At 47.5% G+C, this 134529-nt stretch overlaps 4 protein-coding genes and 2 pseudogenes across 6 annotated transcripts; 3 read left to right on the forward strand and 3 right to left on the reverse strand.

Moving 5' to 3' along the window:
• The first annotated feature begins 2238 nt into the window (after nt 1-2238).
• On the forward strand, nt 2239-3156 carry LOC311514624 (olfactory receptor 52R1-like; annotated as a pseudogene). Its single transcript has one exon. The product of its transcript is annotated as an olfactory receptor 52R1-like (transcript).
• Nucleotides 3157-12566: 9410 nt separating this feature from the next.
• Nucleotides 12567-82068, forward strand: LOC311514553 (olfactory receptor 52R1-like; the record flags this gene model as incomplete). The annotated part of the gene is made up of 2 exons (XM_084617124.1): nt 12567-13475; nt 82030-82068. 2 exons carry the CDS (start codon nt 12567-12569, stop codon nt 82066-82068), a joined length of 948 nt encoding a protein of 315 aa, XP_084473250.1.
• LOC311514598 (olfactory receptor 52R1-like) lies at nt 24235-25182 on the reverse strand (the record flags this gene model as incomplete). Its single annotated transcript, XM_084617164.1, has 1 exon — nt 24235-25182. One exon carries the CDS (start codon nt 25180-25182, stop codon nt 24235-24237), a length of 948 nt encoding a protein of 315 aa, XP_084473290.1.
• Nucleotides 33638-37175, reverse strand: LOC311514627 (olfactory receptor 52L1-like; annotated as a pseudogene). The gene is made up of 2 exons: nt 36841-37175; nt 33638-34226 (listed from the first exon to the last, which is right to left on the reverse strand). The product of its transcript is annotated as an olfactory receptor 52L1-like (transcript).
• Nucleotides 64774-65778, forward strand: LOC311512972 (olfactory receptor 52K1-like; the record flags this gene model as incomplete). Its single annotated transcript, XM_084614477.1, has 1 exon — nt 64774-65778. The coding sequence occupies one exon, from the start codon at nt 64774-64776 to the stop codon at nt 65776-65778; it is 1005 nt and encodes a 334-aa protein (XP_084470603.1).
• Nucleotides 82069-93961: 11893 nt separating the features above from the next.
• Nucleotides 93962-94909, reverse strand: LOC311514603 (olfactory receptor 52M1-like; the record flags this gene model as incomplete). The annotated part of the gene is made up of 1 exon (XM_084617169.1): nt 93962-94909. The coding sequence occupies one exon, from the start codon at nt 94907-94909 to the stop codon at nt 93962-93964; it is 948 nt and encodes a 315-aa protein (XP_084473295.1).
• Between the last annotated feature and the right edge of the window lie 39620 nt (nt 94910-134529).

Below are 134529 nucleotides of genomic sequence, written 5' to 3' on the forward strand. Positions count from 1 at the left end.
TTTACAGGAGATTTGGGTCAGGGATTGTAGGAGTGAGGTAAATTAGAACCCTGCCTCTCATCGAGTTTAAACCCCTCTGTCTGTGGTTTCTTCACCACAGCTGCTTGTGTCTGCTCAAAATCATCAGCTAGAAAAGAGATCTCATCCACGGTTTTTGTCATTTTGTCCCTCAGACACTGTTTTACACCATCTTTGCACATGTTTAACAAATGCTCCTGAGCAACAAAGTCAAACATTCCTTCAAAGCGTGTAATACCTTTGCCCCTTTCCCACTTCCCCATCAAATCGTTCATTTTGTTTACATGTCCCAGCCTGCTCGTACCAGCCCCCTCCTGGTGGAGTGGGAGGGATCTGGTGCAGCTTTTCCAGCAAGTCCAATGTGTGTCTCTGCTGTCCCTCTTTCTCCTCAATAATTTGTTCTTTTGGTTCCACAGATCACAGCCTCCTCTCTGGCATCCTCTGCCTGCTTCAGCGCCACAATTCACCTATGTCTGCGAGCTCAGCACCTCCACGTTTTCCACTGTTTCACTGTTTTCACTCATCTTGTTGCTTTTCTGTCCCTACTTCCCTTTCCTGAAATAAACAAGTGGAAAGGAGCAACCTGGTAACCTCTTTGACTCTGCTTCAGACACCACCCGTAACGTCTCACTAAAACTCTCCACACTAGTGGGTGAAGTGCAAATCTCACCCAGCAGAGCAAGCTGCTCATTTTACCCTGCTAACAGCACCACTGCGATGTACTTCCCCAGGTGCAACCTGGAAGTGGGCTACTCCTGAGCCTTTTCGCATACCAGTCTGGGCCCCCTCTCACACTGTGAGAAGCTGAAAACCCCTCCAGGTCCTGCATTCCCACAAACATTCCCAGGCAGGGACAGACCTAGGTGTGTTACATGAATGCTGTTGCCAACCACCCATGAACCAACAGTAGAAAGGTTCCAGCCAATTCTCCCCAGAGCTGTGTCATCTTGCCCTGATGAGAAGTCAGACCAGGGTAAGTTTATTACCCAGTCTGCCCCTCCCTCAAAGTGTCAAAGTGGAACGAATAATGCACCAGCCCCTGTTCCTGAGAAGATTTCCCTTTATACTTCAAACAACGCTCTGGTTTAGTAAAAAAAAACAACAAAAAAACAGATTAATTAAGTACAAAAAGATAGATGTTAAGTGATTGAAAATAATAACTTTGAAATAATAAGATCAAAGTAGATTATCTAAGAAATAAAGCAAAATCACAATCTGAGGTCTGTACACTAGACAGTCTATATACACTCAGTGGCAGTCTTTTTGTGCTGCCGAAGCTTTGGGCGCCCACGTGATCACTGGCCGGGCAGTGGCATTCCTCGCTGTGCCCACTTCAGAATTTGCTGCTCTTTGTGTCTAGTAATGTATCCCCAGCAAGAAAGCTTCCAAAAGTAAAACACCACTGATGAGGGCAGCTGTGGGTTCAATATAACCTCGCTCCTGATCTTGTGCTGCCCCGTGATATGGAGCAGCTGCTGGAGACCAGGAGCATTGAAAATGTCAGCCCAGAGTTCCTCAGCCCCTGCATTTTGCTTCCATCCCCTGGAGCTGGGGTCCCCATTGTTCTATAGATCTGCATCTTTGTAATAAGCCTGCTGCTGCAACATCCCCACAAAGCCTGAGGAAGGGAAGAAGGCAGCCGCTGCTACTCTGTGAACACCCACATCTTTCGAGGAGCCTCCAGCCCTGTCTATGAAGCTGTCACCTGCCCAGCAATCCCTCCTGACAGGTTCATACTGAGCTGGTTGCAGTTTGCAGCTGCAGATTGCTAGAGAGTAATGGCCAGGGTCTTCCTTTTACCTGTATTAATAACCAGACTAATGAGCACTGCTTCTTGCTGCACTGTTTAAGAAAGAAGAAAGGAAACAAACAAAGAGTCTACAACACCCCATCACGCTTCAGTCTTCTCATACTCATGCCACACGGAAAGCCAGAACAGGAAAGGGAATTGAATCTCAAAGGAGAAAAAGCAAACCAAAAAACTTCAAGCTGTCTCTGGAGAGACAGACCGTGCTGCCACAACCCCTGACTCCAGTGATTCCGTGTACGTTGCTGTCCTGGGGCAGAAGCTGGTATTTGGAACAGAGGAACTGGATCCAATATTCAGTAACTCACTTGCACCCCTCTTTCCCAGGAATTGAATCAGCCCTCCTGGGATCTTTGCTGCTTGTTTGGAGGGTCAAAGTTCTCCCACCTCAGGCAGGAGAAGAACAGCAGCTCATGTCATGTCCCACCCGCTCCCTCCCTGCTGCCTTCCTCCTGGTCAGCATCCTTGGGCTGCAGGAGGCCCAGTTCTGGATCACCTTCCCTTTCTGCATCATGTATGTCATTGCTGTGCTGGGAAATGTCATTGTTTTCTGCATTATAAAGACTGAGTCGAGCCTGCAAGAGCTGATGCACCTCTTCCTGGCCATGCTGGCCATCACCGACCTGGTTCTATCCACGTCCACCCTGCCCAAAAAGCTGAGCATCTTCTGGCTGGGCTCCAGGGAGATTGCGTTCTACGCCTGCCTCACCCAGATGTTCTTTGTCCACTCCATCTCGTCGGTGGACTCGGGCATGCTCTTGGCCCTGGCCTTGGATCACTACATGTCCATCTGCTGCCCCCTATGGCACTCCAGCATCCTGTCCGTCCCAGCCATAGTGACAAGGGGAAGCCTGGTGCTGGCACGTGGGGTCCTTCTGGTGAGCCCCTTCTCCCTCCTTGTCCGCAGGCTGCCCTTCTTCCAGCGCTGCCTCATCTCCCACTCATACTGCGAGCACATGGCCGTGGTGAAGCTGATGTGGGGATGCTACAGTCAGTGCCATTTATGGCCTGTTTGTGGCTTTTATGCTGGTGAGATTTGATGTGCTTATCTTCTCTGTGTCCTGTGCTATGATCCTCCAGGCTGTGTGAGGCTGCTGCCGTCTCAAGGCCTTCAGCACCTGCACATCTCTCTTGTGTGTCGTCCTGGCGTACTACAGCCCTGGCCTCTTCATCTTCCTCACCCAACCCTTTGGCCTCAATGTTCCCCACCATGTCCACATCCTGGTGGCCAATCTCTGTTGGCCCCCATGCTAAACTCTGTTGTGTATGGGGTGAAAAACAAACAGATCCGGGAGAGGGTGCTCCGTATCTTCCAGCAGAAAGGAATCTGAGCAGTGTGTGCCGATTCAAGCTGGAGGAGAAGCCAGGAGTTCCAGGAGGTGGCCCCTGGACACGCCAAAGGGCTCTGAACAAACCCCAAAGATTCCTCCAGGGTGCTGTGGACAAAGTCATGCACGTTGGAAAACATCATTCCAAATAAGCCAAATATGCGTATAAAATGATGGGGTCTAAATGAGTTTTTATCACTCAGGAAAGCGATCTTCGAGTAATTGTCGATAGTTCTCTGAAAACATCCATTCAATTGGCAGGAACAGTCAAAAAAGGGAACAGAATGTTGGTAATGATTAAGAAAGGGATAGATAATAAGATGGAGAATATCATAAAATCATGACTCGTGTGCAGAAAGTATATACAGAAGTGTTATTTAAGCCTTCTCATAACACAAGAACAAGGGGACACCAAATGAAATGAATAGGGAGCAGGTTTAAAACAAAAAAAAAAGGGAGCTTTCCTACACACAATGCACAGTCAACCTGTGGAACACCTTGCCAGAGGATGTTGGGAAGGTCACAATTATAACAGGATTAAAAAAAAAAAGGACTAGATAAAATCATAGAGGATAGGCCCATCAATGGCTATTAACCAGGATAGGCAGGGATGGTGTCCCTTCCCTCTGTTTGCCAGAAGCTAGGAATGGTCGACAGGGTTTGGATTCCCTCTGGAATACTTGGCATTGGTCACTGTCGGAAGACAGGATACGGGGCTACATGGAGCTATGGTCTGGCCCAGTATGGCCGTTCTTATGATGTAAGCAGTGTCAGGATGAGCTCCACCCTGACATCTGGTGGTGAGGTGTGGCAAGTTGTGGAAAAGAACTTCAGGGGCCGATCTCATTTGCATAGGCACACCCACCACACCTAGAATGAGACCATAGCTGCCCAAATGGTCACTTTGGCTGCTGTGGGATCCCCAGTGTCTCTGTTATTGGGGCAGGAAGAATAAATTGTTATTACCCTGATTATGGGAACTGTGCTTGGAACTGTACGTGGCCTTTTGTTATGATGGAGGGATTCACCATCAACTAAGTAGAACTCGCTAGGCAAGGGCCATGGGTTCCAAAACTGTGTGAATAGAAAGAGTCTGGGGACAAGTATTAATACTTGGTGGCATGGGCCCCTTGGTGAGGGCCTTACATGCTAATTGCACTTTCTCCTCTCTCCACTGTGGAATATCAGATCTAATTTTGATTTCATTAGAAGTCTAGTTATAGGCTGCTGAGCTCACTTTGGGCTGACAGTGCACCAGCACTGGGGCTCCCCTACTATAAGCTGAATTCACCTAAGAGCTGAAATAACTGAGTGTTGTGTTAAGTAGTGGGGGAGCCTGAAAATATATTGTGGAATAGTTTGACACGGAGCAGTGTGTGGATGGCAGGAGCTGCTTGTGGGCTGTGGAGCGGAGCGAAGGAGTTCGTGGGGCGGCTGGCGGAGCAGAGTGCAGCTGAGCGAAGGAGTTTGTGGGGCGGCTGGCGGAGCGGAGCGCCGCTATGGAGCTATGGGGCGGTCAGCTTCAGATCACGTAAGGTGCCTCTTACCCCCGTCCCATTTCCACCCAGGTTGGGAGGTAAAGCTCCGCAGATAAACTTTCGAACTCTGGGGCTGCCCTGACCAGGGACAGAGACTTTTGGGGCATTGGACTTTTGGGACTTTGGGTGATTTGGGGTTGCTGGACTCAAGAACCAAAGGGAAAAGGGCATGCCCCAATTTGCCTGGGGTGGGGTTTTTTTTTCTCCTGGGTTGTGTTATGAATCCTGTTGGTGGTGTTTCCCCAACATAATGCCACATTGTTTCTCTCTGTTATTAAAAGGCTTTAGCTACACTCAGACTATGTGCTTGCGAGAGGGGAAGTATTGCCTCTTGGAGGCGCCCAGCGGGGGTGATATATATATTTGTCCCAGGTCACTGGGTGGGGGCTCGAGCCGGTTTGCATTGTGTTATTGGAATGGAACCCCTAGATATTGAACCCGGCCCTTGTTGCTGCCAACTCTGACGGGCAGAAGGGTTACATGATCTTGTGTTCACTGAGGCAGGGAATGGTGGGCAGGTATTGTATCGTGTGTATTCGGGATCTCTTGTGCTGTCTAAAGTAAAGGAAATGTTTTAGAAACCCCATTTGCAAGGCCTGGGTCTGTTGCTTTAACAATCCTGTGCCCGGAAAGAGAGAATCTAGAAACAGAGTGCGCCCAATGGGGAGCTATGGCAAGGGCGTGCTGAAGCAATGGGAGAGTCTGGGAGAGCTGAACCACGTTAGGGTGAAGAGAACCGCTTGTGGACCTCTTCACACAGGTTTGGGATCACCCACCCCACTCTCCTTCCACTCACAGTCCCCTAGCATCAAGGAAGCAGCTCCAGGTTTGCTGTCACAGACCTGCGCAAGCTCCCGTGGCTGGATGCCCACCAGATGGGGGCCTCTCGCTCTGAGTTTCTAGGCCCAGTCTCAGGGTGCAGCTTCCATTCTAGCGCCTCCTTCTGGGAGCGGGGAGCTGCACACCAAGCGCCAAGGCCCTGAGGCTAGTTTCCTTTGCTCTGTACCTCGGAATGCTTTTCTCCTACGGTACAGAGGAGAATGCAGTCTTTTTCAGGACATGGATGTCTGTCTTATATAAAAATACAAATTAGGATTCAGAGAGCTCCAGTTCTATAGGTACATTGCTGTGACACTCTCTACCCCCAAAGCAAAACCCTGGCACCCCACTTTCACCACTGTTATATAGTTCCAACAAATCTTGTACAAAATATGTCATGTGAGGTATCTATGGAAACACCGTGGTTTGCTGCATGTGATTATCCTATCTGTGTGTCTGTATCATTTTTGCCTCTGAAGTAACAAATGTTGATGAGCTACCTGTATTTCAAATGTGTTTGCTCCTGTGGTAACTCCCACAAAGTAGTTTAAATCCAGTCTAGCCAGCACATTGTGAATGGATATTTGACTGGGTGGCTCATCGATGAACACAATGGGCCATGGTAGAAGCTTTTCCCTACCTGTAGCCGAAATATGGGTAAAGGCCCCTGCTGTGACTCATCAAAGCATGGAAGGGCATGTGGCCAGCTCATGTGACACGGGACTCCACCTTGTGCCTGTACTTTTCCACTAACTGTGCTGGTATCTCTGTTTGGGACAATGAAGTTCCCTCCACATGGCAGAAACTAGAAAAGGGGGAAGTGTTATCACCACTTGGTCTCATTCCCCCCACAACTCAACACTTTAGAACACAGCTAGAAGAAAAAAACTTTGACTGGAGAGGTGGTCAGAGGTTGGAAAGGAGAAAGGCAGGGACCTCTTGAAAAGTCCACCAATCAGAACAGATGTGTCCTGAATACAACGAGGCAGGTGATATCGCTGAATACTTCACTAGCTTTGAGACGCTATTTGTGATTCATATGATTCCTGATAACCAGAAGATGCCCACTTTAGTTGCAAAGTTAATTGGTGAAGATCTGGATATAGTCAATAAAATGCTAATTGAGAATCATTTAGATTATTCTAATTTCAAAGAAATGGATTTGAAACAATTTCAGATTACTCCTGAAACATATAGAGTGAAACTGACAAATCCTCAGAGGGGTGCTGGTATGAGTAATGCGGAATATGTGAATAAAATGAAGGATTTGATGGGGAAGTGGGCAAGGAGCAAAGGAGTTACAAGCTTTGAAGGAGTGTTTGATGTTGTTGCTGAGGAACATTTCTTAAATATATGTTAAGATGATGTAACACAGTATCTGTGGGAGAAAAGCATGAAAACTGTGGATGAGATGGCTTCTCTAGGTGATAATTTTGAGCAGACACAAGAATCTATTCTGAATAAAGCACAGACAGAGTGTTTTACACTTGGTGGGAAGCATGTTCCTTTTTACCCCATTCCTCTTTGCTCCACAGAGGGCAAGCAAAAATGCAAAGTCCCCTTACATCCTTACCTCACCCCGGGCATACCAAGACACCAAAGATAAACTTAGACTGAGATCCCTTCTGAACGGGACACTGAGGGAAAAGAAAAAACAGTAAATTAATACATACTGAGGTTCATAGAGCAATTGAACAACCCAATGGATGTTGAACAAACCAAATTGTCCAAGCAAAAGGCATGGTAGAATAAAAATATATGGAAACATCTACCTGGGATAAAAGATTTGGTGATGATGTTAAATCTGATGATGCAAAGTTTGATACTAAGAGTAAACCTAACAACAAAGAATTTGGCAGTGATGGTAAATCTGATGAAAAGTTGTAAAATGCATGATTTTGGGAAAAGCTATTTGCCGTGCTATGAGTAGTAAACAAGAAGACCTATAGTGCTTCTCAGGGGATAGTGTTTCTCAGCCAACATCTGTAAAGAGGTTCAAAGCTTCTCTCAGCAGGGAAAGCATAATAAACCTGGTCTGCTGTGTAAAAGGGGAAACTGAGTCACACCACTTCATGGCCTTGTAGAATATCGTTGTTGAGATATCACCAGTTGGAAAAGCACAATGGTAAACAATGCTGCACAGACATTAATAGAGTTTCTCTAGTGACCCTAAGAAGGCACACTTGCTGACTTTTGAGTTCACTAGCCTGATCTACAAAGTGTTGGAGGGACACAGAACTTTGCAAGAACACCTGTGGGTAACACCACAATGCTTGCAACATTTGGGAGTTGTATGGTCAAAACCCAATTAAGGCATTTGGCACACTGACACTGCATTAGTCATTGAGAAACACTCCTGCAGTAAACTAAGGGGCGAGTTCTGATATTATGTGCTCCAAAGCAACACCCTCGCGTCACCATATTTACCATGGTCATATGATTACAATGTGTTTTATATAAAGTTTGTCCTGTAATGTATCAATGGAAAAGTTATCATTTACAGAACATGATTACCCTATTTGTATGCATGTATTCTTTTTTACCTAAAGTTATGAATATTGACTATGTACCTGTATTTCAAATGTGTTTGCTCTTTGGTAACAGCCACAATGTAGTTCACATCCCATCTAGACAGCATATTATGAATGGACCATTCAAGGTAATGGTGCATTAAGAAACATGATAGGCCTTAGAAGAAGATTATCCCCACCTGATGGATGTTCCTGTGAATGTTGAGCCAGGATATGGATAATGGCCCCTGCTATGAATTATCGAAGCATGCAAGGGCACGTGACCAGCTCATGTGACACTGAACTCCGTCTTGTGCCTGAAGATTTTCACTAACTGCGCTGGGGGCTTTTGCTTGGAAAAATGAAGTTCCCTCCACATGGCAGAAGCTGTAATGGGGGAAAGTGACATTGTCACTTGGACTCACTCCCCCCACAACTCAACACCCGGAACCACCTCAGGGATAAGAACTGAACTGGGTATGTTGTCCCAAGCTGAAGGGGTTTCTAGCCTGTGTCTGAAAGATGGGTGGGCTGTTTTTCCCATCAGGGTGAGACACTCCTTGATTCAAATCCTGACTTGCAAATAGATCTTAGATTGCAATTTTGGTTATTTCTTAAGTAACCAACTTTGATTTGTTCTCTAAAACTTATAACGACTTAAAATCCATCTTTCTGTACTTAGTACATCTGCTTTCTATTTATTTACCTAAAACAGTGTGTTGTTTGAAGTACAAAGGGAAATCTGCTGAGGAACAGGGGCTGGTGTATTGTCCTCTCCACATTGAGGGAAAGGGGCAGGGCAGTAAACTTACACTGGTCAGTCTTCTGACAAGGGCAAGACAGTACAGCTCTGATGTAACTGTGTAAGTGCAAGACCCGGATGGGCTTGAAGCTTTTCAGAGCCTCACAGTATGAGAGGGGCCCAGGTTGGTATGTCAGAGTGCTCAGTGGTACCTCTGTTCCAGGTTGAACCCTACAGAAGTCTGTCAGGACACCCAATGAACACACCCTATGACAGTATGAGTCCATTTCCCGCTTATCATGCATTCAGTTACTGATGGAGAGACTGCTGTTATGGCAGGAAACTCAGGACTCTTGGGTTCTGTCTTTCATTCTCTGTTTGACTTTGACCAAGTCATGTCTCCCTGTCCTTCAGTTTACCTATGGATATAATAGGGATATGTTCATAGTGACTTTCCTTTGCTACGTATTTAGAAGATCCTTCAATGAAAGGTTCTATGTGGTATGGTAATAGTTAATGTGAGAATTACTGATCTTTGATCACTTAGTGAAAGTCCCATGTGCCTCCAGAAAGTGTTTGTGTCTCCCCTCAGTCATCTTTCTCCAGATCTGTCTGTCTACTATCTACCCATGCCTCCTGGGCACTTAGCATCAGACCCTAAGAGACCTAGGCACTCTCCCTAGCTTCCTTAGTAATCAACTATAATTTCTATATATACACACCTACACAGAGCAGCCAATTCCTCTCTGACTTAGCACAGAGATCAAGAGTTCTCATTTCCCTTTGGGAAGGTCCCTTAATTGCTGTTTACTGTTGAAGCTGGATAACAAGCACATAGCACGGCAATGGAAAGAGAGGGACTGGCTAGAGAGTGTCTGGTCTCCAGCCTGTTTGCATCCAGACACCGCTTCTCCCCTAGGAGCTGGGCGAACCCCACTGGGATTGCACAGAGCTATATTATAAACAGTGCACATCGCTGTGTCAGCTCTCGGCATGGGATACTACTGCAGATGCTGGGGTGACAGAGGGGTGGGACACGGCTGCCTGAGGGGGATTCCCAGCAAAGAGACTTCCGTCCCAGAAATCACAGGTACCCATCTCTTTCGGTTTGACAAACCAAGTGCAACATACATATGATGCGACAGAGAGTAGGTCTGAATTCATTTCTGCTCCACACAGCCACTAAACATCCGAGGGCCCTTGCCACAGGTGCTGAATTTGCTCTAGTATCATGGGCCAAAATGCCCCTCTTTACTGTGACCCTCGATGATGGGCTCCAGCCCTAAGGTGGCTTAATTTCAGTGGCACAGTGGATCCTTCAGGATGAAAGTTGTTAGTAGACGTCCAATACAAGGCTAGATTCAGAGGTCGCGAGCCGCAGTTTGCTCAGGCCTCTGTTGCAGCCCTGCTGTCATTTTTTAAATGTAGACAAGCCCTCAAGCAGATATTGCAGAAAAACATCCAGTCTGGAGTAAGAACTGAGTAAAACCTCAAGAGCCAGCTGTGTGTTAATGCACAGACACTGTAACCGCCACCTCTTGAAATTTAGGGCTTTGGCTGTTAATGGGGTAGGGGAGGGGGTGGGGCTCTTACAAGCACCACCAACTATGGCCAACTATGGCCAATCCATTTGTGAATCCCGTTCTGCTAAGCTCTTTGCTCCAATAATGTCTGTGGCAAGGAGTTCCACAGGCCAAATATGTTTTATGTAACAAGTTTTCTTTTATCAATTTTATATGTTCAGCTTTTCAGTGTAATTGAATATTCCCTTGTTTGTGTGTTATGAGACAGAATAAATATAAATGCCTGGACTACTTTCTATATTGATAGATTCCTCGGGTTTATAGTCAGAGGGGACCATTAGATCATCCAGTCTGACCTCCTGTGTAAGACAGGCCATTACATTTCTCCCAGTTACCCCAGTATTGAGCTCCATAACTTGTGTTTGAATAAGACCTGGTCGACACCAGGATTTGATATCATGGAATCAAAAGAGCAACAGAGTTAAAAGGTGCTACAAGGATCAGCTAGTCTAACCTCTGCCTAGATGCAGGATTTGTTGTGTCTAAACCACCCCAGACAGATGACTATCCAGCCTCCTGTTGAAAACCTCTAATGAAGGACTTTCCACAACCTGCCTGGGCGTCTGTTCCATTGTCCTCATGTTCTTACAGTTGGGAAGTTTATCTGAGATTAAATCTAAATCTGCTGTGCTGTAGTTTGAACCCATTGCCTCTTCCCTGCCTCATGTGGCAACAGAGAACAACTTTCCTCCATCTTTTTTATGGCAACCTTTCAAGTATCTCCAGACCGCTCTCAGGTCCCCCCAAAATCCTCCCTTTTCCAAACTGATCATACCCAGTTTCTTCAGCCTTTGCTCGTATGGCTTCCATTCCACCCTGTGGCTCATCTTTGTCACTTGCTCTGGATCCTTTCCAGTTTCTCTACATCCCTCCTATATATTGGAGAACCAAACTGGGCACAATACTCCAGCTGAGGCCTCACCATCACCAAGCGAATGGCTACTCTCCCCTCCCGTGACTGGCATGCTAGGCCTCTGCTAATGCAAATGAAAAGTGCATTTGCTCCTTTTTGCAATCGAAAAAAAAATCACACCCCTCAGAGATATAGCTAGAGCAACCTAACCCTGGTATATACAGCAAGAAGTCTACTGAAGAATTCTTCATCGAAAGAGCTACTACCTCTCAGAGAGGTGGATTAACTACACTGATAGGAGTACCCCCACCGAAGTACCCACAGGGTTCTTGGTGGTGGAAATGGGGTCACTTTTGAAGATAACATCCAACTTCTTATAAAAATGGCAGCTCTGTGGCACAGCAACACAGATACTGTTTGCCTCCCCTGCCTTCTGGTACGCGTGCCTCAGGTCCTTCCCCTTTGCTGTGCACTGCAGGGTGTCCTGATCACAGCTCTTTTCCCACAAGCTGCATGAAATCTGCCCTTAGGTATCGCAGTTCCTAGGGCTGGAGCGCAGATGGGACTGCACAGCCTCCTCTCCCCAAATACGGAGCAGATTCAGGAGCTCCACAGTGGCCCAAGCGTGGAGCTGCCATGGCCACCTGGGAAAGTGTGGTGTGAGCACTCCACACCCAGCAAACGGGAAGGTTAATTTTAAAATTCCTGAGCCTTTAAAGGGGGAAGGCTGGAAGCTGTTCACCTCGTTGGAGGGGAGAGGAGTTGAAACTGTTCACCACAGCAGTCAGGATGGGTAATGTTGGATGCCTTGTGGAGCCCATTTCAGCAATAAAATAAACAAAAATTTTCCGTAAAAAGCCTTAAACCTCCTCTCAAAGTGGTTATATTCTGTCACTGAAACTGAGCAGTTCCATTGTTGAAAGTGGCTTTGCAGTGTGTACACCGCCGCTGTTTCTTCATCAAAAACTGCTTTGAGCGAAAAAAAACTTGGTAGTATAGATAAGGTCTAAGGACCAATGATGAATAACCAGTATCCACACTTGTGTTTCCTACTGGTGCCCAGTAAGGTTTCCCACACCACGATGAGTGGGAATTATTGAGGCAGAGAGCACCATAAAATATGGAATTCAGATTAGTAAGGTCATTTGTTCATAGTTCATTTCTCTGAATTATTAAAATATCATTTTTCAGTGTGTGAAGGGCGACCAATCTGCTTCACTCATGAGAACAGCCCCCAGTAGTACATGCATTGACTCATTTAACACTGTCTCTCCATCCAGGTAATTTTACTGCGACCATCACTCTGGGCATCTACAGGAAGTCATGGAAACACGTGGTACAAGTAGGAGAGAACTTCTCTCCTACTCTATGTCAGATTCCAACACAACCGACTGCACCAACCCCTCCACCTTCATCCTGCTGGGCATTCCTGGCCTGGAGGCAGCCCATGTCTGGATCTCCATCCCCTTCTGCACCATGTTCGCCATCGCCGTCTTGGGGAACTTAACCATACTCTTCATCGTGAAGACGGAGCCGAGCCTCCATGAGCCCATGTACTATTTCCTCTGCATGCTGGCTGTTACCAACCTGATCCTGTGCACGTCCACCCTGCCCAAAATGCTGGCAATCTTCTGGTTCAATTCCAAGGAGATCAATTTCAGTGCCTGCCTCACCCAGATGTACTTCACTCACTGCTTCTCAGTGATGGAGTCTGGAATCTGTGTGGCCATGGCATTGGATCGCTATGTGGCCATCTGTGATCCCCTGAGACATTCCACCATCCTGACAAACCCTATGGTGGCCAAGATGGGCCTGGCCGTGGTTCTGCGCAGCAGCATAGTCGTACTGCCCTTTCCCTTCCTGGTAAGACAGTGGCCGTATTGCACAACCAACATCATCCCCCAGCCGTACTGTTTGCACATAGCCTTGGCGAAGCTGGCCTGTGCCGACACCCATGTCAGTACTTTCTACGGACTCTTTGTGACATTCTGTGTGATGGGTCTGGATGGGATTTTTATCGCTGTGTCCTATACCCAGATCCTCAGGGCCATATTCAGCCTCCCCACAAAGGACGCCCGGCTCAAGACATTTGAAACCTGCGTCTCCCACCTCTGTGTCATTTTAGCCTTTTACATCCCACGTTTTTTCATCTCCCTCATGTACAGATTTGCCCAGAATGTGCCCCTTCATTTCCACGTTCTCATTGCCAACGTGTACCTCCTGGTGCCCCCCATGCTAAACCCCATCATCTACGGGGTGAGGACCAAAAAGATCCGGGTAAGACTGCTCCGGCTCCTTACTCATAAAGGGGCCTAAAGTGTCCTTCATGTGCTCTGAATCTGAGAATGAGCTCCATGCAGAGTTGTCTGGTGACATGGTGCTGGGCCCCCTTCCCTGAATCACTTACTGGACAGTCAAATTGACATTAAATCCTTTCTTGGACTTACTGTGCTGTGTCAGTGTGACAAACTGAGGAATCGGTTTGTGTATAGCTCATAGGATTGCCACCATTCTAATTGTTTTTAACTTGACCTCTGAGGCCCCGCATCCTGCCCAGTCTATTCCCCAAAGCCCTGCCCCCTGCCCCACCTCTTTCCACAAGGCAGCTTTCCCTGTTCCATCTCCCGAAAGGCCCCGCTCGCTTCTCAGCCTCTTCCTCCCGTGCCCCGCCCAAGCTACGCCTTTCCCCCCAAAGCACCATGCTGTTGCTCGCTCCCCTCCTTTCCAACCCCATCCACTTGCTGGATCATCTCCACCATCCTCCCCTCCCCCACCGCAATCTGGGCTCCCCATGCTGCAGGGCTGGGATGGGATCTGGTGCAGCCTGGCAAGGAACCTGCATTGAGTACAGTGAGGACACAGTGCTGGGGCTGACAGGCCTGTCTGGAGCACAGAGGGAAGCCAGGAAACCCTATAAAATCAGCTGAGCTTTGGGAGCAGGACTGTGAGGCAGGCAGCCGAGATTGTGCACCATAAAGCTTGTGGGCCCCGAAAGCTCAGCTGTAAAGTTCTGAGGAAAGAGACTATTGTGTGGCTTATTTCCTTAGCTTTCAGCAATGGTCTTAAGTTGCAGTGGGGGAGCTCTAGGTTGGATATTAAGAAACACTATTTCAGTAGTGGAGGGGGGGGTGAAGCACTGGAATGGGTTACATAGGGAGGTGGTGGACTCTCCATCCTGAGAGGTTTTTAAGGCCCGGCTTGACAAAGCCCTGGCTGGGATGTTTTAGTTCATGTTGGTCCTGCTTTGAGCAGCGGGTTGGACTAGGTGACCTCCTGAGGTCCCTTCCAACCTTAATCTTCTATGATTCTATGATTCCATGATATTTGGCTTGTTGAACTCCTCTCCACAGTCATTACTGGAGCAAAGAGCTTAACTGAATGGGATTCACAAATGGATAGGTGGTGCTGGTGACACCACCGTTAATGAAGTTTATTTGACAACATCAGTTAGAAGACCTTATTTTCAGTTTCTTATAAGTTCAAAAAATCTTTAATCATTTGGACTGGAATTTCCCACACTGGGTGTCTGCTTCAGTCTGAATTGTTTTTTTTTTTTTAAACTTACAGGCAAAACAGTTTGTTAAACTTTTCAAATGACATTAGGACAGAAGATGTCTTGTTCATGTTGACATTTTTTATAGTTATTCCAGTTAAGAGCCCTAGCACCTCCAGTGCAGCAAGAAGCAGTGCTCATTAGTCTGGTTATTAATACAGGTAAAAGGAAGACCCTGGCCATTACTCTCTAGCAATCTGCAGCTGCAAACTGCTACCAGCTCAGTATGAACCTGTCTGGAGGGATTACTGGGCAGGTGGCAGCTTCATAGACAGGGCTGGAGGCTCCTCGAAAGATGTGGGTGTTCACAGAGTAGCAGCGGCTGCCTTCTTCCCTTCCTCAGGCTTTGTGGGGATGTTGCAGCAGCAGGCTTATTGCAAAGATGCAGATCTATAGAACAATGGGGACCCCAGCTCCAGGGGATGGAAGCAAAATGCAGGGGCTGAGGAACTCTGGGCTGACATTTTCAATGCTCCTGGTCTCCAGCAGCTGCTCCATATCACGGGGCAGCACAAGATCAGGAGCGAGGTTATACTGAACCCACAGCTGCCCTCATCAGTGGTGTTTTACTTTTGGAAGCTTTCTTGCTGGGGATACGTTACTAGACACAAAGAGCAGCAAATTCTGAAGTGGGCACAGCGAGGAATGCCACTGTCCGGCCAGTGATCACGTGGGCGCCCAAAGCTTCGGCAGCACAAAAAGACTGCCACTGAGTGTATATAGACTGTCTAGCGTACAGACCTCAGATTGTGATATAGCTTTATTTCTTAGATAATCTACTTTGATCTTATTATTTCAAAGTTATTATTTTCAATCACTTAACATCTATCTTTTTGTACTTAATTAATCTGTTTTTTTTTTTGGTTTTTTTTTTTTTTTTTACTAAACCAGAGCGTTGTTTGAAGTATAAAGGGAAATCTTCTCAGGAACAGGGGCTGGTGCATTATTCGTTCCACTTTGACACTTTGAGGGAGGGGCAGACTGGGTAATAAACTTACCCTGGTCTGACTTCTCATCAGGGCAAGATGACACAGCTCTGGGGAGAATTGGCTGGAACCTTTCTACTGTTGGTTCATGGGTGGTTGGCAACAGCATTCATGTAACACACCTAGGTCTGTCCCTGCCTGGGAATGTTTGTGGGAATGCAGGACCTGGAGGGGTTTTCAGCTTCTCACAGTGTGAGAGGGGGCCCAGACTGGTATGCGAAAAGGCTCAGGAGTAGCCCACTTCCAGGTTGCACCTGGGGAAGTACATCGCAGTGGTGCTGTTAGCAGGGTAAAATGAGCAGCTTGCTCTGCTGGGTGAGATTTGCACTTCACCCACTAGTGTGGAGAGTTTTAGTGAGACGTTACGGGTGGTGTCTGAAGCAGAGTCAAAGAGGTTACCAGGTTGCTCCTTTCCGCTTCTTTATTTCAGAAAAGGGAAGTAGGGACAGAAAAGCAACAAGATGAGTGAAAACAGTGAAACAGTGGAAAACGTGGAGGTGCTGAGCTCGCAGACATAGGTGAATTGTGGCGCTGAAGCAGGCAGAGGATGCCAGAGAGGAGGCTGTGATCTGTGGAACTAAAAGAACAAATTATTGAGGAGAAAGAGGGACAGCAGAGACACACATTGGACTTGCTGGAAAAGCTGCACCAGATCCCTCCCACTCCACCAGGAGGGGGCTGGTACGAGCAGGCTGGGACATGTAAACAAAATGAACGATTTGATGGGGAAGTGGGAAAGGGGCAAAGGTGTTACAAGCTTTGAAGGAATGTTTGACTTTGTTGCTCAGGAGCATTTGTTAAACATGTGCAAAGATGGTTTAAAACAGTGTCTGTGGGACAAAATGACAAAAACCGTGGATGAGATCTCTTTTCTAGCTGATGATTTTGAGCAGACACAAACAGCTGTTGTGAAGAAACCACAGACAGAGGGGTTTAAACTCGATGAGAGGCAGGGTTCTAATTTACCTCACTCCTACAATCCCTGACCCAAATCTCCTGTAAAGAGAGAAGAGTCCAGAAGGGTCTACCATTGTAATTCCTCTGATCACCTGAGGAATATATGCCCTGTGCTGGGAGAAAGGAGGGAGCAGCTGGTCCATGCAAATGCTGCAACCCTGAGCCCAGAACCCCCTCAGGCACCTCTCACTTCTCCCACTGTAAAGTTAGCCTCTGCACAACCAGGCATGAAGCATATCGAAGCTGTCAGCACTAGTGGAGGGAACACCTTGGGAGGCAAGATATAGGGGCAGAAATTTCTGTCGTTAGGCAGAGCATAGTGCAAGAAGGTGACATACTGACAGGATAGATAGCAGAGCTTTTATTAACAGGAGGTTACAAAATCCTTATTCCTTTGGCTAAAGTGCACACAGAAACTGGGGGTTTGGAAGCTGTGCTATCAGTGGGGTTAGCAGATGATAACCCTGTTGAAATGCTGATTGGGAATGATTTCTTCCGAGTAGCTCAGGCTGTTAAAGTGTCTGCCTGCAGGAAGAAGGAGCGTTCTGCTGGGACCCCAGAGGGAAAGGAGAAAGTCCCAGGCACTTCAGAGGCAATGGCAGAGAGTCTCTTTGAATCCTCTGCAGCAGGGGGAAGCTGCATGCTTCCAGGGGTGGGAGTTGTTCAGATCAGCTCCTGCCCTGCAGCTGAAGGTGACATAACTCCTCCGGGAGGGAGGGGAGGATACTTGCAGTCAGTGAGAATTCTCTTCCAGCTGTTAGCTGCAAGCCTATTACATCTGAATCAGGGAGAGATCCCACTCGAGGGAGCATAGCGAGATGTGCCTTGTGGTTGGGGATGAGGGGCCCAGAGGAGGAAACAATGGGAGTAGAACAGAGGTGGGCAAACTATGGTCCGCGGGCCACATCCGGCCCATGGGACCGTCCTGCCCAGCCCCTGAGCTCCCGGCCAGGGAAGCTAGCTTCTGCCTGCCCACCTCCCAGGCTTTCCAATAAGCCTGTCCTACCGCTCTGAATGGCCTGGTAAGGGGGAGGAGGGGAGTTGAATAAGGGGCAGGAGGTCCTGGGGGGCAGTCAGGGGACAGAGGACGGTTGGATGGCATGGAGGTTTGGGGGGGGGGGGCAGTCAGGAGATAGGGGTCCTGGAGAACCTGTCAGGGGGCAGGGGTGTGGATAGGCATCAGGCCAGTCATGGGACAGGGAGCAGGGGTGTTGGATAGGGAGTGGGGTCCTGGGAGGAGGTAGTTTGAGACAGGGGGTCTTGGGAGGGGGCAGTCAGGGGACAAGGAGTGGGGGGTTGGATGGGTCAGGAGTTCTGAGGGGGGCAGTCAGGGGGCGGGGGTATGGATAGTGGTCAGGGCAGTCAGGGGATAGGAAGCAGGAGAGTTGGATGGGGGTGAGGTCCTGGGGGGCAGTTTGGTGTGGGGGAGCTCCGGGAGGGGGTGGGCAGGAGACAAGGAGCAGGGGGGGTTGAATAGGTCAGAAGTTCTGAAAGGGACAGTCAGGGGGTGGGAAGTGGGAAGGGGAGTGGACAGGGGCCAGAGGCCAGGCTATTTGGGGAGGCACAGACTTCCCTACCCGACCCTCCATACCGTTTGACAACCCCGATGTGGCCCTCAGGCCAAAAGGTTTGCCCACCCCTTCAGTAGAAGAAGGTCTCCTCACTGGTCACTTGGGGAAGGGTGCCCAGGACAGAGCAGCTTATCGAACATCTGGGCACCCAGGCACTCAGGCTGTGAGAGGGATCTGTGTCGCTGACCTCGCAGAAGGGAGCAGTCACACGACTCACCGGTCATGGACAGACAGAGGGGTGACGCAGGGCACTCCATTTGAGGCCCTCATTTTTCAGCCCTTTGTTCCTGATGTTCTTGTGGAAACGAGCTCTGTCTTTTTCAAACAGGATGCAGATCCTACTAAAGAAGTGGTTGTCTGTGAAAATGCTAATGACCCATCAGACAGAGGGTAGGAGGAAATTCCCTGGGCTGGTAAGAAACAGAAAGAGCTATGAAAGTGCTGCTGAGAAAGGACACTCCTCTTCCCCCAGAGAGTAGAGATCACAACCTTTGAGGATAGGGAGATGGGAAAGGACCTAGTGCTTGAAGTTGAGATCACAGGAACAGTACACGTGAGGGGCGGATTTTTTCATGGGCATAACTCTGGGGTTGAGAAGAAGCTCCACAGAGGGCTAGCTAACACACAAAGTCCACTTATATCCTTACCTCACCAGACCCTGGCTTTTCAAGACCCCAAAGATAACCTTAGCCTGAGATCCTTACTGAAGGGGAAACTAAGGGTGGGGAGGGAACAGTAACTAAACACATGGTAAGGTTCAGGGAGGAGTTGAAAGACACAGTGAGTCTTGAAAAAAACAAACTGTCCAAACAAAAGATGTGGTACAATAACAATACATCGGAAACCAGTGATAACGTCTGAGGACACTCCTTCTCAGCTAACACCTGTAAACAGGCTCAATGCTTGTCAGAGTAGGGAAAACATAATTAAACCTGATCTCCTGCATGGAAGGAGAAGCTGAGGCACACGTCTTCGTGGCATTGATGAATATCTCTATTGAGTTGCCTGTTGGAAAAGTACAAAGGTTAACAATGCTGAAGAGATAAAAGGAGAGGTTTTCTAGTGACCTAGAGAAGGCTGAGTTTTGAGATCACTGGGCTGATCTACAAAGTGGTAAAACTACACAGAACTTTTCAACAGCACCTATGGGTAAAACTAGAATGATTGCAACACTTGGGAGTTGAATGGTCAAAATCTAAAGAGGGCCTTGGGCACACTGCTTCTGCCTCAGTCAGTGACTAACACTTTTGCAGTAAATTAAGGGGTGATATATAACATTCTGTACCAATATGTACCAGTATTTCAAACTTCTTTGCTCCTTGGTAACAGCCACAATGTAGTTTACATCCAGTCTACCCATTACATTGTGGATAAACCTGTAACCCAGAGTTCTTTCAACCCAAAGCTCTTGGTAACTTTTACTCTGTTCGAGGTGGTGTCAAGAAATAAATCAGGGGAGGCAAGGCCGTCCCACCGATAGATGGCTGGCACAAACAGGACAACACACGAGTGCTTTCACTTAAAGCTAAACTTTACTTAGTCTCAAGCACTTATACACACGTCCGCAACAGGTTAATAAAACACCCCCAATCCTTGATCATTACCAAAGCTGAGTGTGGCTTTCGAGTGGCACAGCGGCAGCCCGTCTGCCAGTTGGGAACACAAGATGAATCCAGAGGAAGAGACCAGTCCCGAAGAGTCCCACCACCTCAACCTCCCCCTCCCCTTATTTATACATTAGTAATAGAATGACATGTCCCTTAAAGAAAACTTGTTAAGCAAGCAATTCCAATGGGCAAGCAAGAGGGTTTCTTTTGATTATTGATTAACCAGGTGTGGGTTTTTCCTGAGTTTGCAGCCTTGAGACCCCAATAGACATTCCTGGAGCACATCCTGCTCTTCTAAAATGCATGTATCAGCAACGTCAACACAATTCTTATCAGAAAGGACGCGGGATCAAGCTGCCCTCTCTGTGGTTACCCCCCACCCGCCTTGGCTCAACCTTGACTGCTGAATGGCCAATTTACAGCCTGCTGACTTGGCTCCTTTTAGCAATAAGCCATGGTGGTTTCAGGCACTTTACTGGTTTTCCAAAGTCTCCCCGTACAAACCATTCAAATTATGGCCCATTAAGAAACACAATAGGCCTTGGAAGAAGCTTATCCCCACCTGATGGACTTTCCTGTGAATGTTCTCGCTAGTATATGGGTAATGGTCCTTGCTATGAATCACTGAAGCATGCAAGGACATGAGGCCAGCCACTGGGCTCCATCCTGTGCCTGTATTTTTCCACTAACTGTGCTGGGAACATTTGCTTTGGGAAAATGAAATTCACTCCATATGACAGAAACTGTAAAAGGTGGAAGCGACATCATCACTTGGCCTCACTCCCCCACAACCCAACACCTGCAAAAAAACTTAGCAACAAGGACTGAACTGGGGATGTGGTCCCAGGCTGAAGGGGATTCTTAGCCTGGGTATGCAAGATTGGTTGACTGTTTCTATCATCGGGATGAGACACTGCTTGATTGAAATCCTATCTAGTGTAGAGAACTTAGAAGGTGATTTGGTTTATTTCTTATGTAACCAACTTTGAGCCGTGCAATATTACTTATAATCACTTAAAATCTATCTTTCTGTAGCAAATAAATTTGTTTATCTTTTTCGACCTGAAACTGTGTGTTGTTTGAAGTGTATAGGGAAATCTGCTCAGGAACACAGGTGGGTTCATTGTCATCTACACACTGAGGGAGTGGCTGAGAGTGGCTAGTGAAAGTATTCATATAACTGCAGCTGGGTGTATCTCTGCATGTGTATGGCTTTATGTGTATGGGGATAAGTGCAAGATCTAGAGAAGATTCCATCTTATCATATCCTCAGTGTGTAAGAGGGGGCCCATATTGGTATGTCAGAGGGCTCAGTGGTACCCCAGTTCCAGGCTGCATCCAGGGGAACTCTGTCATAGCCACCCAATGAACAGACCCTGCTAGAATTGAGTCTGTTTCCTTCTTGCCATGTGTTCAGCTACTCACGGAGAGACCGTGATAACATCACGGAAGACAGGACCCATCAGTTCTGTCTGTCATTCTCTGTGAGTCCTTAGCCAAGGTCATCTCTCCCCATCCCTCAGTTTACCTATCAGTATCATGGGGATATATTCATAGAGACTTTCCTTTGCTAGGTGTTTTGAAGATCCTTCAATGCAAAGACGGTGGGCAATTTATGAGTTTACCCTGTATAAGCTTTATACAGAGTAAAATGGATTTATTTGGGGTTTGGATCTCATTGGAAATTGGGTGTCTGGGTGCTAGAGACAGGTATCCTGCTGAGCTGTTTTCAGCTAAAGCCTGCCGCTTTCGGGGGGTGGCCCAGATCCTAGCTCTCCGTTGCAGCAGGCCAGTGTGTCTGACTCAATAAGGCAGGGTTCTGGAAATCCCAAGCTGGAAGGGAAAACTGGCTCAGAGGTAATTTCAGCACATCAGGTGACAGTCCCAAGGGGATCTCTGTGACTGAACCCATCACACTGATCTCTCATCTCCTAGCAACAGCCCCATGCGTCTGCAGATACTGTTCTTTTCTCCCCTCAGGCATCTTTCTGCAGATCAGTCTGTGTGCTGGCTACCCAGATCTCCTAGACATTTACAGTCTATCAGACCCTAGGGAGGCTAAGACATTATCTCTATTTTTCTTAATAATCAACTCTAATATTAAATATACACAAAAACACAGAGCACAGAGCCTGAGTGTTTTCATCTTCTTTTAGGAAGTTCCCTTAATTACCGTTTACTCTTAAAGGTGGATACAGAACACAGAAGTGCAGACAGGTTTGTCTCCAGCCTATTCCCATTCAGATGATCGATTCACCACTAGAGGCTGAACAAACGCCACTGGGATTGCACAGAGCTATATTACAAATGGTGCACCCGCCGTGTTGGCTTTTGGCGTCGGATATTGCTGCAGAAGCTGATGTGAGAGAGGTGTCGGTCATGACAACCTCATGGTGATTCCCAGGGAAGATGCTTCCATCCCAGAATTCACAGGGACCCATCTCTCATTGAGAAACTCACCTGCTCGACAAACTCAGTGCAACCTGGGCGTGATGCAACAGAGAATAGGTCTCTGTGGTCCTTTCCACTCTGCGTGGCCATTAAACATTCAGGGCCCTTGCCACTGGTGACGTGTTTGCTTCAGTATCACTAGCCAAAATATCTCTCTTTTCTCTGAATCCCTGTTGACCCTGGCTTATGGCCTCTCACCCCAAGCTGGCTGCATTTCAGTGGCACAGTCAGAGAGCCCAAACAAAAGGTGGTGCCCCCATCTTGACATACAATGGCCAATCCATTTCTGAATCCCATTTGGCTAAGCACCTTCCTCCAAGTGATAAGGGGAGGTTTTGGAACAAATTGATAAACATAACAGTAGTAAATCACCAGCACCAGATGGTATTCACCCAAGAGATATGAAGGACTTCAGGAGTCAGTTCTCTGTTAATGCTCAGAGAACTGACATCCTCTTCTTCCTCACATCCTCTTCTTCCTCACATCCTCTTCTTGCATTTCAGGTCTATGGCTGTTAACAGGAGGGTTACTATCTGACTTTTATGTCCCGTAAGACATGGAGGTGCTAGGGCTCTGAACTGGAATAACTATAAAAAATGTCAACATGAACAAGACATCTTCTGTCCTAATGTCATTTGAAAAGTAGAACAAACTGTTTTGCCTGTAAGTTTCAAAAAATCCCAATTCAGACTGAAGCAGACACCCAGTGTGGGAAATTCCAGTCCAAATGATTAAAGATTTTTTGAACTTATAAGAAACTGAAAATAAGGTCTTCTAACTGATGTTGTCAGATAAACTTCATTAACGGTGGTGTCACCAGCACCACCTATCCATTTGTGAATCCCATTCACTTAAGCTCTTTGCTCAAATAATGACTGTGGAGAGCAGTTCAACAAGCCAAATATCGTGGAATCATAGAATCATAGAAGATTAAGGTTGGAAGGGACCTCAGGAGGTCACCTAGTCCAACCCCCTGCTCAAAGCAGGACCAACATGAACTAAAACATCCCCCAGGGCTTTGTCAAGCCAGGCCTTAAAAACCTCTCAGGATGGAGAGTCCACCACCTCCCTAGGTAACCCATTCCAGTGCTTCACCCCCCCCCCCGTCCACTACTGAAATAGTGTTTCTTAATATCCAACCTAGAGCTCCCCCACTGCAACTTAAGACCATTGCTGAAAGCTAAGGAAATAAGCCACACAATAGTCTCTTTCCTCAGAACTTTACAGCTGAGCTTTCGGGGCCCACAAGCTTTATGGTGCACAATCTCGGCTGCCTGCCTCAAAGTCCTGCTCCCAAAGCTCAGCTGATTTTATAGGGTTTCCTGGCTTCCCTCTGTGCTCCAGACAGGCCTGTCAGCCCCAGAACTGTGTCCTCACTGTACTCAATGCAGGTTCCTTGCCAGGCTGCACCAGATCCCATCCCAGCCCTGCAGCATGGGGAGCCCAGATTACGGTGGGGGAGGGGAGCATGATGGAGATGGTCCAGCAAGTGGATGGGGTTGGAAAGGAGGGGAGCGAGCAACAGCATGGTGCTTTGGGGGGAAAGGCGTAGCTTGGGCGGGGCATGGGAGGAAGAGGCTGAGAAGCGAGCGGGGCCTTTCGGGAGATGGAACAGGGGAAGCTGCCTTGTGGAAAGAGGTGGGGCAGGGGGCAGGGCTTTGGGGAATAGACTGGGCAGGATGCGGGGCCTCAGAGGTCAAGTTAAAAACAATTAGAATGGTGGCAATCCTATGAGCTATACACAAACCGATTCCTCAGTTTGTCACACTGACACAGCACAGTAAGTCCAAGAAAGGATTTAACGTCAATTTGACTGTCCAGTAAGTGATTCAGGGAAGGGGGCCCAGCACCATGTCACCAGACAACTCTGCATGGAGCTCATTCTCAGATTCAGAGCACATGAAGGAAACTTTAGGCCCCTTTATGAGTAAAGAGCCGGAGCAGTCTTACCCAGATCTTTTTGGTCCTCACCCCGTAGATGATGGGGTTTAGCATGGGGGGCACCAGGAGGTACACGTTGGCAATGAGAACGTGGAAATGAAGGGGTACATTCTGGGCAAATCTGTACATGAGGGAGATGAAAAGACGTGGGATGTAAAAGGCTAAAATGACACAGAGGTGGGAGACGCAGGTTTCAAATGTCTTGAGCCGGGAGTCCTTTGTGCGGAGGCTGAATATGGCCCTGAGGATCTGGGTATAGGACACAGCGATAAAAATCCCATCCAGACCCATCACACCGAATGTCACAAAGAGTCCGTAGAAAGTACTGACATGGGTGTCGGCACAGGCCAGCTTCGCCACGGCTATGTGCAAACAGTACGGCTGGGGGATGCTGTTGGTTGTGCAATATGGCCACTGTCTTACCAGGAAGGGAAAGGGCAGTATGACTATGCTGCTGCGCAGAACCACGGCCAGGCCCATCTTGGCCACCACAGGGTTTGTCAGGATGGTGGAATGTCTCAGGGGATCACAGATGGCCACGTAGCGATCCAAGGCCATGGCCACACAGATTCCAGACTCCATCACTGAGAAGCAGTGAGTGAAGTACATCTGGGTGAGGCAGGCATTGAAATTGATCTCCTTGGAATTGAACCAGAAGATTGCCAGCATTTTGGGCAGGGTGGACGTGCACAGGATCAGGTTGGTAACAGCCAGCATGCAGAGGAAATAGTACATGGGCTCATGGAGGCTCGGCTCCGTCTTCACGATGAAGAGGATGGTGAAGTTCCCCAAGACGGCGATGGCGAACATGGTGCAGAAGGGGATGGAGATCCAGACATGGGCTGCCTCCAGGCCAGGAATGCCCAGCAGGATGAAGGTGGAGGGGTTGGTGAAGTCGGTTGTGTTGGAATCTGACATAGAGTAGGAGAGAAGTTCTCTGCTGCTTGTACCACGTGTTTCCATGACTTCCTGTAGATGCCCAGAGTGATGGTCGCAGTAAAATTACCTGGATGGAGAGACAGTGTTAAATGAGTCAATGCATGTACTATTGGGGGCTGTTCTCATGGGTGAAGCAGATTGGTCGCCCTTCACACACTGAAAAATGATATTTTAATAATTCAGAGAAATGAACTATGAACAACTGACCTTACTAATCTGAATTCCATATTTTATGGTGCTCTCTGCCTCAATAATTCCCACTCATCGTGGTGTGGGAAACCTTACTGGGCACCAGTAGGAAACACAAGTGTGGATACTGGTTATTCATCATTGGTCCTTAGGCCTTATCTATACTACCAAGTTTTTTTTCGCTCAAAGCAGTTTTTGATGAAGAAACAGCGGCGGTGTACACACTGCAAAGCCACTTTCAACAACGGAACTGCTCAGTTTCAGTGACAGAATATAATCACTTTGACAGGAGGTTTAAGGCTTTTTACGGAAAATTTTTGTTTATTTTATTGCTGAAATTGGCTCCACAAGGCATCCAACATTGCCCATCCTGACTGCTGTGGTGAACAGTTTCAACTCCTCTCCCCTCCAACGAGGTGAACAGCTTCCAGCCTTCCCCCTTTAAAGGCTCAGGAATTTTAAAATTAATCTTCCCGTTTGCTGGGTGTGGAGTGCTCACACCACACTTTCCCAGGTGGCCATGGCAGCTCCACGCTTGGGCCACTGTGGAGCTCCTGAATCTGCTCCGTATCTGGGGAGAGGAGGCTGTGCAGTCCCATCTGCGCTCCAGCCCTAGGAACTGCGATACCTAAGGGCAGATTTCATGCAGCTTGTGGGAAAAGAGCTGTGATCAGGACACCCTGCAGTGCACAACAAATGGGAAGGACCTGAGGCACGCGTACCAGAAGGCAGGGGAGGCAAACAGTATCTGTGTTGCTGTGCCACAGAGCTGCCATTTTTATAAGAAGTTGGATGTTATCTTCAAAAGTGACCCCATTTCCACCACCAAGAACCCTGTGGGTACTTCGGTGGGGGTACTCCTATCAGTGTAGTTGTTCCACCTCTCTGAGAGGTAGTAGCTCTTTCGATGAAGAATTCTTCAGTAGACTTCTTGCTGTATATACCAGGGTTAGGTTGCTCTAGCTATATCTCTGAGGGGTGTGATTTTTTTTTCGATTGCAAAAAGGAGCAAATGCACTTTTCATTTGCATTAGCAGAGGCCTAGCATGCCAGTCACGGGAGGGGAGAGTAGCCCTTTTCTTGGTGATGGTGAGGCCTCAGCTGGAGTATTGTGCCCAGTTTGGGTCTCCAATATATAGGAGGGATGTAGAGAAACTGGAAAGGATCCAGAGGCAAGTGACAAAGATGAGCCACAGGGTGGAATGGAAGCCATACAAGCAAAGGCTAAAGAAACTGGGTATGATCAGTTTGGAAAAGGGAGGATTTTCGGGGGACCTGAGAGCGGTCTTGAGATACTTGAAAGGTTGCCATAAAAAAGATGGAGGAAAGTTGTTCTCTGTTGCCACATGGGGCAGGGAAGAGGCAATGGGTTCAAACTACAGCACAGCAGATTTAGATTTAATCTCAGATAAACTTCCCAACTGTAAGAACATGAGGACAATGGAACAGACGCCCAGGCAGGTTGTGGAAAGTCCTTCATTAGAGGTTTTCAACAGGAGGCTGGATAGTCATCTGTCTGGGGTGGTTTAGACACAACAAATCCTGCATCTAGGCAGAGGTTAGACTAGCTGATCCTTGTAGCACCTTTTAACTCTGTTGCTCTTTTGATTCCATGATATCAAATCCTGGTGTCGACCAGGTCTTATTCAAACACAAGTTATGGAGCTCAATACTGGGGTAACTGGGAGAAATGTAATGGCCTGTCTTACACAGGAGGTCAGACTGGATGATCTAATGGTCCCCTCTGACTATAAACCCTAGGAATCTATCAATATAGAAAGTAGTCCAGGCATTTATATTTATTCTGTCTCATAACACACAAACAAAGGAATATTCAATTACACTGAAAAGCTGAACATATAAAATTGATAAAAGAAAACTTGTTACATAAAACATATTTGGCCTGTGGAACTCCTTGCCACAGACATTAGTGGAGCAAAGAGCTTAGCTGAACGGGATTCACAAATGGATTGGCCATAGTTGGTGGTGCTGGTGGCATCACCCAGAGTTGAGTCTGTCTGACACCTTCAATGACAAGACTTCATTTTCAGTTGCATATAAGTTTGACAAACATTAATCTGAAATTTCCCATGTTGGGTGTCTACTTCCGGTTGAATTGCATTTTAAAAGTTTCATGGCATAACAGTTCAGCCAACTTTGGGAATGAAGCTAGGGGAGAAGATGTCTTGCCCACATGGAAAAATTGTTGTATTTATCCGAGCGAGGAGCCCTGGCACCTCCATGCTTTTCAGCAGATAAATTCTCGTAAGAGCCCCACCCCCTCCCCTACCCCATTAACAGGCAAAGCCCTAAATTTCAAGAGGAGGTGGTTACAGTGTCTGTGCATTAACACACAGCTGGCTCTTGAGGTTTTACTCAGTTCTTACTCCAGACTGGATGTTTTTCTGCAATATCTGCTTGAGGGCTTGTCTACATTTAAAACATGACAGCAGGGCTGCAACAGAGGACTGAGCAAACTGCGGCTCGCGACCTCTGAATCTAGCCTTGTATTGGACGTCTACTAACAACTTTCATCCTGAAGGATCCACTGTGCCACTGAAATTAAGCCATGTTAGGGCTGGAGCCCATCATCGAGGGTCACAGTAAAGAGGGGCATTTTGGCCCATGATGCTAGAGCAAATTCAGCACCTGTGGCAAGGGCCCTGGGATGTTTAGTGGCTGTGTGGAGCAGAAATGAATTCAGACCTACTCTCTGTCCCATCATACGTATGTTGCACTTGGTTTGTCAAACCGAAAGAGATGGGTACCTGTGATTTCTGGGACGGAAGTTTCTTTGCTGGGAATCCCCCTCAGGCAGCCGTGTCCCACTCCTCTGTCACCCCAGCATCTGCAGAAGTATCCCATGCCGAGAGCTGACACAGGGATGTGCACTGTTTATAATATAGCTCTGTGCAATCCCAGTGGGGTTCGCCCAGCTCCTAGGGGAGAAACGGTGCCTGGATGCAAACAGGCTGGAGACCAGACACTCTCTAGCCAGTCCCTCTCTTTCCATTGCCGTGCTGTGTGCTTGTTATCCAGCTTTAACAGTAAACAGCAATTAAGGGACTTTCCCAAAGGGAAATGAGAACTCTTGAGCTCTGTTCTAGGTCAGAGAGGAATTGGCTGCTCTTTGTATGTGTGTATATTTAGAAATTATAGTTGATTACTAAGGAAGCTAGGGAGCGTGCCTAGGTCTCTTAGGGTCTGATGCTAAGTGCCCAGGAGAGATGGGTAGATAGTAGACAGACAGATCTGGAGAAAGATGACTGAGGGGAGACACAAACACTTTCTGGAGGCACTTGGGACTTTCACTAAGTGATCAAAGATCAGTAATTCTCACATTAACTATTATCATACCACATAGAACCTTTCATTGAAGGATCTTCTAAATACGTAGCAAAGGAAAGTCACTATGAACATATCCCTATTATATCCATAGATAAACTGAAGGACAGGAAGACATGACTTGGTCAAAGTCAAACAGAGAATGACAGACAGAACCCAAGAGTCCTGAGTTTCCTGCCATAACAGCAGTCTCTCCATCAGTAACTGAATGCATGATAAGCGGGAAATGGACTCATACTGTCATAGGGTGTGTTCATTGGGTGTCCGTGACAGACTTCTGTAGGGTTCAACAGGGGTACCACTGAGCACTCTGACATACCAACCTGGGCCCCTCTCATACTGTGAGGCTCTGAAAAGCTTCAAGCCCATCCAGGTCTTGCACTTACACACTTACATCAGAGCTGTAATGTCTTTCCCTTGTCAGAAGACTGACCAGTGTAAGTTTACTGCCCTGCCCCCTTCCCTCAATGTGGAGAGGACAATACACCATCCCATGTTCCTCAGCAGATTTCCCTTTTTACTTCAAACAACACACTGTTTTAGGTAAATAAATAGAAAGCAGTTGTACTAAGTACAGAAAGATGGATTTTAAGTCGTTATAAGTTTTAGAGAACAGATCAAAGTTGGTTACTTAAGAAATAACCAAAATTGCAATCTAAGATCTGTATGCAAGACAGGATTTGAATCAAGGAGTGTCTCACCCTGATGGGAAAAACAGCCCACCCATCTTTCAGACACAGGATAGAAACCCCTTCAGCTTGGGACAACATACCCAGTTCAGTTCTTATCCCTGAGGTGGTTCCGGGTGTTGAGTTGTGGGGGGAGTGAGTCCAAGTGACAATGTCACTTTCCCCCATTACAGCTTCTGCCATGTGGAGGGAACTTCATTTTTCCAAGCAAAAGCCCCCAGCGCAGTTAGTGGGAATCTTCAGGCACAAGACGGAGTTCAGTGTCACATGAGCTGGTCACGTGCCCTTGCATGCTTCGATAATTCATAGCAGGGGCCATTATCCATATCCTGGCTCAACATTCACAGGAACATCCATCAGGTGGGGATAATCTTCTTCTAAGGCCTATCATGTTTCTTAATGCACCATTACCTTGAATGGTTCATTCATAATATGCTGTCTAGATGGGATGTGAACTACATTGTGGCTGTTACCAAAGAGCAAACACATTTGAAATACAGGTACATAGTCAATATTCATAACTTTAGGTAAAAAAGAATACATGCATACAAATAGGGTAATCATGTTCTGTAAATGATAACTTGTCCATTGATACATTACAGGACAAACTTTATATAAAACACATGGTAATCATATGACCATGGTAAATATGGTGACGCGAGGGTGTTGCTTTGGAGCACATAATATCAGAACTCGCCCCTTAGTTTACTGCAGGAGTGTTTCTCAATGACTAATGCAGTGTCAGTGTGCCAAATGCCTTAATTGGGTTTTGACCATACAACTCCCAAATGTTGCAAGCATTGTGGTGTTACCCACAGGTGTTCTTGCAAAGTTCTGTGTCCCTCCAACACTTTGTAGATCAGGCTAGTGAACTCAAAAGTCAGCAAGTGTGCCTTCTTAGGGTCACTAGAGAAACTCTATTAATGTCTGTGCAGCATTGTTTACCATTGTGCTTTTCCAACTGGTGATATCTCAACAACGATATTCTACAAGGCCATGAAGTGGTGTGACTCAGTTTCCCCTTTTACACAGCAGACCAGGTTTATTATGCGTTCCCTGCTGAGAGAAGCTTTGACCCTCTTTACAGATGTTGGCTGAGAAGCACTATCCCCTGAGAAGCACTATAGGTCTTCTTGTTTACTACTCATAGCACGGCAAATAGCTTTTCCCAAAAATCATGCATATTACAACTTTTCATCAGATTTACCATCACTGCCAAATTCTTTGTTGTTAGGTTTACTATTAGTATCAAACTTTGCATCATCAGATTTAACATCATCACCAAATCTTTTATCCCAGGTAGATGTTTCCATATATTTTTATTCTACCATGCCTTTTGCTTGGACAATTTGGTTTGTTCAACATCCATTGGGTTGTTCAATTGCTCTATGAACCTCAGTATGTATTAATTTACTGTTTTTTCTTTTCCCTCAGTGTCCCGTTCAGTAGGGATCTCAGTCTAAGTTTATCTTTGGTGTCTTGGTATGCCCGGGGTGAGGTAAGGATGTAAGGGGACTTTGCATTTTTGCTTGCCCTCTGTGGAGCAAAGAGGAATGGGGTAAAAAGGAACATGCTTCCCACCAAGTGTAAAACACTCTGTCTGTGCTTTATTCATAATCAATTCTTGTGTCTGCTCAAAATCATCACCTAGAGAAGCCATCTCATCCACAATTTTCACGCTTTTCTCCCACAGACACTGTGTTACATCATCTTAACATATATTTAAGAAATGTTCCTCAGCAACAACATCAAACACTCCTTCAAAGCTTGTAACACCTTTGCTCCTTGCCCACTTCCCCATCAAATCCTTCATTTTATTCACATATTCCGCATTACTCATACCAGCACCCCTCTGAGGATTTGTCAGTTTCACTCTATATGTTTCAGGAGTAATCTGAAATTGTTTCAAATCCATTTCTTTGAATTTAGAATAATCTAAATGATTCTCAATTAGCATTTTATTGACTAGATCCAGATCTTCACCAATTAACTTTGCAACTAAAGTGGGCATCTTCCGGTTATCAGGAATCATATGAATCACAAATAGCGTCTCAAAGCTAGTGAAGTATTCAGCGATATCACCTGCCTCGTTGTATTCAGGACACATCTGTTCTGATTGGTGGACTTTTCAAGAGGTCCCTGCCTTTCTTCTTTCCAACCTCTGACCACCTCTCCAGTCAAAGTTTTTTTCTTCTAGCTGTGTTCTAAAGTGTTGAGTTGTGGGGGGAATGAGACCAAGTGGTGATAACACTTCCCCCTTTTCTAGTTTCTGCCATGTGGAGGGAACTTCATTGTCCCAAACAGAGATACCAGCACAGTTCGTGGAAAAGTACAGGCACAAGATGGAGTCCCGTGTCACATGAACTGGTCACATGTCCTTGCATGCTTTGATGAGTCACAGCAGGGGCCTTTACCCATATTTCGGCTACAGGCGGGGACAAGCTTCTACCATGGCCCATTGTGTTCATCGATGAGCCACCCACTCAAATATCCATTCACAATGTGCTGACTAGACTGGATTTAAACTACTTTGTGGGCGTTACCACAGGAGCAAACACATTTGAAATACAGGTAGCTCATCAACATTTGTTACTTCATAGGCAAAAATGATACAGACACACAGATAGGATAATCACATGCAGCAAACCACGGCGTTTCCATAGATACCTCACATGACATATTTTGTACAAGATTTGTTGGAACTATATAACAGTGGTGAAAGTGGGGTGCCAGGGTTTTGCTTTGGGGGTAGAGAGTGTCACAGCAATGTACCTATAGAACTGGAGCTCTCTGAATCCTAATTTGTATTTTTATATAAGACAGACATCCATGTCCTGAAAAAGACTGCATTCTCCTCTGTACCGTAGGAGAAAAGCATGCCGAGGTACAGAGCAAAGGAAACAAGCCTCAGGGCCTTGGCCCTTGGTGTGCAGCTCCCCGCTCCCAGAAGGAGGCGCTAGAATGGAAGCTGCACCCTGAGACTGGGCCTAGAGACCCAGAGCTAGAAACTCAGAGCGAGAGGCCCCCATCTGGTGGGCATCCAGCCACGGGAGTTTGCGCAGGTCTGTGACAGCAAACCTGGAGCTGCTTCCTTGATGCTAGGGGACTGTGAGTGGAAGGAGAGTGGGGCTGGGTGATCCCAAACCTGTGTGAAGAGGTCCACAAGCTGTTCTCTTCACCCTAACGTGGTTCAGCTCTCCCAGACTCTCCCATTGCTTCAGCACACCCTTGCCATAGCTCCCCTTTGGGAGCACTCTGTTTCTAGTTTCTCTCTTTCCGGGCACAGGATTGTTAAAGCAACAGACCCAGGCCTTGCAAATGGGGTTTCTAAAACATTTCCTTTACTTTAGACAGCACAAGAGATCCCGAATACACACGATACAATACCTGCCCACCATTCTCTGCCTTAGTGAACATAAGATAATAAGAACGGCCATACTGGGCCAGACCATAGCTCCATGTAGCCCCGTATCCTGTCTTCCAACAGTGACCAATGCCAAGTATTCCAGAGGGAATCCATACCCTGTCGACCATTCCTAGCTTCTGGCAAACAGAGGGAAGGGACACCATCCCTGCCCATCCTGGTTAATAGCCATTGATGGGCCTATCCTCTATGATTTTATCTAGTCCTTTTTTGTTTATACAGTCTCTGGGTTTATAAAGGGCTGGACCAAACCCTCCTCTCTCTGTTCCCTCTTCTGGGGGGGTTTCATTCCTTCTACACCCTTCCCTCTGCTGAGATGCTGGAGAAAACTGGCTTTTATCTAGAATGCAGTTACTCCCTTCTTCTGTCCCAGCGAGATCTGCTTAGGTGCTGAGAGTCTTAAACGACCAACCTATTTACAGACAGATGCCTCCGCCCCAGCCTCCTGCCCCTGAGCATAAGGGTGTGAGTGAAGAGTACAGGAAAAGCCCAGAGACATAAGGATAACAAAAGTTCACAGCCTCAAATGAGACTTAATGCGGTTTCCACACATCCTGGTTTTACCTGGACAGTCTGGTTTTTGGTTGCTGTTTCTGGGTGCCTGCATCACCCAGACACGGGCACCCAGACACAGAAGGGCTAATGCAAATAAGGAGCCCACTCAGAGTCCATGGCGACAGTTCTACGATCACATACCACTGTGAGTGATGTCAGATCATGAAGGAGCCAGATGCCATGGTGATGAATGTTGTATATTCCTAGATTAAATTAGACAGGCACACACTGCTCAGATTCCTTTCTGCTGGAAGATACGGAGCACCCTCTCCCGGATCTGTTTGTTTTTCACCCCATACACAAGAGGGTTTAGCATGGGGGGGCACCCACAGAGATTGACCACCAGGATGTGGACATGGTGGGGAACATTGAGGTCAAAGGGGTGGGTGAGGAAGATGAAGAGGCCAGGGCTGTAGTACACCAGGACGACACACAAGAGAGATGTGCAGGTGCTGAAGGCCTTGAGACGGCAGCAGCCTCAGCACGGCCTTGAGGATCGTAGCACAGGACACAGAGATGATAAGCACATCAAATCTCACCAGCATAAAAGCCACAAACAGGCCATAAATGGCACTGACTGTAGCATTCCCACACCTCAGCTTCACCACGGCCCTGTGCTCGCAGTTTGAGTGGGAGATGAGGCAGCGCTGGCAGAAGGGCAGCGTGCGGACAAGGAGGGAGAAGGGGCTCACCAGAAGGACCCCACGTGCCAGCACCAGGCTCTCCCTTGTCACTATGGCTGGGACGGACAGGATGCTGGAGTGGCGGAGGGGGCAGCAGATGGACATGTAGCGATACAAGGCCAGGGCCAAGAGCATAGAATCATAGAATCATAGAATATCAGGGTTGGAAGGGACCCCAGAAGGTCATCTAGTCCAACCCCCTGCTCAAAGCAGGACCAAATTCCCAGTTAAATCATCCCAGACAGGGCTTTGTCAAGCCTGACCTTAAAAACCTCTAAGGAAGGAGATTCTACCACCTCCCTAGGTAACGCATTCCAGTGTTTCACCACCCTCTTAGTGAAAAAGTTTTTCCTAATATCCAATCTAAACCTCCCCCACTGCAACTTGAGACCATTACTCCTCGTTCTGTCATCTGCTACCATTGAGAACAGTCTAGAGCCATCCTCTTTGGAACCCCCTTTCAGGTAGTTGAAAGCAGCTATCAAATCCCCCCTCATTCTTCTCTTCTGCAGGCTAAACAATCCCAGCTCCCTCAGCCTCTCCTCATAACTCATGTGTTCCAGTCCCCTAATCATTTTTGCTGCCCTTCGCTGGACTCTCTCCAATTTATCCACATCCTTCTTGAAGTGTGGGGCCCAAAACTGGACACAGGACTCCAGATGAGGCCTCACCAATGTCGAATAGAGGGGGACGATCACGTCCCTCGATCTGCTCGCTATGCCCCTACTTATACATCCCAAAATGCCATTGGCCTTCTTGGCAACAAGGGCACACTGCTGACTCATATCCAGCTTCTCGTCCACTGTCAACCCTAGGTCCTTTTCCGCAGAACTGCTGCCTAGCCATTCGGTCCCTACTCTGTAGCTGTGCATTGGGTTCTTCCGTCCTAAGTGCAGGACCCTGCACTTATCCTTATTGAACCTCATCAGATTTCTTTTGGCCCAATCTTCCAATTGGTCTAGGTCTTTCTGTATCCTATCCCTCCCCTCCAGCGTATCTACCACTCCTCCCAGTTTCGTATCATCCGCAAATTTGCTGAGAGTGCAATCCACACCATCCTCCAGATCATTTATGAAGATATTGAACAACACCGGCCCCAGGACCGACCCCTGGGGTACGCCACTTGATACCGGCTGCCAACTAGATATGGAGCCATTGATCACTACCCGCTGAGCCCGACAATTTAGCCAGCTTTCTACCCACCTTGTAGTGCATTCATCCAGCCCATACTTCCTTAACTTGCTGACAAGAATACTGTGGGAGACCGTGTCAAAAGCTTTGCTAAAGTCAAGAAACAATACATCCACTGCTTTCCCTTCATCCACAGAACCAGTAATCTCATCATAAAAGGCGATTAGATTAGTCAGGTATGACCTTCCCTTGGTGAGTCCATGCTGACTGTTCCTGATCACTTTCCTCTCATGTAAGTGCTTCAGGATTGATTCTTTGAGGATCTGCTCCATGATTTTTCTGGGGACCGAAGTCAGGCTGACTGGCCTGTAGTTCCCAGGATCCTCCTTCTTCCCTTTTTTAAAGATTGGCACTACATTAGCCTTTTTCCAGTCATCCGGGACTTCCCCGGTTTGCCACGAGTTTTCAAAGATAATGGCCAATGGCTCTGCAATCACAGCCGCCAATTCCTTCAGCACTCTCGGATGCAACTCGTCCGGCCCCATGGACTTGTGCACATCCAGCCTTTCTAAATAGTCCCTAACCACCTCTATCTCCACAGAGGGCTGGCCATCTCTTCCCCATTTTGTGATGCCCAGCGCAGCAGTCTGGGAGCTGACCTTGTTAGTGAAAACAGAGGCAAAAAAAGCATTGGGCACATTAGCTTTTTCCACATCCTCTGTCACTAGGTTGCCTCCCTCATTCAGTAAGGGGCCCACACATTCCTTGGCTTTCTTCTTGTTGCCAACATACCTGAAGAAACCCTTCTTGTTACTCTTGACATCTCTGGCTAGCTGCAGCTCCAGGTGCGATTTGGCCCTCCTGATAACATTCCTACATGCCCGAGCAATATTTTTATACTCTTCCCTGGTCATATGTCCAACCTTCCACTTCTTGTAAGCTTCTTTTTTATGTTTAAGATCCGCTAAGATTTCACCGTTAAGCCAAGCTGGTCGCCTGCCATATTTACTATTCTTTCGACACATCGGGATGGTTTGTCCCTATAACCTCAACAGGGATTCCTTGAAATACAGCCAGCTCTCCTGGACTCCTTTCCCCTTCAAGTTAGTCCCCCAGGGGATCCTGGCCATCCGTTCCCTGAGGGAGTCGAAGTCTGCTTTCCTGAAGTCCAGGGTCCGTATCCTGCTGCTTACCTTTCTTCCCTGCCTCAGGATCCTGAACTCAACCAACTCATGGTCACTGCCCCCCAGATTCCCATCCACTTTTGCTTCCCCCACTAATTCTACCCGGTTTGTGAGCAGCAGGTCAAGAAAAGCGCCCCCCCCTAGTTGGCTCCTCTAGCACTTGCATCAGGAAATTGTCCCCTACGCTTTCCAAAAACTTCCTGGATTGTCTATGCGCCGCTGTATTGCTCTCCCAGAAGATATCAGGAAAATTAAAGTCACCCATAAGAATCAGGGCATGCGATCTAGTAGCTTCCGTGAGCTGCCGGAAGAAAGCATCATCTACCTCATCCCCCTGGTCCGGTGGTCTATAGCAGACTCCCACCACTACATCACTCTTGTTGCACCCACTTCTAAACTTAATCCAGAGACACTCAGGTTTTTCTGCAGTTTCGTACCGAGTCCACCGACGAGATGGAGTGGACAAAGAACATCTGGGTGAGGCAGGCGTAGAACGTAATCTCCCTGGAGCCCAGCCAGAAGATGCTCAGCTTTTTGGGCAGGGTGGACGTGGATAGAACCAGGTCGGTGATGGCCAGCATGGCCAGGAAGAGGTGCATCAGCTCTTGCAGGCTCGACTCAGTCTTTATAATGCAGAAATAATGACATTTCCCAGCACAGCAATGACATACATGATGCAGAAAGGGAAGGTGATCCAGAACTGGGCCTCCTGCAGCCCAAGGATGCTGACCAGGAGGAAGACGGCAGGGAGGGAGCGGGTGGGACATGACATGAGCTGCTGTTCTTCTCCTGCCTGAGATGGGAGAACTTTGACCCTCTAAACAAGCAGCAAAGATCCCAGGAGGGCTGATTCAATTCCTGGGAAAGAGGGGTGCAAGTGAGTTACTGAATATTGGATCCAGTTCCTCTGTTCCAAATACCAGCTTCTGCCCCAGGACAGCAACGTACACGGAATCACTGGAGTCAGGGGTTGTGGCAGCACGGTCTGTCTCTCCAGAGACAGCTTGAAGTTTTTTGGTTTGCTTTTTCTCCTTTGAGATTCAATTCCCTTTCCTGTTCTGGCTTTCCGTGTGGCATGAGTATGAGAAGACTGAAGTGTGATGGGGTGTTGTAGACTCTTTGTTTGTTTCCTTTCTTCTTTCTTAAACAGTGCAGCAAGAAGCAGTGCTCATTAGTCTGGTTATTAATACAGGTAAAAGGAAGACCCTGGCCATTACTCTCTAGCAATCTGCAGCTGCAAACTGCAACCAGCTCAGTATGAACCTGTCTGGAGGGATTGCTGGGCAGGTGGCAGCTTCATAGACAGGGCTGGAGGCTCCTCGAAAGATGTGGGTGTTCACAGAGTAGCAGCGGCTGCCTTCTTCCCTTCCACAGGCTTTGTGGGGATGTTGCAGCAGCAGGCTTATTACAAAGATGCAGATCTATAGAACAATGGGGACCCCAGCTCCAGGGGATGGAAGCAAAATGCAGGGGCTGAGGAACTCTGGGCTGACATTTTCAATGCTCCTGGTCTCCAGCAGCTGCTCCATATCACGGGGCAGCACAAGATCAGGAGCGAGGTTATACTGAACCCACAGCTGCCCTCATCAGTGGTGTTTTACTTTTGGAAGCTTTCTTGCTGGGGATACGTTACTAGACACAAAGAGCAGCAAATTCTGAAGTGGGCACAGCGAGGAATGCCACTGCCCGGCCAATGATCACGTGGGCGCCCAAAGCTTCGGCAGCACAAAAAGACTGCCACTGAGTGTATATAGACTGTCTAGCGTACAGACCTCAGGTTGTGATTTTGCTTTATTTCTTAGATAATCTACTTTGATCTTATTATTTCAAAGTTATTATTTTCAATCACTTAACATCTATCTTTTTGTACTTAATTAATCTGGTTTTTTTTGTTTGTTTTTTTGTTTTTTTTTTTACTAAACCAGAGCGTTGTTTGAAGTATAAAGGGAAATCTTCTCAGGAACAGGGGCTGGTGCATTGTTCGTTCCACTTTGACACTTTGAGGGAGGGGCAGACTGGGTAATAAACTTACCCTGGTCTGACTTCTCATCAGGGCAAGATGACACAGCTCTGGGGAGAATTGGCTGGAACCTTTCTACTGTTGGTTCATGGGTGGTTGGCAACAGCATTCATGTAACACACCTAGGTCTGTCCCTGCCTGGGAATGTTTGTGGGAATGCAGGACCTGGAGGGGTTTTCAGCTTCTCACAGTGTGAGAGGGGGCCCAGACTGGTATGCGAAAAGGCTCAGGAGTAGCCCACTTCCAGGTTGCACCTGGGGAAGTACATCGCAGTGGTGCTGTTAGCAGGGTAAAATGAGCAGCTTGCTCTGCTGGGTGAGATTTGCACTTCACCCACTAGTGTGGAGAGTTTTAGTGAGACGTTACGGGTGGTGTCTGAAGCAGAGTCAAAGAGGTTACCAGGTTGCTCCTTTCCGCTTGTTTATTTCAGGAAAGGGAAGTAGGGACAGAAAAGCAACAAGATGAGTGAAAACAGTGAAACAGTGGAAAACGTGGAGGTGCTGAGCTCGCAGACATAGGTGAATTGTGGCGCTGAAGCAGGCAGAGGATGCCAGAGAGGAGGCTGTGATCTGTGGAACCAAAGAACAAATTATTGAGGAGAAAGAGGGACAGCAGAGACACACATTGGACATGCTGGAAAAGCTGCACCAGATCCCTCCCACTCCACCAGGAGGGGGCTGGTACGAGCAGGCTGGGACATGTAAACAAAATGAACGATTTGATGGGGAAGTGGGAAAGGGGCAAAGGTGTTACAAGCTTTGAAGGAATGTTTGACTTTGTTGCTCAGGAGCATTTGTTAAACATGTGCAAAGATGGTGTAAAACAGTGTCTGAGGGACAAAATGACAAAAACCGTGGATGAGATCTCTTTTCTAGCTGATGATTTTGAGCAGACACAAGCAGCTGTGGTGAAGAAACCACAGACAGAGGGGTTTAAACTCGATGAGAGGCAGGGTTCTAATTTACCTCACTCCTACAATCCCTGACCCAAATCTCCTGTAAAGAGAGAAGAGTCCAGAAGGGTCTACCATTGTAATTCCTCTGATCACCTGAGGAATATATACCCTGTGCTGGGAGAAAGGAGGGAGCAGCTGGTCCATGCAAATGCTGCAACCCTGAGCCCAGAACCCCCTCAGGCACCTCTCACTTCTCCCACTGTAAAGTTAGCCTCTGCACAACCAGGCATGAAGCATATCGAAGCTGTCAGCACTAGTGGAGGGAACACCTTGGGAGGCAAGATATAGGGGCAGAAATTTCTGTCGTTAGGCAGAGCATAGTGCAAGAAGGTGACATACTGACAGGACAGATAGCAGAGCTTTTATTAACAGGAGGTTAAAAAATCCTTATTCCTTTGGCTAAAGTGCACACAGAAACTGGGGGTTTGGAAGCTGTGTTATCAATGGGGGTAGCAGATGATAACCCTGTTGAAATGCTGATTGGGAATGATTTCTTCCGAGTAGCTCAGGCTATTAAAGTGTCTGCCTGCAGGAAGAAGGAGCGTTCTGCTGGGACCCCAGAGGGAAAGGGGAAAGTCCCAGGCACTTCAGAGGCAATGGCAGAGAGTCTCTTTGAATCCTCTGCAGCAGGGGGAAGCTGCATGCTTCCAGGGGTGGGAGTTGTTCAGATCAGCTCCTGCCCTGCAGCTGAAGGTGACATAACTCCTCCGGGAGGGAGGGGAGGATACTTGCAGTCAGTGAGAATTCTCTTCCAGCTGTTAGCTGCAAGCCTATTACATCTGAATCAGGGAGAGATCCCACTCGAGGGAGCATAGCGAGATGTGCCTTGTGGTTGGGGATGAGGGGCCCAGAGGAGGAAACAATGGGAGTAGAACAGAGGTGGGCAAACTATGGTCCGCGGGCCACATCCGGCCCATGGGACCGTCCTGCCCAGCCCCTGAGCTCCCGGTCAGGGAAGCTAGCTTCTGCCTGCCCACCTCCCAGGCTTTCCAATAAGCCTGTCCTACCGCTCTGAATGGCCTGGTAAGGGGGAGGAGGGGAGTTGGATAAGGGGCAGGAGGTCCTGGGGGGCAGTCAGGGGACAGAGGACGGTTGGATGGCATGGAGGTTTGGGGGGGGGGCAGTCAGGAGATAGGGGTCCTGGAGAACCTGTCAGGGGGCAGGGGTGTGGATAGGCATCAGGCCAGTCATGGGACAGGGAGCAGGGGTGTTGGATAGGGAGTGGGGTCCTGGGAGGGGGCAGTCAGGGGACAAGGAGTGGGGGGTTGGATGGGTCTGGAGTTCTGAGGGGGGCAGTCAGGGGGCGGGGGTATGGATAGTGGTCAGGGCAGTCAGGGGATAGGAAGCAGGAGAGTTGGATGGGGGTGAGGTCCTGGGGGGCAGTTTGGTGTGGGGGGGCTCCGGGAGGGGGTGGGCAGGAGACAAGGAGCAGGGGGGGTTGAATAGGTCAGAAGTTCTGAAGGGGACAGTCAGGGGGTGGGAAGTGGGAAGGGGAGTGGACAGGGGCCAGGGGCCAGGCTATTTGGGGAGGCACAGACTTCCCTACCCTACCCTCCATACCGTTTGACAACCCCGATGTGGCCCTCAGACCAAAATGTTTGCCCACCCCTTCAGTAGAAGAAGGTCTCCTCACTGGTCACTTGGGGAAGGGTGCCCAGGACAGAGCAGCTTATCGAACATCTGGGCACCCAGGCACTCAGGCTGTGAGAGGGATCTGTGTCGCTGACCTCGCAGAAGGGAGCAGTCACACGACTCACCGGTCATGGACAGACAGAGGGGTGACGCAGGGCACTCCATTTGAGGCCCTCATTTTTCAGCCCTTTGTTCCTGATGTTCTTGTGGAAACGAGCTCTGTCTTTTTCAAACAGGATGCAGATCCTACTAAAGAAGTGGTTGTCTGTGAAAATGCTAATGACCCATCAGACAAAGGGTAGGAGGAAATTCCCTGGGCTGGTAAGAAACAGAAAGAGCTATGAAAGTGCTGCTGAGAAAGGACACTCCTCTTCCCCCAGAGAGTAGAGATCACAACCTTTGAGGATAGGGAGATGGGAAAGGACCTAGTGCTTGAAGTTGAGATCACAGGAACAGTACACGTGAGGGGCGGATTTTTTCATGGGCATAACTCTGGGGTTGAGAAGAAGCTCCACAGAGGGCTAGCTAACACACAAAGTCCACTTATATCCTTACCTCACCAGACCCTGGCTTTTCAAGACCCCAAAGATAACCTTAGCCTGAGATCCTTACTGAAGGGGAAACTAAGGGTGGGGAGGGAACAGAAACTAAACACATGGTAAGGTTCAGGGAGGAGTTGAAAGACACAGTGAGTCTTGAAAAAAACAAACTGTCCAAACAAAAGAAGTGGTACAATAACAATACATCGGAAACCAGTGATAACGTCTGAGGACACTCCTTCTCAGCTAACACCTGTAAACAGGCTCAAGGCTTGTCAGAGTAGGGAAAACATAATTAAACCTGATCTCCTGCGTGGAAGGAGAAACTGAGGCACACGTCCTCGTGGCATTGATGAATATCTCTATTGAGTTGCCTGTTGGAAAAGTACAAAGGTTAACAATGCTGAAGAGATAAAAGGAGAGGTTTTCTAGTGACCCAGAGAAGGCTGAGTTTTGAGATCACTGGGCTGATCTACAAAGTGGTAAAAGTATACAACTTTTCAAGAGCACCTGTGGGTAAAACTACAATGTTTGCAACACTTGGGAGTTGAATGGTCAAAATCTGAAGAGGGCCTTGGGCACACTGCTTCTGCCTCAGTCAGTGACTAACACTTCTGCAGTAAATTAAGGGGTGATATATAACATTCTGTACCAATACGTACCAGTATTTCAAACTTCTTTGCTCCTTGGTAACAGCCACAATGTAGTTTACATCCAGTCTACCCATCACATTGTGGATAAACCTGTAACCCAGAGTTCTTTCAACCCAAAGCTCTTGGTAACTTTTACTCTGTTCGAGGTGGTGTCAAGAAATAAATCAGGGGAGGCAAGGCCGTCCCACCGATAGATGGCTGGCACAAACAGGACAACACACGAGTGCTTTCACTTAAAGCTAAACTTTACTTAGTCTCAAGCACTTATACACACGTCCGCAACAGGTTAATAAAACACCCCCAATCCTTGATCATTACCAAAGCTGAGTGTGGCTTTCGAGTGGTACAGCGGCAGCCCGTCTGCCGGTGGGGAACACAAGATGCATCCAGAGGAAGAGACCAGTCCCGAAGAGTCCCACCACCTCAACCTTCCCGCCCCCTTATTTATACATTAGTAATAGAATGACATGTCCCTTAAAGAAAACTTGTTAAGCAAGCAATTCCAATGGGCAAGCAAGAGGGTTTCTTTTGATTATTGATTAACCAGGTGTGGGTTTTTCCTGAGTTTGCAGCCTTGAGACCCCAATAGACATTCCTGGAGCACATCCTGCTCTTCTAAAATGCATGTATCAGCAACGTCAACACAATTCTTATCAGAAAGGACGCGGGATCAAGCTGCCCTCTCTGTGGTTACCCCCCCACCCCCGCCTTGGCTCAACCTTGACTGCTGAATGGCCAATTTACAGCCTGCTGACTTGGGTACTTTTAGCAATAAGCCATGGTGGTTTCAGGCATTTACTGGTTTTCCAAAGTCTCCCCGTACAAACCATTCAAATTATGGCCCATTAAGAAACACAATAGGCCTTGGAAGAAGCTTATCCCCACCTGATGGACTTTCCTGTGAATGTTCTCGCTAGGATATGGGTAATGGTCCTTGCTATGAATCACTGAAGCATGCAAGGACATGAGGCACTGAAGGAATTGGCGGCTGGGATTGCAGAGCCACTGGCCATTATCTTTGAAAACTCGTGGCGAACCGGGGAAGTCCCGGATGACTGGAAAAAGGCTAATGTAGTGCCAATCTTTAAAAAAGGGAAGAAGGAAGATCCTGGGAACTACAGGCCAGTCAGCCTCACCTCAGTCCCTGGAAAAATCATGGAGCAGGTCCTCAAAGAATCAATCCTGAAGCACTTGCATGAGAGGAAAGTGATCAGGAACAGCCAGCATGGATTCACCAAGGGAAGGTCATGCCTGACTAATCTAATCGCCTTTTACGATGAGATTACTGGTTCTGTGGATGAAGGGAAAGCAGTGGATGTATTGTTTCTTGACTTTAGCAAAGCTTTTGACTCGGTCTCCCATAGTATTCTTGTCAGCAAGTTAAGGAAGTATGGGCTGGATGAATGCACTATAAGGTGGGTAGAAAGCTGGCTAGATTGTCGGGCTCAATGGGTAGTGATCAATGGCTCCATGTCTAGTTGGCAGCCGGTATCAAGTGGAGTGCCCCAAGGGTCGGTCCTGGGGCCGGTTTTATTCAATATCTTCATAAATGATCTGGAGGATGGTGTGGATTGCACTCTCAGCAAATTTGCAGATGATACTAAACTGTGAGGAGTGGTAGATACGCTGGAGGGGAGGGATAGGATACAGAAGGACCTAGACCAATTGGAAGATTGGGCCAAAAGGAATCTGATGAGGTTCAATAAGGATAAGTGCAGGGTCCCGCACTTAGGACGGAAGAACCCAATGCACAGCTACAGACTAGGGACCGAATGGCTAGGCAGCAGTTCTGTGGAAAAGGACCTAGGGGTGACAGTGGACGAGAAGCTGGATATGAGTCAGCAGTGTGCCCTTGTTGCCAAGAAGGCTAATGGCATTTTGGGATGTATAAGTAGGGGCATAGCGAGCAGATCGAGGGACGTGATCGTTCCCCTCTATTCGACATTGGTGAGGCCTCATCTGGAGTACTGTGTCCAGTTTTGGGCCCCACACTTCAAGAAGGATGTGGATAAATTGGAGAGAGTCCAGCGAAGGGCAACAAAAATGATTAGGGGACTGGAACACATGAGTTATGAGGAGAGGCTGAGGGAGCTGGGATTGTTTAGTCTGCAGAAGAGAAGAATGAGGGGGGATTTGATAGCTGCTTTCAACTACCTGAAAGGGGGTTCCAAAGAGGATGGCTCTAGACTGTTCTCAATGGTAGCAGATGACAGAACGAGGAGTAATGGTCTCAAGTTGCAGTGGGGGAGGTTTAGATTGGATATAAGGAAAAACTTTTTCACTAAGAGGGTGGTGAAACACTGGAATGCGTTACCTATGGAGGTGGTAGAATCTCCTTCCTTAGAGGTTTTTAAGGTCAGGCTTGACAAAGCCCTGGCTGGGATGATTTAACTGGGAATTGGTCCTGCTTTGAACAGGGGGTTGGACTAGATGACCTTCTGGGGTCCCTTCCAACCCTGATATTCTATGATTCTATGATTCTATGAGGCCAGCTCATGTGACACTGGGCTCCATCCTGTGCCTGTATTTTTCCACTAACTGTGCTGGGAAAATTTGCTTTGGGAAAATGAAATTCACTCCATATGACAGAAACTGTAAAAGGTGGAAGCAACATCATCAGTTGGCCTCACTCCCCCACAACCCAACACCTGCAAAAAACTTAGCAACAAGGACTGAACTGGGGATGTGGTCCCAGGCTGAAGGGGATTCTTAGCCTGGGTATGCAAGATTGGTTGACTGTTTCTATCATCGGGATGAGACACTGCTTGATTGAAATCCAGTCTAGTGTAGAGAACTGAGATAGTGATTTTGTTTATTTCTTATGTAACCAACTTTGAGCTCTGCAATATTGCTTATAATCACTTAAAATCTATCTTTCTGTAGCAAATAAATTTGTTTATCGACATGAAACTGTGTGTTGTTTGAAGTGTAAAAGGGAAATCTGCTCAGGAACACAGGTGGGTTCATTGTCATCTACACACTGAGGGAGTGGCTGAGAGTGGCTAGTGAAAGTATTCATATAACTGCAGCTGGGTGTATCTCTGCATGTGTATGGCTTTGTAAGTGCAAGACCGAGAGAAGATTGCATCTTATCACAGCCTCAGTGTGTAAGAGGGGGGCCCATATTGGTATGCCAGAGGGCTCAGTGGTACCCCAGTTCCAGGCTGCATCCAGGGGAACTCTGTCATAGCCACCCAATGAACAGACCCTGCTAGAATTGAGTCTGTTTCCTTCTTGCCATGTGTTCAGCTACTCACGGAGAGACCGTGATAATATCACGGAAGACAGGACCCATCAGTTCTGTCTGTCATTCTCTGTGAGTCCTTAGCCAAGGTCATCTCTCCCCATCCCTCAGTTTACCTATCAGTATCATGGGGATATATTCATAGAGACTTTCCTTTGCTAGGTGTTTTGAAGATCCTTCAATGAAAAGAGGGTGGGCAATTTATGAGTTTATCCTGTATAAGCTTTATACAGAGTAAAATGGATTTATTTGGGGTTTGGATCTCTTTGGGAATTGGGTGTCTGGGTGCTGGAGACAGGTAACCTGCTGAGCTGTTTTCAGCTAAAGCCTTCAGCTTTCAGGGGGTGGCCCAGATCCTAGCTCTCTGTTGCATCAGGCCAGCGTGTCTGACTCAACAAGGCAGGGTTCTGGAAATCCCAAGCTGGCAGGGAAAACTGGCTCAGAGGTAATTTCAGCACATCAGGTGACAGTCCCAAGGGGATCTCTGTGACTGAACCCATCACACTGATCTCTCATTTCCTAGCAACAGCCCCATGCGTCTGCAGATACTGTTCTTTTCTCCCCTCAGGCATCTTTCTGCAGATCAGTCTGTGTGCTGGCTACCCAGATCTCCTAGACATTTACAGTCTATCAGACGCTAGGGAGGCTAAGACATTATCTCTATTTTTCTTAATAATCAACTCTAATATTAAATATACACAAAAACACAGAGCACAGAGCCTGAGTGTTTTCATCTTCTTTTAGGAAGTTCCCTTAATTACCGTTTACTCTTAAAGGTGGATACAGAACACAGAAGTGCAGACAGGTTTGTCTCCAGCCTGTTCCCATTCAGATGATCGATTCACCACTAGAGGCTGAACAAACCCCACTGGGATTGCACAGAGCTATATTACAAACGGTGCACCCGCCGTGTTGTCTTTTGGCGTCGGATATTGCTGCAGAAGCTGATGTGAGAGAGGTGTCGGTCATGACAACTTCATGGTGATTCCCAGGGAAGATGCTTCCATCCCAGAATTCACAGGTACCCATCTCTCATTGAGAAACTCACCTGCTCGACAAACTCAGTGCAACCTGGGCGTGATGCGACAGAGAATAGGTCTCTGTGGTCCTTTCCACTCTGCGCGGCCATTAAACATTCAGGGCCCTTGCCACTGGTGACGTGTTTGCTACAGTATCACTGGCCAAAATATCTCTCTTTTTTCTGAATCCCTGTTGACCCTGGCTTATGGTCTTTCACCCCAAGCTGGCTGCATTTCAGTGGCACAGTCAGAGAGCCCAAACAAAAGGTGGTGCCCCCATCTCGACATACAATGGCCAATCCATTTCTGAATCCCATTTGGCTAAGCACCTTCCTCCAAGTGATAAGGGGAGGTTTTGGAACAAATTGATAATCATAACAGTAGTAAATCACCAGCACCAGATGGTATTCACCCAAGAGATCTGAAGGACCTCAGGAGCCAGGTCTCTGTTAATGCACAGAGACTGTCACATCCTCTTCTTGCATTTCAGGTCTATGGCTGTTAACAGGGGGGTTACTATCTGACTTTTATCTCCTGTAAGACATGGAGGTGCTAGGGCTCTTAACTGGAATAACTATAAAAAAATGTCAATATGAGCAAGATATCTTCTGTCCTAATGTCATTTGAAAAGTTGAACAAACTGTTTTGCCTGTAAGTTTCAAAAAAAACCAATTCAGACTGAAGCAGACACCCAGTGTGGGAAATTCCAGTCCAAATGATTAAAGATTTTTTGAACTTATAAGAAACTGAAAATAAGGTCTTCTAACTGATGTTGTCAGATAAACTTCATTAACGGTGGTGTCACCAGCACCACCTATCCATTTGTGAATCCCATTCACTTAAGCTCTTTGCTCCAATAATGACTGTGGAGAGGAGTTCAACAAGCCAAATATCGTGGAATCATAGAATCATAGAAGATTAAGGTTGGAAGGGACCTCAGGAGGTCACCTAGTCCAACCCCCTGCTCAAAGCAGGACCAACATGAACTAAAACATCCCAGCCAGGGCTTTGTCAAGCTGGGCCTTAAAAACCTCTCAGGATGGAGAGTCCACCACCTCCCTAGGCAACCCATTCCAGTGCTTCACCCCCCTCCTATTGAAATAGTGTTTCTTAATATCCAACCTAGACCTCACCCACTGCAACTTGAGACCATTGCTGAAAGCTAAGGAAATAAGCCACACAATAGTCTCTTTCCTCAGAGCTTTACAGCTGAGCTTTCGGGGCCCAGAAGTTTTATGGTGCACAATCTCAGCTGCCTGCCTCACAGTCCTGCTCCCAAAGCTCAGCTAATTTTATTGGGTTTCCTGACTTCCCTCTCCGCTCCATACTGGCCCGTCAGCCCCAGCACTGTGTCCTCACTGCAAGTTCCTTGCCTCCAGGCTGCACCAGATCCGATCCCAGTCCCGCAGCATGGGGAGCCCAGATTGCGGTGGGGGAGGGGAGGAAGGCGGAGATGATCCAGCAAGTGTACTGGGTTGGAGAGGAGGGGAGCGAGCAACAGTGTGGGGCTTTGGGGGAAAAGGCGGAGCTGAGCTGGGGCATTGGACGAAGAGGCGGAGAAGCAAGCGGGGCTCTTTTGGGAGATGGGACAGTGGAAGCTGCCTTGTGGAAAGAGGTGGGGCTGGGGGCAGAGCTTTGGGGAATAGACTGGGCAGGGTGCGGGTCCTCATGAGGTCCAGTTAAAAATAATTAGAAATGTGGCAATCCTATGAGTTTTACACAGATCAATTCCTCAGTTTGTCACACTGACACAGCACAGTAAGGCCAGGAAAGGATTTGATGTCACTTTGACTGTGCAGTCAGTGATTCAAGGAAGGGGGCCCAGCACCATGTCACCAACCAGCTCTGCACGGAGCTCAATCTCAGATTCAGAGCACATGAAGGAAACGTTAGGCCCCATTATGAATAAAGAGCTGGAGCAGCCTTTCCCGGATCTGTTTTGTCCTCACCCCGTAGATGATGGGGTTTAGCATGGGGGGCATGAAGAGGTACACATTGGCAATGAGAACGTGAAAACGAAGGGGCACATTCTGGGCAAATCTGTACATGAGGGAGGTGAAAAGACGTGGGATGTAAAAAGCTAAAATGACACAGAGGTGGGAACCGCAGGTTTCAAAAGTCTTGAGCCGGGCATCCTTTGTGGGGAGGCTGAATATGGCCCTGAGGATCTGGGTATAGGACACAGCGATAAAAATCCCATCCAGACCAATCACACAGAATGTCACAAAGAGTCCGTAGAAAGTACTGACGTGGGTGTTGGCGCAGGCCAGCTTCGCCACGGCTATGTGCACGCAGTACGGCTGGGGGATGATGTTGGTTCTGCAATACGGCCACTGTCTTACCAAGAAGGGATAGGGCAGTATGACCATGCCACTGCGCAGCACCACGGCCAGGCCAATCTTGGCCACCAGGGGGCGTGTCAGGATGGTGGAATGTCTCAGGGGATGGCAGATGGCCACGTAGCGATCCAAGGCCATGGCCACACAGATCCCAGACTCCATCACTGAGAAGCAGTGAGTGAAGTACATCTGGGTGAGGCAGGCACTGAAATTGATCTCCTTGGAATTGAACCAGAAGATTGCCAGCATTTTGGGCAGGGTGGACGTGCACAGGATCAGGTTGGTAACAGCCAGCATGCAGAGGAAATAGTACATGGGCTCATGGAGGCTCGGCTCCGTCTTCACAATGAAGAGGATGGTGAAGTTCCCCAAGACGGCGATGGCGAACATGGTGCAGAAGGGGATGGAGATCCAGACATGGGCTGCCTCCAGGCCAGGAATGCCCAGCAGGATGAAGGTGGAGGGGTTGGTGAATTCAGTTGTGTTGGAATCTGACGTGGAGTAGGAGAGAAGGTGTCTCCTGCTTGTACCACATGTTTCCATGACTTCCTGTATATGCCCAGAGTGATGGTAGCAGTAAAATTACCTGGATGGAGAGACAGTGTTAATATGAGACAATGGACACACTACTGGGGGCTGTTCTCATTGGTGAAGCAGATTGGTCACCCTTCACATACTGAAAAATGATATTTTAAAAATTCAGAGAAATGAACTATGAACAAATAACCTTACTAATCTCAAGTCCATATTTTATGATGCTCCCTGCTTCAATAATTTCCACTCATCATGCTGTGGGAAACCTTACTGTGCACCAGTAGGAAACACAAGTGTGGACACTGTTTATCCATCACTGTTCCTTAGGCCTTGTCTACACTACCAAGATTTTTGCAAAAAAGCAGTTTTTGACGAAGAAACAGTGGGGGTGTACACGCTGCAAAGGCACTTTCAACAACGGAACTGCTCAGTTTCAGTGACAGAATATAATGACGAAGCTTTTGACAAGATCTCCCACAGTATTCTTGCCAGCAAGTTAAAGATGTATGGGCTGGATGAATGGACTATAAGGTGGGTAGAAAGTTGGCTAGATTTTCGGGCTCAACGGGTAGTGATCAATGGCTCCATGTCTAGTTGGCAGCCGGTATCAAGTGGAGTGCCCCAAGAGTCGCTCCTCGGGTCAGTTTTGTTCAATATCTTCATAACTGATCTGGAGGATGCTGTGGCTTCCACCCTCAGCAAGTTTGCAGACGACACTAAACTGGGAGGAGAGGTAGATACGCTGGAGGGTAGGGATAGGATACAGAGGGCCCTAGACAAATGAGAGGACTGGGCCAAAAGGAATATGGTGAGGTTCAGCAAGGACGAGTGCAGAGTCCTGCACTTAAGATGGAAAAATCCCATACACCGCTACAGACTAGGGACCGAATGGCTCGGCAGCAGTTCTGCAGAAAAGTACCTAGGGGTTACAGTGGACGAGAAGCTGGATATGAGTCAACAGTGTGCCCTTGCTGCCAAGAAGGCCAATGGCATTTTGGGATGTATATATGGGGCAATGCCAGCAGATCGAGGGACGTGATCGTTCCTCTCTATTCGACATTGGTGAGGCCTCATCTGGAGTACTGTGTCCACTTTTGGGCTCCACACTACAAGAAGGATGTGGAAAAATGGGAAGGAGTCCAGCAGAGGGCAACAACAATGATTAGGGGACTGGAACACATGACTTCTGAGGAGAGGCTGAGGGGACTTGGATTGTTTAGTCTGCGGAAGAGAAGAATGAGGCTGGATTTGATAGCTGCTTTCAACTACCTGAAAGGGGGTTCCAAAGAGGATGGATCTAGACTGTTCTCAGTGTTAGCTGATTACAGAACAAGGAGTAATGGTCTCAAGTTGCAGTGGGGGAGGTTTAGTTTGGATATTAGGAAAAACTTTTTCACTAGGAGGGTGGTGAAACACTGGAATGCATTACCTAGGGAGGTGGTGAAATCTCCTTCCTCAGATATTTTTAAATTCAGGCTTGACAAAGCCCTGTCTGGGATGATTTAGTTGGGGATTGGTCCTGCTTTGAGCAGGGGGGTTGGACTAAATGACCTCCTGAGGTCCCTTCCAACTCTGATATTCTATGATTCTATGAAAAGAGGTTTAAGGCTTTTTACGGAAATTTTTTGTTGATTTTCTTGCTGTAATTGGCCTCTGGAAGGTGTCCCACATTGCCCATCCTGACTGCTCTGGTGAACAGTTTCAACTCCTCTCCCCTCCAACGAGGTGAACAGCTTCTGCCTGTCCCCCTTTAAAGGCTCAGGAATTTTAAAATTAATCTTCCTGTTTGCTGTGTGTGGAGTGCTCACATCACATCTTCCCAGGTGGCCATGGCAGCTCAGAGCATGGGCCACTGTGGAGCTCCTGAATCTGCTCCGTATTTGGGGAGAGGAGGCTGTGCAGTCCCATCTGAGCTCCAGCCCTAGGAACTGCGATACCTAAGGGCAGATTTCATGCAGCTTGTGGGAAAAGAGCTGTGATCAGGACACCCTGCAGTGCACAGCAAAGGGGAAGGACCTGAGGCATGTGTACCAGAAGGCAGGGGAGGCAAACAGTATCTGTGTTGCTGTGGCACAGACCTGCCATTTTTATAAGTTGGACGCTATCCTCAAAAGTGACCCCATTTCCACCACCAAGAACCCTGTGGGTACTTCGGCGGGGGTACTCCTATCAGTGTAGTTAATTTACCTCTCTGAGAGGTGGTAGCTCGTTTGATGAAGAATTCTTCAGTAGACTTCTTGCTGTATATACCAGGGTTAGGTTGCTCTAGCTACATCTCTTAGGGGTATAATTTTTTTTTCTATTACAAAAAGTAGCAAATGCAATTTTCATTTGCAGTAGGAGAGGCATAGCTTGCCAGTCACGGAAGGGGAGAGTAGCCCTTTTCTTGGTCATGGTGAGGCCTCAGCTGGAGTATTGTGTCCAGTTTGGGTCCTCAATATATAGGAGGTATGTAGAGGAACTGAAAAGGATCCAGAGGCAAGTGACGAAGATGAGCCACAGGGTGGAATGGAAGCCATATGAGCAAAGGCTGAAGAAACTGGGTATGATCAGTTTGGAAAAGGGAGGATTGAGGGGGGACATGACAGAGGTCTTGAGATACTTGAAAGGCTGCCATAAAAAAGATGGAGGAAAGTTGTTCTCTGTTGCCACATGGGGCAGGGAAGAGGCAATGGGTCCAAACTACAGCACAGCAGATTTAGATTTAATCTCAGATAAATTTCCCAACTGTAAGAACAGGAGGACACTGGAACAGATGCCCAGGCAGGTTGTGGAAAGTCCATCATTGGAGGTTTTCAATAGGAGGCTAGATAGTCATCGGTCTGGGCTGGTTTAGACACAACAAATCCTGCATCTAGGCAGAGGTTAGACTACCTGATCCTTGCAGCTCCTTCTAACCCTTTTGCTCTTTGATTCCACGATATAAAATCCTAGTGTAGACCAGGTCTTATTCAAATACAAGTTATGGAGCTCAATACTGGGGTAACTGGGAGAAATTTAATGGCCTGTCTTACACAGGAGGTCAGACTGGATGATCTAATGGTCCCCTCTGACTATAAACCCTATGAACCTATCAATATAGAAATTAGTTCAGGCATTTATATTTATTCTGTATCATAACACACAAACTAGGGACCGTTCAATTAGATTGAAACTATAAACATATAAAACTGATAAAAGAAAATTGTTTACATAATCCATATTTGGCCTGTGGAACTCCATGCCACAGACATTATTGGAGCAAAGTGTTTAGCTGAATGGGATTCACAAATGGATTGGCCATAGTTGGTGGTGCTGGTGGCATCACCCAGAGTTAAGTCCGTCTGACACCTTCAATTACAAGACTTCATTTTCAGTTGTGTATAAGTTTGCAAAACTTTAACCTGAAATTTCCCATGTTGGGTGTCTACTTCCAGCTGAATTGCATTTTGAAATTTTCAGGTATAACAGTTCAGCCAACTTTGCGAATGAAGCTTGGGGAGAAGATGTCTTGCCCATGTTGAAAAATTGTTATATTTATGCGAGTGAGGAGCCCTGGCACCTCCATGCTTTTCAGCAGATAAATTCTCGTAAGAGCCCCATCCCCTCCCCTGCTCCGTTAACAGCCAAAGCCCTGAATTGCAAGGGGAGGAGGTGGAGGTCTCTGTGCATTAACACACAGCTGGCCCCTACGTTTTACTCAGTTCTTACTCCAGACTGGATCTTTTTCTGCAATATCTGCTTGAGGGCTTGTCTACGTTTAAGGAACAATAGTGGGGATGCCACAGCGCTTCACTGGGACCTGAACAAACTACGGCCCGCAGCCTCCGAATCTGGCCTTGTACTGAACCTCGACTAACAACTTTCACCCTGAAGGATCCATGGTGCCACTGAAATTAAGCCACCTTAGGGCTGGAGCCCATCATCATCATCACTGGAGCCCACAGTAAAGAGGGGCATTTTGGCCCATGATGCTAGTGCAAATTCAGCACCTGTGGCAAGGGCCCTCGGACGTTTAGTGGCTGTGTGGAACAGAAATGAATTCAGACCTATTCTCTGTCCCATCATACGTATGTTGCACTTGGTTTGTCAAACCGAAAGAGATGGGTACCTGTGATTTCTGGGACGGAAGTCTCTTTGCTGGGAATCCCCCTCAGGCAGCAGTGTCCCACACCTCTGTCACCCCAGCATCTGCAGAAGTATCCCATGCCGAGAGCTGACACAGGGATGTGCACTGTTTATAATATAGCTCTGTGCAATCCCAGTGGGGTTCGCCCAGCTCCTAGGGGAGAAGCGGTGCCTGGATGCAAACAGGCTGGAGACCAGACACTCTCTAGCCAGTCCCTCTCTTTCCATTGATGTGCTATGTGCTTGTTATCCAGCTTTAACAGTAAACAGCAATTAAGGGACTTTCCCAAAGGGAAATGAGAACTCTTGAGCTCTGTGCTAAGTCAGAGAGGAATTGGCTGCTCTGTGTAGGTGTGTATATTTAGAAATTATAGTTGATTACTAAGGAAGCTAGGGAGAGTGCCTAGGTCTCTTAGGGTCTGATGCTAAGTGCCCAGGAGGGATGGGTAGATAGTAGACAGACAGATCTGGAGAAAGATGACTGAGGGGAGACACAAACACTTTCTGGAGGCACATGGGGTTTTCGCTAAGTGATCAGAGATCAGTAATTCTCACATTAACTATTATCATACCACATAGAACCTTTCATTGAAGGATCTTCTAAATATGTAGCAAAGGAAAGTCACTATGAACATATCCCTATTATATCCATAGATAAACTGAAGGACAGGGAGACATGACTTGGTCAAAGTCAAACAGAGAATGACAGACAGAACCCAAGAGTCCTGAGTTTCCTGCCATAACAGCAGTCTCTCCATCAGTAACTGAATGCATGATAAGCGGGAAATGGACTCATACTGTCATAGGGTGTGTTCATTGGGTGTCCGTGACAGACTTCTGTAGGGTTCAACAGGGGTACCACTGAGCACTCTGACATACCAACCTGGGCCCCTCTCATACTGTGAGGCTCTGAAAAGCTTCAAGCCCATCCAGGTCTTGCACTTACACACTTACATCAGAGCTGTACTGTCTTGCCCTTGTCAGAAGACTGACCAGTGTTAGTTTACTGCCCTGCCCCCTTCCCTCAATGTGGAGAGGACAATACACCAGCCCCTGTTCCTCAGCAGATTTCCCTTTGTACTTCAAACAACACACTGTTTTAGGTAAATAAATAGAAAGCAGATGTACTAAGTAGAGAAAGATGAATTTTAAGTCGTTATAAGTTTTAGAGAACAGATCAAAGTTGGTTACTTAAGAAATAACCAAAATTGCAATCTAAGATCTATTTGCAAGTCAGGATTTGAATCAAGGAGTATCTCACCCTGATGGGAAAAACAGCCCACCCATCTTTCAGACACAGGCTAGAAACCGCTTAAGCTTGGGACAACGTACCCAGTTCAGTTCTTATCCCTGAGGTGGTTCCGGGTGTTGAGTTGTGGGGGGAGTGAGTCCAAGTGACAATGTCACTTTCCCCCATTACAGCTTCTGCCATGTGGAGGGAACTTCATTTTTCCAAGCAAAAGCCCCCAGCGCAGTTAGTGGGAATCTTCAGGCACAAGACGGAGTCCAGTGTCACATGAGCTGGTCATGTGCCCTTGGATGCTTCGATAATTCATAGCAGGGGCCATTATCCATATCCTCGCTCTAACATTCAAAGGAAAGTCCATGAGGTGGGGATAATCTTCTTCTAAGGCCTAGTGTGTTTCTTAATGCACCATTACATTGAAGGCTTTCTTCATAATATCCTGGCTAGATTGGATGTAAACTACATTGTGGCTGTTACCGATGAGCAAACACATTTGAAATACTGGTACATAGTCAATATTCATAACTTCTGTACCATAAGAGAAAAGCATGCCGAGGTACAGAGCAAAGGAAACTAGCCCCAAGGCCTTGGTGCACTTGGTATACAGCTCCCTGCTCCCAGACAGAGGTGCTAGAATGGAAGCTGCATCCCCAGGGTGAGCCTAGAAACCCAAAGCCAGAAGCAGGGCCTGAATGCTGCTCTGACTCAAAATCACATGGATCCAGTGCATGGGACCCCAGCACAGCCACCTGGCATGTGACCAGTCTCAGGAGCTTGAGCAGGTCTGTGACAGCAATCCGGGAGCTGCTCCATGGACACTAGGGGACTGTGAGTGGAAGGGGAGTGGGGCTGAGCGATCCCAAACCTGTGTGAAGAGGTCCACAAGCTGTTCTCTTCACCCTAATGTGGTTGAGCTCCTCCAGACACTCCAATTGCTTCAGCAAACCTTTGCTAGAGCTCCCCCTTGGACATACTCTGTTTCCAGTTTCTCTCTTTCAGGGCACATGATCAGTAAAGCAAGAGACCCAGGCCTTGCAAATGGGAGTTCGAAAACATTTCCTTTACTTTAGACAGCACAAGAGATACCGAATACACACACATTAGTATAAGATATAAGTATATATAGATATAAGAAAAGGAGTACTTGTGGCACCTTAGAGACTAACAAATTTATTTGAGCATAAGCTTTCATGAGCTACAGCTCACTTCATTGGATGCATTCAGTGGAAAATACATTGGGGAGATTTATATACACAGAGAATATGAAACAATGGGTGTTACCATATGCACTGTAACGAGAGTGATCACTTAAGGTGAGCTATTACCAGCAGGAGATCGGGGTGGGGGGGGACCTTTTGTAGTGATAATCAAGGTGGGCCATTTCCAGCAGTTGACAAGAACATCTGAGGAACAGTGGGGGGTGGGTGTGGGGAATAAACAAGGGGAAATAGTTTTACTTTGTGTAATGACCCATCCACTCCATAGGCTGAAATTGTGGAAAAGCAGCATCACTTGCCCCATAACCTCAGCTGTGCAGAACACAATGCCATGCACAGCCTCAGAAATAACTCTGACATCATAATCAAAAAGGTTGACAAAGGAGATGCTGTCATCATCATGAATAGGTTGGAATATGAACAAGAGGCTGCTCGGCAGCTCTCCAACACCACTTTCTACAATCCATTACCCTCTGATCCCACTGAGGGTTACCAAAAGAAACTACACCATCTGCTCAAGAAAGTCCCTGAAAAAGCACAAGAACAAATCCGCACAGACACACCCCTGGAACCCCGACCTGGGATATTCTATTTGCTACCCAAGATCCATAAACCTGGAAATCCTGGACGCCCCATCGTCTCAGGCATTGGCACCCTGACAGCAGGATTGTCTGGCTGTGTAGACTCCCTCCTCAGGCCCTACGCTACCAGCACTCCCAGCTATCTTCGAGACACCACTGACTTCCTGAGGAAACTGAAGTCCATTGGTGATCTTCCTGAAAACACCATCCTGGCCACTATGGATGTAGAAGCCCTCTACACCAACATTCCACACAAAGATGGACTACAGGCCGTCAGGAACAGTATCCCCGATGATGTGACGGCAAACCTGGTGGCTGAACTTTGTGATTTTGTCCTCACCCATAGCCATTGGGGACAATGTAGACCTTCAAATCAGCGGCACTGCTATGGGTACCCTGTTAGAGAGCTTATTCCTTCACTCTCCCACTTCCCTGGTCCTTCTCGCATGAACAGAGAGCAACAATACCCAAAGTCCAAAGGTGCAAACAATTTGATGTTTATTGGGGTGAACTTCCAGCAAGCTTAAATACAAGTTCCTTTTTCCTTATTTTCGAATCCCAACTTACTTCCTGTTTGCCCCTAATTTATATAGTAATATTCTTAGCCATACCTTAACCAATCATTCTACTGAAATTTAACTAACCAATCCTAACATATTGTAACATAATTAGCTAACCAATTATATCCCACCACAATAATTAGATTACACCCAGCAAAATTAATTATACAGCAGACAGAAACAATCACAGAACCAGACAGAGATTATACAGACAAACAATAGCAAAGAGGGAACTATAATGACAAAACAATACAGAAGTGAGGATTTCACATCCCAGCTATTGATAAGTGAGTTCTTGCCAGACAGGATGCTAACAAACTAAGTTTCCTTTTACATTTTCTAGGCACTTCCCTTTCTCTGGAGGTGATAGGAATACAATCCTGTCCTGATAGTGCCTAACAGCCCAATAGCACCTTATTTCAATGTGACTAGTTTGGGATGTGAGGAGGTGACCGGTCGCTTCCTAGCTTATGGCTGCCTCTGCTGCTTAGCCAAAGGCCTTAGCCTAAGAACAGGGCCTCAAACTGTCACAGTAAGAGAGGCCTTACACCAGCAGACAGTGATTTTGATCCTTTCTTTTATACCTCTAGAACTAGCCAAGTGATAAGAATACCCCTAAATTCTTAAAGTACAGGCCTTTACAGAAAGGCCTGAATATCTATATCCTAACATACCCGCATGGCCCCACAGTATGCCAACATTGTTATGGCTGACTTAGAACAACGCTTCCTCAGCTCTTGTCCTAATGCCCCTGCTCTACTTGTGCTACACTGATGACATCTTCATCCTCTGGAGCCAGGGCAAAGAAGCCCTTGAGAAATTCCACCATGATTTCAACAGTTTCCATCCCATCGTCAACCTCAGCCTGGATCAGTCACCACAAGAAATCCACTTCCTGGACACTATGGTGCTAATAAGCGATGGTCACATAAACACAACCCTATACCGGAAACCTACTGACCTCTATTCCTACCTACATGCCTCCAGCTTTCACCCTGACCACACCACACAATCCATCGTCTACAGCCAAGCTCTGTGATACAACCGCATTTGCTCCAACCACTCAGACAGAGACAAACACCTACAAGATCTCTATCAAGCATTCTTACAACTACAATACCCACCTGCTTAAGTGAAGAAACAGATTGACAGAGCCAGAAGAGTACCCAGAAGTCACCTTCTACAGGACAGGCCCAACAAAGAAAATAACAGAATGCCACTAGCCATTACCTTCAGCCCCCAACTAAAACCTCTCCAATGCATCATCAAGGATCTACAACCTATCCTGAAGGACGACCCATTGCTCTCACAGATCTTGGGAGACAGGCCAGTCCTTGCCTACAGACAGCCCCTCAAACTGAAGCAAATACTCACCAGCAACCACACACCACAAAACAGAACTACTAACCCAGGAACCTACCCTTGCAACAAAGCCCATTGCCAACTGTGCCCCCATATCTATTCAGGGGACACCATCACAGGGCCTAATAACATCAGCCACACTATCAGAGGTTTGTTCACCTACACATCCACCAATGTGATATATGCCATCATGTGCCAGCAATGCCCCTCTGCCATGTACATTGGCCAAACCGGACAGTCTTTACATAAAAGAATAAATGGACACAAATCAGATGTCAAGAATTATAACATTTAAAAACCAGTTGGAGAACACTTCAATCTCTTTGGTCACTCGATTACAGACCTAAAAGTGGCAATTCTTCAACAAAAAAACTTCAAAAACAGACTCCAACGAGAGACTGCTGAATTGGAATTAATTTGCAAACTGGATACAATTAACTTAGGCTTGAATAGAGACTGGGAGTGGATGGGTCATTACACAAAATAAAACTATTTCCCCATGTTTATTCCCCCCACCCACCCCCCACTGTTCCTCAGACATTCTTGTCAACTGCTGGAAATCGCCCACCTTGATTATCACTGCAAAAGGTTTCCCGCCCCCGCTCTCCTGTTGGTAATAGCTCACCTTAAGTGATCACTCTCTTGCTACAGTGTGTATGGTAATACCCATTGTTTCATGTTCTCTATGTATATAAATCTCCCCACTGTATTTTCCACTGAATGCATCCGATGAAGTGATCTGTAGCTCACAAAATCTTATGCTCAAATAAATTTGCTAGTCTCTAAAAGTACTCCTTTTCTTTTTGTGAATACAGACTAACTTGGCTGCTACTCTGAAACCTGTCATAGATATAAGAGTATCAAAAATCAAATGGGCAAACAAGACGCACAGGCCTGAATCCTACATTATCAGTAGCACTCGTAATAGTCACTTGCTGGCTTATCTGCACATCTCTCCCCCTCTGCAGCTGCAAGGGAGCCATTTCAGATTTTAGTGGGGGTGGCAACTTTCACTGTGATTCCAGGGGCTATTTTGCCTCCTAAAAATGCTACTTTTTGGCTGATAACAGCAATGAGCTGACAGGAGCGCTGTATCTAAATCCTTCATAAAAGAAAGAAAAATAAATAAATATTAGACCCACTGAGCTCTAATACTGACATGTTCTGACATCTTGTGGCAAGTCACTTAAGGGTCACTTGTTAGGTTGAAAATTTAATTGTACATTGTTACTCCGTAAAGACTTCTGGGTTATATCTAAGCTCCAGGAGGGGAGTGGGTACTGTTGGTACCATCAGGGTGAGAGTCGACTTGAGTCAAATCCTGTCTTGTGTATAGAACTTAGATTGGGATTTTGTTTATTTCTTAGGTAACTAACTTTGAACTGTACAATATTACTTATAATCATGTAAAATTTATCTTTTTATAGTTAATTATAGCTGTTTTATACTTTTTTTTTACTGAAACAGTGTGTTGTTTGAAATGTAAAAGGGAAATCTGTTCAGAGACAGAAGCTGTTGCATTGTCCTCTCCACATTGACGAAGGGGCAGACTGGGTAATAAACTGACACTGGTCAGGCTTCTGCCAAGCACAAGATGGTTCAGCTAGCGAGTCCTAGGCTGGGGACCTGGGGGGAACTGGCTGGAACTTCTCAGTTGTTGGTTTGTGTGTGGCTACTGAAACCATTCATGTAACTGTAGCTCTGCATGTCCCTGCCTGTGTATGGCTGTGCAAGTGCAATATCTGGAGAGGACTGGATAAAGAACACAAAAGTGCAGACAGGATTGTCTCCTGCCTCTTTACATTGAGATGCTTATTTTTCCACTAGAGGCTCAGCAAACCCCACTGGGATTTCCCCGAGCTATATTATAAATGGTGTACACTGCTGTATCGTCTCTCAGTGTGGGATGCTGCTGTACATGCTGGGGTGAGAGAGGTGTGAGTCACGGCTACCTGAAGGGGATTCCCAAGGAAGACGCTTCTGTCTCAGAATTCACAGGTACCCATCGATTTCTGTTCAACAAACCAAGTGCAACCGAACCCTCTGTAGACAGCTTGAGGTCAAGGGAAGAATTCTTCCATCAACCCTAGCTAGTACTGTTAGGATATAGATATTCAGGCCTGTCTGTAAAGGCCTAGACTCTAAGAATTTAGGTGTATTCTTATCACTTGGTTAGTGATAGAGGTATAAAAGAAAGAATCAAAATCACTGTCTGCTGGTGTAAGGGCCTTCTCTCACTGTGACAGTTTGTGGCCCTGTGCTTAGGCTAAGGCCTTTGGCTAAGCAGCAGAGGCAGCCATAAGCTGGGAAGCGAACGGTCACCTCCTCACATTCCAAACCAGTCCCATTGAAATAAGGTGCTATTGGGCTGTTAGGCACTATCAGGACAGGATTGTATTCCTATCACCTCCAGAGAAAGGGAAGTGCCTAGAAAATGTAAAAGGAAACTTAGTTTGATAGCATCCTGTCTGGCAAGAACTCACTTACCAATAGCTGGGATGTGAAATCCTCACTTCTGTGTTGTCTTGTCATTATAGTTCCCACTTTGCTGTTGTTTGTCTGTATAATCTCTGTCTGGTTCTGTGATTGTTCCTGTCTGCTGTATAATTAATTTTGCTGGGTGTAAACTAATTAAGGTGGTGGGATATAATTGGTTACATAATCATGTTACAATATGTTAGGATTGGTTAGTTAAATTTCAGGAAAATGATTGGTTAAGGTATAGCTAAGCAGAACTCAAGTTTTACTATATAATCTGTAGTCAATGAGGAAGTGACTGGGTGGGGGTGGGCATGTGGGTGTGTGAGATGGGAACAGGGAATGGGGGTAAGAAAATTGGAATCATGTTTTGCTAAAGGGGGAAATGGGAACAGGGAATGGGGGTAAGAAAATTGGAATCATGTTTTGCTAAAGGGGGAAATGGGAACAGGGAATGGGAGTAAGGAAGTTGGAATCATGTTTGGCTAAGGGTAGGAATGGGAACAGGGACACAGGTGTAAGGCTCTGTGGTATCAGAGCTGGGAAGGAGGATACTAAGGAAGGAAACTGGAATCAGGCCTGCTGGAAGTTCACCCCAATAAACATTGAATTGTTTGCACCTTTGGACTTCGGGTATTGTTGCTCTCTGTTCATGCGAGAAGGTCCAGGGAAGTAAGTGGGTGAAGGAATAAGCCCTCTAACAAGTACATCTCGAGGAGGTAGATCATCTATGTTGATGGGAGAACCGCTGCTGTCTGTGTGAGTAGTGCCTATCTATCATTTTCAGTGTGAACAACCCCTCAAGCAGATCTTCCAGCAAAACACACAGTCTGGATCCGCAGGTGTGGGTTGTTGGAGAACCCACCCTTTCCCTTCGCAGTCTGTTCCAAAGGTTATTCATTGTCAGTATTAAACATGTGACCCTTATTTCTTGGTGGAATTTGTCTGGCTTCAGCTTTCAACCTCTGGGCCTTGCTCTGCCTGTCTCTGCTAGACTTCAGAGTATGTTAGTACCCAGGATTTTCTCCCAGTGAAATTATCTCCTTGATCGTCTTTTTGATAACATAAATAGATGAAGCTCTATTTGTCTCTCATTGTCCAGCATTTTCTCCAGCCTCCAAACACTTTCCTGGCTCTTTTCTGCACCCTCTCCATTTTTTCAACATCCTTTTTGAAATGTGGACCCCAGGACTGGACACAGTCAGTTTCACGAATGCCATGTGCAGAGGTAAAATCGTTCCCCAGCTCCAACTCACCACTCCTGTGTTTATGCAGCCGAGGATCACATCTGCCCTTTAGGACACAGCATCACACTCAGAGCTCACAATGAGTTGGTTGTCCACAGTGACCCCTAAATCCTTTTCAGTGTCCCTGCCTTCCATAATACAGTGGCCGAGGTTGTGGGTTGGACCTGCTTTCCCTGTTCCAAGAGGATCACTTTGTATTTGTCTGTGTGTAGGGCCTGCCTTCTCTTTTCTGAGAGAATAACTTTGCATGTCACTGTATTAAAGCATGTTGTTTGCATGAGCCCAGCTCATCAAACACTTTAGATCAATCAGTATGCCTGCCCAGGCCTCCTCATTGTAACCACTCTGCCAACCTTTGGGTCATCCACATATTTTATCTTCAGTGATTCTATATTTGCTTCCAGATCCTTGATGAAAATATTGAAAAGCATCGGGCTAAGAACTGATCTGTGCAGAACCCCACTGGATGCAGCCAGATTTGCTGACAATGGCCCACTGACCAGGGCTTTCTGAGATCTGTCTGTTAGCCACTTTTTAGTCATAGAATCATACAATATCAGGGTTGGAAGGGACCTCAGGAGGTCATCTAGTCCAACCCCCTACTCAAAGCAGGACCAATCCTCAACTAAATCATTTTACGTATGCTCTACTGATATTGGATAGTGTTTTTTATCAGAATGTTTCCCCCTACTAACTCAAATACCTCAGAGAAATCAACTCTATTGCATATCATAGAACCACAGAGCTGGAAGGGACCTTGAGAGGTCATCAAGTCCAGTCACCTGCACTCATGGCAGGACCAGCACCATCTAAAACATCCCGACAGGTGTTTGTCTAACGTGCTGTTAAAAATCTCCAATGATGGAGATTCCACAACATCCCTAGGCAATTTATTCCAGTGCCTAACCACCCTGACAGTTAGGAAGTTTTTCCTAATGTCCAACCTAAACCTCCCTTGGTGCAATTTAAATCCATTGCTTTTGTGCGGTTTCCTTGATCAACAAAAGGTTTACTCTCATTAAAGGATGAAATTGGATTTATTTGACAAGACTTCTTTTCTGTAAATTCTGACTGACTGACATTAATTATATTTCTCTAGGGGGTTTTTGAACTAGTCCTATACCAGCTTTTCCATTCTTTCCTAGCCTTTATTTTTTAAATAATTTACCTTTAACACAGAACTGTCCTGTATTTGCGGTTTGCAGGGGGAGGGATAGCTCTGCTGCTGCCTGTTTGCGTACTTCCGTTTCCAGATGAGATCTGTGGCTGATCAGCCAGCTCGTAACTCTGGTGTTCCTAACTCTAAGGTTCAACTGTAGATGCTGTTTATCACCCTCCTTGATCGTTAATGGACTGGAAAGTGTTTCCTCACCTCAGGTGATATGAGACTCTTATCCTGCTTCTTTCCAAATGCAGAAGAAAACTGTTTCTTGAACAAGTCTCCCTTTTCTGCAAGATTAACACATTTGCTTTCTCCCTCTAGGAATTGGCTGCAATTTTGATTTGGTTCTTAATAGACTCAGTAACCTCCTTTTTGTGATTCATAGTCCTTCCAAGCCTGGCTTTTCTCTGAATGTCCTGAACCTGATCGCTTATCAGTTTTCATAACTTCCAATTTATACTTCTTGCTATTTGTCTTTTCCCCATTTGTTCATTATTGGTTTATTTCCCTCCTAATAGTTGAATTCACTTTGTCACGAGAACTCACAATCTTCATTCCCATTATTCTGTCTAAATTTTTCCTTCCAATCACTTTTGCTGATAATTTGCCTCAGCTTTGGACAATTAGCATTTTGAAGCATTAAGTGTCTCTATTTATTACTGATTGGGAACTGTTCTCTGTTTGTCCATTTGAATGTAACCAGTTCCCTTCTTTATTTTGTTCTCCTCTGTCAGATACACCTTCTTTGTCTCTTCTCTAAACTCAACAGTCCCAGACTTTTCAATTGGTACACATATTGCAACCTCCCCCAATCTCAGAGCCTGTCCCAGAAATCACCTTTCTCTCTGCTGTATCCTTCACAGAACTGAATGACCACAACTGAGTGCGTTTCCAGAGCAGGTTATTCTCCAAACCATTCATTAGGCATCCAGACGTTGCCTTTGCTTTTGCCATGCAGCAGGTGTTTCTATAGAGCTGCTATCAATGATGCCTTGTCTGTTCCCTGGGGTGTGTTCTAGTTGGGATGTTTCCTCCGGCACATGTCTTGGCAAAGCTTCATTGTTTTTTCCCCACTCTCAGGTTTTGAGCAACCAGGTGAATGGGGAATGCCTTACAGCATATACAATGTAGCATGGGTTTCAATTCATTAAGGCATGAAGATGGACAACAAGTATCCACACTTGTGTTTCCTGCTGGTCCCTACTAAGGTTCCCCCCACTGAATGATTGATGCATGGAGCACCATAAAATACGGAATTGGCATTAGTAGGGTCAGTTGTTAATAATTCATTTATTTGAACAATGAAAATGTCATTTTTTATGTGTGAAGAGCGACTAATCTGCTTCAACCATAAGAACCGCCTTTTGTAGTACATATAGTGTCTTATGTTAACATTCTCTCCATCCAGGCATTTGTACTTCAGCCATCATCCTAGACTCTGGGCATATACACAACATCAGGGGAATGTATGGTACATGCAGGAGACAGCATTCTTCCTCAGAGCTGTACGCCTTCTGCCCTACTCAATGTCAGATTACAACATAACCGACTTCATCAACACCTCCACCTTCATCCTGCTGGGCATTCCTGGCCTGGAGATGGCCCATGTCTGGATCTCCATCCCCTTCTGCACCATGTACATCATAGCCATCTTGGGGAACGTCACCATCCTGTTCATTGTGAAGAGGGAGCCGAGCCTCCATGGGCCCATGTACTATTTCCTCTGCATGCTGGCCGTCAGTGACCTGGTCCTGTCCACAGCCGTTCTACCCAAAATGCTGGCAATCTTTTGGTTCATTTCCAGGGAGATCAATTTCAGTGCCTGCCTCACGCAGATGTACTTCATTCACTGCTTCTCAGTGATGGAGTCTGGAATCCTCGTGGCCATGGCTTTTGATCGCTACGTGGCCATCTGTGATCCCCTGAGACATTCCACCATCCTGACAAACACCATGGTGGCCAAGATTGGTCTGGCCGTGGTGCTGCGTGGTGGCACACTTATACTGCCCTATCCCTTCCTGGCGAGACGTTGGCCATATTGCAGAACCAACATCATCCCCCACTCTTACTGTGAGCACATAGCCTTGGTGAAGCTGGCCTGTGCCGACATCCATGTCAGTAGTTATTACAGCCTCTCTGTGGCATTCTTGGTGACTGGTCTGGATGTGTTTTTTATCACTGTGTCCTATATCCAGATCCTCAGGGCCATCTTCAGCCTCCCCACAAGGGATGCCCGAGTCAAGACTTTTGTGACCTGTGGCTCCCACATCTTTGTCATCTTAGCCTCTTACACACCAGCTCTCTTCTCCTTCCTCATGCACAGGTTTGGCCACAATGTGGCCCTGCATTTCCACATTATCATTGCCAATGTGTATCTTGCTGTGCCCCCCATGGTACACCCCATCATCTATGGTATGAGGACCAAAGAAATCTGGGACAGGCTGTGTCATAAATATAAAGGAAAAGGTAAACACCTTTAAAATCACTCCTTGCCAGAGGAAAAACCCTTTCACCTGTATAGGGTTAATAATCTAGGATAACCTCACTGGCACCTGACCAAAATGACCAATGAGGAGACAAGATACTTTCAAAAGCTGGGGGGAGGGAGAAACAAAATCTCTCTCTGTCTGTGTGATGCTTTTGCCGGGAACAGAGCAGGAATGGAGTCTTAGAACTTAGTAAGTAATCTAGCTAGAGATGCGTTAGATTCTGATTCCTTTAAATGGCTGAGAAAATAAGCTGTGCTGAATGGAATGGAGATTCCTGTTTTTGTGTCTTTTTGTAACTTAAGGTTTTGCCTAGAGAGATTCTCTATGTTTTGAATCTGATAACCCTGTAAGGTATTTACCATCCTGATTTTACAGAGGTGATTATTTTTACGTTTTCTTCTGTTAAAATTCTTCTTTTAAGAAACTGAATGCTTTTTCATTGTTCTTAAGATCCAAGGGTTTGGGTCTGTGTTCACCTATGCAAATTGGTGAGGATTTTTATTAAGCCTTCACCAGGAAAGGGGGTGTAACATTTGGGAAGATTTTGGGGGGAAAGACGTTTCCCAACGGACTCTTTCCAAATTATATCCCTGTTAGATGTTTGGTGGTGGCACTGATAAGTCCAAGGGCAAAAGGTAAAATAGTTATTACCTTGGGGAAGTTTTCACTCAAGCTGGTAAAAATAAGCTTAGGAGGTTTTCATGCAGGTCCCCACATCTGTACGCTAGAGTTCAGAGTGGGGAAGGAACCTTGACAGGCTGCTCCAGCTATTTACTCACAAAGGGACCTACATTTTCCTCTTTTTGCTCTGGCTTTCAAAGCAAGCTCTGTGTATAGCTGACCGATGACATAGTTCTAAGACTTCTTTCCTGAATCACTTACTGTACAGTCAAAGACACACTAAAACCTTTCCTGAACTCACTGTGCTGTGTCAACATTACAAACTGGGGAGGCGGTCAATGTACCATTCACTGGGTTGCCACCTTTCTAATTGCTGGTAACTGGACCCCCCAAATACCATTCCTTTCTGCCAGAGTTTTGCCCCTGCTTTGCTTCTTCCCCAAGGACTTGCCCCTCTCTCTCACTCTTATCCTTCCCTCCCCCTATCACTCACAGGATGTTTTCCACCTCCCTCCCCTTGCCACCAGCTGGAAGGTAACAATTTTCAATTTTGTTTGTGGGAGGCAACTTTCACCGTGATTCCAGGGGCTACTTAGGCTCTTGAAAACTCTAGTTTTTGGCAGATAACAGCAATGAGTTGACAGGAACGCTGTATCTAATTCCTATAGGAAAAAAAAAAGAAAAATACATATTAAAACCCCTCAGCTCTCATACTAACATATTCTGACATCTTATGGGAAGTTATGTAAGAGACTTTGGTTAGATTGAAAAATTTAACGTATATTCTAATTTTCTTACTAACTCTGAAGAGAAAGAGACTCCATCAGGACTCCTGGTTTCTATCTCAGCTCTGGGAGAGAAGTGGGATGTAGTGGATGTAAAGGTAAAAATGAACAAGTCTTCTAAAATTGAATTATCCAAAGTATGCAATGAGCTGGGAACAAACTGGAACATGATGCTTCGATATGTTCTGATGAGAATCTGGAGATTCCCAAATTGCACAACAGGAATTAGTCCTTCTGAAGTGGTCTTTGGAAAACCCAGGCCCAGCTGGGAAAATGTACTGTACCCCCCAGATTGGGACACTATGAAAACACTGGCAACAACAATCTGAATAAACAGTCTCAAATATTGGGTGGGTACAGTCCAAGAAGAGGTGGATGAGGAGTTTTTCAAACAACTAACAAAAACATCCAAAGCAGAGGACTTGGTGGTAATGGGGGATTTCAACTGTCCAGACATCTCTTGGGCAAATAACACCGCAGGGAACAGATTATTCAATAAGTTATTGGAATGTATTGGAGACAATTTTTTTGTTCCAGAAGGTGGAGGCTTCTAGAAGCTACTAGGGGAGAGACTGTTCTAGACTTGATTTTGACAAACAAGGGGGAACTGGTTGAGAAATTGAAAATGGAAGGCACCTTGGGAGAAAGTGATCATGAAATGATAAAGTTCATGATTCTAAGGAATGGTAGAAGGGAAAACAGCAAAATAAAGACAATGGATTTCAAGAAGCAAGGCTTTAGCAAACTCAGGGTGTTGGTAGGTAAGATCTCATGGGAAGCAAGTCTAAGGGGAAAAATGATAGAAGATATCTGGCAGTTTTTCAGAGAGACATTATTAAGGGCACAGGACCAAACTATTGCACTGCGTAAGAAAGACAGGAAGTATGGCAAGAGAGCATCCTGGCTTAACCAGGAGATCAGGAATTATCTAAAAATCAAAAAAGAGTCGTACAACAAGTGGAAACAAGGTCAAATTACAAAGGAGGAATATAAACAAATAACACATATATTTAGAAGTAAAATTAGTAAGACTAGGTAGATCAAACTAGCTAGAGACATAAAGAGTAACAAGAAAACATTCTACAAATATATTAGAAGCAAGAGGAAGACCAAGGACAGGGTAGGCCCGTTACTAAATGAAGAGGGGAAAACAACAGAACATGTGGTAATGGCAGAAGTGCTAAATGACTTCTTTGTTTTGGTTTTCACCAAGACATTTGCCATAGAGAATGACAGTGAAAATTGGGTAGGTTCAAATGCTAAAATAGGGAAAGAACAAGTTAAAAGTTACTTAGACAAGTTAGATGTATTCAAGTCACCAGGGCCTGATGAAATGCATCCTAGAATACTCAAGGAACTGGCTGAGGCGATATCTGAGCCATTAGCTATTAACTTTGAAAAGTCATGGAAGACAGAGAGATTCCAGAAGACTGGAAAACAGCACATATAGTGCCTATCTATAAAAGGGGAAACATGGGAAACCAGGCAATTACAGACCAGTCAGCTTAACTTCTGTGCCACGTAAGATAATGGAGCAAATATTTAAGGAATCAATTTGCAAACATCTAGAAGATAACAAGGTGATAAGTGATAGTCAGCATGGATTTGTCAAGAACAAATTTTGTCAAACCAACCTGATATCTTTCTTTGACAGGGTAACAAGCCTTATGGATGGGGGGAAGCAGTAGATGTGGTATATCTCGACTTTAGTAAGGCTTTTGATAGTCTTGCATAACCTGCTCATTAAGAAACTAGGGAATACAACCTAGATGGAGCTACTATAATGTGGGTGGATAACTGGTTGGAAAACTGCTCCCAGAGAGTAGTTATCAATGGTTTACAGTCAGGCTGGAAGTGCATAACGAGAGGGATCAGTTCTGGGTCTGGTTCTTTTCAATGTATTCATCAAAGATTTAGATCATGGCTGTTATAAATATAAAGGGAAGGGTAATCACCTTTAAAATCCCTCCTGGCCAGAGGAAAAATCCTTTCACCTGTAAAGGGTTAAGAAGCTAAAGGCAACCTCGCTGGCACCTGACCAAAATGACCAATGCAAGACAAGATACTTTCAAAAGCTGGGAGGAGGGAGAAAAACAAAGGGTCTGGGTCTGTCTGTATGCTGCTTTTGCCGGGGACAGAACAGGAATGACTTAGTAAGTAATCTAGCTAGGTATGTGTTAGATTATGATTTCTTTAAATGTCTGAGAAAATAGCTGTACTGAATAAAATGACTATTTCTGTCTGCCTGTCTTTTTTGTAACTTAAGGTTTTGCCTAGAGGGATTCTCTATGTTTTGAATCTAATTACCCTGTAAGGTATTTACCATCCTGATTTTACAGAGGTGATTTTTTTTTTTTACTTCTATTAAAAGTCTTCTTGTAAGGAAACTGAACGCTTTATCATTGTTCTAAGATCCAAGGGTTTGCGTCTGTGGTCACCTATGCAAATTGTTGAGGATTTTTACCAAACCTTCCCCAGGAAGTGGGGTGCAAGGGTTGGGAGGATTTTGGGGGGAAAGACGTTTCCAAACAACGTTTTCTCAGGAACCCAGATAAAGTTTGGTGGTGGCAGTGGAAGTCCAAGGGCAAAGGGTAAAATAGTTTGTACCTTGGGGAAGTTTTAACCTAAGTTGGTAAAAGTAAGCTCAAGAGGTTTTCATGCAGGTCCCCGCATCTGTACCCTAGAGTTCAGAGTGGGGAAGGAACTTTGACAATGGCATAGAGAGTACACTTATTACATTTGCAGATGATATCAAGCTGGGAGGTGTTGCAACTGCTTTGGAGGATATGATGAAAATTCAAAATGATCTGGACACACTTAAGAAGGAACAATCAGTTGCACACATACAAAATGGGAAATGACTGCCTAAGAAGGAGTACTGAGGAAAGGCATCTAGGTGTCATTATGGACCACAAGCTAAATATGAGTCAACAGTGTACCGCTGTTGCAAAAAAAGCAAACATCATTTCGGGATGTATTGGTAGGTATGTTGTAAGCAAGACACAGAAGTAATTCTTCCATTCTACTCATCCAACAAAGCTTATTACAATTAAAAAATACAAGATTGGCCAAAAATACTGGACCGCGCAGACATTTACAAACAAATGCAGGAGCAAAAAGTCCAGTGTTTTTACAATCTGCTACATTTAATAAGGTTTCAAGTTTAAATCGTAATAACAATGAAAGCCTTCATAGCATTATGGCAATCCCAAGGTAAATGCAAAATCCAATCAAAGTATACTATGCCAACAGTATGGGAACGTTGGTAAATAATACTTATGTACAGCACTATCCCACTGTGCACCTAGTGACTAAAACTGTCTTAGAAACAAATCAGGCTTGTTGTACAAAACGTAATGGATGGTGGCTGTGTAAATGCTATGCTACAATTAATACCAATGACACAAAAAGAGGCTGGGCCCGATTGGTACAAAAAGAATTAATCAATGAGCTGGTACAAATGCAAGATGGGGTCTGTGCTCTGGGCTATTCCGATTTTTCTATACATGGAAACATTTGTTCTGAAATCAATAGAGAATTTTGTGTGCAAGTCACTAGCACCGTCCAAATCGAAACCCATGCCTTCTGGCCAGCAAGTAGTGCCAGTGAAATTATTACTCCTTCTGGCAACCTACACGATTTATTGAGTCAATTGTTTTCCCAGCTGGAGTGATTACAATTCAACATACATGACTTGGTGGCAAGAACCAAGGAAGCCTTAATACCCATAGCTCATCTTATCCAACAACGAAGCAAAGAAGTAGAAAGAGAGGGGGAAAGACCTTGGTGGGCAATTCCAGGGGATGTCACTCTACACCCATTAGTCCAAACACTTGTAACGCTGGTGGGAATACAAGCCATAGCAGTAATTGCACTGATGGGAATGTGTTGCTATCTGCAACCTCAAACCAAAAAAGCCAAATTACAACACCGGGTTCAGAAAGGAATGGACCTAGCTATCAACTCTGCCACAGTAATGAATAATCATTATAAGGAATAATCAAATGCTTATTAATGTTTTAAAAAACAAATGCTTGTACTTGTGCAGTTTGTAAGGGCTGTTGGACATCTGTACACTCGGATACTCTGTGAAGTGTGTTGATCCAAAAGTGTCCTATGAGAACTGTTTAAGGTACAAACATATATTATTATATACGCATTTACATCTATGTCTGCATACCGACTATCGACATTACTCATCTAATATCATGTATTATAAGTTATATAGGGAATATTTCTGGGTTTTTAACTATTCAAAAAAACCATGTAATCCCTCAAATATATTAATATATATACCTATAACATTCTATAAGGTATAAGAACAATCCACTTATAATCCTGAACAAAGCCCATTTCCTTGACCACCTACTAAGTATAAAGACCTCTTCATGTCACCCACAGGTTATCAGAGCAAAACCCTCCTCCTCAGATGTGGTCCCGGGCCCCACATTCACACGTCCACAGTGAGAAACTAAAAACAATTAAAAAATACAATCTGTCCATCAGTCGTATGAGGAAATGTGCTGACTGAAGGACAGATGGGGCATGAATGTGTGAATCTCCTGCCTTCCAAACTAAATTTGGCCTCCAGGACCTCTCTCCTACCTTTCCCTCTGTTACGGGCAGTACATGTACCACGACCACCAGCTTCTCCCCAACACTACACGTAAGTGGGTCTGGACGTCTTGCGAGATCTGCTACCTTCACACAACCCAGGCAATTCACCATGTATTGTTCTGGATTATCACAAACCCAGCTATCTATATTTCTAATGGTCAAATCCCTACTACAGTTACTGCTTGGTAAGGTTTGCCAAAGCTGAAGCTCTTTGGGATGGAGTGACAGAGGGCTGGCTCAGAAGTTCATGCCCAGCACCTTGTTATACTATCCTACTTGGCAATGATTTCTTCTGTGCAGCTCGGGGCATTAAGGGTAAGCTTGCACCAAGAAGGAACAATCTGCTGGGACCCCAGAGGGAAAGGATAAAGTCCCAGGAAGTGCTGAAGGAATGAGAGAGCATCTCCTTGATTCCTCTGCAGCAGGGAGAAGCTGCATGCTTCCAGAGGTGCAGGTGGTTGAGACCAGCTCCTGCCCTGAAGCTGAAGGTGACATCTCCTCAGAGTGGGAGAAGTGTCAGGGAGAAAAATGACCAGATTCAGTTTAGCAAGGGGAAAATCCTATGCTCAGGAGCAAAGGAAGATGTCTTCCAGAGGGGAGCCCAGAGAAGGGTGATGGAATCGTATAAACCACTGAGGGGGGATCTGAGGGTTCCTTTAACACTGCCGCGGGAGGCAACACCACCTCAGAAAGAGCTGCGGGGTGTAGTGCCTGCAGATGAGAAAACTTTCCAGGCTTTTAGGTCGGAGCCCTTCACCGCTGAACAGAGGATAGAGAGCATTGGGTATGCATGTAGCGGGGCTCAGGAGGAAACTGGGGGAGGACAGGAATGTCCCCGCACTGATCACAAGGGGGGGGACGCCCAGAACAGAATGGCTGATTCAGCATCTGTGCACCCAGGCACCCAACCTGTGTCTCAGGCTTTGAGAGGGAACTATAGACAGAGGGATGATGGAGGGTACCCAAATCCAGCTCTCCATTTTTCAGGACTTTGTTCCTTACATGCTTGTGAAAACTAACTCTGTCTCTTTAAAACAGGATGCAGATCCTACTGAATAAAGGGTTGTCTGTGAAAATGCTAATGACCCACCTGGCAGAGGGGAGGAAGAAATATCCTGGGCTGGTAAGGAGGCAGTTGCCCGGAAAGAGCTGCCGGGAAAGACACACCTCTTAGCCCAGAGAGCACAGATCACAACCCTCTGGGAAAGGGTTGGGAAAGTCCCAGTGCTGGGAGTGGGGAGTGCAGGAAAGCCTGAGTGGAGAGGTGGAATTTTTGAATGAGCATAACCCTGGAGTTGGGAAACAGCACCACAGAGGTCTAGCCAACATGCAAAGTCCCTTTACGTCCTTACCTCACCAGACCCTGGAATGCAAAGACCCCAAAGATGACCTTCAACTGAAATCCCTGCTGAAAGGGGCACGGAGAGGAAAGGAAACCCGGTAAATAAACAGATGGTAAGGTTCGGGGAGGAGTTGAAAGACACAATGGGTATTGAACAAACCAAACTGTACAAGCAGAAGGCTTGGTATTATAAAAAAATACTTGAAAACACCTACCTGTGATAAAAGATTTGGTGTTATTGTTAAATCTCATGATGCAAAGTTTGAAGCAAATGATAAATCTTACAATAAAGAGCTTGGTACGACAGTAAATCCTATGAAAAGGTGTAACATGCATGATTTTGGGGAAAAGCTTTTGGACATGATAGGAGTAGTTATCAAGAAGCTTCTATGGAGATAGGGCTTCTCACCTAACACCTGTAAACAAGCTCAAAGCTTGTCACAGCAGGGAAACCATAATACACCTAAAAAGAACAGGAGTACTTGTGGCACCTTAGAGACTAATAAATTTATTAGAGCATAAGCTTTCATTGGCGACAGCCCACTTCATCGGATGCATAGAATGGAACATAGAGTAAGAAGATAGATAATGTAAAGGAAAAATCTAGCAGGCCTAAACTTCTAGGCCTAAAACTTTGGTCAAGCTCACTGTCTGTATGAAGCATAAGAAGAGAGTGAGGAAAATTCCATTAAGGGGCAATTGCAACAGAACAGCTTAAAAAATGTAACCACAACCGCTAAAAGTTAAAAAAAAACCCATTAACTGCAAAAGAAACACCTGTCAATACCAGGAAAAGCTTGTTTTTGCTAAACTCCAAGTAAGGCAAAGCTACCGTTGAAGCTTGCACTAAATGCCAAATAAGGAAAATGCTGTTAAAGAAAGTGGGTCTGGCAAATTGTGGTTTTCAGCAATATAAGCTCCTGTATTTCTGTTTACGTCAGAGGAGCTCCAGCTGACTCTCCCTGTAGGTGCCTGCTTAAATAAAGAAGCCTCAGGCTTTGTTCTGGTCCAAACACAATGCATGGTTAATTTTTCCACGACAATATATACATCCAGAGAAGGTGGAAGTTGTCATAGAAACTGTGAGAGGCTAATTAATTAAGATGAACTATTATCAGCATGAGAAAAAAACTTTTTGTAGTGATAATCAAGATGGCCCATTTAGACAGTTGACAAGAAGGTGGGAGGATACTTAACATGTGGAAATAGATTCAATATGTGTAATGATCCAGTCTCTATTCAAAGCCAAGTTACTGGTATCTAGTTTGCATATTAATTCAAGCTCAGCAGTTTGTCGTTGGAGTCTGTTTTTGTGGCAGGGGAAACTGAGGCACATCACTGCATTGCATTGGTGAATATCTCTATTGAGTTACTACCAGTTACAAAAGCACAGTGGATAACAATGCTGCAAAGATACAAATACAGGTTTTCTAGCAACCCAGAAAAGCCACACACAACTTTTGAAGAACACATGGGGAAAACACTACAATACTTACAACTCTTGTGAGTTGAATGTTCTAACCTTAAACAGGGCCTTGGTCACGCTGCCTTCGCAATAGTCAGTGACTAATGCACCTGCAGTAAACTCAAGAGGGGAGCTGTGATATTCTGCGCATCAAAGCACCACCCTGGCGTCCTCATAAAGTAACTCCTCACTTAACGTTGTAGTTATAATCCTGAAAAATGTGACTTTATGCAAAACGACGTTAAGCGAATCCAATTGCCTTATAAGAATTAATGTAAATTGGCGGGCGGGGGGCGGTTAGGTGCCAGGATTTTCTTTTTGCCAGACAAAAGTCATTATATACATATACATTATAAGCTTTAAACAATTTTAAACAAAGAGTTTAATATTGTGCACAGCAATGAGTGACTGTGAAGCCTGGTTGAGGTGGAGGAGTCAGAGGGTGGGCTATTTCCCAGGGAATTCCTTGCTGCTAAATGATGAAGTAGCACTCGGCTGAGCCCTCAGGGGTTAGCACGTTGCTGTTACTGTCGTCTCACGCTCTACAAGGCAGCATGGGCGGACGCAGGAGAGAGGAAACACAATAGACGCAGGCCAGGGGCTGCAAACACTTCCCAGCAAAAAACGAACATGATGATGAAGCCCACGCTACCCCACTGGAGAGCACCACTCCCTCCTCCTGATGGCACCTGCACGGCCGCACAGGCGCTGACTTTCCAAAGTGCTGGGGAGGGGGCGGGGGGGCTGCACGAGTGAAAGAGAGAGACGTGGGTTGCCCCTTTAAGTACGCTGACCCCACTTCCAGTACGCTGCCCTTTTAATCAGATCAACAAGTTCAGACAGGAAGCAGCTGCTTCCAGCAAGTTCCCTCCTTTCTGTGCCTGAGCCCTATCCCCCCTTCTCTGCTTTGTGGAGAGGGGGTATGGAGCAGGGGGGCAGGCGCAAGGGGACATCCTCTCCCCGCCCCTCCCACCCAGCAAGCAGGAGGCTCCCGGGAGCAGCTCCAAGGCAGAGGGCAGGAGCAGCAGGGCAGTGGGAGGAAGGCCCCCTGAACTGGTGCTGGGCAGCTGCTAAGCCTCATTCCTTGCATGGAATTTAGGGGAGCTGATAGGGGGGCTTCTGCCCTCTCCCTTCTCATCCCCACGAGCAGGGGCTCCTCCAGAGAGCCCTGCAAGCAGTGGACAGAGCCAGCAGGTGAAGGACGTTATAAGGGAGAATTGCACAATTTTAAACGAGCCTGTTCTCTAATAGATCAGCAATGTAACAAGGACACAGCATGAACCGGGACAACGTCAAGTGAGGCACTACTGTATGTACCACAGTGATATGATTCTGACGTGTTTTCTGTAAAGTATGTCACGTATGGTTTCAATGGAAAAGTTTCGATTTGTTAAATAGGATTAGTGTATTTGTGTGCATGTATCATTTTTGTACCTAAAGTTATGAAGATTACCTCTATACCAGCATTTCAAATGTGTTTGTCCCTGGGTAACATCCACCCACAGACTAACAGGGCTGCTACTCTGAAACCATCCACAAGGTAGTTTACATCCAGTCTAGCCAGCACATTGTGGATGCACCATTCAAGATAATGGCCCATTAAGAAACACGATAAGCCTTAGAAGAAGTTTATGCCCACCTGATGGACTTTCCTGTGAATGTTCTAGCCAGGATATGAGTGATGACCCCTGTCAAGGTTACTTCCCCACGCTGAACTCTAGGGTACAGATGTGGGGACCTGCATGAAAGACCCCCTGAGCTTATTCTTACCAGCTTAGGTTAAAAACTTCCTCAAGGTACAAATTTTGCCTTGTCCTTGAACCCTATGCTGCTACCACCAATTGATTGAAACAAAGAACAGGGAAAAAGCCCACTTGAAGACGTCTTCCCCCAAATATCCCCCCAAGCCCTATACCTCCTGTCCTGGGGAAGGCTTGATAATAATATCCTCACCAATTGGTACAGTTGAACACAGACCCAAACCCTTGGATCTTAAGAACAATGAAAAATTAATCAGGTTCTTAAAAGAAAAAAAAATAATTAAAGAAAAGGTAAAAGAATCACCTCTGTAAAATCAGGATGGTAAACACTTTACAGGGTAATCAGATTCAAAACATAGAGAATCCCTCTAGGCAAAACCTTAAGTTACAAAAAGACACAAAAACAGGAGTACACATTCCCTCCAGCACAGCAAATTTTATAAGTCAAAACACAAAGAAAACCTAACACATTTTCTCGCTAGATTGCTTACTAACTTTACAGGAGTTGGAAGGCTTGCATCCTTGATCTCTTCCCGGCAAAGGTATCAAACAGACAGACAAAACCCTTTGTCCCCCCTCTCCAGATTTGAAAGAATCTTGTCCCCTCATTGGTCATTTTGGTCAGGTGCCAGTGAGGTTATCTTAGCTTCCTAACCCTTTACAGTGAAAGGATTTTGTCTCTGGCCAGGGGGGATTTTATAGCACTGTATTCAGAAAGATGGTTATCCTTCCCTTTATATTTATGACAGCCCCTGCTATGAATTATCAAAACATGCAAGGGCACGTGACCAACTTCTGTGACACTGGACTCCATCTTGTTTCTGAACTTTTCCACTAACTGCGCTGGGTGCTTTTGCTTGTAATAATGAAGTTCCCTCCACCTGGCAGAAGATATAACTGGGGGAAGTGACATCATCACTTGGACTCACTCCCCCACATCTCAACACCTGGAAACACAATAGGAAAAAAAGGAATGAAGTGTGGCTGTGGTCACAGGCTACAGGGATTTCTAGCCTGTGTATGAAAGACTGGTGGATGGTTTGTACCATCAGGGTGAGACACGGCTTGACTCAAATCCTGTACAGTGTAGAGAACTTAGATTGCAATTTTGTTGTTTATAACCAACTTTCCACTGTTCGCTATTACTTATAATCTCTAAAAATCTATCTTTCTGTACTTAAGAAATCTGTTTTATATTTTTACACCTAATACAGTGTGTGTTTTGAAATGAAACACCTGCTCAGGAAATGGGGTTGGTGTATTCTTCACTCCACACTGAGGGAGGGGTGGACTGGAAAATAAAATTCCACTGGTCAGGCTTTTCAGCTGGGCATCATGGTACTGTTCTGGGGTCCTAGCCTGGGAAGCTGGAGGGAATTTGCTGGCACCTCTCTATTGTTGGTTCATGAGTGGCTAGTGAATGCTTTCATGTAACTGCAGCTGGGTGTGTCCCTGTCTATGTATGGCTGTGTAAGTGCAAGACCTGGTGATTATTGCAGCTTGTCAGAGCTTCCCAGTGTGAGAGGGGGCCCAGATTGGTGTGCCAGAAGGGTCAGCAGTACCTCAGTTCCAGGTTACACCCTGGGGAAAGCCATCACACCCACCACATGAACAGGCCCTGCTAGACTGTGAGTCCATTTCCCTTTTATCATGAGTTCAATTATTGACGGAGATGTTTACGACAGGGAAGTCAGGATTCCTTGGTTCTGTCTGTCATTCTCTGTGTGACTTTGGCCAAGTCACTCTCCCTGTGAATCAGTTTACCTGTCTGTAAAATGGGGATATGTTCATAGTGACGTTTCTTTGCTAGGTGTTTTAAAGATCCTTCAGTGAAAGATACTGCACAGTATGATGATAGTTACTGATGAGAATTACTGATCTCTGATCCCTGTGAGCTTGCAGAAAGTGTTTGTACCTCCCCTCAGGCATCTTTCTCCAGATCTGTCTGCCTAATATCTTTCCATTCATCCTGGGAATTTACAGGGCATGAAACCCTATGGAGACCTAAGCATTATCCCTAGTTTTCTTAATCAATGATAATTTTTAAATATACACAAATTCACAGAGCAGCCAATTCCTCTCTAACTCAGCACAGAGCCCAAGAGTTCTTATCTCTCTTTGGGAAGGTCCCTTAATTACTGTTTACTCCTAAAGCTGGATAAATAGCATAGAAGGGCAGAAATGAAAAGAGACATTGGCTAGAGTGTCTCTGGTGTCCAACCTGTTTGCATCCAGATGCCGTTTCTCTGCTAGAGGCTGAACTCTCCCCACTGGGACTACACAGAGCTATATTATAAATGGTGCACACCCCGGTGTTTGCTCTCGGTGTGGGATGTTGCTGCAGAGGTGGAGTGAGAGAGGTGTGGGATACAGCTACCTGAGAGGGAAGACACTTCGGTCTCAGAATTCACAGGTACCATCTCTTGCTGAGGGGCTCACCTTCTCAACAAACCCAGTGTAACATAGGCATGATGGGAGAGAAAGTCTGTGGTCCTTTCCGCTCTGCACGGCCATTAAACATCCCAGAGCCCTTGCCATGGGGGATGAGTTTGCTCCATTATCATCAGCCAAAATGTGCCTCTTTTCTCTACCTCCCCAGCTGATGATCTCCAGCCCCAAGGTGGCTGCATTTCAGTGGCACAGTGTAACCTTCAGGATGAAAGTTGTTTGTAGATGGACAATGCAAGGTCAAATTCTGAGGCCATGGCCTGTAGTTTGCTCAGGCCTCACTAAGACAAAACTCCCATTGGAGTAAGGACTCAGTAAAGATCTCAGGAGCCAGCTGTGTGTAAATGCACAGGTACTTCCTCCTCCTCCTCTTGCATTTCAGGGCTCTGGCTGTTAACGGGGGATGGGTGGGTTGGGGACAGACTGTTATCTGACTTCTATCTGCTATAAGGCATGGAGGTGTGAGGGCTCCTCACTGGAACAATTCTAAGAAAGTTTCAACATGGGCAAGACATGTTTTATCCTAGCTTCATTCGAGAAGTTGGCCAAACTGTTATGCCTGAAACTTTCAAAAAAACAATTCAGCTCGAAGCAGACACCCTGCATGGGAAATTTCAGGCCAAAAGATTAAAGTTTGGCAAATGTATAAGCAAATGAAAATGTGGTCTCCTAATTGAAGTCAGACATCCTTAACTAACGGTGGTGCTACCAGTGATTTTCTATTTCTTCCAGATCATTGATGAAAATGTTGAATAGCATCAGGTCTGGAACTGATCCCTGGAGAACCCCACTGGCAAAAGCCCCATACACTGACAATGGCCCATTGACAACTGCTTTCTGAGATCAGTCAGTTAGCCAGTTTTTAGTCCATTTAACATGTGCTCTGTTGATATTGTATATTGTTCATTTTTTATCTGAATATTTTCCCCTACTAAATAAAATACCTCACAGAAACCTAAGTCTGTTGCATCTGCGTGATTCCCTTCATCAACCAAACATACACTCTCATTAAAGGATGAAATCAGGTTTATTTCACAAGATCAGTTTTTCATAAACCATGTGGTTGACTGGCATTAATTATATTCCTAGACTTCTTTTAACCAATCCCATATCAGCTTCCTAACCTTGCACATCTGTTTTTTAAATATTCTCTTTATTTTTTTCATAATGTATGTTTCACACAGAACTGTCTGTATTTGCCTTTTTTTTCATTTTTTGGCTCTGTTGCTGCCTGATTGTCTACTTCTGGTTCCAAAAGAGACGTGCTGTTGATTAGTCAGTTCATAAGTCTGGTGTTTGTAACTCTAAAGTTCTACTGTAGATCACTGTTTAAAGCAGTGGTCCCCAACCTTTCTGTGGGAATATTCCCAGAAGACTGTGGCGGGCCCCAGACACCCCACCGCCGAAACGCCGCTGAGAAGTGGCAGTGGCAAGAAGTGTTGCTGCCGAAATGCCGCCGAGAAATGGCAATGCTTCTCGGCGGCATTCCAGCGGGCGGTTCTCTGGTGGCCAAGCTCGCCGGCAGCATTTCTGTGGCACTGTGTCCTGCGGGCGCACGCAACTGCCCCAGCGGGTGCCATTGTGCCACGGGCACTATACGTTGGGGACCCCTGGTTTAAAGCCTTCCTTGACTGTTAATGGACTCAAAGGTGTTTCAGCACTTCAGGAGATATGAGTACTTCATACTGCTTCTTTCTGAATGAAAAACAAAAATATTTCTCAAACACATCTACTTGAACACATGCAAAAGTTACAAGTTTCCTTTGTAATTAGTTCTAAAGCTTTTATAAGATTTCTTTTGTTCTTAATATTCTTAATAACCTCCTTTTTGTTATCCTTAGCCCTGCACAGCATGGCTTTTTCCCTGATGTTTTTGATGTCCCTTATCAATTTTCACAATTTCCTATTTGTATTATTTGCTACTTTCCATTTTCCACATTTGTTATATGTTGCTGCTGGTGCCTATTAAAGCTTCCCACACCATGATGGGTAAAAATTATTGACACATGGAGCACCATAAAATATGGACTTGGCATTAGTAGGGTCAGTTGTTCATAATTCATTTATCTGAATAGTGAAAATGTCATGTATCAGTGTGTGAAGAGCGACCAATCTGCTTCGCCCATGAGAACAGCCCCCAGTAATGCATGTAGTTTCTCTTATTAACATTGTCTCTCCATCCAGGCATTTGTATTGTGACCCTCACCCTAGACAGATACAGGAAGTCAGGGGGACGTACGGTACATGCAGGAGACACCGTTCTGCCTCAGAGTTGGACACCTTCTTCCCTACTCCATGTCAGATTCCAACACAACTCACTTCACCAACCCCTCCACCTTCATCCTGCTGGGCATTCCTGGCCTGGAGGAAGCCCATGTCTGGCTCTCTATCCCTTTCTGCACCATGTATGCTATAGCCGTCTTTGGGAACTTCACCATCCTGTTCATCGTGAAGACGGAGCTGAGCCTCCATGTTCCCATGTACTATTTCCTCTGCATGCTGGCTGTCACCGACCTGGTCCTGTCCACGTCCACCCTGCCCAAAATGCTGAGCATCTTCTGGTTCAATTCCAGGGAGATCGATTTCAGTGCCTGCCTCACCCAGCTGTACTTGATTCACTGCTTCTCAGGAATGGAGTCTGGGATCTTTGTGGCCATGGCTGTTGATCGCTACGTGGCCATCTGCCATCCCCTGAGACATTCCACCATCCTGACAAACCCTATGGTGGCCAAGATTGGCCTGGCCGTGGTGCTGCGGGGTGTCATGCTCGCACTGCCCTATCCCTTCCTAGTGAGGCAATGGTCATACTGCAAAACCAACATCATCCCCCATACACACTGCGAGCACATGGCCGTGGTTAAGCTGGCCTGCACCGACACCCGTGTCAGCAGTTACTATGGCCTCTTTGTGCTATTGTGTGTGCTTTGTGTAGATGTGTTTTTTATTGCAGTGTCCTATACCCAGATCCTCAGGGCCATCTTCAGCCTCCCTACAAAGGATGCTCGGCTCAAGACATTTGGGACTTGCTTCTCCCACCTCTGTGTCATCTTAGCCTTCTACCTCCCAGGTCTCTTCTCATCCCTCATGTCCCGGTTTGGCCAGAATGTGGCTGTGCATTTCCATGTTCTCATTGCCAACGTGTACCTCCTGGTTTCCCCCATGATAAACCCCATCATCTACGGAGTGAGGACCAAACAGATCCAGGACAGGCTGCTTCATCTCTTTACTCATAAAGGAACCTAAATTTTCTCCTGGTGCTCTGGCTCTCAGACCAAGCTCTGTACCCAGCTGGCTGGTGACATGGTGCTGAGCCCTCTTCCCTGAATTACTGACTGGACAGTCAAAGTGACATTAAAGCCTTTCCTGACTTTACTGTGTTGTGTCAGTGTGACAAACTGGGGAATCAGTCTGTGTACATCTCATTCACACATAGGGTTGCCACATTCTAATTGTAATTATAATTGTAACTGGACACATGAGGCCTTGTCCCTGACCTGTCCCTTTGCCCAAGGACCCACCCCTGCTCCACATCTTCCCTCAAGGCCCAACCCATTTCTCTGCCTTTTCCCACAATGTCATGCCTCTGTCACTTTCTCCCCCATCCCCTGTCACTCGCTGTTATCTTCACCTCCCTCCCGCACAGTCCTGCCCTGCTGGAAACTTTATGATTTCCTGAACATGATTATCCTATTTGTGTGCATATGTCATTGCTGTATCTGAAGTTGTGAATATTGACTATGTATCTGTATTTCAAAATGTAGTTATGCCTAGGGAACCCCCACTAGACAATATGCTTTCAGACTATATAGCTGAGTGGCGAAGGGCCTATACAGGGCAATGAGCCATTAGGAAAAACAATAGGCCTTAACAGAAACTTATCCCCCACCTGAGGAGCCTTCCTCAGGATGCTACAGACAGGCTCCATGTAATGGCTGCCATGATTCTACAAGAACATGTGATGTGGCCACATGCCTCTAGACTCAATCTTGGGATGTCAGTGCTTTTCCACAGACCGGTCCGGGAACCTCGCTTTAAAATAAATGGTTCCCGCCATACGCAAAAGGTATATAAGGCAGGGAGTGACATCATCTAGGTTTGTTCACTCCCCTCCCAGAAGACTCCTGGACACACCAGAGGAACAAAGACTGAAATGGGGGAAGTGCTGGATCCAGGCTAAAGGGATGTTTAGCCTGTGAATGGAACACCTGGGGCTTCCAAGCTGTAAAGCAAGTGTAGCTGGCCCCATAAGAATCTGCTGCCTACTTGTATCATCTCTTAGGGTGAGAATATGTTATTTATAACTAATCTGTTTCGCATTTTCAGTTTAGTTTCTGTATTTTATTTTCTAGGTTATCTGCTTTAATCTCTTTGCTATCCCTTATAATCACTTAAAATCTATCTTTTGTAGTTAATAAATTTGTTTTACTTTATCTAAACCAGTGTGGGAGTCATAATTCAGGGGCAAAAGGCTGCTATATATTCCTCTCCATACTGAGAGTGGGGGCAAATTTTATGAGCTTGCGATGTACAGTTCCCTGTGCAAGGCAAGATCGTATAATTTTGGGTTTATGCTCCAGAGGGGGTTTGTGCCTGAGAAGCTGGATGGTGCCCAAGGTTCAGCCTTCCCAGGCAGGGACTGGCCAGAGAGCCTGTCTATGTCTGACAGCTCAGTGTGTCCCTACCCATAAATATGCTGGTGAAAGTGCAGGCTGAAGCTTGGGGGACTTTACAGTTTGCCACAGCAGTACGGTAAGAGGGAGCCCAGGCTGGTGGGTGGCGGGGCTGAGTGGTACCCCAGTTCCAGGTGACACTCTGGGGGAAGCCATCACAGCTGTATAAAAGCAGCTGAGGTTTGGAATCAGGGTTGTGAGGCAGGCGGGGGATATTGTGCATCATACAGCTTGTGGGCCCTAAAGCTCAGTTGCAAAATCCTGAAAGAAAAGACCATTGTGTGGTTTATTTCTTTAGCTTTCAGCTCCTTTTGGCTCCTCCTGGCTGGGGGTCTGTAGCAGGCAAGGTCCCTGCAATGGGGATGGGCTGAGAGCCCTTTTCCCTGAGCCAGGCCTCGGGGATATGACAAGGGATCAGGTATGAAGATAGGAGGACAACAGCTGGGAGAGGTGGAAGGATAAGCTGGAAATGAGGGATGCTAGATAGAGGATGGGGTGGCTTTAGTAACTGACAGAGAGGGAGATGGGGGAGCCTATACAGAAAGGATGGGCTCCACCTAAACTGAAATGGAACCAGATTTCTTGGGTGGTGGCAGCATTACCAGCCTGGAGTGGCAAGTTTTATTTTTTGGAGTCCTTGCGGACCCTCACCTTCTGCACTCAAAGTGCCAGAGTGGGGAATCAGACTTGACACCATGCAAGATCTTTCCCCGCTGTCAAGAAACAAACATGCGCTGTCACACCACAAATATTGCTTAAATTACACTTAAAATGTTCCCATTTTCTCCAACTCTCTATTTTTGGGGGGAATGGCAGTACCCCAGTGTGGCCAGTTAGTCCCATCTGTCTGTGAGGGGCATTCCTTTGCCTACAATGGGGTTTGGGCCATGTTACCAGGTAGGGCCATATAGGCTGTTACACACAGATGCGGATTCTCCTGGTAATGCCTTGGTCTTCCCAGATCTCCCCAGGGTTGCACTTTTCTAGGACCTTTTTCCAAGAACACTTTTTGAGGAGCTACTCCTTTACGTGTGCCGAATGATAAAAGCAACTGCTGCTCTTAAGCAGCCATTTTATTGCTGTGTTCTCCTGGGCTGTATCTCCTTCTCTTCTGACTGGTAAGTAATCTTAGCTCCTGTTTACTTACTCTTTAGTATGTCTAAGGGTGGCCGAGTCTCACAAAATTAAATACCATCCATGAAGTTCATTTCAGTGATGTTTAATCTCTCAAATCCTTCCAACTTAATTATTTGTATTTATCCCAACTATTTGTATAAACCCTTCAGTGCACATTAACCCAAACCAATCTGAACAATTTGTAAACGAAAATGTATTAAGATCCATGCTGCTAACATCCATCCTTTACTCTATATAGTGACTTTTTAAGAGATATTTAAAGTTTGGTACCTCAGCTACTTTTGAGTCATCATTAATTTCATTGCCCCCTTCATTAATTAATGCACAGGCTTTTTCTCTAATACTATTTTCCCCCTTGACAAACTTTGAAGTTAGTGGTGAAAGATCAAGTTACAACACATCATTTGAAAATTTCCTTCATGATGAATTAGAAAGATCTCCAAACATATCACACCAAAGAATAACTGAGAGCAGCAGTTCTCAGCCAGCAGTGCGAGGCCCCCTGGGGTCCATGAGCTGGTTTCAGAGGGTCCACCAAGCAGGGCCAGAGTTAGACTCGCCAGGGCTCAGGGCAGAAAGCCAAAGTCCAGCTGTTCAGAGATGAAGCCTGGGGCTCTGAGCCCTGCCATCTGGGGCTGAAGTTGAAGCCTGAGCAATTTTGCTTTGCAGGGCTCGCTGTGCCATGGGGGCCCAAATAATTGCCCTACTTGCTATCCTCTAATGCCGGCTCTGGCTTTTATATGCAGGAAACCAGTTCTGGTGGCATTGGTGAACTGTGGAGTTTTTATAGTATACTTTGGGGAAGGATTTAGAGTAGCAGCCGCGTTAGTCTGTAGCTGCAAAAAGATCAGGAGTACTAGTGGCACCTTAGAGACTAACAAATTTATTTGAGCATAAGCTTTCATGAGCTACAGCTCACTTCATCGGATGCATACCGTGGAAAATACAGTACAGAGATTTTATATATACAGAGAACATGAAACAATGGGTGTTACCATACAGACTGTAATGAGAGTGATCAGGTAAGGTGAGCTATTACCAGCACGAGAGAGAGAAAACTTTTGTAGTGATAATCAAGGTGGGCCATTTCCAGCGGTTGACAAGAACGTGTGAGGAACAGTCCGGGGGGGACGGAATAAACATGGGGAAATAGTTTTACTTTGTATAATGACCCATCCACTCCCAGTCTTTATTCAAGTCTAATGTAATGATGTCCAGTTTGCAAATTAATTCCAATTCAGCAGTCTCTCATTGGAGTCTGTTTTTGAAGTTTTTTTGTTGAAGAATTGCAACTTTTAGGTCTGTAATCGCGTGACCAGAAAGATTGAAGTGTTCTCCGACTGGTTTTTGAATGTTATAATTCCTGATATCTGATTTGTGTCCATTTATTCTTTTACGTAGAGACTGTCCAGTTTGGCCAATGTACATGGCAGAGGGGCATTACTGGCACATGATGGCCTAGATCACATTGGTAGATGTGCTGGTGAACAAGCCTCTGACAGTGTGGCTGATCTGATTAGGCCCGATGATAGTGTCCCCTGAATAGATATGTGGACACAGTTGGCAACGGGCTTTGTGGCAAGGATAGGTTCCTGGGTTAGTGTTTTTGTTGTGTGGTGTGTGATTGCTGGTGAGTATTTGCTTCAGGTTGGGGGGCTGTCTGTAAGCAAGGACTGGCCTGTCTCCCAAGATCTTGAATGGGCTTGAATAAACACTGGGAATGGATGTGTCATTACACAAAGCAAAACTATTTCCCCATGTTTATTTCCCCCTCCCCCACTGTTCCTCAGACTTTTTGTCAACTGCTGGAAATGGCCCACCTTGATTATTACTACAAAAGGTTTTTTTTCTCTCCTGCAGGGAATAGCTCACCTTACCTGATCACTCTGGTTACAGTGTGTATGATAACACCCATTGTTCCATGTTCTCTGTGTATATAAATCTCCCCACTGTATTTTCCACTGAATGCATTCAATGAAGTGAGCAGTAGCTCACGAAAGCTTATACATTTGTTAGTCTCTAAGGTGCCACAAGTCCTCCTTTTTGTTTTTGGGGGGAAGAAGGGACTCAGAAAGAAAAAAGATTGAGAATCCCTGACCTAGAGATCATCCAACCGTTGTGCTGGCCCGATCTGTGCTGGAAACCACTTCAAGCCGGGGGTGCTGCACCCCCAGCATCCCTAGTTCCAGTGCCTATAACTTATTTCTAAAGACAAACAAAGCTATAAAACCATAGACTACCACAAAGGTTCCACACCCTTTTTTAAAAGGCTAGGTATTTGACTGAAAATAGTTCTTGGACCAAGATTCCTGGGCAGTGTTTGAAACCCAAACGATGGAGCACTCAGATGTGGAACGTGAAATGAATTAAAAGTTGTAGAACTGATTTTTTTTCAGCATCTACACTTAGATAAATGAAGAAAATAAAGCACTTCCTGGCTGCAAGAGCAGTGCTTCAGAATAGAAAACCTGGGGTCGTTCCCTGCTGTGAAGAAACAAGCTTGAGCTGCCCCCACCACACATATTGCTTAAATTACACTAAAACTTTCCAATTTTTTCCAACTCTCTAATTTTGCAGTGAGTGGCAATACCTCACTGTGGCCATTTAGTCTCCCTTTTCTGTGGGAGTCTTTCCTTTGCCTACAATGGGCTTTGGGTCAGGCCCATCTGCTTTGACACAGAAACACCGATTCCTCTGTGAATGCCTGGATTTTACCACATCTCCCCAGAGTGGGGTTGCACTTCTTTTTCCCAGATACCTTTTGAGGAGCTGCTGCCCCTCACCTGCTACCCTCAAGCAGCCATTTTGAAGCTTTCTGCTGTATCTCCTCTTCCAGCTGGTAAATATTCTGATCTCCTGTTGTACTTCCCGTTTAACATATCTGAGGGTGGCAGAGTCTCACAAACTTGAGTACGATCAGTGAATTTCCTGGAGGGGATGTTTACTTTCTCAAATCCTTTACAGCAACACACCGGACACCTCCTTCCAACTCAATCCTTTCTGTTTATCATAATGATTTGTATAAACCCATCAGTGAACATAAACCTAAGCCACTCTGAACAATTTGTACCATTTGGCTGCCAAGATTTCTTTGTTATAGCTCTATATGCTGTTGACATCCATCGTTTAATTAAAAAAATGTTTAATAAATAGATTGGGATACTTTGCGGCTAGTTTTTAAGTGACTGTGGACTATTGATGCGGTAGAAAATAACCCCAGGAATCTTGGTTAAGTTGTCCCCCCCACTCCCTCCCCCAAAATCTGAAATGGTGCCCCTGGCATTGGCGCCTATGTTCAGTATTTACCCGAGTGCCTTTGTGGCTCTAGTCCTGGGCACCTTTCTGGAAGATGCTTTAGTTGTTCGAAGCCAAGGGGGCTGGCTGGCGATGCTTGGAGGAAACAGCCAAGGTCCCGGAGGTCCATCTCTCACTTTCAAAGAACTCCTTCCTCCTTTATTTGTAAAAGGACCAGGCTTCCTGCAGCAAAGGAGGTTTTTATTTGCTCTTCCCGTCCTCCAGTGGCTCTTGTGTCCCAGCTGCTTGCCCTGCTCAAACCTGGGCAATGCCCCTTCCTTAGGTGGCTAGCGGCTGTAGCACCATTGTGGGAGGAGAACACGGCGTGATGCTGTATGATTGAATATGACCATTTTTATCATTGTTGTTACCACGGTTATGCAATTGCAACAAATCTTGTACAAAGCATGTCATGTCAGGTGCCCCTGAGAAAGTTATGGTTTGCTAAATAGGATTATCCAGTTTAATCTTTGTGTTTGAAGTTATGTATATTGGCTATGTACAGGTATCTTACACGTGTGTTGTATTCCTGGGTAACACCCCCAGGTGGATACGGCCAGGCACCTATGTGTTGAGGGCCAACAACGACACTTAGTTCTCACAATGATCCATAGAAGAAACTCGCCTCTGCAAGCATATGGTCAATGGTTGCCCGTGTGAGAAATCAAAGCATTGTAAGGACATGGGGTATGCTCATGTGACCCTGGACTCCCATTTGGGCCAGTAATTTTCCAGGCACCTTGTGGGGGCTTTGTTTGGGACTGTAAAATTCCATTCAGAGGACTGAAAATATAGATAGACAGACCCCTGAGACATCTCCATCTCATGCACTGGGTTTAGAACAAAGAAGCTTTGAACATGGACTGATGACTCCCAACCTGCTTTCCAGACAGACTTTTGCAAGCTAGAAGTTATTTCTGTACTTCTGTGATCCATATCTCTGAACATTAAAAATCACTTGGCTGTATCTGATCTATTAACCATTTATAACTCTTCTTTTCTTTTCTTATTAAACTTTTAGTTGGCAGCAGCGGGATTATTGGGTAAAGTGGCTGGTCCCTTGAGAGTAGAAGGACCCTATATGCGGTGAAATTGGTTTTCACTGACTGCTCATCATTGAGTCCAGTGTCCATGTGGTGAGCCAAAGGTTGGGATGCCTCGGGAGACTGTATTTCTGGCTTCTAGATAACCAGTGTGGTGAAAAAGAAGTTTATGTTTGTTACTGGCTTGGTATAATCTAATGATAGAACAACCACCAGTGTGGGGTGAGTTTCCCTGATTTCTCAGCAGTTTGTCCTGACTTTGGCATCCTCACTGGTGTCCCATTGAGGCACGGAGACACATGGACACCAATGACAGGTGCTTCACAGACTATTGCTCACTACTCCCAGGGGGTATCCCCTTTTTACAGATGGGGAAACCGAGGCAGCAGAAATAGAAGTGTGTTGAGCCAAGAACATAGTCCACAAGTCCCTAGCTGCCAATCCCTTCCATAGTTTCTCTCAGCCTGGCTTGTACAGTCCATGCACACAGACGTTTCTCTATTTCAGGAGACCTCCCTTGAGTTCATTGGGGCTGCACTGTAGCCTATAGGGCTCACATGCTTGCTTGCCTATATCTTTCCTTATGGATTTCTTATTGCCTTATGTTCTTGATTATTTGTTTTATCATAATAGGTTATAATAGATTTATATTAAAGTAGTTTCTCTGTAAGGCAAGGGACTTATAGGCCACATCCTCTATGCTGAGCTAAGGTAAAGTTAGCATACATCTGTCTGGGACCTTTCACCTAGATAACAAAAGTTGGCCACATTTGTTTGGGACCTTTCACCTAGATATATAAGCTAAAGCATAAATTCCACATACAATGTGTTAAAACAGGTTGGCAAAGGGGCTTTCCTAATTTCTGACCCTTTTAAACATAACAGGTAGACCACAACTTGGAAAAACCTGAAATAACCAGTTAGGACAGAAATAACAAATGTGACACCTAACCACAAAAAGGCCATGGTAACAAATTGACTTCTATGATAATAAGTTGAGATCATTGATATGCTAACTTGTAGGAAAAAGACACTCCAACATTAATAAGGTGAGGAAATACAAATAAGGAAAAGGGGAATGATCCCTATGGAATATGCATCAAACATAACGGCGTCAGCATAACATATAATAAAAGTGGCATCCCAGCCTAGGGGCAGTAGGAGAAGGAGATGTGGACCTTGGGAGGGGCCAGAAGGATGGCCACTAGTGATGATGGGAAAGGTGATGAGGAAGATGATGGCGAATACTTCAGGTTGTTCTACAAGGGATGGTGTGAGTATATGGTTGTGCAGATGTACATTCTGTAATATCTCTATCTTACTAAGCTGGGGTGTTTGTGACTGTGCTAAATGTATTAATAAGCCATATTTGTAAATATAAAGAGTTTGTATCACATGAATGTTGTTACTGTGCACATCGGGGGTCCCAACTATAGAATAATTTGAATAATACTGGGCCTGACCTGGGGACAAGGACCTGTCAACCCTCAAAGCGATAACAGCACCCACTTGCACCAGCTGAGGATTTGGCCCAAATCATTTAACGAGAGATAAAGTGTCAGTAGAGACCAGTGAATGAGAAGTGTAGAGTCCCAGCTCTATGGATTAGCTGGGTGACCTTGGGCAAGTCGCTTCCTCGCTCTCAATCATAGCCTCTCCACGTATGAAATGCAGGTGACTAGTTATTATTTCCAGTGGGCTGCCACCCAAAAGCCCTAATTAGAGCTGCAGAGTCACATGCTGCAGTGATTGGGTTCCTTGCAGCACATTGTTTGCCTTTAGGCACTGTGTAGAGTTCCAGGCAGTGTGTGGTCCCTGGTAAACAAGCAAGACAAGGCTGAAGACTGAACTGTGTGGAAACCTGTTTTGTGGCTGTAGTTTTTAGCTGCTTCTTTAATAAATTCCTCCTGTTTAAGAAGGACGGCAACTCCATTGATCACGACACACAAATAGCCTCAGTGTGTCTAATAAAACCCAGGGGAGCTATGGAAGTTCATGGCCAGAGCAATGGTGCTGGGGTGGGGTGGGGGATCAGGATTCACTGTTCTCAGCTCTGCCACTGACTCATTGTGTGGTTTTGGGTCAATCACTTGATCGCTGCACATGGCTCAGTCAGTCCATGACACGAGGATAATGCTGTGACGCTGCACCCCATATTCTCCACAGTGATATTACTATGACGTGATTATGACATAATTATAATGCATTTTATGCAAGATAAGTCATGTGGTATTCCATTGGAAAAGCTATGATTTGCTGAATATGATTATCCTATTTGCATGCGTGTATCATTTTTGTGTGAGATGTTATGAATATTGGCTATGTATCTGTATTTGAAATGGAACTACACCTGGGTAACACCCACTAGACAAGACGTATTCAGTCTAGATAGCTGGGTGGGAAGGGCCTATTCAGGGCAATGGGCCATTAGGAAACAACAATAGGCCTTAGGAGAAGCTTATCCCCCACCTGGGGAGCCTTCCCGGCAGCCTTGAATTAATGGCTGCTATGACTCTACAAAGACATGTGATGTGACCACATGTCTCTAGACTGCATCTTCAGATGTCAGTGTCTTTTCACAGACCAGTCTGGGAACTAAGCTTTGAAACAAAGGGTTCCCACCATATGCAAAAGCTGTATAAGGCAGGGAGTGACATCATGTGGTGTTCTTCTCTCCCCACCCACGAAGACTTCTGGAAACACCCAAGGAACAAAGACTGAACTGGGGGAAGTGCTGGATCCAGGCTAAAGGGATGTTTAGCCCGTGAATGGAACACCTGGGGCTTCCAAGCTGTAAAGCAAGGGCAGCTGGCCTCTTAAGAATCTGCAGCCTTCTTGTATAATTTCTTAGGGTGAGAAATTGGTATTCTTATCCAATCTGTTTAGTATATTAAGCTTAGTTTGTGGTTTTTGCTTATTTGCTAGTTAATCTGTTTGGATCTGTTTGCTGTCACTAAAATATCTTAAAGTCTATATTTTGTAATTAATAAACTTAGTTTGCTGTATCAAAATTCAGGACCAAAACATTGTTCCATATTCCTCTCCACATTGAAGGAGGTGACAACTGTCATGAGTTTACGCCATATGGTTTCCCATGCAGCGCAAGACGGTATAATTTTGGGTTTTTACTCCAGAGGAGGGGGTGTGCCTGAGGAGCTGGGAGAAGCTTTCCCATACAGGGGCTGGTCAGAGTCTCCTTGTAACTGCATCTGGGTGTGTTCCTACCTGTATGTATGCTGGTGAAAGTGCAGAGTGGAAATCTTTGTAGGTTGTTACAGCAGTACAGTGTTAGAGGGAGCCCAGGCTGGTGAGTCAGGGGGCTGAGTGGTATCCCAGTTCCAGATGGAACCCCGGGAGGACCCTGTCACAAATGCTGCCTAACAGCCTAGCTAAAGAGGTTCCAGATATAGAGATCAAAAGCGTCATGCAGAGCGTATGTTAGACTCAGCTTCAGCCCCTGGGAAATGGGTGCCCTGTAGTTCCAGATGTGGTGCCCTGTAGGTGTGTAAATAGCGGATGAATGGAAGTTGTGCCACTTATCTCCCTCATTATCAGCTACTGCAGCCACCCCAGCCTCTGCCCAGCATCCTGGCTTCCCAACTAAAGCTCGGGCTTATCCTTCAACCTCTCTCAGCTGTTGTCCTCCTAGCTTCCAAATTGATCCCTTGCCTTGCTCCCGAAGCCTGGCTCAGGACAAACGGCTCCCAGCCCGTCCCCTTTGAAGGGATCCTGCCTGCTTCAAGCCCCCAACTAGGAGGAACTGAAGGGAGCTGAATGCTAAAGACATAAGCCACACGATGGTCTCTTCGCTCAGGGCTTTGTAGCTGAACTTTAGGGCCCACAAGCTGTATGATGCACAATATCCCCCGCCTGCCTCAGAATCCTGATCCCAACTCTCAGCCTGGGCTCCTTCTTACTGTACTGCTGAGGCTAGCTGTAAAGTCCTCCAGGCTTCAGCCTGCACTTTCACCAGCATACTTATGGGTAGGGACACACCGAGCTGTCACACGTAGACAGGCTCTCTGACCAGCTCCTGCCTGGGAAGGCTGAACCTAGGGCACCTTCCAGCTTCTCAGGCACAAGCCCCCTCTGGAGTATAAACCCAAAATTATACGATCTTGGCTTGCACAGGGAATTGTACATTGCAAGCTCATAAAATTTGCCCCCACTCTCAATATGTTGAGGAATATATAGCAGCCTTTTGTCTCTGAATTATGACTCCCACACTGGTTTAGATAAAGTAAAACAAATTTATTAACTACAAAAGATAGATTTTAAGTGATTATAAGGGATAGAAAAGAGATTAAAGCAGATTACCTAGAAAATAAACAAAATACAGAAACTAAATTTAAAATGCTAAACAGATTAGTTATAAATAACCTATTCTCACCCTAAGAGATGATACAAGTAGGCAGCAGATGCTTATGGGGCCAGCTCCCCTTGCTTTACAGTTTGGAAGCCCCAGGTGTTCCATTCACAGGCTAAAAATCCCTTTAGCCTGGGTCCAGCACTTCCCCCATTTCAGTCTTTGTTTCTCAGGTGTTTCCAGGAGTCTTCTTGGGTGATGAAAGAAGAACACAAGATGATGTCACTCACTCCCTTATATAGCTGTCAGCCCCAACTGTGTGTCCTGGCTACACTCACTTGCAGGCTCCTTGTCAGGTTGCAGCAGCTCCCATCCTAACCCCAGAGCAGAGGGAGGTGGAGATGATCCAGCAAGGGATGGGGAGAGGGGAGGAGAGGAGTGAATGACAAGGGCAGTACCTTGGGGGAAGAGTCACAAAAGTGGGTGGGGCCTTGCGGGAAGATGTGGAACAAGGGTGGGACCTTGGGGAAAGAGGTTGGGCAGAGGGCAGGGCTTCAGGGATCAAGTTATCAGTTTGTCACATTGACCACTCACAGTAAGGTCAGGACAGGGTACGGCCCAGCACCATGTCACCTTCCAGATCTTCATTGAACTCGGTGTGAGAGCCAGAGCATCAGAAGAAAATTTTAGATCCCTTCATGAGTAAAGAGCCGTAGCAGCCTGTTCCTGATCTGTTTGGTCCTCACTCCGTAGATGATGGGGTTTAGCATGGAGGGCACCAGGAAGTAGACATTGGCAATGAGAACGTGGACATGAAGGTCCACATTCTGGCCAAACCGGTATGTGAGGGAGGCAAAGAGAGCTGAGATGTAAAAGACTAAGATGGTACAGAGATGGGAGATGCAAGTCCCAAAAGTCTTCAGTCGGGCGTCCTTTGTGGGGAGACTGAAGATGGCCCTGAGGATTTGGATATAGGACACGGTGATAAAAAGCGCATCCAGACCCATCACCAAGATTGCCACAGAGACACCGTAGTAACTACTGACACGGATGTCAGCACAGGCCAGCTTCACCACAGCCATGTGCTCACAGTGTGTGTGTGGGATGATGTTGGTTCTGCAATATGGCCACTGCCTTGCCAGCAAGACACAGGGCAGTACGAGCATACTGCCACGCAGTACCACAGTCAGGCCAATCTTGGTCACAACGGGGTTTGTCAAAATGGTGGAATGTCTCAGGGGATGGCAGATGGCCACGTAGCGATCAAAAGCCATGGCCACGAGGATTCCAGACTCCACCACTATGAAGCAGTGAATCAAGTACAGCTGGGTGAGGCAGGCACTGAAATTGATCTCCCTGGATTTGAACCAGAAGATGCTCAGCACTTTGGGCAGGATGGACGTGGACAGGACCAGGTCAGTGACAGCCAGCATGCAGAGGAAATAGTACATGGGCCAATGGAGGCTTGGCTCCCTCTTCACAATGTAGAGGATGGTGATGTTCCCTAGGATGGTTATGGTGTACATGGTGCAGAAGGGGATGGAGATCCAGACATGGGCTTCCTCCAGGCCAGGAATGCCCAGCAGGATGAAGGTGGAGGGGTTGATGAAGTCGGTTCTGTTGGAATCTGACATGGAGGAGGGGCGAAGGTGTCCAACTCTGATGAAGAATGGTGTCACCTGCATGTATCGTACGTTCCCATGACTTCCTGTATGTGCCCAGGGTCAAGGGTGATGGTTGCAGTACAAATACCTGGCTGGAGAGATAATGTTATTATGAGACACTACATGCACTACTGAGGGCTGTTCTCATGGGTGAAGCAGATTGGTTGCCCTTCACACAATGAAAAATGACACTTTCATTATTTCATAATTTCAGAGAAATTAATTATGAACAACTGGCCCTACTAATGCCAATTCCATGTTTTATGGTCCTCCATGCATCAGTAATTCTACACTTTGTTGTCTGGGAAAACTTAATAGGCTCCATCAGGAAACATGAGTTTGGATACTGGTTATCCATCATTGTTCATTCAGGCAATGAAACCCAGGCTAGAGAGTCTGTGCTGTAGGGAGTTCCCCATTCACCCAGTTGTTCAAAATGTGAGAATGGGAAAAATCTAAACCTTTGCCAAACATGTTCTGGGGAAGCATCCCAGCTGGAACACATCTCCGAGAAAAGACCTGGGCATCATTCAGTCTCTATAAAGCATATAGCAGATGTAAAGGGGATAGCTGAGACAGGGGAGGAAGCCATATGCGGACAGATTCAAATGCCCAGGATGGTTTAGTTAAGAGAAGGGACAAATAAGGGGGCATATGATAGAGGAGAACAAAATAAAGAATGGAAGTGATTATATTCAAATGAACAGAGAACAGTTCCCAACCAGTAATATCTGTAGATACTTAGTGCAGGTCTACATTATGGCGGGGATCGACACTGTGAGATTGATCTATCAGGGGTTGATTTATCGTGTCTCGTCTAGGCATGATAAATTGATCCCCAAGTGCTCTCCAGTCGACTCCTGTACTCCACCGCGTCGAGAGGTGCAGGCGGAGTCGACAGGGGAACGGGAGCAGTTGACTCTCCACCATGAAGATGTCGCGGTAAGTTGATCTAGGTACATCGAATTCAGCTACGCTATTCTCATAGCTAAAGTTGCGTATCTTAGATCAATTCTCCCCCCCCACCCTCCCGCCACGTGTAGACCTGGGCTTAGTGCTTCAAAAAGGTTTATTCCACAAAGCTGAAGAAATTCTCAGCAAAGCTTTTTGGGAGGAATAATTTAGACAGAAATCTGAGTGAAAATTGGCAGTTCTTTAAGAAGATTCCACATTTAAGAAAGTGGACAACTTTGGCTAAAAACGCGGTTTGTGGCAAAGTGAAGGCAAAAATTAGGGGAGAAAAAGCAATAAATGGGGAAAAGGGAAAAAAAGATAAAAAACAATACAAATTGGAAGTTATGGAAATTGAAAGAAGCAGTATAAGGTACTCATATCACATGAGATGTTAAAATACTTTCCAGTCCATTAGCAGTCAAGGAGGATGTGAAAGAGCATCTACAGTAGAACCATAGAGTTACAAACACCAGATATCCACACATCTCATTCGGAACCAGAAGTACGCAATCAGGCAGCAGCAGAGCCAAAAGAAAAAAAAAGGCAAATACAGGGCAGTTTTGTGTTAAACATAAACGATAAAAATATAAAGGGAATGTTTAAAAAAAACTTAGACAACATTAGGAATCAATGGAAACACTGGTGTGGGATTACTTAAAACAAAAGTCGATGACTATAAATAATGCTCCATTATCATTCTGGAACAGGGAATGCAGGCCCTACCCACAGATTAGGGCACTATGATCTAGAACACAGTGACTCTGAAAAGGATTTAGAGGTCGCTTTGGACACATCTCATGGTGAGCTCCCTGTGCGATACTGTGTCCAAAAGCACGGATGTGATCCTTGGATGAATAAGCAAGGATGAGTTGAAGCAATGGAAGGATTTTACCTCTGCACACAGCATTGGTAAAACCGACTGCGTCCAGGCCCAGGGTCCACATTTGAAAAAGGATGTTGAAAAATTGGAGACGATGCACAAAAGAGCCACAAAAATGATTCAAGCCTGGAGAAAATGCCAGACAGTATGAGAGACTTAAAGAGTTTAATATATTTATATTAAAGAGTAATAACGGGCTCTGTAGTCTAGCAGAGAATGGCAGAGCAAAAGCCAACAGCTGGAAGCTGAAGCCAGAAGAAATCCAGTTGGAAATAAGGGACAAATGTTTAGCACTGAGAGTGATTAACCTCTGGAACAAAGTGTGAAGGGAAAAGGTTGATTCTCCAACTCTGTGTGTCTGCAGAGACAGACTGGATGCTTTTCTGGGAGAGCTGCTTGAGGGCTTGTCTACACTGAAAACGCCACAGAGGGGCTTCAGAGGTGCTTCAATGTAAACGCTACTTGCACTGACAGGAGGGGCTCTCCCGGCAGCAAAGTAATCTGCCTCCCCGAGAGGTGGCAGCAAGGTCGACGGACGAATTCTTCCGTCTACCTCATACTGTCTACACCGGGGTTAGGATGATACAGCTACAGCTACATCTCTCAGAGGCATGCATTCGGTCACCAACGTATAGGAAGGATGCAGAGAAACTGGAAAGGATCCAGAGGCAAGCGGCAACAATGATCAAAGGGATGGGAGGATACGACAAAGGCTGAAGGAACTGGGTATGTTTAGTTTGGAAAAGAGGAGATTAAGTGGGGACATGGTAGCAGTCTTCAAATACATGAAAAGCTGCTATAAAAAAGATGGGGAAAAGTTGTCCCCCCCTGCCAGAGAGGACAGGAGAAGAGGCGATGGGTTCAAACTACAGCAGAACAGATTTAGATGAAATTTCAGTAAAAACTTCCTAACTGTAAGAACAGGAGGACAATAGAACAGATATCTTGAGGGTTCCTAGCACCTCCTTTGCTGGAGGTTTTCCAAAGGAGGCTGGGAAGCCATCTGTATGGGATGGTTTAGACACAACAAATCCAACAAATCCTGCCCTTGTGGCCCCTTCCAACCCTCTATTATTCTATGCTGTAAAATCTGTGTGGACCAGGCTTTAGTCACAGAGAAGTCTTGGGGCTGAGTACTGGGGTAACTGGGTGAAATTTAATGGCCTCTGTTAGGATACAGATATGCAGGCCTGTCTGTAAAGGCCTAGACTCTAAGAATGTAGGTGTATTCTTATCACTTAGCTAGTGATAGAGGTATAAAGGAAAGAACCAAAATCACTGTCTGCCGGTGTAAGGGCCTTCTCTCCCTGTGACAGTCTGAGGCCCTGTTCTTAGGCTAAGGCCTTTGGCTAAGCCACAGAGGCAGCCATAAGCTGGGAAGCGACCGGTCACCTCCTCACATTCCAAACTAGTCACATTGAAAGAAGGTGCTATGGGGCTGTTAGGATACAATCCTGTCCTGATAGTGCCTATCACCTCCAGAGAAAGGGAAGTGCCTAGAAAATGTAAAAGGAAACTTAGTTTGATAACATCCTGTCTGGCAAGAACTCACTTATCCCTAGCTGGGATGTGAAATCCTCATTTCTGTGTTGTTCTATCACTATAGTCCCCATTTCCCTATTGTTTGTCGGTATAATCTCTGTCTGGTTCTGTGATTGTTTCTGTCTGCTGTAGAATCAATTTTGCTGGGTGTAAACTAATGAAGGTGGTGGGATATAATTGATTAAATAACATATTGTAACATGATTAGGATCGGTTAGTTAAATTTCAGGAAAATGATTGGTTAAGGTATAGCTAAGCAGAACTCAGGTTTTACTATATAGTCTGCAGTCAATAGGAAGTAAGAGGAGGAATGAGAACAGGGAATGGGTGTGGGAAAATTGGAATCATGTTTTGCTAAAGGGGGGGGGAATGGGAACATGGACACAAGTAAGGCTCTGTGGTGTCATAGCTGGGAATGGGGACACTAAGGAAGGAACCTGGAATCATGCTTGCTGGAAGTTCACCCCAATAAACATTGAATTGTTTGCACCTTTGGACTTCGGGTATTGTTGCTCTCTGTTCATGTGAGAAGGACCAGGGAAGTGAGTGGGTGAAGGAACAAGGCCCTAACATCTTGGTGCCGTGACTCGGATGTATCGCATTGGATAGGTGAGTGGCAGCCTGTAAGTCCCCCTCCCCAACAGTCCGCGCAGCTGCTTGGAGGGGGTATCGCGAACTCTCGTGATGGTAGTTGTGGGTTCTGGCAAGCCAGGGTAAAGGATTTTTTGGATAAATGGATAAAGAAGAACCAGGGCCCATACCAGGTGCAGGGGTCAACCTGGGATGAGATGAAAAAGGAAATGGAGGAAGTGTTAGGAGACCCAGAGGGATGGGGGGTGGCTGAGGAGCCCACTGTCCTTAGGTATATGGTCAGTGGAAGAAGGTCCCTGCCCATGGGGACTGGATGCCTTCCAGGGAAAGGAGGCACTTCAGTCTGCTTGTGGGAGGTTTGAAGTAAGGGCAGCATTATGGGAAGCTGCCAGGAATCTTTCAAGTTTGGTGCTGCTTCAGCAAGGGCTGCTGAAGGGTTGTAAATTAGTTAGGGGTGGTTAAAGATGATTTGGCACAACAGGGTTTAGGGTCAAAAGCAGAGTTAACAGACCACCTTTAGAGACCGGAGCTGGGACTTGGTCCTGGGGGAGTGGAGAGAAAGAAGGGGAAGGGAAAAAAAAGTGCAATTCCAATTTTCAAAGTGCAAAATGGCAGGTTTGCAGGAGCAGGTAACAACTCCCACTCTTCTCCCAGAGCCAGAATGAGAACCTGGGGAAAGGGTTCCCAACTGTTTCAACCCAGGGAGCCTGCTCTTGGCTCAGAGCTAACTATGTCCTTTTCTTCTTTTCTGTCTTCTTTCCACCTCTTCCCACTCCTCTCCCCCTGCCTTTCCAAACTTTTGTTTTTCTGAAGTTTTAATGGAGGGTACTTTGTATACTTATGTGAGATGTTTTGGGTTATTTTGGACAAAGTATGAGGGAGGGCTGCTGTATTCCACTGGAAAATTTTTTGGAGTAAAAGATCCATGGGCATCCATGGAGACAAATGTTTTACTGCCTCTTTGAACAGTCTCAAGGTAAAGAGAGCACAGGTTAAGGCAGCTGTGTGGCAATAATTGTACTTGGTGGCTAAGTTTTTACAGACAAATTGCACTACCTTAAAGAACTAAATGTAGGAGTAAGTGATTTTAAAAAGTGAATAAAAAGTAAGAAATACCTTTTGCAAAAATTGATAATACAGGGTTTGGAGGAAAGTAAACATTTGGGACTTGTGGAAATGGTAAAAGGTAACTGTTGTGAAGATGTTAAAAGAGTAACATTTGTGGTGTTACAAGAAGGAAGTTTTTGTTTAATGATAAAACCTAGTTATATCAATTGGTTTCAGAGTAACAGCCGTGTTAGTCTGTATTCGCAAAGAGAAGAGGAGTACTTGTGGCACCTTAGAGACTAACCAATTTATTTGAGCATGAGCTTTCGTGAGCTACAGCTCACTTCACTATGAGCTACAGCTCACTTCACTATCAATGTAACTGTATGTGCAACTCTGTGCAGACACATGGGATGGAAGCTTGGTCATTAAATTATCCAAGGGGGTCAGGTAGAGTGGCTACTACCACCACTGTGCTTCTGTCCCCAGAAGCCTTTACAGCTATTCTGAGGGTAAATGGGCCCTTTTCCCACATAAATGGTCTATAAGGGACTGCTACAGGCAGCAGGCAGAGAAATAATCTGATCAAAATTATTTGCCTATTGGGTAATGTAATCAAAATCACTAAAGGATGTAAGGGGTTTCTATTGGAACTTAACTTGGCTGCCCCTGGTTGTGTCCAGTTGTACAAGATGGGAGTGTAATCAGGGTACAGTTGTGTAAAAAAGAGTAATCACAGTGCAAGGGATGTTAGGCAAAATAGAATTTTGTGTGAGCACAGGGAAAAGAAAAGAAAAGAAAAGAAAAGAAAAGAAAAGAAAAGAAAAGAAAAGAAAAGAAAAGAAAAGAAAAGAAAAGGGGGAGGAATGATGGGAACACTGAGCCTTGGGGTGACTCTGGGGGATCAGACTGTTGCTTTGGTGGGTGTGCATAAAAATTGTGTGGGCACGGGGGAGGCAGTTACACCTTGTGCAAAATTAATATGGCTAATATAATGTTATGGAGGTTAAACTATAGAAAGGAATGTGCATTTTCCCAGGACGTGTGCAGTGTATATTGGAGAAGGGGTGAAAAAAAATTCAAACAAAACATGGTACTTAATTAAAATCCTATTAGGGCTCCAAAAGGAGGCAAAATAGGTTGTGCTTTCTTTTTCAGATCTCTGTGCAATTTGGAGCAGGAGATGAAAGTGGAAAGTAATCAGAACTCTAGTGGAAGTGGATTGTGTCCCTTTTAAGACCATCTCTGAGCTGCTAATAGCTTTGGATCCAAAAGCAAGCTAGAAAGCCTGTTGGTAAATGCAAATTACCAGGCTGATGGGCACAAAGAAGCTGTAAATAATGAATACATCTGGTCAGCAAACAAGCTACTAGAAGACTCAGATTATGGCCCTCCAGGAAAGAGAGGTGAAAAAACAAGTCAAGCTAGAAAATAGAAGCTACTAGATCTCATGCCCTGGTTCTCATGGGTGACTTTAATTTTCCTGATATCTGCTGGGAGAGCAATACAGCGGTGCACAGACAATCCAGGAAGTTTTTGGAAAGCATAGGAGACAATTTCCTGGTGCAATTGCTAGAGGAGCCAACGAGGGGGAGAGCTTTTCTTGACCTGCTGCTCACAAACCGGGAAGAATTAGTGGGGGAAGCAAAAGTGGATGGGAATCTGGGAGGCAGTAGTCATGAGTTGGTCGAGTTCAGGATCCTGACACAGGGAAGAAAGGTAAGCAGCAGGATATGGACCCTGGACTTCAGGAAAGCAGACTTCGACTCCCTCAGGGAATGGATGGGTAGGATCCCCTGGGGACTAACATGAAGGGGAAAGGAGTCCAGGAGAGCTGGCTGTATTTCAAGGAATCCCTGTTGAGGTTACAAGGACAAACCATCCCGATGTGTCGAAAGAAGAGTAAATATGGCAGGCGACCAGCTTGGCTTAATGGTGAAATCCTAGCGGATCTTAAACATAAAAAAGAAGCTTACAAGAAGTGGAAGGTTGGACATATGACCAGGGAAGAGTATAAAAATATTGCTCGGGCATGTAGGAATGATATCAGGAGGGCCAAATCGCACCTGGAGCTGCAGCTAGCAAGAGATATCAAGGGTAACAAGAAGGGTTTCTTCAGGTATGTTGGCAACAAGAAGAAAGTCAAGGAAAGTGTGGGCCCCTTACTGAATGAGGGGATGTGGAAAAAGCTAATGTACTCAATGCTTTTTTTGCCTCTGTCTTCACAAACAAGGTCAGCTCCCAGACTGCTGCGCTGGGCATCACAGCATGGGGAGTAGATGGCCAGCCCTCTGTGGAGAAAGAGGTGGTTCGGGACTATTTAGAAAAGCTGGACGTGCACAAGTTCATGGGGCCGGATGAGTTGCATCCAAGAGTGCTAAAGGAATTGGCGGCTGTGATTGCAGAGCCATTGGCCATTATCTTTGAAAACTCGTGGCGAACCGGGGAAGTCCCAGATGACTGGAAAAAGGGTAATGTAGTGCCAATCTTTAGAAAAGGGAAGGAGGAGGATCCTGGGAACTACAGGCCAGTCAGCCTCACCTCAGTCCTAGGAAAAATCATGGAGAAGGTCCTCAAGAAATCAATCCTGAAGCACTTACATGAGAGGAAAGTGATCAGGAACAGTCAGCATTGATTCACCAAGGGAAGGTCATGCCTGACTAATCTAATCGCCTTCTATGATGAGATTACTGGTTCTGTGGATGAAGGGAAAGCAGTGGATGTATTGTTTCTTGACTTTAGCAAAGCTTTTGACACGGTCTCCCACAGTATTCTTGTCAGCAAGTTAAAGAAGTATGGGCTGGATGAATGCACTATAAGGTGGGTAGAAAGTTGGCTAGATTGTCGGGCTCAACGGGTAGTGATCAATGGCTCCATGTCTAGTTGGCAGCCGGTGTCAAGTGGAGTGTCCCAGGGGTCGGTCCTGGGGCCGGTTTTGTTCAATATCTTCATAAATGATCTGGAGGATGGTGTGGATTGCACTCTCAGCAAATTGGTGGATGATACTAAACTAGGAGGAGTGGTAGATACGCTGGAGGGCAGAGATAGGATACAGAGGGCCCTAGACAAATTGGAGGATTGGGCCAAAAGAAATCTGATGAGGTTCAATAAGGGTAAGTGCAGGGTCCTGGACTTAGGACGGAAGAACCCAATGCACCGCTATAGACTAGGGACCGAATGGCTAGGCAGCAGTTCTGCGGAAAAGGACCTAGGGGTGACAGTGGACGAGAAGCTGGATATGAGTCAACAGTGTGCCCTTGTTTCCAAGAAGGGCAATGGCATTTTGGGATGTATAAGTAGGGGCATAGCGAGCAGAACGAGGGACGTGATCATCCCCCTCTATTCGGCATTGGTGAGGCCTCCTCCGGAGTACTGTGTCCAGTTTTGGGCCCCACACTACAAGAAGGATGTGGATAAATTGGAGAGAGTCCAGCGAAGGGCAACAAAAATGATGAGGGGACTGGAACACATGAGTTATGAGGAGAGGCTGAGGGAACTGGGATTGTTTAGCCTGCAGAAGAGAAGAATGAGGGGGGATTTGATAGCTGCTTTCAACTACCTAAGAGGTGGTTCCAGAGAGGATGGTTCTCGACTATTCTCAGTGGTAGAAGAGGACAGGACAAGGAGTAATGGTCTCAAGTTGCAGTGGGGGAGGTTTAGGTTGGATATTAGGCAAAACTTTTTCACTAGGAGGGTGGTGAAACACTGGAATGCGTTACCTAGGGAGGTGGTAGAATCTCCTTTCTTAGAAGTTTTTAAGGTCAGGCTTGACAAAGCCCTGGCTGGGATGATTTAATTGAGGATTGGTCCTACTTTGAGCAGGGGGTTGGACGAGATGGCCTCCTGAGGTCCCTTCCATCCCTGATATTCTATGATTCTATGAAAATAAGGGGAATAGATTAACCCGAAGGGTGTGTGTGTGTGTGTGTACAGTGCTAAAATCTGAATCTCTCTCAGCTATTTCCTGAGAATAAACTTAAAGTTGGTACAGCAGAAAAACTATTGCAAACTTGGTTTGTTGTATAGAAGGGGAAACTGAGGTACACCACATCATGAATTTCATAAATGACCAGTGGGTGGAGTAATTCTCTAGCCTGACTATAGAACAAAATAAGGACATCCTCGAGGTAATTCTTCTGTTTTTCCTGCAATTAGCAAGGAAATTTGTAAAGGAAAGTGGTATTATTATTAAGCAATAATCTGTCCCCACTAGGGGGTAGAGGAAATTGTTTCTCTTGTTTTTCAGACACTCTACAAGCAAGCTGGTGCCAGTGGGAAAAATAACCCAGAATACCATGGAGCTGTGTTTTGTGTTTGTCTGTGGTGTTTGTCTTGTTGCTAGCATTGTCGTGTTTCAATGAACAAAAAACCTCATAATGTGGGTGGGGAATGGCTTCAAAAGGCTGACCTTGGGGGGGGGAAGATGTGTATGGAAATTCAAAATACTCAACTAGGAGTTCAGCATCTGTGTAATAGCTACTGTGGTACCTGGAAATGGAATGGCAACTAAGGTGGTCCCCACAAGCCCTATGGAAATAATGAGAAGGGAAGGAGCTCACTGGGAATCAATGGAGGGGTATGCAAAGTGGTGTAAATCAGCAGAAGATGTTTGGATGTGCCCCTCTCCTATGACTATGGAGGAGCAGGATCAATGGCCTATGCAAGGGGTGGACAATTGGATGTACTGTATATAAGGTGTTTTGCTGGGAATGTGCATATTACTGGGGGCACAATTACACCAGCCCATAACCAAACTACACACATCTACATGCTGCTATCTGAACTTTGGTGCACAAATGGATCTGTGAATCTTATTGATGTAAATTATCAAACCAGGACATACTGCCTGATTCCATACCAAGTGGTTAAGCTGGTTTGGACAATATCCCATTTCTTTGTGAACATTCAGTGGACTTATGATATGGACAAAAGTACTCAAAACTTGCAGGGGCAGCTTGTTGCAACTGCCAGCAACTGGAAACACAAGATCGTGACCCCATCAAAGGAGGAGAGGCAGTGTTTTGGGGGTGGCTCGGCTGTTGGACCATTCTGCAGTGGTCAGGACTCGGTGTTGCTGTGGATTTTGTATTGTTAACTGTACTTGTGTTACGTTGCATAGGGAGATAAACTATCAGTAATGTAATAAGCCCTCTGCACCCTGCAGTGTACTAGACAACCCGGACCCAACCTTCTCGGGCCTGCTATAATGGGAAGTCTGTGACACTAATTGGAATAGGTGTGGTATGGCCATACGAGAGAGGTGCAGGGCACTATACTACACAAGGGGCAGTGGGACAAATGGAATATCAACACCTTCCCCCTTGATGCCTGGCCCTATCAGGAAATGTGTCGCCATATGTCCTCTGCTTTTCCAGGGATACCTGGACAGGAGGATCCCAAAAGAAAAATGAAAAAAAAAAGGGGTGGAGTGTTAGGATATAGATATTCAGGCCTGTCTGTAAAGGCCTAAACTCTAAGAATGTAGGTGTATTCTTATCACTTAGCTAGTTCTAGAGGTATAAAAGAAAGAATCAAAATCACTGTCTGCCGGTGTAAGGGCCTCCTCTCACTGTGACAGTCTAAAGTCCTGTGCTTAGCCTAAGGCCTTTGGCTAAGCAGCAGAGGCAGCCATAAGCTGGGAAGCAACCGGTCACCTCCTCACATTCCAAACTAGTCACATTAAAAGAAGGTGCTATGGGGCTCTTAGGAATACAATCCTGTCCTGATAATGCCTGTTGCCTCCAGAGAAAGGGAAGTGCCTAGAAAATGTAAAAGGAAACTTAGTTTGGTAGTATCCTGTCTGGCAAGAACTCACTTATCCATAGCTGGGATGTGAAATCCTCATTTCTGTGTTTGTTCTATCACTGTAGTCCCCATTTCCCCTTGTTTGTCTGTATAAGCTCTGTCTGGTTCTGGGATTGTTCTTGTCTGCTGTATAATTAATTTTGCTGGGTGTAAATTAATGAAGGTGGTGGGATATAATTGGTTAAATAACATATTGTAACATGATTAGGATCGGTTAGTTAAATTTCAGGAAAATGATTGGTTAAGGTATAGCTAAGCAGAACTCAGGTTTCACTATATAGTCTGCAGTCAATCAGGAAGTGGGTGGGTGAAATGGGAACAGGGAATGGGTGTGGGAAAATTGGAATCATGTTTTGCTAAGGGGGGGGGTGAATGAGAACAGGGACACAAGTAAGGCTCTGTGGTGTCATAGCTGGGAATGGGGACACTAAGGAAGGAACCTGGAATCATGCTTGCTGGAAGTTCACCCCAATAAACATTGAATTGTTTGCACCTTTGGACTTCGGGCATTGTTGCTCTCTGTTCATGTGAGAAGGACCAGGGAAGTGAGTGGGTGAATGAGTAAGCCCCCTAACAGTCTGTGTTATGCTGGAATTCAGACTGGATAATCTAATGGTCACTTGTGGCCTTAAACCCTATGAATCTATAGGTAAAGAAAGTAGGTCAGGCGTTTGTATTCACTGAGTGTCATAAAACACGAAAAAGGGAACATTCTTTTACACTGAAAATTTTGACATGTAATAGTGACAAAAGAAAATTGTTTACACGTTGTGTATTTGGCCTGTGGAACTCCTTGCCACAGACATTATTGGAGCACAGAGCTAGCTTAATAGGATTCACAAATGGATGGGTCATTGTAGGTGATGCTGGTGGCTCCACCGTTAGCTAAGGCAGTCTGAAATCTTTGATTAGAAAACCTGATTTTCAGTTGCTGATAAGTTTACCAAACTTTAACTGTTTGGATAGAAATTTCCCATGCTGCGTGTCTGCTTCCGGCTGAATGGTTTTTTGAAAGTTTCAGGCATAACAGTTCAGCCGACTTCTCGAATGAAACGAAGAGAAAAGATGTTTTGCCCATGTTGAAAAATGTGATAGTTGTTCCAGTGAGGATCCCTCACACCTCCACGTTTTCCAGGAGATAAAAGTCAGGTAACAGGCCCCCCCACCCCGAGTTAACAGCCAGAGCCCTGAATTGCAAGAGCAGGAGGTGATAATGTCTGTGCATTAACAAACCTCCGGCTCTTGAGGTGTTTACTCAAATTCTTACTCCAAGGGAAGTTTTGCCTCCACAAGGTCTAAGCAAACCACATACCCCAGGTGCAGAATTTGGCCCTCTATTGTACATTTACTAACACCTTTCATCCTGAAAAATCCACTGTAGCACTGAAATGCAGCTGCCTTGGGGCTGGAGGCCATCAGCCATGGGAGGGGGGACAAAGAACAGAGGGACAAATTTGGCCAGGGATACTGGAGCAAACTCATCATCTGTGGCAAGGGCCTGGGGATGTTTAATGGCTGTGCAGAGCAAAAATGCACCCAGATTTACTTTCTATCCCAGCACGCCCATGTTGCACTGGGTTTGCTGAGCTGCTGAGCTCCTTAGCGAGAGATGGGTACCTGTGAATCCTGAGATGGAAGCGCCTTCCCTGGGAATCCCCCTCAGGTAGCCGTGTCCCACACCGCTCTCACCCCAGCATCTGCAACAGCATCCCACGCCGAGAGCCAACACAGGGCTGAGCACCGTTTATAATATAGTTCTGTGCGATCCCATGGGGGTTCAATCAGCCTCTATTGGAGAAGCGGCCTGTGAATGTAAACAGGCTGGAGACAGGCCTGTCTGCGCTTCTGTACTATTTATCCAGCTTTAGAAATAAACAGTAATTAAGGGATCTTCCCAAAGGGAGGTGAGAACTTTTGGGCTTTCCGCTGAGTCACAGAGGAATTGACTGCTCTGTGCATTTGTGTATATTTAAAAATTATAGTTGATTACAAAGAAAATTAGGGATAATGCCTAGATCCGCTCAGGGTATGATACCCTGTAAATGGCCAGGATGGCTGGGTAGATAGTAGACAGAGATCTGGAGAGAGATTACTCAGGGCAGACAAAAATACTTTGTGTAGGCACATCGGGCTGTCACTAAAGGATCAAAGAAAAGGAGGACTTGTGGCACCTTAGAGACTAACCAATTTATTTGAGCATGAGCTTTCGTGAGCTACAGCTCACTTCATCGCTCACGAAAGCTCATGCTCAAATAAATTGGTTAGTCTCTAAGGTGCCACAAGTCCTCCTTTTCTTTTTGCGAATACAGACTAACACGGCTGCTACTCTGAAAACTAAAGGATCAGACATCAGTAATTCTCATCAGTAACCAGGGTGGATAAAAATCAATGATTTAAAAAAAAAAAATCAGATTTTTTTTTATAACAGTTTTTTTCCTCAAAAAACCTGTTATCTAAAAGATAGTTTTAATTAGGATACATTAAATCTCAAAGATCTCTCATCATGGAATAGAGATTATAAATTCTAATTCTATAGTATGAGACAATATATGCATGTAATGTTTAAGAAAAGTTTTATAAATGAGTTCCAATCGTTCATGGATTAGGGAACCAATCTTATGGGGTTCCACAGGCTTCTGTACAGATTATTTAGGTTAAACTTTCTATCTATCTAATGGGACTCAGTGCTCAGTCTAGAAGATACCATCAGAGATGTTTAGTTTTGCAGTTCTCAAACTGTGGATTTGTGTCTCCAGAGGTAACATAGAATCATAGAATATCAGGGCTGGAAGGGACCTCAGGAGGTCATCTCGTCCAACCCCCTGCTCAAAAGCAGGACCCATCCCCAATTAAATCATCCCAGCCAGGGCTTTGTCAAGCCTGACCTTAAAAACTTCTAAGGAAGGAGATTCCACCACCTCCCTAGATAATGCATTCCAGTGTTTCACCACCCTCCTAGTGAAAAAGGTTTCCCTAATATCCAACCTAAACCTCCCCCACTGCAACTTGAGACCATTACTCCTTGTTCTGTCATCTGCTAGATTGTTCTGTCATCTGCTTGTTAACAGCAAAAAAGTTTTAAAATAAATAAATGATCTCTAGAGGTGAGAAATAATAGACCTCAACTCTATTGCCCCCTGCAAATTTGTGAACATAGAGTCAATCCCTTACCTCTCTCTAAAAGTGCAAAGTTTCAAAAAGTTCAATGAATAGATAAATGTGAGAAGCGAGGGACATATGCTTGTTTTGTTAAAATATTATATGTTTTCTGTTGAAGACAAAAACCCAGAATACTTAAAGTTGTTTTTAGTTAAATAAAACCATTTAACTATGTGTCTGGTGATGTTCTCCTCCTAATAGAGCACGGCAAGAAAATCCTGCAAATATTAATGATTAGCCTATTGAACTGGGGATAGTTCACCTCCCAATAACTTCATAAATATCTGCTTCAATTACCTTTGATAAATTAAAAAAAAAGAAAAGGAGGACTTGTGGCACCTTAGAGACTAACCAATTTATTTGAGCATAAGCTTTCGTGAGCTACAGCTCACTTCCTCAGATGCATATCGTGGAAACTGTTGCAGTTTCCACGATATGCATCTGAGGAAGTGAGCTGTAGCTCACGAAAGCTTATGCTCTAATAAATTGGTTAGTCTCTAAGGTGCCACAAGTCCTCCTTTTCTTTTTGCGAATACAGACTAACACGGCTGTTACTCTGAAACCTTTGATAAATTAAATAACCGAACAATCATTCATTTTCTGATATAGCTGTAAAACTAATCTGAAAAGTTTCAAAATAAATCACTGTCTAAAAATGTATAGTGTGTATCTTCTAAAAACAAAACCTCTATCTATCTCTGAGTTGTGAAGAATATGTCTTAACAAGAATGCACTTTTATATAGAAATCCATGATTAAATCGAGTCTTCCTGACTAGTGATTTAAATCAAATCCACCCTGTCAGTAACTACCATCATCTTGTGCAGCCCCTTTCACTGAAGGATCTTGAAAATCCCTAACAAAGGAAAGTCACTATGAACATATCCCCATTATACAAGTTGGTAAACTGAGGCAGAGGGAGACATGAATTGGCCAGGGTCACACAGAGAATTTGTGGCAGGATGAGAGAACCCAGGAGTCTCGGCTTCTATGGTCTCTCCTTCACACCAAGAGGGAAATGGACTCCCGCTCTGGCAGGGACTGTTCATTGGATGGGATGCAGAGGAAAGGCTGAAAGAGGGAGCCTGAGCCTTTGCCATCCTCTCAAGGTGAATCTGATGTTTTCAGAACTAGCTGGGGTTGGCGAGATCCCCATTCCTGCGAGGTGTGAACTCCAGGACTCCACTTTCCGCTCCCACTGAGAAATCAGCCAAGGTATCACAGCCATTGGAACAAGCTCAATAAAACAAGCTTCAGGGCAACAAGCTCAATAAAACCAACACCCACAGAATGTTTCTGTAGATAAAGTGCAGCTGGGGGCCTGACTTGGGGACAGAGGCCTCGCCCTCCCCACAAAGCTGCCCTGGAACAAGGGTGCCCTGTAGGCAGGGTAGAGACTGGAGTATTGTTTACATTGATTTGTTCTCTCCCTCTTGGTTCATTTCCTCCCAGTCTCTCCCAGGTGGAACTGAAATTGAATGTTCCAGGCTGAGTCACACTTTCCAGGAGTGCCCCAGCTGGAGGGCACTTGCATTCCCACAGCTGAGCTCTCTTCCTGTTCATCTGGCTAATCAGGGTATTTCTCTCATGCGGAGCATCTGGATTTTTGAACACTGGAATGAGACTGAATGACTTTTCCTGTGCGAGCCCAGCAACAGTGCTGTGTCCACCTATATTCAAGTTACTAACACTCTGGAGCTGGCAAGCATGGTTTGCTCTTCCTCTGTAGCTAATGGCAAAGTGTGTGTGTGTGGTAGGCCCTGATTTGTCTGGATTATTTGATGATTATTTGTTGATTTATCATCATTATCTGTGTTTTGGAAGGCTCCAGACAGCCCACTCAAGTCTTGGTATCAGAGGGTAGACCAGAGGAGAGGGCAAAGAAAAGAGAGCTGTGGTGAAGGATAGAAGGTGCCATCCTGGAGATAGAACAACTGAAAGCCCATTTCCATATCTGAAGTTAGGAATATTGGCTAATGTATCTGTATTTCTGTTAAGTGGGTGAAGGAATAAGCCCCCTGTTTCCCTGGTCCTTCTCTCATGAACAGAGAGCAACAATACCTGAAGTCCAAAGGTGCAAACAATTTGATGTTTATTGGGGAGAACTTCCAGCAAGCATGATTCCAGGTTCCTTCCTTAGTGTCCCCATTCCCAGCTCTGACACCACAGAGCCTTACCTGTGTCCGGGTTCCCATTTCCCCCCCTTAGCAAAACATGATTCCAATTTCCCACCTCCATTCCCTGTTCCTATTCCCCACTTACTTCCTGATTGAATGCAGACTATATAGTAAAACCTGAGTTCTGCTTAGCTATATCTTAATCAATCATTTTCCTGAAATTTAACTAACCGATCCTAATCATGTTACAATATGTTATGTAACCAATTATATCCCACCGCCTTCATTAGTTTACACCCATCAAAATTAATTCTACAGCAGACAGAAACAATCACAGAACCAGACAGAGATTATACAGACAAACAATAGCAAAATGGGAACCATAATGACAAACCAATACAGAAGTGAGGATTTCACATCCCAGCTATGGATAAGTGAGTTCTTGCCAGACAGGATGCTATCAAACTAAGTTTCCTTTTACATCTTCTAGGCACTTCCCTTTCTCTGGAGGCGATAGGCACTATCAGGACAGGATTGTATCCTAACAGCCCCATAGCACCTTCTTTCAATGTGACTAGTTTGGGATGTGAGGAGGTGACCATTCGCTTCCCAGCTTATGGCTGCCTCTGTTGCTTGTTCTTAGGCTAAGGCCTTAGCCTAAGAACAGGGCCTCAGACCGTCACAGGGAGAGAAGGCCCTTACACCGGCAGACAGTGATTTTGATTCTTTCTTCTATACCTCTATAACCAGCTAAATTATAAGAATACACCTAAATTCTTAGAGTCTAGGCCTTTACAGATAGGCCTGAATATCTATATCCTAACAATTTCAACTAGGTTACCTTGGGTGACACCCACTACTAACACTTCAAGGTACTAAAACAATGAGGAGTCCGGTGGCTCCTTAAACTCTAACATATTTGTTTGGGCATAAGGTTTTGTGGGTAAAAAAACACTTCTTCAGATGCAATCACATCTGAAGAAGTGTTTTTTTTACCCACAAAAGCTTGTGTCCAAATAAATCTGTAAGTCTTTAAGGAGCCACCAGTCTCCTTGTTGTTTTTGTGGATACAGACTAACATGGCTACCCCCTGATATTTGACTTCAGGTACAACCACAGAAAAGCCAGACAGAGCTGGTGGCCCATCAGCAAGGAAAATGGACTGTGAAAAGGCTTGGCCTTCCTGGGGCGGTTCCATGCTGCTACTGACTCATGGATGCTGTGATGCTACAGAATCAGGTGGCCTGGTCACCTGATACTAACCTGCATCTTGGACTGCTGAATTTTTCCACTGTGAGATGCAGGGAATCAAACAAAGGTTTCCCTCCTTTTTTGACGTGGCTCCCCCAGACTCTCCAATTGCTTCAGCACACCCTTCCCAGAGCTCCCCCTTAGGCACACTCTGTTTCCAGTTTCTCTCTTTTGGGGCACATTAATTATAAAGCAAACCAACCTGGGCCTTGCAAGAGGGGTTGCTAAAACAATTCCTCTACTTTAGACAGCACAAGACGTACCCAGGTCCAGGTAAAGACAGTAAGACACCTGCACGCCATTCCCTGCCTGTGACTTCTCTGCCATAGGTGCCGACTCTGTGGGTTCTCCGGGGAAAATTAGTGGGTGCTCCGCACCCACTGGCAGCCAAGCTCCCTTCACTCCCCTCCCCACCTCTTCCTTGGCGCCACCTCCTCCTCCTCCCCTGAGCACGCCAAGTCTCCACTCCTCCGCCTACCTCCCAGTGTTTCCCTCCCTGGCCACTGCCAAACAGCTGTTTGGCACAGTTAGCATGCTCCAGGAGGGAAGGAGGAGTGGAAAGGAAGCAGGGAAGAGGCCGGGGCCAGGGATTTGGGGAAGGAGGGGGTGGAGTTGGAGCAGGGACTTTGGGGAAGGGTTGGGATGGGGGCGGGGAAGGGGTGGGAAGAGGTGGGGCAGGTGCGGGGCCTCATGGAAGGGCTAGAGTGGGGGTGGGGACGGGGGCAGAGGTAGGGTTGAGCACCCATGGGAAAGAGGGGAAGTGGGTACCTATGCTTTCTGCCCTGGAGCATTCTTTGGGATTTGGTCAGTGTCCTCTAAGTTGTCCAGGGGCCACCTCCTGCAGCTCCTAGCTTCTCCTCCAGTTGGAGTCTGTCTCAAACTGACCTGCAACCAAAGTGACCTGCAACCAGCAACCAAAGAGTACCCTCTGTTACCTCCTCTCTATATTCCCCCTTCTTGGGAGGTTCAATTCCTTTCACGCCCACCCCTCTGCAGAGACACTGGAGAAAACTGTCTTTTGTCTAAGAAAATAATACAAAGCCAACAGACTAAAGTAGATTCACTGAAGAAACTGATTTCTGTCATAAATATAAAGGGAAGGGTAAACACCTTTAAAATCCCTCCTGGCCAGAGGAAAAACCCTTTCACCTGTAAAGGGTTAAGAAGCTAGGATAACCTCGCTGGCACCTGACCACAATGACCAATGAGGAGACAAGATACTTTCAAAGCTGGAGCGGGGGAGAAACAAAGGGTTGGGGTCTGTCTGTGTGATGCTTTTGCTGGGGATAGAGCAGGAATAGAGTCTTAGAATTTAGTAAGTAATCTAGCTAGAGATGCATTAGATTCTGATTTCTTTAAATGGCTGAGAACATAAGCTGTGCTTAATGGAATGTAGATTCCTGTTTATGTCTTTTTGTAACTTAAGGTTTTGCCTAGAGGGATTCTCTATGTTTTGAATCTAATTACCCTGTAAGGTATTTTCCATCCTGATTTTACAGAGGTGATTCCTTTACTTCTATTAAAAAGTCTTCTTGTAAGAAAACTGAATGCTTTTTCATTGTTCTAAGATCCAAGGGTTTTGGTCTGTGGTCACCTATGCAAATTGGTGAGGATTTTTATCAAACATTCCCCAGGAAAGGGGGTGTAAGGTTTGGGAGGATTTGCGGGGGGGGAGGAAGACGTTTCCAAACGGGCTTTTTCCCAATTATATCCCTGTTAGACATTTGGTTGTGGCAGCGAAAGTCCAAGGGCAAAAGATAAAATAGTTTGTACCTTGAGGAAGTTTTAACCCAAGCTGGTAAAAATAAGCTTAGGAGGTTTTCATGCAGGTCCCCACATCTGTACCCTAAAGTTCAGAGTGGGGAAGGAACCTTGACAGTTACAAATAATAATTCCTCACCCTAGAGATTGTTTTAGGTACACAGGTTGTAGGTATCTTCCTAGCCTGAGTCCAGCAGTTTTTGTCCCCCTTCTCAGTTCAAGTCCTTCTTGTTTCCAGATGTTTTCAAATATCTCTTTGGGTGGGGAGGTGCAGGGAAGGCAAACTGAAGACATTGGTTATTTTCTTCCACCGCCTTGTATACGATTTCCTCGCCTCAGGACCTTGGTGCGTAGCTCTCCGCTCCCAGAGGGAGGTGCTAGAATGGAAGCTGCACCCTGACAGTGGGCCTAGAAACCCAAAGCCAGAAGCAGGGCCTGAACACTGCTCCGACTCAAAGTCACATAGATCTAGTGTGTGGGACCCGAACACAGCCACCTGGCAGGTGTCCAGCCACGGGAGCTTGAGCGGGGCTCTGACAGCAAACCCGGAGCTACTCCATGGATGCTACAGGACTGTGAGTGGAAGAGCGCTTATTGTAGCCGAAGCTCAGCTACACCCTGCGGAAGCATAGCAGTATCATGCTCGTTCCCCTTCTCTGTGTCCCAAGAAGTGAACCCTGAGCTTTGTTTCTAATTCCCCATTATTGTAAGCCTTAGCCCTCCCTCTACCTAGATAGGCAATTCTGGTCTCGGTCTTGGCCCAATAAGCATCCACTAATTATCCTGCTAAATTCTCTATCCCTGCTTATATTTTCCTTTGCTTATGTCCCCTCTTACCTTAAAAGGGATATTAAACACTCAATCGTTGCTGACAGGTAGCTTCTGTGTGCAGGTGTCATGGGACTTCCGGTGATAGTCGCTTGGTTTCTGCCAGACAGACTTGCCCATAACCCCTTTTATCATAGGGGTTGTTTTGAGCATGAGCTGCAGCACCTTCAAGATAGCAGTTTCAGGTGTGACATTGTACCCCATAACGCTTTATGGGAATACGACATAAAAGGTGATAGTCTGCTGAATCTGTTCATTCTATTTGTACACTGTGACAAAGTTCCTCCTCTGCCTTGGTGGGTCCTGCGCTTACTGGCGGATTTGCTCGCCTCAGAGGTTCACGGCAGCCCTCAGTTTGGCCACTTTCATGGCTCAAATCTGCCGTTCACTCAGTTAGCCTTATCACTGGCCAGCACGGGGAAAAGGAAGAACAATCCCCACAGTCTCTGCTGATCCACCTAGAGGATCAGGGAACAGGCCAGAGGCCTTCCCCTCTGGTGGAACGCACAGTCCAGGTCAACTCCTCCGGTATCAAGTAGGGAGCTGGGGGGATGGAAGGATGGAGGGAACCCAGGCTCGTCCTCTTCTCCGGGTTCCAGCCCAGGGCCTGCTGGATTGCATCTGTCTAGAGTGCCTCCTGGAACAACTGCTTGACAACTACAACTCCCTGGGCTACTTCCCCACGGCCTCCTCCCAACACCTTCTTTATTCTCACCACAGGACCTTCCTCCTGATGTCTGATAATGATTGTACTTCTCAGTCTTCCAGCACCTTCTCACTCTCAGCTTCTTGCACCTCTTGCTCCCAGCTCCTCACATGCACACCACAAACTGAAGTGAGCTCCTTTTTAAACCTAGGTGCCCCAATTAGCCTGCCTTAATTGATTCTAGCAGCTCCTTGATTGGCTTCAGGAGTTCTAATTAGCTTGTCTGCCTTAAATGTTTCCAGAAAGTTCCTGATAGTTCTGGAACCGCCCCTATTGGGAAACGGAACGTCTTTTGTTTGCTCCTCAGCTATCTGCTTTCTATTCTTTCCTAAAGCCCCCTGGCCCGGATTTTTCTTACTTTTTGCACCTGCCTTAGCCCCCCCCCCCCCCCCCCGAACGGGCCAGACGCTATTTTGTTTTTTCTTTTCTTTTTTTGTGTTTTTTTTCCATTTACGTCCTTCGCCAGCACCCGCCCCCCCCACACCTGCTTTCGGGCGCAGCTATTTGCCTCAGCTGAGCCCCCGGAGGCGGGAGGGGAAGATTGCCGATTTTGCTGTCCGGGGGGGGGGGGGGAGTGGAAACCCCCAGACCCAGCCGTTTTGCCAGCAGCTCGGACTTTACAACATTCTTAGCATGCCGGAAGCATTGGAACATAGCCAACACAGCCGGAGAAGAAGATTTCAGCAGACAGAAGAAATAATATAAATCATCGTGAAGGAGGCCGTAAGACTGAGTAATTTTCTGAATTATACTCTCGTGGGGGGGAGTTTGACTGTGATTACTTGCGTTCGTGGCAGCACAGGGGGTGTGGCGTGGAGACCCCCACCCCCGATCCATCGGTGCCCCTACCCCCCCATCGTTATTACAACTGTCACGCCCCCCCCCGCCGTCTGTCCCTGCTGGCAAACTACCATCTCCCTTAGGATCCAGCTGTTCGCTTTGAACTTTGCCTTCCGGACCGGACATAACAGCCGACCAACCGAGACTCTTTGTACAAACGTGTGTGGGTCTGCACCCCCCCCCCGGATTGCTTATCCCACAACTTGCCCCTATTACTGGACCCCGATTTTGTCCCTCCCCCCCTCCTCCCAGTCCCCGCCCTCGGTATTTCTCCCCTTCCCGTCCGCAGCCTAGCGGAAGGAGGGGCTACTCCGTTTTCTCCCCTCCCGCCTCCTCCTTCCGGTGTCTCCCTGTCTCTCCCTGCTCACAATGGCGGGGAACGAGAGGGGCGAGACTGCTTTAATAAAATTAGTTGTCCCTCCCCCACCACCACCCCTGCCCGACCCCCAAGGTCCCCCCCTGCCACTATTGTTAAGATACTTGCCACCCCCCCTGCTGGAGCACCGGTAGCAGGAAGCACCAGGGTGATTGCTGCTGCTGCTGCACCCACCGCCCCCCCAGATTCTAGGAAACCCCCCCCGGTTTGCCGGAAGGGCCAGGGCGGGTGGAAAGGAAAGGGCCCCGCTAAAACCACTGAGCCCTCCATGACAGGGGCTGCCCCCACCGCTGCAGCCTCGTCATCAACCGTGGCACCCCTCCCTGCGTTTCCCTCCACCAACTCTGCGATTGTCCCTCCCCCGGCTCCCAGGACGTATGCCCGGGCGGCAGCGGGCTCCCCTCTGCCTGCCGCCTCGTCATCTCGCCCCCCCCCCCCCGCCTCCGCCACCATCACCAGCGGCCGAGGCCCTTTCCCCGCCTTGACCAGGAAGCACGGCGTCCGTTGCCTCCTGGTGCCCGCCTCGCCCCACGTGGAGACATACGTGCAGGCGTTGGCAAAGGTGGTAGGAGCCACGGCTATTGTGGCGGCCTCCAAGATGTATGGGAAGGTCGTTTTCTTCTTAGCCTCGGAGGATGCCGTCCAGGAGGCGGTAGAGAGGGGCCTGACGGTGGGGGAGGGGTGTTTGTCCCCCTAGAACCGTTAGAAGACCTGGGTGTTCACCTCGTCCTTACCTCCGTTCCTCCCTTCTTACCCAATGCTGCCCTGTTACCCGCTCTTTCCACCCTGGGGAAACTTCTCTCTGTCATCAGCCCTCTCCCGTTGGGCTGCAAGGACCCCACCCTCCGTCACATTTTTTCGTTCCGCCGGTAAGTGCAGCTTCTACCTCCGGCAGGGGCGCGTGACGAAGAGGCGCTCGAGGGGTCCTTTCTAGTCCCCTACCAGGGAGCCCGCTATCGGGTCTTTTATTCTACCGGAGAGGCCCGGTGCTACCTCTGTGTTCAGTGGGGCATGTCCGCAGAGACTGCCCTTTGGCCCGGGGGGCAGGGACACCCAAAACCCCCGAGACCCGGCAGGACATCGGCCCCGTCGCTGCCAACGCCCCTGGCTGCCCAGCACCTGAACCAACCCTCCTCCTACTCGACCCATCGCTGCTCCTGTCCGGGCCCAAGAGATACCTTCCCTACAATGCCCGGGCGAGCAAGGGAGTTCCACCCTTGCTAGTACCAATCCAATAGAGCCTATGCAGGAGGGTGTGGCAAGGATATTATCGGGTATAGGAGAGGGCCCTCCCCAAGGAGAAACCCCCGCCCCTCATGTTGCCTCACCGCTCCCTCCCCGAACCCCTAAACCATCGCCTCCGCCCCCCGACACGACCCCTGCTAACCAACCCCCAGATGAGGCTATGGAGGGCTGGACCCTAGTCCAGGGGAAGCGAGGCAAGCGGAAGGCTCGAGCTCCGCTGCATCCACCCGACGCGGAAGCCCCCCGGAAGACCAGGAAAGGAGGCACTGCTATCGAGCCTCCCGCCACAGCCACAAGCGAGATCCATCTGCTGGTGTCGGGAGGGGAAGACAGACTGGCATTGGAGGGCAGAATCACCCCTCCACGGGAGAGCCTCCCCTCCAAGACTTCTGAGGACGCCCGTTCTGCCTGGACACTACCCGAACCCCCCGCGGACCCCGAGGCGACCGTTGAGGCGGGCCCTAGAGGAGAGGCCCCTGGGGTGGCAGGAGTTGGCCTCTCCCCCGTGTATGCGGAGATTGAGGCCCTAGATTTGACCCCGGTCACCCAGGGAGGGGATGATCTGCTGCCGGCTGGCCTCGGGCTGGGCAGCCTTACCCCAGCCTCCCTTTCCCCATGCTCCCTCCCCCTAATTGCCTTCCCGGGTGAGCACCCTGCAGAAGGTGGTCCACCACCTGATGCCATGGCCGCTAAGACCACCATGGAGCCAGTGCCTGGTATTATTGGGAGCCCCCTCCCTTACCCTTTAACCCTTGACTCTGCTCAGGAGGCACTTTCCTTTAGCTGCTTGCCTCCTGAACCCCAGAGCCTTACCCCTGCCCCTACCCCCACCCCTGCCCAAGTTCCCACCTCCTGCACTGTTAATGCCGCCACTGGGGTTATTTCCTTTCTGCCTTTCGCAGATTCCCCCCAGGGAGCAGTCTTTGCACTTTCTAGCCGCGACCCATTAGGAGTGGCAATTTTTCCCCAGCCATCCCCCTCCACCCCAAGGCATGAAATGAATTTAATAACCCCAGCCTGTCAGACGCCCCATCGGTGGTCCGCACCTTGTCTACCCGCCCTAGCGGACCATGAGGCTGTATTAAGAGGCCCATCAGGGAACACCTCGGGAATTGTAACCCCACCCCCCATGAGCTGCGGCATGCGCTACGGAAGTTCCAAGAGCACACCCGTGGCGCCCGCGATAGGGCACAGCTGGCTCTTCAGCTATGGGGGGACTTTGATCAAATCCTCCAAGCCACAAGGGCCCTTATAAAGGAGGGCAGGGGGCAAGGAAGGCGCGGTGCTGCGGCCTACGAGCGAGCCCACAGCTTCCGACGTGATCTACTCACCCACGGGATGGGTCACGGGTTGCTGTGCAACCCGCCGGGGACCCTGAACCACCCCGCCAATATGAGGCCCCCACCCCCCCAGCCCTCCGCATGACGCCTCTTATTATTGCGACCCTGAATACCAGGGGCTGTAGGATGGCTCTCCGCAGGTCCCAGGTGCTCTCTTACCTTCGGGAAGGGAGGTACTCTGTAGTTTTCCTGCAGGAGACCCATACGGACCCGGCCGCCGAGGATAGGTGGCGGCTGGAGTGGGGGGACGGGGTATACTTTAGCCACTTCACGACCTGGCAAGCTGGAGTGGTGACCCTGTTCTCCCCCAACCTACGTCCTGAGGTGCTAGGGGTCAATGAGGCCGTGCCGGGCCACCTGCTGCACCTTCGAGTCCATATGGAGGGGCTCGTGGTTAATCTTGTTAACATCTATGCCCCGCAAATGAGCTCCAGGCGGCCACAATTTTATCAGCGGGTGTCCGACTTTCTCGGCACCCTGGATTCGCACGAGTGCCTGTTCCTGGGAGGGGACTTTAACACCACCCTTGAGGAACGGGACCGCTCAGGGGCCGAACCGAGTCCGGCCGCTGCAAATATTCTCCAAGGGATAGTTGACCATCACTCCCTAGTGGACGTCTGGCGTGACCATCACCCAGATGAAACCTCCACGTTCACCTTTGTCCGGGTGGAGGCCCATCGGTCACACCACTCTCAGTTGGACCGTATTTACTTATCCCGTTTCCATCTTTCACAGGCCCACTCCTCCGCCATTCGGCCGGCCCCATTCTCCGATCATCATTTAGTCACTGTAACGGTCTCCCACCGTGCAGAGAGACCGGGGCCGGCCTATTGGCACTTTAATAACAGCCTGTTGGAGGACGAAAGCTTTGTGATGTCCTTCCGGGAGTTTTGGCTGGCCTGGCGAGAGCAGTGGCGTGTCTTTCCCTCGGTGCGGCGATGGTGGGATCTCGGGAACGTGCGCGCCAAGCTCTTCTGCCGTGACTACACCCGGGGCACCAGCCGACGGCGAAATGCGGCAATAGAGCAGTTGGAACGGGAGGTCTTAGAGATAGAGAGGCGCCTGGCCGCCGATCCCGAGGACCCGTCCCTCTGCGGAGCGTGCCGGGAGAAGCGGGAGGAGCTCCGGGCCCTCGAGGACCACCGGGTCCGAGGTGCCTTCGTTCGGTCCCGCATCCGCCTCCTTCGGGAGATGGACCGCGGCTTCCGCTTCTTCTATGCCCTGGAGAAAATGAGGGGGGCCAAGAAACACGTCACCTGCCTTCTTGCGGAAGACGGCACCCCCCTCACGGATCCGGAGGAGATGTGTGGGAGGGCCCGTGACTTCTACACAAGCCTTTTCTCCCCGGACCCGACCGATCCTGACGCTTGCGAGGTGCTCTGGGAGGAACTCCCCACGGTCAGCGTGGGCGACCGAGACCGACTAGAGCTGCCTCTCACCCTGGCCGAGTTCTCAGAAGCCCTCCGTCGCATGCCCACCAATAAATCTCCGGGCATGGACGGGCTGACCGTGGAGTTTTACTGCGCGTTCTGGGACATTCTCGGCCCAGACCTAGTCACCGTCTGGGCTGAGTCCTTGCAGAGCGGGGTCCTCCCTCTGTCACGCAGGCGAGCGGTGCTCGCTTTCCTGCCGAAGAAGGGGGACCTCCGCGATCTACGAAACTGGCGTCCCGTCTCACTCCTTAGCACGGATTACAAAATCGTAGCGAAAGCAATCTCGCTGCGGCTAGGGTCCGTGATGGTGGACGTGATCCACCCAGACCAGACCTATCCTGTCCCGGGTCGCAGCATTTTTGACAACCTCTTTCTAGTCCGAGACCTTTTGGAACTCGGGCGGAGAGATGGTCTATCGTTCGCCCTCCTGTCTCTTGATCAGGAGAAGGCGTTCGATAGAGTAGACCATGGGTACCTCCTGAGCACTCTGCAGGCGTTTGGATTTGGACCTCAGTTTGTGAGTTTTCTCCGGGTGCTGTATGCCTCCGCGGAGTGTTTGGTTAGGCTCAACTGGACCCTGACTGAACCGGTCAGCTTCGGGCGAGGAGTGCGGCAGGGGTGCCGCCTCTCGGTCCAGTTGTACGCTCTGGCGATCGAGCCTTTCCTCTGTCTCCTCCGCAGGAGGATGACAGGGTTGGTGCTGCGGGAGCCAGAGCTGCGGCTGGTCCTGTTGGCGTACGCCGATGACGTACTCCTCGTGGTCCAGGCCCCGGGTGACTTGGCGCGAGTGGAGGCATCCCAGGCCATCTATTCAGCAGCCTCCTCCGCCCGAGTCAACTGGGTCAAGAGCTCTGGCTTGGCGGTTGGGGACTGGCGGCAGGTAGGATCCCAATAAGACCTTAGCCAGGGAAAAGGGACCTGCTTAATCGGGGACCCATACCTCTCCATTTGATAACTCTCCTGTAGCTCTGAGAAGTCTTCCACGAGACCTCTCCGGGCTGCCGGTCTTCTACCAGGACCTCCTCCGGACCTGGAAACTGTTTTCAATGACCAGGTCCGGGGCGGCCACCGACGGGGCAGATCTCCTCGCGGAACCGCTGCTACACAACCCCCAACTCCCCATGCAGGTGGCGGAGTCCCCCTCGGTGTGCCAGAGGTTGGCCCTGGCAGAAGTCACAAGAGTCGGAGACCTCATGGACTATGACCGGGGAGACTGGCTGGATCCCCTGATGCTTGCTCAGCGCATGGAGCTCTCGAGGCCTCATTCTCTCTGGGGTGTACTTCAGGATGTGAAGGCCGCTTTGCTGCCCACTGCTTGGGTTTATCCCGACCGGGTCCTGTACGAGGCCACACCCCGCCCATCTTCCACCCCAGGCCTGCCGGACCTTTTCATCGGGCCCCTGCCCCATGGACCCAACTGAACCCCACACCCCTTCACCATGAGCCGGCTGCATGAGCTGTAGCCAGTTTGTTTCCAGACCGCGCCAAGGAAACATCTATACACGCTCGTGCTCCACACCCTTCATGCCCTCGCCCTCTTGTCCCGCCCCGATACAAAATGGTGGGACCTCCTGCCACATTTGGAGGGTGAGGAGCTCCAGTGGGCCAGCCTATATTCCACCTTGGTCCCGAGGCCCGCCGGGGATATCGGTTGGTGGCTCCTTCGTGGAGCTGTGAACACGGGCGTGTTCTTGGCGCGGTTCACCTCTATCCCAGACACCTGCCCCTTTTGCGGCATGAGGGAAACCCTGGCACACATATATCTGGAGTATGCCCGGCTGCAGCCCCTATTCCAGCTCCTCACCAATATTTTATTATGTTTCTGGTTGCACTTTTCCCCTCACCTTCTTATTTATGCACTCCCTATCCCTGGCCCCACAAAGTCACGGGATCTCCTGTTCAACCTCCTCCTAGCCCTAGCTAAAATGGCCATCTATAAAACCAGAGTGAGGAGGTTGGCCGATGGAGTCTCCTGTGACTGTGGGGCTGATTTCCGATCATCGGTCTTTTCACGTACCCGGGCAGAGTTCCTCTGGGTGGCATCCACTGACTCCCTTGACGCCTTTGAGGAGCAGTTCAGGGTTCTCTGCTCGGTTTCCCTGTCTGGTTCCCTTCGTTTGACTCTTTGACATCACTCCTGTCCATATTATTTCATTATTTGTCCCCTGGATTTATTTGGTGTCCAGGTACTCTGGATCCCCCTCTTAGGCTTCACCCGCCCACTTCCCAGATCCCAATAGGATCACTCTCCTGTAGCCCTCTGGCCTGGAGGGAGAAGGAGGGAGAGGGCTGCTGCTCCTGCTGCTGGTACTGCTGCTGCTGGGCCCTGGGCTCCCCTGGCTGGGCCAGACACCCCCCACCCCCCTTCTCTGCTACCTGGTTGCTGGCCAGCTGCTGGACCCCCCACCTTTGGGTGCTGCTACTGCTCCAACAGCAGCCCCTTGATGTGTGTGGGGGAGTGGCTTCTGGCCTGCTCCCCAGAGGGGGGGAGTGAGTTACCCCAGCCTTAGCCGTTGTTGCTGTGGACGCCACCACCACCACCTGAGAGGGGTCCTTTCTGCTTGCCTGGACCACCACCTGGAGTTTCTGGAGCTGCTGCTATGGAGCTTGCTGCCTGGAGCTGCTGAAGCCCCGAGGAGGAGAAGAAGGGGACCATCTACCAGCGGGGGAGCACCTAGAGACTCTGCAGACCACCGTGGAGGGGGCCTTCTGAACTGAGTAACTTTCAGACTGTGCTCTTGTGGTGGGGGTCTTGACTGTGTTTGTAGGACACAGGGGGTGTGGCGTGGAGCTTCCCCCGATCCATCTGTGTCCCCCCCATCCCGCACCACTACCATCACCGCTGTCCCCTTTACCACCCACACTGGCTGTTTGCCATCTGCCTCAGCTCCTGCCTCTGGACTCAGCTTCTTGCTTGGCTTGCCACGCCCTGATTCCACCCTTTGGGCCAGAAGCAGCAGCCAGCCCAAATAGACTTTGTGCAAGCGCACATGGGCACACGTGCCCCCCGCCTCGGATTGCCCACCTCACAGCTTTCCCCCTTGCTACCTGCCCCATTTGCCCTTTGCAGATTTTGCCCTCCCTTTTGCCCCAGCCCCCCCTTACTAGCTTCAGTTTGTTTGCCTGCCCCATCCATTTTCCCTCCTCAGCCTTTGTTTGTTTGCCCCCCCCGCCTCTGAAGATAGCCCCTTGGTTTCCCTGCCCTAACTCCAGCCCACTTAGCCCCTTGCTCTGTGTGCCCATGCCCCCTCCCATGTGCTTGTGCCACTCCCCTTTTCAGTTTAAACCCTCTTCACTGCACCCCCAATGCTGTTGTATCCCCTGCACCCCTAGTGCAGCTAGAGGAGCCGGAATTCCACCCCATGTCGGTGACTGACCCTAACCCTGTTTTGTCCCGCTGTCCAGCCCACCCCTTTCGGCACCCTCCTGCCCTGCCTGCAGCCTAGCGGGGAGGAGTGGTCGACCTGCTTCCCCTTTCCCATCCTCTTTCTGGTGTCTCCCCTTCCCTCCCTGCTCACGATGGCAGGGGACGAGATGGGTGGGGCCCCTCCAGCAGCCCCAGATGCCCCTCCCCCAGATGCCCCTCCATCACCCCCCCAAGCCTCTGCCCCCACGGCTGAACCACCTGCCACCGCCCCCGCGGTGACCTCCGCTGCTGCCATGTCCCTCCCCCCCTCAGATTCTGGGGGCACCCTCCCAGCTGGTGGGAAGGGCCAGGGTAAGAAGAAAGAGAATCCAAAGAATCAAAGGAGAACTCAAAGAATCAATCCTGAAGCACTTGCATGAGAGGAAGGTGATCAGGAACAGCCAGCATGGATTCACCAGGGGAAGGTCATGCCTGACTAATCTAATCGCCATTTATGATGAGATTACTGGTTCTGTGGATGAAGGGAAAGCAGTGGATGTATTGTTTCTTGACTTTAGCAAAGCTTTTGACACGGTCTCCCACAGTATTCTCGTCAGCAAGTTAAGGAAGTATGGGCTGGATGAATGCACTATAAGGTGGGTAGAAAGTTGGCTAGATTGTTGGGCTCAAGGAGTAGTGATCAATGGTTCCATGTCTAGTTGGCAGCCGGTGTCAAGTGGAGTGCCCCAAGGGTCGGTCCTGGGGCCGGTTTTGTTCAATATCTTCATAAATGATCTGGAGGATGGTGTAGATTGCACTCTCAGCAAATTTGCGGATGATACTAAACTGGGAGGAGTGGTAGATACACTGGAGGGGAGGGATAGGATACAGAAGGACCTAGACAAATTGGAGGGTTGGGCCAAAAGAAATCTGATGAGGTTCAATAAGGATAAGTGCAGGGTCCTGCACTTAGGATGGAAGAATCCAATGCACCGCTACAGACTAGGGACCGAATGGCTAGGCAGCAGTTCTGCGGAAAAGGATCTAGGGGTGACAGTGGACGAGAAGCTGGATATGAGTCAGCAGTGTGCCCTTGTTGCCAAGAAGGCCAATGGCATTTTGGGATGTATAAGTAGGGGCATAGCAAGCAGATCGAGGGACGTGATCGTTCCCCTCTATTTGACATTGGTGAGGCCTCATCTGGAGTCCTGTGTCCAGTTTTGGGCCCCACACTACAAGAAGGATGTGGATAAATTGGAGAGAGTCCAGCGAAGGGCAACAAAAATGATTAGGGGTCTAGAACACATGACTTATGAGGAGAGGCTGAGGGAGCTGGGATTGTTTAGCCTGCAGAAGAGAAGAATGAGGGGGGATTTGATAGCTGCTTTCAACTACCTGAAAGGGGGTTCCAAAGAGGATGGCTCTAGACTGTTCTCAATGGTAGCAGATGACAGAACGAGGAGTAATGGTCTCAAGTTGCAGTGGGGGAGGTTTAGATTGGATATTAGGATAAACTTTTTCACTAGGAGGGTGGTGAAACACTGGAATGCGTTACCTAGGGAGGTGGTAGAATCTCCTTCCTTAGAGGTTTTTAAGGTCAGGCTTGACAAAGCCCTGGCTGGGATGATTTAGTTGGGAATTGGTCATGCTTCGAGCAGGGGGTTGGACTAGATGACCTTCAGGGGTCCCTTCCAACCCTGATATTCTATGATTCTATGATTCTAAGGGGAAAGGCCCTACTAAAAAGACCAGGCCCTCCATGGCAGGGGCTGCCCCCACTGCCACGGCCCCACCACCGGCCGTGGCATCCCTCCCCGCTGTTCCCTCCACCAACTCTGAGGGTGTCCTTCCCCCGGCCCCCAGGGTGTACGCCCAGGTGGCGGCAGCCCCCCCCGCCTGCTGCTACATCATCTCTCCCGCCCACCTCCTCCGCGACCAGCTATAGCGGCCAGGGCCCCTTCCCCACCATGACCAGGAAGCATGGCGTCCGTTGCCTCCTGGTGCCTGCCTTGCCCCACGTGGAGACCTACGTGTGGGCATTGGCGAGGGTGGTGGGGCCCACGGCCATTGTGGCAACCTCCAAAATGTATGGCAATGTCGTCGCCCAGGAGGCGGTGGAGAAGGGCCTGGCGGTGGGGGGCGTGTTCGTCCCCCCTGGAGCCGCTAGAGGACCCAGGCGTCACCCTGGTCCTGACCTCTGTCCCTCCCTTCCTTCCCAGTGCTGCCCTGTTACCCGCCCTCTCCACCCTGGGGAAACCCATCTCTGGCATCAGCCCTCTCCCACTGGGCTGAAAAGACCCCGCCCTCCATCACTGGTGCAGCTTCAACTGCTGCCGGCGGAGTGTGGCAGAGAGGCGCTCGAGGGCTCCTTCCTGGTCCCCTACCAGGGGCTCATTACTGGGTGCACTATTCCATGGGACAGGCCCGGTGCTACCTCTGCCGGGCGATAGGGCACGTCCGGAGGGACTGCCCCCTGGCCTGGCAAGGGGGGGCATCCAGGACCCCCGAGTCCCGGCAGGGCGCCAGCCCCGTCATTCCAGGTGCCCCTGGCTGCCCGGCACCCAGAGCCATCCCTCCTCCTCCTCAGACCACCACTGCTCCCGCTTGGGCCCAAGGGGCGCTCCCCCCAGTGCGCCCAGATGAGCGGGAGAGCCCCGCCTTTGCTGCCTGCAATCCAGCGGGGCCCCTAGAGGAGGGTGCAGCAGGGATGCTGCCGAGCAGGGGAGAAGGCCCGCCCCAGGGGGAATCTTCCCTCCCTCATGCCGCTCCACCGCTGCCTTCCACAGTCCCTGAACCATCGCCCCTGCTCCCCGACCCGACCCCTGTTAGCTGCCTCCCAGATGATGCCATGGAGGTCTGGGCCATAATCCAGGGGAAGCGGGGCAAGCGGAAGGCTCGAGCTTCGCTCCTTTCCACCAATGCAGAAGCCCCCCGGAAGACCAGAAAGGGGGGCGCTGACACAGAGCACTCTCCCTTGCCCGTGGGTGCGTGCCATCCCCTGGTGCCGGCTGGGGAAGTCGTGGCAGCATGGGAGGGCAATACCGCTCCTCCATTGGAGTTTCTTCCCTCCAAGGCCCCTGATGGAGCCCCTCGTGCCCCGTTACCATCTGGAGCCCCTGTGAGCCCCTTAGCGAGCGTCACTTCGGACACTGTTGAGGAGATCTCCGGGGTGGTGGAAGGAGAGCTCCCTTCCATCTACGAGGAGATCAAGGCCCTGGGTCTGACCCGGGTCACCCAGGGGGAGGATGACCCTCTGCCAGCAGGCCTCGATCAGAGCGATCTCTCCCCGGCCCCCCCTTCTCCATGCTCCATCCCCCTAACCGCTGTTTCCGCTCCCACCCCCGAGGGTTCCCTAGGCTCCTCCATCTGCCCGGCCACGGGTGGCACCCTGCTGTTGGTCACCAAGCCCACTGAGGCAACCGCCGATGCTGTGCGGCTGGGACCCAAGCCCCACGGGCTGTCCCTCGTGGGCGTGGGGCAACTGAACTCCTTCCCGGGCGGGGACCCCACTGAAGGCTGTCCACCTTTCGATGGCGTGGCTACTATGCTGGCCATGGAGCCAGAGCCCAGCATCATGGAGAGCCCCCTTCCCACCCCCCAGATTCCTGAGCCTGACCGAGAGGGGCCATTTCCCAGTGGCCTGGCTACTGGGGCCCAGGATTCTGCCTTTGCCCCTGTCCCTGACTCTGCTCCCGACCCCTGCCCTGCTCCAACTCTAGATCCCTGCCCTGCCCCTGATGCCAACCCTGTCCCTGTCCCCTCCACCTCCCGTGATACTATTGCCGCCCCTGGGGCTGTCTTCTCCTCACTCCCAGAGGATAGGCCCCAGGGAGCAGCTTCCGTATTTCCCTGTCCCAACTCACCAGGGGCTACTATCTTCCCTCCGCTGCCCCCAATTGAGTGTGGGTTTGAAGGGGACTGAGTGGTGCCAGCCCATCGGGCGCCAAGTCGAGGGTCCGCCCCTTGCCTGCCTGTCTTGGTGGGCCATGGGGCTGTGTCAGTGGTCCTTCCGGAGGAAAGCCAGGGGCTAGTGACCCCGGTCCCCTATACACTGTGAGAGGAGCTGCGGGAGTTCCTTGAGGATGTCCATGGCTCTGATAACAAGGTGCAGCTCACTCTCCAGTGATGGGGGGATTTCCATCAAATCCTCCGGGCTGTGAGGGCCCTCACGGGAGAGGGTGAAAGGATCGGGAGGCAGGCTACCGTGGCCTACCAGCGGGTCCTCCTCTTCCGTGACTCCTTACTCACCTACGGGGTAGGTCATGGACTGTTGTGTGGCCCGTTGGGAGCCGCGAGTGTCCCTGCCGGCGAGGACCTCCCCCCCAGCCCTCCTCATGGCACCTCTCACCATCGCAACGTTGAACACTCGGGCCTGTAGGATGGGTCTCCACAGGTGCCAGGTGCTCTCCTTCCTTCAGGATGGGGGGTACTCTATGGTTTTCCTGCAGGAGACCTATACAGATCCGGCTGCCGAAGACAGCTGGTAGCTGGAGTGGGGGGACAGGGTCTACTTTAGCCATCTCACAGTCTGTATGGCTGGAGTGGTGATCCTGTTCTGCCCCGACCTATGGCCCGAGGTACTGGGTCGCCGAGGCTGTGCCAGGCCACCTGCTGCACCTCCGGGTCCATATGGAGGGGCTCATGGTCAACTTCGTTAACGTCTATGCCCCGACATCAGGCCCAGAGTGGCTGCAATTATATCAGCAGGCGTCCGCCTTCCTCAGCAGCTTGGATCTTCATGAGTGCCTGGTTCTGAGTGAGGACTTTAACACCACTCTCGAGGAGCGGGACCTCTCAGGGACCAAGCAGTGCCCGGCCGCCACGGAAGTCCTCCAGGAGATAGTCGAACACCACTTCCTGGAGGACGTCTGGCACGTCCACCACCTGGATGACGTTTCCACGTTCACCTTTGTCCAGATGGAGGCCCATTGGTCGTGCCACTCCCAGTTGAACTGCATTTATTTATCACGCTTCCACCTTTCATGAGCCCACTCCTCCAGCATCCGGCCAGTCCTATTTTCTGACCATCATTTAGCCACCGTGACAGCCTCCCTCTGCGTGGAGAGGCCGGGGCTGGCCTATTGGCATTTCAACAACAGCTTGTTGGAGGATGTGGGCTTCATGATGTCCTTCTGGGAGTTCTGGCTGGCCTGGCAAAGGCAGCAGCGTGCCTTTCTCTCGGCACGGTGGTGGTGGGACCTGGGGAAGGTGCGCACCTGGCTCTTCTGCCATGACTACGCCCGGGGCGCCAGCCGATGGAGGGATGCGATGATAGAGCAGTTGGAACGGGAGGTCTTAGAGCTGGAGAAGCATCTGGCCGCCAAACCCGAGGATCCGCCCCCTGTGGAGCATGCCGGGAGAAGCGGGAGGAGCTCCAGGCCCTCAAGGATCATCGGGCCTGGGGTGCCTTTGTTCGATCCCGCATCCGTCTTCTTTGGGAGATGGATCGCAGCTCCTGCTTCTTCTATGCCCTGGAGAAAAGGAGGGGGGCCAAGAAACACGTCAGAAGGCAGAAAACGGCGCCCCCCTCACGGATCTGGTGGAGATGTGCAGGAGGGCGAGAGCCTTCTAAGCAAGCCTTTTCTCCCCGGATCCAACCTATCCTAACGCTTGCAGGGTGCTCTGGGAGGAGCTCCCTATGGTCAGCGCGGGTGACCGAGACCAGCTAGAACTGCCTCTCACTTTGGCTAAGTTCTTGGAAGCCCTCCATCGCATGCCCACCAATAAATCTCCAGGCCTGGACAGGCTGTCCGTGGAGTTCTACCGTGTGTTCTGGGACATCCTCGGCATGGAAGGAAGCGCAAGGAGCTCTCCAGACCTTGTACTCCCAGGCATGTACTTCAGCAGGTGAAGGCCACTTTCCCACCCCCTGCTCTGGTTTACCTCGACCATGTCCTGCACAAGGGCGCGCCCCACCCACCCTCCACCCCAGGCCCGCTGGACCTTTTAATTGGTCCCCTGCCCCGTGGACCCAACCGACCCTCCCACTCCTTCACCGTGAGCTGGCTGCACAAGATGCAGCCACTTTGTGTCCAGACCGCACCAAGGAAACATCTATACAAGCTCATGCTCCACACCCTTCACTCACTCACCTTTGTGCCCCACCCTGATACAAAATGGCAGGACCTCCTGCCACATTTGGAGCTTGAGGAGCCCCGGTGAACCAGCCTATATTCCACCTTGGTCCCAAGGACCGCTGGGGATATCAGTTGGTGGCTCCTTCAGGAAGCTGTGAGCACGGGAGTGTACTTGGCTCGGTTCACCTCTATCCCAGACACCTGCCCCTTTTGTGGTGTGAGGGAAACCCTGGCACACATATATTTGGAGTGTGCCAGGCTGCAGCCCCTATTCCAGCTCCTCACCAATATTTTATTACATTTTTGGTTACACTTTCTCCCTCACCTTCTTATTTATGCACTCCCTATCCGTGGACCCACAAAGTCACAGGATTTCCTGGTCAACCTCCTAGCTCTAGCTAAAATGGCCATCTATAAAACCAGAGTGAGGAGGTTGGCCGATGGAGTCTCCTGTGACTGTGGGGCCTATTTCTGATCCTCGGTCCGTTCACATATCTGGGCAGAGTTCCTCTGAGTGGCATCCACTGACTCCCTTGATGCCTTTGAGGAGCCATGGGCAATGTCCGGGTTTCTCTGCTCCATGTCCCCATCCGGTTCCCTTTGTTTGACCCTTTGACCACACTCCTGTCCCTGTTATATCGTTAGTTGCCCCCCAGATTTATTTGGTGTCCAGGTCCTCTGGATCCCCCTTTAGACTTCACCAGCCTACTTCCCGCATCCCAATAGGATAATTCTCCTGTGGTCATCTGTCCCCACCCTATCACAATACATATATCATTTTTGTATTCAAAGTTATAAATATTGGCTGTACACTTGTCTGATTCTAAGTAGGTTTTAGTAAAGCAGTTGGTCAGCTTCCTGAGAAAAGACTCTTCTCAGTAAGTGCCCATACAAGAAGTCCTTAAGCCAACAATTAACTTGGAGATGCCAATCCATATCTGAGCTTTCCCAGGAATGTGGCTTGGCTGGGAAGGAACTCAGTCATGTGTGGACATGTGACTTGCCCAGGGTACTTCAAAACTCCATTTTATACCTGGACTTTGCATAGGAGAGAGGAGCGGGTCTCCACCCACAAGAGAAAGTCTATTTAAACCCCTGGGAAACCCCTCCATTTGGTCTTCAGCTGGCTAAAGAGAGAGCCTCTCCATCCCTAAAGACACCTGAAAGAAACTGGAACAAAGGGAAGTTATTAGAGGGGGTGTGAGTGATTGCTGGACTCAGACTAGAAGGAGGTTAGCCTGCAAAGGAAAGCTTAGTGGAACTGGTGAGGTTTTTATCTGTATTCAGTTTTATTACAATACCAGACATAGACTTGCATGTGGTTTTTTTTTTTATTATTTTCCTTGGTAATTCACTTTGTTATGTCTGTTATTAGTTGGAACCACTTAAATCCTACTTTCTATATTTAATAAAATCACTTTTTTATTTATTAATTAATCCAGAATATGTATTAATACCTGGGACGGGGGGAGGAGGCAACAGATGTGCATATCTCTCTATCAGTGTTACAGAGGGCGAACAATTTATGAGTTTACCCTGTATAAGCTTAATACAGGTTAAAATTGATTTATTTAGGGTTTGGACCCCATTGGGAGTTGCGCATCTGTGTGTCAGGGACAGGCACACTTCTGTAAGCTGCTTTCAGTTAAGCCTACAGCTGTTAGGAGACGTGGTTCAGACCTGCGTCTGGGTTTTCAGCAGACTAGGGGGTCTAGCTCATACCAGGCAGGGCACTGAAGTCCTAAGCTGACAGGGCAGGAAAGCCGAAGCAGAAGTAGTCTTGGCACATCAGTTGGCAACCCCCAGGGGGTTTCTGTGATCCAACCCGTCACATCGAGCTTCCATCAGCCGTTTACGAGAGAGAGCTGATATCTGATAGAGTTAAACCCCCACAAAGAGGAGTGGAGCCAGGCAGGGAGGTGTCCACAAGATGTTCTCTTCACCAAAATGTGGCTCCTCTGCCCTCAGTGTTTCTCAAACTGCTCTGGTTTCAGGACTGACCCAGCTGGACTCCCCTGAAGGAAATGTTTCCTCAACCAGTCAGTACTGGTTTGGGGTCAGGAAGAGGATTTCTCTTCTCCTTTGGAAAGTGCTCCCCAGAACTGAAGAGGCAGGAAGTCCCTGTTTTAGTAGGCTTTGTCCCATCTTCTCTCTCTGTGTTCATTTAGGTCCATCTCTCCCTTTTCTTTTTAACTCACCCTCCACCCCCCGCCAACGCCTTCCTCTCTCTTCCACTTCTAATGTGCATCCCATCCTATGTACCAGTTACAAGCATACAAAGGGCTGTTATTCCATCAACTTCAGTGACAACTGAAGGTGTAGTAATGTGAATTGCTGCATCTGAGAGCTGATCTGGCTGGGCACGAAACAGTGCACATTAGTCTGGTTATTAATCCAGGTAAAACAAAGTCCCTGGCCTGAAAATGCAACCTGCTTGGTATTAACCTGTATGGTAGGACTGGTTATCAGGTGGCAGCTTCATAGACAGGGCTGGAGGCTGCTCGAAAGATGTGGGCACTTGGAGAGCAGCTGCTGTTGCCCTCTTCCATTCCATAGACTTTGTGGTTTTGTTGTGGTGTCAGGCTTGCTACAAAGCTGCAGTTCTATGGAACAATAGGTACCTCATCTCCCCTGGATGGGAACAAAATGTGCGACTGATGAAAGCTGAGGATCTCCAGGCTGACATTTTCAACCCAGGAACCAATCCCTGCAACAAACCCCATTGTTAGGATATAGATATTCAGGCTGTCTGTAAAGGCCTATACTCTAAGAATTTAGGTGTATTCTTATCACTTGGCTAGTGATAGAGGTATAAAAGAAAGAAAGAATCAAAATCACTGTCTGCCAGTGTAAGGGCCTTCTCTCCCTGTGACAGTCTGAGGCCCTGTGCTTAGGTTAAGATCTTTGGCTAAGCAGCAGAGGCAGCCATAAGCTGGGAAGTGAACGGTCACATCCCCACATTCCAAATTTGTCACATTGAAATAAGGTGCTATTGGGCTGTTAGGATATAATCCTGTCCTGATAGTGCCTCCAGAGAAAGGGAAGTGCCTAGAAGATGTAAAAGGAATCTTAGCTTGATAGCATCCTGTCTGGCAAGAACTCACTTATCAATAGCTGGGATGTGAAATTCTCACTTCTGTATTGTTTTTCATTATAGTTCCCACTTTGCTATTGTTTGTCTGTATAATCTTTGTCTGGTTCTGTGATTGTTTCTGTCTGCTGTATAATTCCTTTTGCTGGGAGTAAACTAATTAAGGTGATGGGATATAATTGGTTACATAACCATGTTACAATATGTTTGGATTGGTTTGTGAAATTTTCAGGAAAATGATTGGTTAAGGTATAGCTAAGCTGAATTCAAGTTTTACTATATAGTCTGCAGTCAATCAGGAAGTGGGTGGGAAATGGGAACAGACAATGGGGTTGGGGGAATTGGAATCATGTTTAGCTAAGGGTAGGAATGGGAACAGAGACACAGGTAAGGCTCTGTGGTGTCAGAGCTGGGAAGGGGGACACTAAGGAAGGAAACTGGAATCATGCTTGCTGGAAGTTCACCCCAATAAACATTGAATTGTTTGCACCTTTGGACTTTGGGTATTGTTGCTCTCTGTTCATGCGAGAAGGACCAGGGAAGTAAGTGGGTGAAGGAATAAGCCCCCTAACACCCGTTGCCAACGCTGTCCGCATGTCTAGCAGCAGAGAGTATCAATAGAGTATTTATTAGATGGAGTGAGAACTGGCTAATTGATAGGTCTCGAATGGAGATGTCCATGGGGAATACTCATCCAATGGGAGGATTTTCTAGTGGTTCACATGGGTTCTAAGGCACCTAACTTCCACTGATTTGGGCTTCTAGGAGCCTGGATGATGAGCTAGAGATAGGTGCCTATTTCCCATGGGACTGTCCACTATGAGCCCTCTCCTGGAGCGAGGTGCCTAGGACAGGTCAGCACATTTCCTTAGGGACCCAAGAGAGTCGTGGGGGAACAAGATCCAAAATCTCTGCTCTACTTGATTCGGAGCAGGGACAGAAACACAGGTCTCCCACGTCACACGTGTGCCCTGAACAGCAGGCAAATGGCTTTCTGGGTGGAGCTCTCAGTCTCTGTGGCTGGAGCTGTTCCATTTTGCACAAATAAACTTTCAGTGGACCAGGGATTTGAAAGTGGGTTTCCCAAATTCCAGGTGTGGGTGCTAAACCTCTGGGCTGTGGGATATTCTGAGAGTGCAAACACACGGACGCACATGCAAACACACACGGAACTACATGAGTGCACGCACGCACACACACAC

This window comes from Lepidochelys olivacea (assembly GCF_965140295.1).
Source record: "Lepidochelys olivacea isolate rLepOli2 genome assembly, chromosome: 1".
In the NCBI taxonomy this organism is placed as follows: Eukaryota; Metazoa; Chordata; order Testudines; family Cheloniidae; genus Lepidochelys; species Lepidochelys olivacea.